Genomic DNA, 144,179 nt, shown 5'->3' on the forward strand with positions numbered 1-144,179 from the left:
TATTGTACTTTTGACTCCACTACATTTGTAGGAAGGTTGTTGTTACTTTTTGACTAAGCTTTGAAGTCAGCTGTCGGTGTTTTTTTCTTTTCTAAAATGCAGTTGGTCACATGCTGTGTTCCTCACAAAAGGAAACCAATCACAGTAGCTCCTCTCAAATGGGATTGATGTAAAAGTGGAAATACATCGTCCAGGTGCTCTCTGTAACAAGAACAAGCAAACTCTCCCTCTGTCATTGAAACAAAAAGTGGTAATGGTGACGGCAAGAGAAAGACACATTTAAATCTCAAGATGTTATTATAATTATTCATTATTCCAGGTAGCTTTTAAAGTTGGATTGTTTTATTGGGGTGAAAAATACAGCATAATTCATGTATATATACTGCCTCTGAGGACAGAAAGAAATCTCAGTTATTTAACAGACTTGGAGAACTCCTCACAGTTATCTTCAATCTAATTTTATGATGTGATTTTAATACAGTTACATCAGAAAATGACAATAACTGTCCCTTTTGGTTTTGATTGTATTTCTAAGCTAAATTTTTTATAGGTGTTTCTATAAGCTTTGTGTAGCAGAGTGGTTCTACAAGCAGGTCAGTGCATCATCAGATGGTTTCAGGGAGTTACAAGGTTCTGGAAATGCATCATGAAAACAATACAGCATGTACTGATGTTAGAAATTGTACTTTTTAATTTGTACTTCTGAATACTTAAGTATTTTTAAAAACATGTACTTTTGAATACTTAAGTATTTTTAAAAGGAAGAACTCTAATACTTTAACTGAAGTAAAATTTTGACTGAGCAACTTTCACTTGTAGTTGAGTAATATTTGACCAGGAGTATCTATACTTTGACGAAAGTACTGGGGTTGAGTACTTTGTCCACCACTGGTCAAAGGTCAAGGTGCTTGCAAACTATTATTTTAATACCTTTTATTAAATTACCCTGGGTATGGTGAACCTTCTTTGTAGGCTCTAGGTTCTCTCACTATATGCCCCATACGTGCATAAAAAGCTTAAGTCCGGTGGGTTGAAGGCTATCAGTGTGTCTTGTCAAAGTGCTTCTGGGCCTCAGTCCTGACAGACAGGGAGGAGGAGGAGCAGAGCTTCACTCTTCGCTGGGCTGGAAAATGACCTCTGGACTAAGATCAGACAAAAAAGAACAGGATGGATGAAGCTGTAATGAGTGAGGTGGGGTGCATAGATGGCTGCCGTGCGTGTGTGTGTGTGTGTGTGTGTGTGTGTGTGTGTGTGTGGGTGTGTGTGTGTGTGTGTGTGTGTGTGTGTGTGTGTGTGTATTTAACTACAGAGATGGTAAGAGGTTTTAAACAGCTCCTACATCCACAAAAACTGTATAAGCATAGTACATATCAGTGTCCTCAGTGAACCCTCACGCTTACACAAGTACAGATACTTGTGTAAAATGACTATAAAAGTAGGAGAACTGATTCAGCTCCTTTACAGCAGTAAAAGTGAGATAGTACAGGCTCTGAAATGTACTATAAAAGTTAAAAGTCATCTCAAATCATTAGTCCCAGGGATGCGGCACGGCCATGTCCAGTAGAATCAAGCAGTTGGTCTGTCTCTCAATATGTGCTGACCTCATGTCTCCTCTCAGCTCTGAACACAGTCAGTTTCAATTGATTATTGAATTGATTGAATTAATAGCTTGCAGCTGACTGCTCTGAAACAGTTGTGAAAAGTGTGGAGTAATACTTGTATCTAGCAAGTAGACTACTTGCAGCAGGACAGTGTATGTGGGATTGAGTCAAATAAAGTGTGTGTGTGTGTGTGTGTGTGTGTGTGTGTGTGTGTGTGTGTGTGTGTGTGTGTGTGTGTGTGTGTGTGTGTGTGTGTGTGTGTTCATGGTAATGAAGGAACATGTCAGCCAATGCAGCATTGTGGCTCATTCATGTATTTTTTTAATAGTTTTTGACAACAGTGGAGCTCTATGACACAGAGGAAGAAGATATCAGACTTTGATACAAACACAATATTTGTTAGTAGATACATTCAGGGCTGGTTTTAGTATGCAGTTGAAATTTGTTGAAGAGTAGAAAAATATACAATACATCAAACTACAAGGAGACGTCTTCACATTGCTTGTGTTGTTCATGCAGCAGCCCAAAACCAAAAGCTTAAGAATTTACAAAAATAATTAAAAGAAAAAAAGCAGAAAACAGTTCCTCACACTGAACTGAAGAAGCTTGAACTAAAAATGTTTCTAATTTTCATCCATACTAGCAGCATGGTGATGTCAGTCTGCTGGTTGGTCTGTGAACATCCCAGCACTTTAACCCAGACTGAAATATCTCAACTTTGGAAAGGATTGGCATGAAATCCTGTCCAGACATTCATGAATCCTACTGAGTTTGGTGATCCTCAATCTTTGTTCCAGCACCACCATCAGGTTCACATTGATGTTTTTAGTGAAATGTAAACCATCCAAACACCTTTTGGATGAATTACCATGAAATCAGATGTGCACATTTATTATCCCTGCAGGGTGGAATCTCCAGTGATTATAAAAGGTCAATCTTAAAGGGACAGTTCACCCGGAAGCAAAAATTCAGTCATTATCCGTTCACCCTCATGTCCACTGAGGGTCAGGCTTATTTTGTTAGTCCACTAAACACTGGAAACAGGAAAACAGTGTTGCAGAATCTCCCAAACAATGGAAGGGAATGGTGACCAGTTTTGAAATGTAAAAAAAAACAAGCGGGAAAAAACAAAATGCCTCCACACTGCTCATCTGGCATAATTAGGAGACTTAGATTACACCAGATGAGCAGTATGGAGGGTTTTTTTGTTTTGTTTTGTTTTTTTTAACATTTGAAAACTGGTCACCATTCACTTCCATTGTTGAGGTGATTCTGCAACGTTGTTTTTCTGTGAAACTCCAGCAGTGTTTTGTGGACTAAAAAAAACTAAACCTGACTTCAGTTGGCATGAGGGTCAGTAGATAATGACAGAATTTTCATTTTGGGGTGAACTATCCCTTTAATAACTTCAGTGATCCTCTGACTTTTCCTCTTGCACAGGGGTCTGCATGCAGCTCTTTGACCCCTCTCCAGTGGTTCCCTGTGGCATTGACAAAAAGTTAAATGGAAATTAATAACAGTTCTTTTTTAACTAAAATTTTGATTTTCACTTTTGTTGTATGCTTAAAGTAATTCTTATGTTCTCCAGTTGTAAAAAATGTGCAGCCAATACACTGAAAAAACTGGACAAATGTCTGTCATAGCCTGCGTCTCCAGTTCAGTGCCTTTTACTCAAAATTTTTCCTAGTCTTAAGTCTCCCTCACCTATTCTAGTCATTATCTACTCACCTTCATGCTGATTGAAGGTCAGGCTTAGCTTTTTAGTCCACAAAACACTGCTGGAGTTTCACAGGAAAACAGTGCTGCAGGATCCCAAACATTTTTTAAAAAGTATAAAATTCCCAGACTGCTCATCTGGACTGACCATCAATTGCCATGAGGATGAGTAGCTAATGACAGAATTTTAATTTTATGGCAAATTGTCCCTTTAAACAATTGATTATTAAGCTATACTGATTAATATTCTAATGAATGACTTGATTAAACTGTTAATTACTTTGTCAATATCTGTATGATAATAATCATAATCATAATCATAATATGGTTTCTAATAAGCAAAGTATTATCCTTATCAATTCAATTATTTCAGAACTAAATGAAACAAACTGATTATCATATGGACAGCAGAGGCACACAAAGTATTTTTAGTGCAAAATTTAAGGCAAAGATGAACTATTTATTCTTTAAGTCCCAGCACACACATCTGGATCAGTTACCAGAGCTCTGAGGAGGCGTTGTTTGACTAATTTTAAGCCCAGCTGACCGTCACAGACGACCAATCCAATGAGGAGACAACACAGCACGCAGAAGACACTCAGCAGGCCGTACACCACATTCACTATGAAACAGGAGGACAGCGACATATATCAGAGTCCCACACTTAAGTTCCTCGGAATGCAAACTTCTCATAATATTACATAAATCATTAATATCAGAAATCCCTTTACATGAGGAAAAATGCTAATTCAATTAGCCTTCAAATATCACTGCTGATTAGCAAAGTCAGTTTAGGGTCTGTGAAAATGACACTGACATCCAGCAGGTGTTGCGGTCAAGTGTGAGTGATTCCACCTCTGAGAGGAACTGTTATATCAAGTTTCTGTTTCTGCCTTTAAGCCAGGAGTGACACCATGGGAAATTCAAACACAGTTCCAGTGAAAGTATAGATAGATAAGACAGATAAAGTCACTCCTCATGAATGTTCAGTTTTTGTGGTATTAGACCACATTAGTTTTAGATGATAGAACCTGGTTCACTGCAGAACCTTTTCTACAGCAGCATATTGCTATCATCATGAAAGACAAATATTTGTCCCTTTAATGACCTCAGTCCAACTCTTTGATCATTTATAAATATGAAAACTAAAGTATAAATGAATCATCTCTTCAAATTTGAGAGAGGTTGAGTGGTCCATTCATTGTTGATGTCTGTCACCAGGCACAAAGACACTTTATTTTATTAAAAAGCTTTAGCTCAAATGAAACAAGGTGTTAAACGTAACGTTGTGTTAGAAGAATAGTTCACCCAAAAATAAATATTCAGTCATTATCTACTCGCCCATTATCTACTCATTTTAATTTTTTGGTGAACTGTCCCTTTAAGGTTGACCTTTTATAATCACTGGAGATTTCATTCTGAGGGGATAAAAAATGTGCACATCTGATTTCATGGTAATCCATCCAAAAGGTTTAGTTTGAGAGATTCTGCAACACTGTTTTCCTGTAAAACTCCAGCAGTGTTTTGTGGACTGACCTTCAATCAGTGTGAGGGTGAATAGATAATGACTGAATTTTCATTTTTGGGTGAACTATCTCTTTAATTAAAACAACTTCTTATCTATGATTACAAAAAATCTTTGTCTTTTTTCTGTGCTTTTGTTCATAGGGTGACCAGATGAGACTCTGATGAGACGAGTGAAATTCAGGACAGTGGATGATGATGGGTGAGCGTGTCATGTCAGGAGGATCAAAATCTATAACAGCATTAAAAGCAACACTAACTCTAATAATTTTTTATCAATATCATGAAAATCAGTTACAGATTGTGAGGATGATCTAAAGCATGGTGTCCTGGTTGTGTTCACAAGATGCATGAACCTTTAAGAACAGGTGACAGGTGTCTTAGACTCATTTTAAATGTCTTCTCAGCAGCCACCTGGTTTAAAACAGGTCAAATGACTTCAGCAATCCGTTATTTATGATCAGTGCAACAGACAGGTGAAAACACAGCAATAATACTATTTTTTAAATAACTAAAAGCAGGAATTAGAACCAGTTTGATCAGAATATTTCCACTGATTCAGAATAAAAAATACTATTGATACAAACTCATGTGGACTAATTGATAGAGTTAAGATGGCTCTACAGAGAGAGGACGACAAGCCAGGAGCTCCGTACCCTTTTGGTTAGTTTTAGGTTTTATGAAGGCCATTTTTGTGTTTTTGTCTCTGTACTGTATGTTTATCACAGATCTCAATTTATCATGAAACATAGACACATTTTCTGTTTCATACATAAACATTTGGTGTGTAACAATAAAAAATTCAATTACAATGTGAAAATATCTTGTTAAAACGCAAAACTGTTGTGAGCTAATTTCTCTTCTCATGGTGGCAGTGACAGGCTGCTGTACTTGTTCACACATGGACTAAAAATGTAAAACTTTTTCATATTTTTTTTCAGCACATTTTCATAATAAAGAGTATGTAATGTGTTCAGCTTAGGAAAGGTGCTGGACAGATGGTGAACAATGAAAGGCTTTGCTTTTGCTTCATACCAACAATAAACAGATTGAAGCTGGTGGCACAGAAGACGAAGTGTTACCAGCGTCTGTCTGTTGTGTTTGTAAAACAGCTGTGACATACGTGAGCTTGTGGGCAGAGGAGGGCTGGTGAAGGCACAGTAAGGTTTACTGGCGTCAGCGTTGGAGTTGAAGACAGTGTTCAGAGAGACGGTCACACAGTACTCCACACCTGGCTGCAGGTACGTGATCACGATCTCGTCTTTGTAATGTAGAGTCAGTCTGAACTGCAACACAATAGACAAACCAGGTGAGAAACATAGAAAACTCATCACTTTGACTGTCATTTCAGTTCATTCTCATTCCCAGGCTATCACATATTCATGGTTGTCACCGCCTATCTGTGTCTGCTTAAGTTTCTGTATGAGAAGGTCCACATGTGGAGGTGGTGGAGTGGATGGATCAGACAAACACAGGACAGGTTGAGGAACATGTCCAGTATGAAACAAAGAGTCAACTTTATCCAAAGTTTTAAGTTACATAACATTACGTACATCATGTGATGTGTGTAAATAATGTAACAGTTATGAAAAGTTGTACATAACATTACTTCACGTAATGTACATAACCATTGTAGTTATTGTTTCTCCAATGGTCTTATCCTAAGTCTACCTAAGTAGCTTCTGTGTCCTAAACCTACCCCCAAACTGTGAGCATTTCACAGCATTACTCAGCTAAACTAATCTAAACGAAACTAAACTAAACTAAACTAAACTAAGTTAAACTAAAATAAAATACATTAAACTAAAGTAAACTAAACTAAACTAAACTAACTTAAATTAAATTAAACAAAATTAAATTAAACTAAGTTAAATAAAATATAATACATTAAACTAATGCTATAAATACATTAAACTAAACTAAAACTAACAACAACTAAAAACTAGACTAAAACTAAAGTAAACTTTGTCTCATGCTTCAATTTACATAAAGTAAGAAACAGTACAGAAATATTCCTATGACACTGAACTAAAGACTAAACTAAATTAAACTAAACTGAAGACTAAACTAAACTAACTTAAATTAAACTAAATTAAACTAAACTAAAATAAAATAAAATAAACTAAACTAAACTAAAGTAAACTAAAAACTAGACGAAAACTAAACTAAACTAAAGTAAACTTGGTCTCATGTTTCAGTTTACATAAACTAACAAACATAGTACAGAAATATTCCTATGAAACTGAACTAAAGACTATATTAAATTAAACTAAAGACTAAACTAAACTAAACTAAATAGCTTTGTGTCATGTTTCAGTTTATATAAAGACACAAACATAATAGTACATAAATATTCCTATACAGATAATATTACATGCATACAGATAATACATAATATTCCTAAACAGAACTAACTTAAATTAAACTAAACTAGACTAAACTAAATTAAATTAAAATAAAATAAAATAAAATAAAATAAAATAAAATAAAATAAAATAAAATAAAATAAAAACTAGACGAAAACTAAATTAACTAAACTAAAGTAAACTTGGTCTCATGTTTCAGTTTACATAAAGAAACAAACATAATAGTACAGAAATAATCCTATGAAAATTAACTAAAGACTAAACTAAATTAAACTAGACTAAACTAAATAGGTTGGTGTCATCTTTCAGTGTATATAAAGAACCAAACATAAAAGTACATAAATATTCCTATGAAACTAAACTAAAGTAAAGACTAAACTAAATTAAACTGAATTAAAACTAAACTAAATTAAACTAAATAGGCTGGTCTCATGTTTCAGTTTATATAAAGAAACAAACATAATAGTTAGTAAATATTCATTTATTATTCTGTTTATTGGCATTGTCTTATTTTATATCTATCAAACACTTTTGTATCCAGATTTGTTTGTTTCTGTATGTGTTGGAAAAGTTCCTGAAAAAACTCTTTATTTTCTTTGTTCAGCTGTCACTGCTCACAGTTATGCCACTTTCTTTTAATTCCAAAGAAACTGTTGCAGTTACTGAAGTAAAGCTGATGTCTTCCACTTCCTGTGTCAAACTACATTATTTTTTTTCCTAAGAAAAAGCTGCCGCACACTAAACACCAAGACACAGACACATTCTGTCTCCACTGAATTTAGTTTTTCTAAGTAATACACATGCTTGCCAAAGCAAATAAAAAGATTACCCATGTTTCCTGAACGTCACACTTCAAACCACTTTATAGTTGTGTTCTTTGTTCATGTTTTAAAAGCAGGGAGAACAGGAAGAACACTCAGACAGTTTGTGTCTTATCTTCTCTGGTGATGGTTTATCATCCGCTCTGATCGCCTCTCATCACATTCGTAAACGGTAACCGAATGTCGGAATGAGGGGTGAGAGGAGGGAAATTACAGAAGTGAAGATGAATTCCTTTTTGTTCGTCAGGCCGAGCGTTTCATCAAACACCTGCAAACATGAGGCTGTGAGAGGAAGTCGGGGTTAAACCACACACACTCTGAAAAACACCAGAGTCCTCATGAGACAAACATGAGCTTACACATGTTCAGCTCCACATTCTGATCGACCACTCGTGAGATAAAGAAGAGCTTTGTGTTTGCTGATCTGATTTCCTAATATCTAAACACACAATCTAAAATAAAACACCCTGAAAGAAACATCAGAACCTGCAGAAATTCATTGTTATCTTCTGAGTGTTGAGATGATACATGATCATATTTCATATTTCATGTTAAACTTTAAATTAACAGCACATATGGTACCTTGTGTATTTGACTTCACACAACACACTAGAATTTTGCCACCAAACACAATATCAGTCCTGCTTAGAACAATGTGGACTCTACATTAATCCAGACTAGACAAACTCAAATTTGTGATCTAATTAAAGATTTCTAATTGCTGGCTAGTGCTAATTTTTTGCCCTGCTTGTAACACGTGCAGAAGTGGGCAAAACAACTCTAAACTACAACACAACTCCAAGAAAGATGGGATATTGTGTAAAACAAATAAAAACAGAATGCAATGATTTGCAAATACTTTTTTGACTTGTATTCAATTGAACACAGTTGGGACAGAGCCAACAAAACACTGTGAAAGTTGTGCAGTGCTCAAAAAACACCACATTCCCACAGGTTAACAGGTGACAGCATCATCTGGGTATTAAATGGCTTCCTGGAAAGGCTCAGTCATTCACAAGCATGGATGGGATGAGTTTCATTACTCTGTGAAAACTATAAGGGGAAATAGTTTAAGAACAATGTTTCTCAACAGGGAACTGTGGGAATTTATGTATTTCACCATCTACTATCCATAATATCATTAAAAGATTCAGAGAATCCAGACAAATCTCTGCATGTAAGGGACAAGACTGAAAACCAACACTGAATATCTGTGACCTTTGACCCCTCAGGCAGCACTGCATTAAAAACCCACATCATTGTATAAAGGATACTACATGGGCTCAGGAACACTTTGGAAAACCAAAGGAAACAGTTTGTCTCTGTATCTACAAATGAAAGTTAAGACTCTACCATGCAAAGAGAAAGACATATCATATGTCTACAGCTCAGTGGATTGTCCTCTAAATTTTGCCAGTGGCTTGTCTTGAGTTAATGTAAAGTTAACAGAAAAATGTCAAAGGAAAATAGAGAATTTAATAGTTGCAGCTCCAGACAGATATGTCTTTCTTTTTGGGGGTAAAAATGGCTCTTTTGACAGTAAAGGTTGCTGACCCTTGGAACAGGGCTTAAGTTGTGTCTTTCCAGGCTTCATTTCTGGATCATAAAACTATCTACATCTCTGTGTTTTTAACCTGAAACCTTTTTGTTTACTTTTTAGGGACAAAAAAAATCTTTGAGGAGACACGTGATAGATGCATGACTCTCTCTCTGAGTGGATACCACTTCAAAATAAACTTCCTGTGACAACAACATGTCAGAAGAATGACTACAAACCTGTCTCCCCGAGTAGAACCAAAACAAAACAACCACATACGAAACCTCACAGGAGGGAAGGGAGGCAGTAACCTCTGTGACAGGAAACAACAGTGTCTATGGGGTAAAAAAAAAAAAAAGACCAAATCTTTTGCAGGACCACTATGAACTCCTAGTTTTGAATATGTGAGACTTCGGTGTGCTCTGTTACACAAACAGCATGACCATGACCCACATGCAGCAGTTTAAACCAGGCACAAACATGGTGTTCTGTCTGTGAGTCTCCTGTAACTCTGTGAAACTCCAATCATAAACGAGATAAACACAGTCTCAGTTGTTACCTGTAATTATAGTTTGATTATTCATTTACAAAAACATATCATAATAATCATCAGGATTGGGGGGGGGGGTTGCTTTAAATATGTATTCTGATACAGTTACTTATTACCAGTTAAAATATAGTCAGTAACCTAATCCAAGTATCACAATATCAAAGCAATATAACTTAATTACTTTCTGTTACTTTTAGATTACCTCCAGTGAAATTGATTAGTGAAATGTAATGTTGAAGTAGGGTTGTGTATTGGAAGGAATCTGAAGATACAATACGTATCACAATATAGAAGTTATGATTCAATATATTGTGAGATATTGTGATACAGTAAGCAAGATGGCTTCTTTTTTTTATATCTAATTTTAGGAAAATTGTAATAATACCATATTGTTACATGCATAAAATATCAATAAAACTTTAGTTAAAAAGCTGACTTTTTTTATGCAATCAGAACAGTGAAGATAGATAACAACACCGATTAGTGCAGCTTTAAGCCTGGCACATACCTGCGCACCGTCCCAGGTCCTTTGCACATGGAGGAGAAGATCTCTGTGGAGGCTCGGCAGCTGCTGCTGTCCCCTTACAGTAGGAGGTCTCAGCTTCAGGAGTAGACAGTTCCCACAGCCGGACACGGACACATCAGGAGGTCCCAACACAGCTGCAGGGGGAAATGAAACCACTTCACGAGAGATTCGTCGCAGGACAAATCATAATCATCATCATTTTTAAAAACTGAAGCAAAAATGGGATTTGCTTGAGGAGATGTTGGACAGCACTTCCATGTTCACTTCATTTTCAACATCCAGTGCTGATGTCTATGAAGTACACTGCATACTCCATATATATCTATGGACTAATTATATATATATCATCATCTACCTTGTACTCAGAACAAGAGTTGGTTTTTGTTTCTGCCCACTGAGGTTTAGTTTAACCAATGAGATCATTTCTGCCTCCAGAGCTGAGCCTCATCCTTCATATGTGAATAAGCAAGTTATTCAGATCATAATGCTGATTATTTGACATGAGTCTGGCTTTTGGAAATTGATCTAGAACGAGTCGTTAAGCAAAAGTGCAGCTTGCTGACAGTTAGCTGGATCATGAGCAACATGTTTTAGGGAGCACCGCAAACATGAACTGAGTTTCAGATATGAATGGCTCGTTTTCTTGGTTTTAAAATGAAAGAGTGTTGATGTAAATATGAGTTTTGAGGAGACCGGGACCTGTTCCAGAAAGCAGGTTTAGTGAAAACTCTGAGTTTCTTAAGTCTGAGATGAGGGTGAAAAAAGGAGATAACTTACTATATACTCTGTCAGCTATTATGGTAACTGACTCTGTGAACCTAACCTGCTCACTGGCAGATTTTCTCTGTGACTCCTCCCCTCCTGCAGAGCCTGAAGCAGCTGTCTGACACACGGTTTCATTTCCTCATTCATACAGTTGTTGGTGTATCAAAACACACATCGAAACACACTCATTTGCAGAAGTTTAAGTTTTCAGAGACATGCGCTCTTGTTGGATATCACCGTTATTCAAGAGTTTAATGTGAGCGCCTCTGATCGACCTGTCAGAACAGAGAACAAAGACATCATGGATTCATCCTCAGCTCAGAATAAAATCTGTACGTGTTTCTTCTTTATAACACCATGACTGTGTGGACATGAAGGCAGCTGTTCCCCTGCACTGAAACATTTACTGTACATTACCACAGTTACCTCTGCTTAAATCAAACTAATCTGTATCTGACATTTGTCAACTTGTGATTGGTTGCACTGATGTAACTTTCTGATCATAGTGATCATATCATGCTGGAGATGATGTGAATATTTCTGAGTGAGGATGAGTGTGGTGCAGCTGAAATTACTGAATACAGGCTGAATAATATCTTAATGTGCACTTCACAACATTTCCTGTTGAAATATTTACATACGGTGAAATATAGAATGCTGTTAAGCAGGATTTTTAAATTAAATACATGTCTAAAGACTTACAGTCAGTTTGTAAGAGTCTTTATTACTGGGTCAGACTGTGACAATCAGAGCTCATAAGTAAACTGTCTTATACGTTTGATCCAAATGTTCATCTTCAGTTGCTGCCACTAAATTTTCTCCACATCAGGTTACAGCTGATAAATACTGAATACTCCACCACTTTATGATCCACTACAGAAATTCATGTCAGGAACATGATGAATGAGTGGACTCCACTGAATAAAACTCCTGTTTTCTAAGATTAATGTTGTAGTCTGTGTTGGCACACATTCATATTTCTTCCTGCACTGGTTTAAAATGGAGGCCCTCCTTTTATTTACCTGTTGCCATGGTGAACCATAGAGTCTGAGCTCTATTGATTTCATGCACAAGCGTACCTCTGAGTGAACATAGTCAGAGTCAGTTGAACTCATTCTGATCAGCTGTTCTGGAACTGAAGACTCAGAGTTTCCCTTCTCAGGCTGATCAGAGTTGACTCAGAGTTTGTTAAACCCACATTCTGAAACAGACCCCAGGCAGTTTATTGAGAAACCACTGTGATGTGAGTTTCTAAGTTTCATACTGAAAGGTTACCTGTATTCATATATCAGTCCGTCCAGGAAGATGTGATGTGGTGATCACAAAAATGTACACAAATTCAACCAATGAATTCTGTGCGACCTTGCAAACTGATACAAACTCTGCTACTTTTCCACAAATTAGACCAATCATCATAACTTCCTACGATTCCCACCAATCACAGCAGTCCCCCGCACAAACGTCATACATGTACGTCTCAATGAACCAATTTGATTTTTTCTTTTATTATTCACTATTTTTTCAATCTATATATTTTTTTAATTTTGTCCTGGGTTCTGAAAAGAACACATTTGTTGTCGTAATTGACATTTATCAACCCTCTGTGCACTTTTATTTTATAATTTTGAGCTGGTTTTGTTTTTCCAAGAAGACTTTACTTACTTTGTGTAGTTCTTCATTTACACAAAAATCTGATTTTTGAATTCTTGTAATTCTGAGCATCTTTGGTTTGTTAGTTACGTTATATGTTATAGTTACATTATACTCCAATTACTGTAATTAAGTCATTTTTGGGGTAGTTGTACTTTTAGATGTAGATTTTCCAAGTCTGTACTTTTACTTGTACTTAAATATTGATTACACTATGAAATCTAATTAGTTATATAATTAAGTTCTGACTGCAATTTCAATAAACATCCAAATCTTTCATCTGCATTTTTGTAGCCAATTAGATCACAAACATGCTAATGAAAACAAAGACATTTGCACAGGTTTTGAGAAAGGATGTTAATGATTAATCATTAATCGATTAATCACCATGCAGAATTTCACCGATTAAAAATGTATTAGTTAATATTTAACCAGTAGTCTAGAAATAGCTGTAACTGCACCTCATTTGACATTGTTTTGTCCAATAGAGCCATTTGTAAAATAAGGAAACTTTAACTTTAACTTTATCTGTTTTCTACGTTTAAAATGATGAATTATTAATGATTAATCAATCGTGTTTGTTCAGTTAAAGAAAATACTCAAAGTTAGCAGTCCTGTAGTTTGGAGAGGTGACTTGGACCACTGAGCAAAACAGAGCATTAAACAACGCATTCAACATTCTGAGGAGAATACTTTGTACTTTTTCTTAAGTAGTTTTCTAACACCAGTACTTGTTATTGAGTAATATTTTAGTAATGTAACTTACTTGCACTTATAAAAATACTTGTAGGGCTGAGTTCTGCCTGTCTGAGAAATGTGTGTCACACTTAAATCTTCCATATGTACTGTGAGTGTGTTGCTGGTGTCTCACTGTCAGACAGAGGCTGGAACCAGCCAGACATGATCCAGCTGGACGTCTGGTTGTGTCTGACGGCCTGGATGCGGGCTTGGTAGTGATCATACGGGTCCTTGAAGGCTCGGGTTAGATTACAAGTCTGTCCGGCCGTCAGCTTCATACAGCCAGCCACCGCTCTCCACAAGTTCTTGAAAGAACTGCAGAGCGAAAGAAAAAAAAACAGAGGCAGCGAGGAAGAGAGAGACTGGTGATAACCAAAGATACCTGCTAACAATAATGTGTCATCCTTAAAAAAAAGAGTTCACCCAAAAGATGAAAATTATTATCATTGTTCTTCTGTTTTTCATGTGAAACTGAGCTGTCTCTTTAAAATAAGAACTGTCACCACAGAAGGTGAGGGTCAGAGCAGACAGGGATGAGAGAAAACAAAACTATCAGCATGCTGATGTACATGTTACCACAAAGATAAATTTTGGCGCTGTGTGCGTCATCATGACACAAGGAATTGAGACACGTTATGAATCAAGTACTCAGTTACACAAAAAAGAAAGTGCTTACTCAGGTGGTTTAGACATGTTTCAGAAACAAAAATGAAACATGACAGAAATGCATTCAGGGCAAGTAGAAACTGCATACATTTACCAGTGTTTCATTTCTGACTCAGCTCACAGAAACTGTATGATTATGATGAAATGATGGTATAGACTTTTTTGTTGTTGTTGTTGCCCCAAACACCTGGCTGACAGAGCCTCACTTGTACAGATAAACGAAGGATAAAATACTGCTGTTTCACAGGAAAACAGTGTTAAAGAATTTCCCAAACAATGGAAGTGAATGTACATAAACTGCCTCCATGCTGCTTGTATGGTGTAATCCAGTTCTCCTAAAGCCCCAACATGCCAAGTTGACTAAACAAAATGTTATTTTGCACCATGTTTTTATCCTGACTCTTCACTGTAGATCCTCAGCTTGGAGCCACGTTCACATGCACATGTACACTGTCTGAACTGTGTGTGTGGTGTGACTGTGTGCAAACTGCATGTCAGGGCTTAAGTAGACTTGGATTACACCAGACGTGCAGTATGGAGGCATTTTATGTTTTTTTTTCCAGTAGTTTTTTACATTTTACCATTCATTTCCATTGGTTGGGAGATTCTGCTACAGTTTTCCTGTGAAACTCCAGCAGCATTTTGTGGACTAACAAAATAAATCTGACTCTCAATTGTCATGAGGGTGAGTAAATAATAACTGAATTTTCATTTTTGGGTGAACTATTCCTTTAAGAAAAAGGAGAAGCATCTCATAAAGGAATATTCCCACGTTCAGTTTTAGCAAAAAATTCAAAATCACCAAATTTGGAGTTTTTCACGGGACGGCTACAGTTGAAACAGCTACTGTAAGAAGTAAGTTTCAGTTTGGTTTAAACTTTCTCACTCTCACATCAGCCCCAAAACACCCCATTTTATTTTACTTATACTTCTGCTATATGCTATTTTGAAGACAATTTAGGACAAAATAAAGAAAAAAAAACATTTTTTAAATATTTTGAGAATCATGTTTTTTCTTTAGAGTTTTTATTACTTGGTAAAATGCCAGAAATCAAAACTGCAAAATTTTGCTACTAGTCCAAATAAATAGTTTTTGTGTGAGTTGCAGATATTGGTTGTAAAGATGTCTGCCCTCTGTCCAATATAAAGTGACTTAATGCCACTCAGCTTGTAATGCTCAGAACCCCCAACCCCCGCCCCCCCCCCACCCCCACCCCCCCCCCAAAAAAAACAAAACAAAAAAAAAAACTTTAAGACACAAAACAAAACAAAACAAACACAAGCAATGTCTTTTTCCAGAAATCATGACCAAGTTACTGGAAATAATTCACAAAATCCAAAATCCCAGTTTCATAAAGGAACTATTTTCTTTCTACAGTAGAAAGAAAGTAGTTCCTACATGAAACTGCTCACAACAAGATCTGTGGATGATCTTCAGTAACTGGGTCATGATTTCTGAAAAGAGGAATTGCTGTTGACTTTTTCAAATGTGGCTCTTTGAGCAGCACAAGCCAAGTGCCATTTATTTCCATTATATTGGAGAAAACTATCTTGAAGGATAAGCAGAATAACAGGTAAGAGGAAAAATACGTATTTTAAATTTTTCCAAAGTTCCAGAGTATGTGTGTATTGTATGTTTGTCTGTGTTATGTAATATTTGTGTTTTATCCAGATACCAATAAATTGGTACATGATTTAAACAAAGGTCTAATATTGATAACATCACAAGTACCTTGTCAGTGCTCAAGTCATGAATCAGCCTGGCCGACATATAATAACAGCAGATACATTAGTGTCAGGTGATGAGTAACAGGACATATCAATCCACGTATGTCAAAATCATTTTTAAGGTCATTTATAAACAGTGTCAGCATTACAGTGTGTGTCAACTGCAGAGCAGAGACACGTTCATTAACTTAACTGTAGAAAGAAAAAAAAGCTTTATGTATGTGTTTTGTATATGTAAAATATACCTGTCAGCCACATCTGACATCTACACAACATGAACTGTCCAAAAAAAAAAAAAAAGAAAAAAGAAAAACTTTCAAAAAGTCTGTGCTTTCTGAAAATTTGATGTGAATTTGCTGAGATAAATGTTCACATGTCAGAATATGAGGACCACCACTGTTTGTAATTTAAATGTCTGTAGTTTGACACAGAGGTTTGAGTTTGGAAAACACCTCAGCAAGAGGTGCGTCTGTCAGATCAGGTGTAGGATGGTTCATGTTGGAACTGAGCACGTCAGTCATCTGTCATACAACTGTACATGAGATGAAAGCCATTCCGAGTAAATGTCTTTAAAGTGATGTCAAACCACAGAGAGGCAAACTCTGAGAGGCTGTGAGTTCCTGTTTGCAAACAGCATTGTGTTAATTCTATGTCAAATCATTTTGTGGTTTTCTGGCAATTGTCTTAACAGCAAAAATCAGTTCATGTGTTTGAAAAGTTTGCTCTCTGGTAGATCGGTGGGTATAAACAGCAAACAGAGATGGTCCTGGGACTTCCTTGATGTGTCCTATCACTTCTCCTTTTCTGTCGCCACTACACAAGCTTTACAATACCTGAGGCAGAGGACTTCCACGGTGAAGTGAGTGCCGGAGGGGGTGTCGGGGCCGGGCAGGAAGCTGAGCGTGTGCTCCATGTTGAGGGAAGAGATGGAGACGTTAGAAGGTGCAGGGATGGAAGCAGACACCTCTGCAGAGGAAAAGAGAAGAAGAATATTAGCTTTTAAATTCAAGGGACAATTTTCAATAATATTGCTTGGTTTTTCCTTTTATTCTATAACTCTGCATCACAACACTCTGCTCCATCTACAGTCTGCACGAAACTCTCAAATATTTCCTCTACAGGCACCACAACCAAAGTGAGCTGTGACCTAAAGTCATCCTGAACAGAATCACTTTGCATTTATCCTGCCAGCATCCATAAACACACAATTTACCACATTATAAATCTTAGTCCAAATAGATTAAAAACGCTAATAAAGCTCACAGCACATAACCTGCCCAGTGCCAACACATATTCACATCACATATTCACCATTTAAACCTCTGACTTCCTCCACACCTTCAGTCCAGGGAGCATTACCAAGGTGTAAGTGCAGAAGAAGAAGCAACAACAACCCCATCTTCCCTCCATGGACTGTGACTGTGTGGCTGGCAGTTAAACTTCTTCCTCAAGATGATGTTGTTTTTGGGTTTGAGCTCTCAACATATAGAGAGGGATGGGAGGGAGCTGGGGGTGTGTGTGTGTGTGGGCTGGGAAACGAACACTGTTTGTCATGTTGAGGGCTGAGTTTCTATTTCCCCAGAAGTCCCTCCCTGTGCATTTTGTCTTCCAAATCCTGCAAATAACAGTTTGAGCTGTCGCAGTGGCACGGGTACAGTACAGGTTCACTCTGGACTCACTTCACTTTTACCTTGTTTCTCATCTGTGTGAGTTTTATTTGCTTTTGTGTTGATATATTTGACTGTTTTTTTGGTAACTTTCTTTCCAATGTAAGCTTAAACAATTTGCACACATGGAAGACTTTACTGCTATGATTCAAATGAGAAAACATGACTTTCTATGTAAAATGTAAGTGTATTAATTGTAAAATGTGCATGTTTATGGATGAACCCTAAGTAATAAGAGTCTTTAGAAAAGCTTGATACTGAGTATAAGATTTTTACTTTAAGTATATATAGAAAAATGAGAATAAAATAGAATTTGTTTTGTGATTATATATATACATTGTCTGCATACTACAACTATCAATAATGCATCCATTACTGTACTATCCTGATATATAACTTCAAATAAATGTAATGTTAATGTGATTATACGTTGAACATGACAAGTTAATAAAATATTAGAAAACAAATACATGGCATGAGTCTGTGTAACATTCAAAGAATATTTCTCATACAGTCACAACTTATTTATACAGAACCTTTCAAAAAAAAGTTACAAAGAGGTTTACATGGTTGAAACTGTGAAAACTTGTGAAATATGGTTGAAATAACCAAACAATAAAAAGTTAAAGACAACAGTGTCAGTTTTATGATGAAAACAGGTGAGACATGTTGGTGGTCTAAAGGTTAGAGAAGCAAGCTCGTATAATCAGAAGGTAGCTGGTTCAATCCCCCGACTGGCAGGATAAATCTGGGTGGGGAAAGTGAAAGGCAGCACTTGCCCCTCCCTCATGACCATCACTGAGGTGCCCTTGAGCAACACCCTTAACCCCAACCAATCAGTGGCCAGATTGTGGTTGTACTGGGCAGCTTCCAGGTTGTGTTCCTGCAAAAGAGAGCATTGCTCTCAGTGAACCTACCCTGAATAAATAAAGTTAAAAAAAAAAAAAAAAAAAAAAAAAAAAAAAAAACAGAGTGGTAGCATTAATAAAAGCTTTTTAAAAAGGCAACGTTCTGAGAAGTGATTTAAGAGATGATGGACTCATATCCTCTCCCTGAACATCTGCTGCCATTTTCACAAAGTTTCCCAGTGTAAAGAGCTGCTCCTACTTATGCAACTCTGAGAAAACCCTTGAATTGTGACATTTTCTAGAAATTTCCCCTTAAAGTTAAAAGTATATCCTAATAAAGATAAAACATATTCATTGAGCATTTTAACCTTTAAAGCTCCTAAGAGGAAGTTTGTTGAGCAGAGGAGAACGTGGTTGAAAGACGCAGACGAAGGAGAAATGTTCTCGAGTTGATGGTTAGATCATGCAGGGATGATGTTTGTGGTTGATCTTATTAGAGATGCACTCACATAAAAGAACAAAATGAAATAGTACTAATAATGAGAAACTTTATTTATATAGCATTTTTCTTAATGTTACAAAGTGTTTTACTAAAGGAAATAAAACAACAAGTTTTCCCTGTTAATATAAAATGCTGTATATTAAGTAGTAAAACTACCAGCATTGTAAACAAACAAATTTCATTTCATTTTCAAGCCCAAACTCACTGAAACAGTGACCTCCTGGCATTTTATGGGAGGCTTCTTCATTTTATGCAAAAGTTAAAAGAAATGAGGCTCTCTCCCAGCAACTTTCAAACCTTGAAAATTCAAGCATTTTCAAGGATCTCCAGCACCTGTTAAGAACCATGCAATATATTTTTGCAAAACAGGGGTGAACTTGGGAGAATCAAAATGAATTATTTCTTTTTCTTTTCTTTTTTTTCATTTAGCTGGAGAACATTTTTGGAATATACAGCACTTTGGTTCTCACAGGAAAGATAGCAACTGATGAAAACTGCCTTCTTCGTTGGTCTTTAATGGGAGATAAATTTGCTTGTCATTCACATAATACAGTTGTGCTTTTTTTTATATTTACACATATGTCTCAGTGGCAGCATGTATATACAGAATAACAGAGGGCCAGTGTGGAGCTTTGGGGAGCACCACAGGTCAGAGGGATCACAATGGAGGAAAACAGCTTAAATAAAATGAAGCAGCAGTATAAGTGAGTCATGCTGTGAATGTGTATCGCCTCTTTTAGGGGAGTAGAATATTTTTTCACAGTGTGAGCATGATGTTTTTTATATGACCTGGTTAATAAGCAAAGTGTATCCATTAACAGGTATTAGGCTAAAACATTAAACATATTATTATTAACAGCTTAATTGTTTGAGAGATGGAATACAAATGGTATCAGATGTGTGTCGGCAGATATTCAAGGTTGCAGTATTTCTATTGGTATCAGATGTGACGAGTGCTATGGAGCTGTACAACAGCCAATCACAGCACAGGGCAGTTTTACAACAGCCAATCACAGCACAGGAGGGTTTTACAACAACCAGTCACAGCACAGTCTACGATTGGCCCACGATTTACATGAGAGATAATAGAGTTTGGGAGTCAAAGGTCAAAACGGCTGCTTATGGTCATTCTAGTATTTATGGTTTTCTGGCACTTCTAGTGTTAAATTCTCTTGGATAAAGATATTATGATTCCTCAGTCAGAGTGTTTTTTTCCTGTGTGGAGAGGGTCAGAGAACACTTCCCATCATGCAACAATAAAATAAGTAGCATAAAGTAGAAATGAATTTTCTGCCTGGAGACTTTGTTGTTATCATGGTCCCAGGGACTATGAGGTGTTTCTGAAAAGATGATTGTATGTTTGTTTATACTCAACTTAGTGTCTCTATTTTTTAGACGTTGTAATTGCAAAAAGGATCTGGGATGTTGGAACCATTTTTGTCTTAGTTGCAAAGTTTTTCCTGACTTTTGGGATTAATGATTTTTAATAATATTAATGAATTAATAATCACTCTATTTGTGGAGGTATTATGGTTAATTAAATGATGGTGATCACCTGCAGAACTCTGGAAATGAGCAGAAATGAAGGTGACAGTGTTTGAGACTGTGGTGTTGTGATAAACTGCACCCACAAAGGTGGCAGAGTTTAAGAGTTGTTAAAAAGAAAAGATTTGTACAGACCACCTATTCAAAGACTTTTTTGCGCTTGAGAAAAAATACTAAACACAAGAAAACTGATTCATGTGTCACGTTCTCTCAATCAGTTCATACGAGTGATTCTTTCATTGTACTAAACTAAAACTCATTTTTTATCAAGACAGAATGAGAAATGATTATAGTTTGAAGTTTGGATGTAAACTGTCATCTTATTTAGAAAAATCACCTCAAACTGTATGTGTGTCCATCAGAACATGAGCTTTCAGTGTCTAGCCAATCACAGCGCAGGTGGTTTTAACAACAACCAATCACAAAACAAGGGAGTTTTAAAACAGCCAATTACAACAAAGGGGGATTTTATACTAGCCAATTACACAACAGGTGGGTGTTACATCAGGGAGATTTTATAACAGCCAATCACAGCATAGGATTTTTTTTATAACAGCCAATGAAAGCACAGGTGGTTTTTACAACAGCCAATTACAGCATAGGAGGGTTTTACAACTGCCATTCACAATTAAGAGGCATATTACAACAGCCAGTCACAGCACAGATGGTTTTTATAACAGCCAATCACAAAACAGGGAAGTTTTACAACAGCCAATCACAAAACAGGGACGTTTTACAACAGCCAATTACAACAGAGAGGGCAATCACAGCACATGCCTTTTTTTTTTTTTTTTTTTTTTTTTACAACACAGGGTGATTTTTAACAACAACCAGTCACAGCACATGAGAGTTTCACAATAGCCAATCACAACACAGGTGGTTTTTATAACAACCAACCACAGCACATGAGGGTCTTACAACAGCCAATCAAAGAAAGTTAGGCAAAGGGAAGAAGGGCACCTACCGGCAAATTTTAATTTTATTTTTCCTTTGACCAGCGCAGTGGAACATGTCTGTGTTGAAGTCAGGGCTACAGGCTGAGGACTGATGTAGTCTTAGTCTTGGTTTGAGGAGAACCTGGTCCTGAGTTCAGGCTCAGGAGACAAAGGAGCTGACAAAGATGAAGCAGATGAAGAGGAGGAATAGAGGAGATTAGTGCACCTTCACAGTTTATAACCTCTTCCGCTCCCACCGGTGCACAACATCACACTCTCCCCATCACTCTCACCTGGTAATGTCTGATTGGTCCTCTTTTCACCTGAAGAGGGCAGTGTTGGTTTAAGATTCAAGAGAGAAGACAAGGACATGCTGTAAGGTGCAAGAACCAGAACCTCCTCTAGGTGATGGATGGATGTCTGAGAGAGAGTGAGAGAAAGAGAGACATGCAGGGAAAGCAAAAAAAGGATGTTAAAACCAGTGGTTCAGATAAACCAAGCAGGACGATTTTAAATAGCAAATATTCAGTAGTTCCTGTTATTTCAAGACAACTGAAACTGCCAATGAATCCATCAGTCAAAAGAAATGACTTATTAGTGACCAAGTCTTTTGAATAAATGAATGAAACTGAACGTTTCCTTTTCACAGGACCCCAAATGGGAGCAGTTCCCTTTTATCTGTATTTTATTTTTTACAGTAACTCTAAATTGCAAACCTTTTGGTTTAGTTGTTATTATGGACACTTTGTTCTGGGCAGCTATGATGCACAAAGTGTATTTGTAAGGGACTTATGTAAATGGTTGATTATAATGTATCTACCACTGTACCAAGAAGACCTAATGAACATGTTTTAACCCTTTCATGTACAGAGCTCACTGCAGTGGACAGCTAATAACGAGTCATTTTCTGGTATATGTGTGCGTTTACACCGCCTCCCACTGGCCAGTCATTGTAAGTGCAACATAGTTTTTTCAAGCACTGAGCAGTTTGGGAATATTTTGCCAGCCCTTCTATTAGACTGATGAATCACTTGACAACTAAATTAGACATCAAGCATCACTGGCTATATTTCAACCACAATAATTACGATTACTGACACCTTATTATTCTTGAAAATACTTCATCTGCTGTGCCTTTTTTTGGCTGTGAATCAACTGATTTATGGTATGAGAATTTAAGCAGTTTCTATAACAAAAACAATATTTTGTGCATCATTAGTTACAGTGGCTTTATAGTTTGTAGAGGTCAAGTTCAGTAAATGATAGAAAGTCAAGAGCAAGGTGTTAAAAAGCATTTGAATATGTTACATTGTATTTATTGTTTTGTTAAATACCTATTTAATATTTTTTGGAAACATGCTGAGAACCTGAGTAGACAAAATTTATGTTTTTAATTTTTTTTTAGGCCTAAAGAGGAAACAAAACCTAACTGAAGCAGTCATAATTAATGTATGAATAAATGGTTTATGGTTCATGTATGGTTTGTTTTCATGGCAGACATTGGACAAAAAATATTTCAAATAATTCAAATATTGGGATATTTCTCTTCATTTATTATTTTGACTTGCAATTTTGGACCATCTAACATGTACACCACCAGTGGCAGCCCTGTCTTACCTAAGAAGACAAATGAAGTACATCAACCCTCTGTGGCAGAGGAAACAGGGAGGTTGACCTCCAGCTGTCTACTGTTTTTTTTTTCTCACACAGCAAATCAACCACAATCATGCCAAACAACAGTTATGTGCAAAATGAAAGTGTGTGTGTGTGTGTGTGTGTGTGTGTGTGTGTGTGTGTGTGTGTGTGTGTGTGTGTGTGTGTGTGTGTGTGTGTGTTTTGCTCAAGTATGTTTCCGCCTGCAGTTCTTTGCTGTCTTTACTCAGAAGATGTTACCTGTGACCTGCTTGCTGTCTGACTACAAATATGACAGTACTGAAGTTTTATTGTACATATTAACCAATAATGACAACACGTTGTTGAATTTATTTAAAATAAACAAATAGATAAATAAATAAAGCCTGTCTTGACTGAGCTCTTGACTTTTTCTACACTTGTATTTAATTTAGTCATTTGACTCTATATCACAATGCGAGTGATTTTACTCCAAAGATGTGTGACAGAGATCTAAACCCACAGAAATTCTTAACTTAACAAATTAAGAAGGAAGGAGTACACCGACAATTTTTCCCTAAATTTTTTTTACATATTTTTGTGAATATTAACAAATATGTTGCTATGTTTTCCAGACAATTGAGACCTTTTTATCTCTGATTCTGATTCTGAGTTCTATCACTTTGTAATTTTTGTCCACCTTACACTGGCCATAGAGCTGTCGTGTCGCTCATTAAACATTACAAGAGTGAATATAATAAAATCTTTAGTGCTGATGCTACAAAATTCTTTAAGCTCAGCTCCAGACATGTAATAAGGCACTCTATTCTGGCTGAATGACAGTTTTTATGCAAAGAAAAGTTCAGTTGCTTCTTAAAATACATCCAGAATATATGAATGTGCAAATATTTTTTATTCAAAGTTTAGCTGCTGGACAAAGCTCTGTCTCACTGCTAGAGGCTGCGGTATGAGCAGCCTCACTGTGTCCCGGCTGATGTTCTCTGACCCGCGGAGCTGCAGCTGAGCACTGATGTTTTCATGCCAGATAACATCATCTTCTTCTGTGGCGGCTCAATTCCAGCAGTTCCCTTCTTCATTGAGTGAATTTTTTTTGTCAGATGATGCATCACAGCATCCCCTACCGCCTCCCCATGAAAAGAGCAACTGGTGAGATATCTCGTCATTGGCAGGGAAACAGTTATGAATGTCATTTTCTTTTCCAACTTCATGCATTGTCTTTAACAGGCCTTGATTCAAACACCTGGATTCTCCTAATACAGCTGGAATTGTCATGATTCTGGAATTTTTCATTTTGATACAATACTTTGAAAAATATTGATATTTGATCCCATTTTCAATACCACAGGGAGAGTAATTCAAAGACTAATATTACAAGGCAATAAGATGACAACGGATATTCAACCAGAGGAAATAAGATGAGTGACAAGACAAAGACAGCACCGCAAGTAAATGAAAGGAAGTAGGACTCTGTGGTCACTGCAGTAGTGTGTGTGTCAAAGAGAACAAAGAGTGAGAAAATGCATCTTGTGCCAGAGTATTGATACTGAGAAAAATTTGTATTACAAGCGTCTCAAATATTCAGTATCAATATTTATCGATATATTGATATCTTCAACAACACTAATAGCCGGAACATCTTGACTGATTTCAAACTTAACGGTCCTTATATTCACATTAGTTCCCTCTTGCCCAGTGGCTTTATCTTTTGGCCAAAGAATGTAACAATCTTACTTTTACAAGCCCTGAGCCTGCCTCCAGCAAATGGTTTAACTAATCTTGCATTGCAATCTGCGCCTGCATCCAGTTTAAAACCCACAAGCTTTCAGTCCATCTTCTGCCTCAGCCTCTGTCTCTGCAGACTCCGTCACACTCATACTGATATCATTTTCACTCTCACTTTGCTCGACTGCTTGCACTCTCTTGCCATGTTGGTGCTGCTGACTCTGTGATCAACGCATCTTGGTGAGATGATTTTTCAACTGCAGGACATTTTTTTTGTCCCAACAATTCCCCAGTCCCCATGAATTCTGTGCAACCTTGCAATTTTGTCCAAACTCTGCAACTTTTCACCAATCATAATTATTATTATTATTATTTATTATTATTATTTTTTTTTTTACACATACTGAAAAGAACACAACATTTGTCAATGTTTTTGACACTGATCACTGCTCTGTGCACTTTTATTTCAGAATTTTGTGCTGTTTTGACTGAGTTTGAGATTCTCAAAGATTCTGCCTCTTTGTGGGATACCCTGCTGGTGCACATTTACATTTACAAATAAAGCAGATTTTTAAAAATCATTTTTGCAATCCTGAGCCTTTTTTGGTGAGGTTAGTTAGAACACTCAGAACATAGTGCAGTTTTGTATATATTGTATATTATACACAAAAAATTATACAAAAAAATCTCAACTTTTTTTGCAATTTTATTTTGGTCCTGCAATTTCATTGCAAAAATGCCTCAAAGCGTTGCAACATGCACTGCAGTTTTTAGAAAGTTGCCGTTAAATCCGGCATTTTAGGGAGCAGCTGCAACTTAACTCATTTTGTACAGTTATTCCTGTACTGATTTAAAACTTTGTTGTCAATTGGTCTAACAGTAGCCTGTTCACTTCTGCTTCTTTATTCTGTGCTTCTCAATCCTTGGTTTTGAACACATGCCATATGTAAAATCATTAATCCAATCGTCCTGACACTTCCTCTTTAGCACAGCTATTTTCTCTCCTTTGTCACATCCTCAAAGTTTAAAGTATTACATACTTTTATCAGGAGGAAACACTGCACACTGCACCTTCTCTGACTTCTCTGTGATACTGCTGGCAGTTCAGAAGAGCTTTAGACACTGAATCCAGTTTCTCCAATTTTCCTCAAGATTGCCTTGCAGACGCAAATTCAGTGTTGGTTGAAACTGAGCCGTACCATTCTTACACCTTAACTTCTGACCCCATGTTATATTATTGAGGCCTGACCACCAAGTTGACTTGTGAACTTAACTTCACTACTTACTCATGCTTACTCACAGCAGGTTCACACAGCTTCCTTTTCCACCTGTATGCAGGAATCAGATGGATCCTGACATGGACAAAGTTCAGCACTGGAGACGGTGTGTTTGAACTGTGATCCAAAATATTCTCCTCTCGGGCTGGATCTTTATTAAACTGTATTTGGGGAGTTCACAGCTAAGATTTCCTTTGTTAACGTTGCTGAGCACAGAAACTAAGTCCGGGTTTGTCCGCTCTGCACACACATACAGTATCTGGTTGGCAAGCACACACTGTGTGTCCTGCACATTGACCTGCAGCGGAAAGTAAACAGTGACAGAAACAAAGTCCCAGATGGAACAGAGAGGTTTACAGTTATTGAAAAATTATCACAGTATAGTGGTGCAGGATCTCTGTCACATAATTTCCCCAGCTACTGTTAATATAAAAACAGATTCCAGATTCTTCCTTTTGTGTTACTGGAAGGTTCTGTGCTGTGATCCACTGTGAAGGGCTGGAAGCCTGTCAGCTGCAGCACAGAGTCCAGTATCGATCCACACAGTCACAGCTCCACCAAACACAACATCGAAGATGAAGAAAAGTCCCTGTTTTTCCCCTCCAGTAACTTAAGTTCACCCAGTTTGTTGCATAATAAATATACATTGGAGATGAATTATTCCTGTAAACAGTGTGTGAAATCCATGCTGGTGGAAACACTCAGGTACACATTTCCTTCTCTTCTGGAGTGAAAACAGGTGAGGGCACCTTTGACCAGAAAGTCCAATACTTCTACTGATGAACAGAGAAAGCGGGAAATAATGATCTTCTCTGGTGAAAGAACAGCAGTGTGTCACAACTAAAAAAGACAAAACAATTCACCCCAATACATCAGACCGGCAACATGTCATCTAGCCTGAGTCAGCAAGGACACGCCCACTTCTGAGGGAAAACTCACATTTAGTAGGAGGGACAGGAAAATATCAAAAAGCTGCTGTGAAGCAGGTTGTAAATCAACCTACTGATCCATCATGATCTCTGGTTCCTCATCCTTCCCAGAAAGGAAAGGATCCCAAAAGGAGAGCAAAGAGAACGTCTGAGCGTCCAGAGAACGGTCACTGTTCCTATTGATGAAGAGAAGATATTAGCTTGAGTATGAGGCTGCTTCAGAGAGTTCAGTCATCACGTTACAGTGCAGCAGCATCAGACTGTTGTCTCTGAATAAATCACAGTCTAGCTCAGATCATCAGTTTTCTATTGACAGGTTTTGTTATTAACAAACAACACTTAGACTAACAATACCTGATAATTCAGCACTGCCACTGTGTCAGCTGACTGATCCACTTGGACAGAGAAAGACTGAGACTCATTAATATATCACAAACACTCAGGCAGGTCACAGAACAGTTTTTAGACATGTCTGTAAATTCATTCAAACTTGTCAGAATTGTAATTCAAAAACAGTCAAATTTGACTTGGTCTTGGAAGATTAATACATTTTGGAGAAGTACCCATCTGTAACAGTCTGATGTATACACACAGCCAGCTGTCCATGGTGACATCTTGGGTGATGATCAGAATGTTGTAAAGGGAAAAGTTTGTTCTCTCGATATTTGCCTTTAGCTACTTAAGTGTTTCCTTACGTGTCACTAGAGGTTCTTCAGTAACTTTATCCCTCAGAAAATTTTAAGGGACCTATACAGGTCCCTAATTGTCAGTTTACAATGATGCAAGCTTCCTGCGGCCAGAGGAGCTTGTGCAGACTGCCTGAGCTTCCCCGAGTCTGGGGAGGAGGGGGCAGGGGCAAACAACACACTTCAACCATAGATGGTATATTAAATAGGATCTCAACCTTTTTAATATACAGTGTATGGCTCCAACTTGCTATTTGGACTGCTGTACTCATGTTCCATATGCAAATACTACATATTACCCCTTTAAAAGGGCAAAATTCCAATTCTTGTTGACTTCTACAGATGTGCAATCCTGACTGGAATCACAAAGTGGATGGGATGTGCATAGACCAGTACAGCAAAACTCTGTGTTGTTTGTGTGTGTAGCATAAAGGGTCTACAAACGTAAATTTTGTCTTACAACCTCACGTTGTAAAATGACAGCTGAATGAACCCTTGCTACAAGCAGTCATGTGATTCCTGGTTGCTCTATAAATTCTGACTGGAGATTAGAAACACTGGGGTCACGTGATGACAGCTCCACTAAAATGCCAGCTCCATTTGCTGAACGAGACTTTGAAATGTGGTTAAAGCTTCTAACCAATGAGTGAGCCAGCTCTAACCTTTCTCTGCCTAGAGACAACAAAAAAATCTGATTGGATAACTCTATTTACTATTTTCAGGACAGTAACCCTTTCATTTCAGAAGCAAAGCTGATAGAAAATGAGGCTTGAATTAGAATTAGAAGAGAATTACCAAATATTTAAATGAATAATAAATCAAACATAATGTATTTAAATATAATGTTTGAAATACTGATATGTTAGGCCTAGAAGGCCCTCAGGGTTCCCCTCTGAGAATTTGTAATTTGCTGCAAATAATGTATTAATTAAGAGCCTCCAAAAATTCAGTATTCAATCAGCAAGACAAAACAGCTTAATTCTTTAGCAAAATGGCTGTGTTTTTGCCTTCAAAGTCTTAAAGAATGAAGACACAAGAAAGTCAATTGTCTGAGCAGTCAGGTGTTGCACAAGTCTAAAGGCCATTTTTTAATGACTTAAGTTTGACTCAGACAGATACTCAGAAGTCTTACATCTCTATTTCTGTCCAGCAAACATGCAATTTATTTTTAACATGATGATCTGCGTCCTTCTTTGTGTCACAACCCTGTTTGCTGTTCTCTTTTACACACCCTGGTTGCTTCAAACTTCCTGTCATGAGGGTGGGGTCTCTCCACTGTGGTGGCATTAAATGCAGACTGTTCTACAACAGAGAGGGCTGCATCTTCCTGCTACTGGTACGTTTGCTTTTCTTATTTTGTATTTTATTTTATCAGTTGTTGTTTAGTGAAGAAACAGTTTATTAACTCTTACAACTCTTTTCACTTTTTATTTTTTGATATTGTTACACGAACAGGTGGTGATGTGCTTCAAACGATTTCTGATGAAGAACACAAATTGCATTTTAAGATTTTGTGAAGAAACATATTTTGTGAAGAAACATTTTGTTTCATAGTGTCATATAAAGCCAAACTACCATAATGTGAAAAAAGTCTGAAGAAATTCATTTCAAGATAAACGGGGAACAAAACTTCTTCTTTCTGGGAGGAAGTTGACTGTAATTCTACTGACTGAAACAATCTTATGAAAAAGGGACCAGGAATAGTATTTCAGCTTCGTTTCTGAACCCAGAACTGTTTAATCACATTAGATGAATTACATTTTTAAACACATCTTCTGTTAAAGATGTTGCAGTTTTATCAACAAGAACATCTCAGGTCCTCTACATCAGTGTTTCAAACACGTTTGTTCCTGAGGACTTGCTTTTTAAAAATGACAAACCATCACGACCCAGTTCACAACAGCCCTTATCAATAAAACCTGAGTTGAGTCGATTTGTGCATAACTGAATCTTCCTGATCATTTTTTGCTGCCATTTCCACATCACCGTCTTTTGACACATGCATATACACGTTGAATACTTTATAAATGAGAAGTGAATGCATTCAGGCTGAGTTAACAGGTTATCTTACTGTTTTTTCTCCTCTCATCAAGAAAACAAACATTTAAAAAAAATTAAGGCAACTTACTGTAATAGATTTTTGAGTTTTGAATCAAACTCAAAAATCTGAATCAAAGATCAAAAGTTTTGCCAACCTATCTTTATTTTTCTTCTATCAATAAACTTGAATCTTTGAAGCTAAGAAACTCAAAAAAAAAAAGTATTTCAAAAGTTATTCGCACTGAATTGCACCTGATTTGTCATTATTCACTTTCACTTCAACAGCTTTACTTAACAATTTTTTAAATATATTAAATGCAAGTTTAAAGAAGAAAAGCAAATTATCTCAACAAAACATTATCAGGTGGTGAAAGTTTTTCAAAACACTTTGAGTTGTGCTCAAAGTTGCCTTGTTGTAAGTAAGTGACCTTGAATTTTGTCTTTTTATGAAATGAAGTAAGTAAAATACGATGCAGTTTATTAATGCTTTGGATTTAAGTTAATCAGAAAAAGCATTCACAGGGACAACAGACCCAACATTTCACTACTTCCAAATTCAAATAGAGAATAAACACCTCTTTACTCTGTGCTGCTCTGTAGTTGAATGAATATTAGTGAATATATATATGTTATTGATTTACATATCAATACATATATTTAATGCATTTCTGTGAAGCAGTGCTGCACAGTTTAGAGCTATGATAGCTACTCTGTGTGCTATACTGTGGTCCACACATGACAGTGATCAGGCCCAGGACTCACTCTGTAAAAAGCTGAGACAACTCAACACTTCAAGGCAAGGGACTGCAATCGATTTTTGATCTTTAAGCCCGACTCAAATTCTTAAGTTTTGACAGATTTTGACCAACTGCTGATCTTTTGTTGAGATAATTTTCTCTTCTTTTTGAGATAAACTTCAAGCTTTGAATTTTAGAAACTCACAACATTGTATTACAAAAAAATATTGAGTAAATTCATTGAAGTGAAAGTAAATGTTAAAAATGTAATATGTTCAATTAAACTATTCTATTTTCAGGCACCAAAAAAAGATGATCAGGTTCACAGCTCACAATGACCAATTTTTGATTTCAACAACTGAAAGATTCAAGCTTATCTAAAGAAAAAAGTATTAAAGGTATTATCTCAACTGAAGATCATAAGTCAGCAAAACTTAAGAGTTTGAGTTGGGCTCAAAACTCAAAAATGCTTGAATTTAAGTCACTCACCTATTTATTTATTTATCATCATTATTATTATTTTTATTTATTTATTTTTAATTACACTGCATGCCAAGTTCATTCAGGTGCATTTTGTACATTTACAATTTAAATAGTTTTATTTTAATGTGGCTTTTAATTTAATTCCGCATTGGCTACATTTTATGTCCAAATGGTGTATTTTTATATATTTTTGTAGCATACAGTTTTATTGAAAAATGTACATAATATTCATGGCTGGACACAGTGACTGGACAAAGTCTTGACTGTAACCGAGGGATTCTTTCCTTTCTCATAGATTTAATTATTTTGTTAAGTTTAGTTCCATTCTGGTCAATGACGGTCTTGTTCTTTTGGTTCTTTGACATTTCTGGCCTCATTTTTTGCTTTTCTGTAAGTGTTCATAGGTTAGTCTAACACTTTAGAACAGTAGACTGTAGTGACCAAAATTGAAGTTAAGGTGGGTGTGGTACATTAGTTTTAATTCTTAGAAATGTATTCTAATTATTTTATTTTTATGAGAAAGAAGGAATGTTTTGTATATTTAAAGATAACATTACTTCAAAGTTACATTCAGTACATTTTACATAAAATGTCTCACAAACAAAACTGTGCTGAGACTGTTTCACAGATGGTTGCTGATTCAAACCAATGCTCATTTAAGGAAAGATAAGATATTTCTTTATTAGTCCCACAGTGAGGAAATTTGCCAGGCCATTTTTGGGGCCATGGTTAGCAGTGTTGCACTGGGCTACGTTCTGTGCTGTACAGTATCCACAATAATCCACCATCTGTAAACTCAACATCTGTCTGAACATCTGAAAATCTCATTTGAAAATCTGTCACTGGGGCTAGCGTTGTCATTTTAACCAAAAGTAGCAGCAGCAGTATAATTCACTAAATACAAGTTACATACATTGTGTTTCTTTTATTCTGAGCAGTTTTTCAACTTGAGTCACAAAGAGGAAATGTGCTCAGATTAAGTAACACTTCACACTTCACTCTTTAGCCTTTTATGGTGTCGACAGCATTTACAAAGAGTGCAACACAACCTCTGCTTACAGGAAGCCTTGTATTTATATTCAGTGTTTCACTCAGCTGTGGGTGGATGTTTCACACACCGAAAGTGTAACCCTCATTTTCACTCTCTGTCTTCCGCATTGTTATAGCACTGTTACTGCTATTTTATGACCAACGCTGTTAAATTTTTTTTGCCCACCGCCCATGTTGTATAGGTAGCACATGAACCTGCGCTCATGAGTGTGTTGGTCTTAAAAGCCTTAAAAGGTCAGGCACATGTCTGTAATGAAGCAGCAGAATGTGATCACACCAATAGTAAATCAAGATGACACTGAATCGAGACATAACCAAGAATAAAAAAGGTGAGAAGCCGAAACATAAATTTAACACAACAAAACTCCATGCTGAGAGGCAGCAACACTATCAGTCCCCATGTCAGAAGCTTCTGTTTCCTGTGCTGCTGGGTTTTTTTTTGCACTCCTGCCCTCTCTAGCTCCGTCAGTCCCTGACTGCCCGTGAGGTGCATCTGCTCCGACTGACTTGTTCACAGCTTTTCTCATTCGCTTTGGCTCAATTTTCAAGTGAGAATTATGTTTTTTCAAAACAGTAAGTTCAGTTCTCAGAACAATTAGTTTGTTGTTCACAACAGAATGTTATTTCTCATTCATTCAAGCAGATTGCACACATCTTGGCACACGTGTGCAAAAGACTAAGTGCCATTGTCTACAGTTTGCATGATAAACCATTTGCGCATGTCTGCTGATCCAGATTAGTGAGTTGATTCCCAGTGAAGCTGTCACACTTTTCTCAACTTCCAAATGTTCTATTATCGGTTGAGCCATTACATGCAAAATGATCCATTCAATCATCAAAATCTGCCATATAGACATGTACATATATTCCAAAAATATCTATAGCATGTAATGATTGTGATGACAAATGAGCTGCCAGATGACAGCAATGAACTAGGAATCACATGGATGTCATTTTGTGGCAAATTTTCTACATATGACTTTACATGAAAGACAAAAAGTGAATTTTCTGTTTACAGTGCATGTAACACCTTTATACGTAAATACATTTACATTTCTGCCTGTGTGCTACAGTACTGGGCCCCGTTTCGCAGAGCCTTCGTAGCGCTACATGTGTCGTAAGTTGTATTTTAATGTCCCCCTTACAGTTGTCCCAACTCTGGGAAACAGCCCGTAACCTTAAGGGAAACCTTAAAATACAACTTACGACACACGAAGCGCTACGAAGGCTCTGGGAAACGGGGCCCAGTACGGTACAGATTTTTCTCAGGAAACTTTTACTTGATGTTGAAATCTGAATCTAAAAGGGTCAGAATAATACCAAATAAAATAGCATTCAGTGAGACAAAATGGACAATATTGTATAGCACAATGTCAAGTGTCAATAGTTGACTGTCATGGTGAAAAAGCCACCAAAAAGATGAAAAAACATCTGAACATTTTGAGCAGTATGGCTCACACAATGACAAGGCAAATTCATTTTGGTGGCATTGGCCAATTTACTGTCACAATAAGTTGGTTTTGAAATATGAATGACATGTTCTGGGTGAGTTATGACCTTTTGCAAACATGCAATAGAGTTTTGGTTTCCCAACAACTGCACTTACAGTTTAGAGAAAGTTAAGGCTGTTTTGAAAAATGAGTCAAAATGATTGGGGGGAAAAAAGCAGGCAGGAGAAGTTTTTACTTAGTGCATTTTTGTTTGCAGTCTTGATTTAATTTGTCTTGTCATCTTAATTTAGCATCTGTGTCATTTGCACTTTAGTAAATCCAGTGGATTTGCTGGCATGTAAAGGTAAAGGTGTCATTTGGGTGTATTGTGGAGTGTTATTTGCCCTCATGGGACCATCTTAGGATGGGGCATAACAAGTGGCACAGGTGCTCTTAAGCACCTCCCTCAGGCCAGGTGCACTCCATGAGCAAAGCAAGTGGGCGGAGCAAAAGAGAACAGCACAGGGAACACACCGCCACCCTTAAAACAATGAATAGTTTGTCACAATCCAGTTCAAAAACTACTTTAACACTGTGACAAATTACAGCCTTACTATTTATTTAATGAGACAAAGTGTACCAAGTGGGGAAATGAGAGTTACTTACTAAGGCTGTATGTTGCAGGTAAAATGGTTAGATGCACAAACACTAAAGCATGTTGGCTAAACCAGATTGCACTCACATAACGTCGTTACAAAAAAAAATGGGAGCACTGCTGACAAAAGGGCGTCAACTTGGGTCAAATGTGGAACTACCAAAATCTTAACACAAAAGGTCCAGCTGATGTTGCTACTGAGCTTAAGAATGAGCAGCAGTCACAAGTAGCCAAGTTCGTGAGCACCACCACCACAAAACCAAATAAGGTTCCTTCATTTACCAACCTAAGTACCCAATGTAGGTGACCAACGGCACTGCAGTGCCGCAACCACAAACCAAAAGAGTAACAAGTAACCCAATTACAAATTTGTTGTTGCACAACAACACAGAAAGACCCAACAAATATCAAACACGATCAAAACCAGAGGACACACCCAACAATCTGATGCAACAAGGCTTCAGTAATTAGCTGAGCTCAAGAAGACTTTAAATGCTGAACTAGGCCTTATTATCACAGAGGACCAGAGATGTAGCCAACTGCAATACACTGACGTTTGTCCCCATCCAGGATTGCCACTAAAAATAAGACAATAAAGTGGCGACCTCTTCCAACCTGCCCGGTGACCATTCAGGGTGCTCAAAATTGAACTACAGGCTACTGAAGCAGTTAAAGAGTCAACAAATGATTTAACAAAAAAGATGACTACTACACTCAAATAAAGGCCACAAGATACACACAAACTAACACATTTACCTCACCTCATGGACGTTCTATCCTGGACAAGGCCCCATTTGTTACTTCCTGCTCTCAGGCAGGCCTATTGGTGCAAACAACACTCCACCATTAAACTTAAATATACCAGATAAAGACATTTAAAAGACTGAATCCACAGCATTATTAACATTAAGTACAAATGACAAAGATATTAAGTCAAGATTATACTGAATCAAGACAAACAAAACCAAGACTAATAAAAAAAGGCAGAAATTCAAAAGATAAGTTTAACACAAAAAAACTTGAGCAATCAAGTGGGCGGAGCTGGAGAGGGCAGAAGGGCAAAAGACATGAGCTGGCCTGGTCTGACTCAGTTTAACTTGGCCCATCACCTCAGAGGTTTGCATTTCCATTACAACAGGGCTGTCTGCTTGAAGATGTGTCTTTTAACTGAATGCAAGCTTGACGAAGCTCAAGTCGAGCTGCTGTAAAGCTGTGGATAAACCGCTCCTCAAATCCTTCACAATAAAAGTCCCCTGTTGTTTTGTTATTAATTTCAGCAAATATGAAACGGTAAAATAATGCAGATAGCTGAGAGTACAAACAGAAATACAGGAGAGAAACAAAATTTCAAAGCACAGAGATTCAGTTAGAAGCTAAAAAAAGTACTGAAATTAAGTGCAATAATGGGTGTAACATTATTCAGTGTCCTGCTGACAGGCATTACTTAAGAGACTTCCTCTTTCACCCAGGAGGACGGGGTTTGTGTCCTGCAGTGTATCAAAGGTGTGTAGGTGTGTGGTTGGTTAGGCAGTCACGCACACAGAAAAAGCAGAAGAAGCATGAAGAAGCTTCAGCCCTTATGTCATTGTACAACCCTGTGCTGTGTAATGATGATAAATGGCCCATACCTTGGTACCATTCAACATACCAGATAACCAAAGAACTGGACTGAACAATCTTGCAGCAGTGACTCAAGGCAAGCACTCACTCAGGTGTGTGGCATAAACTTCACACACAGACACAACAGATGTACGTCAGTGTTTCCCAAACTTTTACATTTTTGCTCACTTCATAAATGAGAAAAAATAAGTACATCTGTACATCTAGATTGAATTAGCATGCTCGTTTTTTTTCTCTAAACAGTAAAAAATAGATAGATAGGTAGATAGATAGATAGATAGATAGATAGATAGATAGATAGATAGATGAGACATCAAGGCGCGTGACAAAGCAGCATCGGTTTGTTGACCTGGGAATGTGCTGCCAATGATGTAACAAATAGACTTCCTGTGCTGAGTTTTTTTTTTTTTTTTTTAAAGATATTTTTTGGGCTTTTTGCCTTTATTGATAGCGAAAGCTGAAGGTATGACAGGAAAGGGGGGTGAAGATAGAGGGGATGACACGCAGCAAATGAGCCGCAGGCGGGATTCGAACCAGCGGCCACTGCAGAGGACTAACAGCCTCAATACATGGTGCGCACGCCCTACCGACTGAGCTATAGGGGCGCCCTTCCTGTGCTGAGTTAAGATAAGATCAGATCTTTATTGATCTCTTAGGAAATTCAGGCTTTACAGCAACACAAACACAGAAAAAGTACAGTTAAATACAAATGATTTGGTGTTAGATGGGATTTGATTTGAAGGGGCAATAAAGTATTTGTATTTTAATGGATCCTTTCTTCATAGTGACTGTCACAACAATGTTGTACTGTATATAATTCTGATGTATTGGATGCTGTTCTAAAAGAAAAAATTGTCTGTTTTTGTTTATTGTCACCAGGACATGGAGCTCTGTTTACCGTTCCTTCTGCTCTTGCTGATGGGTAGAAATGGTAAGTTTCAAAAAGTTCAATTATTTACTTGCAATTCTTTAGTGGAACCTATCACTGACCTAGCAGATTGCAAACTTGTGAAAAACGTGGAAGGCCCTATCAAGAGCCAGTGTCTGTCTGTCTCACTCCAATGAATTATGGGTAAATAAAGACCATTTTCCAAATTAAAAAAATGAACAATCGAGTGACTGCATCCAACGACTCAGCTCAGTTTACCCCAGCAGAAAACATGTGTCTTTTGGAGGAACTCAACCGTTACAAGGACATTTTACTTGCAGTTTAGTGAATATTGTAATAATACAATAAATTTATTAATTCACATAAAAAAAATATCTATATAAAATAAGGTACAAGTTGCAAAGAAGTCATTGCAAATCATGAGTCATGTTTTCCTCTTTTTTTGTTATGTGCTACTGATCAGTTGGTGGCATGTACGGTTACCATGGTAACATGGGTCTTCAGCCTGAGTCAGCCTGTGGGTAAAGTGTCTGATTGTTCTGTTTTGTTTTGCATCATCAAAAGGCACACAGGGAAATCAAATTCTGACTGACAGAAGTTTCTGCAACACTTTAATGATTCTGATGTGAACATTAATGTCGTTCAGTTTCACAAAGAGCTCATGAGGAAATAACTGATTATAAGCATTATTAGTATTATTAGACTGGAAATCGCCATATGTTCTGAAAAATGACACAAACAGGTAGAAACAGGATTAAATGGTGTCTGGTACAGTGATGATTCAGGGATTATTACTGTGGGATCACTGTCACACACTTTTCAATGGACTAATCAAGGAAAATATCTGAGGTGACATGCTGACTTTGCAGTGTCATGTACATGGATAGGGACAAATAATAAAATAACAGTTACATGATGAGATGATAGCAGATCCTTTTTTTAAATTTCACAATAAAATCAACACACATTCTTACACAGCGGTGTGGTGTATATTATCATGCAGATAACAATGATGCAAGTAAATAAATAGCCTAATTAAACAAATAGCATTGATCTGTAGCCTATATAAATTCTAAACAGTTTACAGATCTAAATGAATGTAAAATTGTTTCTGTGGACATTCATACCAGTCACTTTAACAGCTGATACAGCTAGCTCATCATCAGTGACTGGCATCACCTCAGACTGACACTAAAAGGAACTGAGGATTTTTCATTTCGCAACTTAATCTCTGCCATCATCGTGTCTCTTCCTCGCATCGCTGTCTCGCTGGGTGGAGCTAAGACAAGAGGAGTGGAAGGAAGTGGAGGAGATGAGGAAACGAATTCTGTTTGTTTCTGATTTCCAAGGCCAGTTATCAATGGGTTGCTCTGGCAACTGAATAGACCTATAACCAATCAGAGCAATGAAATAGTGACTTGGCGCTGAGTGACAGTTGGGGAAGAGTTTGGTCAGTTTTCAAGCAGGAAAAAAATGACTTGATTTCTTTCACCCTATAAAGACTATAATGCATGTCTGTTCTTCAACATAGTGTCATAATATATATTTTTAATATATATGTTTGGTACTAATGGTGTGTTTATGTTCACGCACTCTGACATATTTTGCTTTGTTCAATGTAGAAACAATAGATGTTTTTATATCTTTGCTCTGATGAAGATCCTAAGAGGCTGAAACCAGGGGCTGCTTTCACAAAGATATTTTAGACTAGTCTTGATTCTGCTGACAAGGTGAATGCATCTTTAAGGCTGCACTCACCTCTGAACACAGGTCCATCACCACTGAGAAATTTGAATTTGAAATATTATGCAGGTCTATTTTTATCTGTTATTTACTATATTAAACACAGATTATAATGGTTAATGACACATTTAATTGTGTGAATTTTCTGAAGTAATGAGGTGTACGAGGCAGGCAGTGTTTTGTATGAGAGGTATCAGCACTCATGTAAGGTCTTACACATACATAACATACATACATACAACATACATAACAAAGGTACTGGTGTGCCCTCCCCTGTCAAATACATTTCATTTCTATATGAGGTAAACATAAAATGTGAATTCTTTGTGTCCAAAGCACATTATTTAAAATTTTTGAACTTGTGTTGATTTTACAGTTTCTTTGTGCAACTCTTTTTCATACAGTTTCTGTTTTTCTTTGCAGGATTGTGTCAACAAGAGCAAGTTTGCTCGAAGACTGCGATCGACTCCTGTGAGGACTGTATCAGATCAGGGCCGTACTGTGTGTGGTGCCAACAGCTGGTGAGAAATATTTTTATGTTTCATGTCATGCTCATGTGTTAACACATCAACATTTAAAGGGGTGTGCATAAGATGATCATTACACTGTCATAACCATGTCATGACACTTTAACATGTCTTTATCAATGTGGATGACAGTTTGCCAGACATAGAAATATTGAGCTTTTTATCCTTTATCATGATTAGAGGCACACTGAATGTATTAAATGTATATAACACCATTATGTCATTGAGTAGCAAGGGGCTAAAATAGAATTAGAGAGAGAGAGAGAGAGAGAGAGAGAGAGAGAGAGAGAGTGTGTGTGTGTGTGTGTGTGTGTGTGTCTGTGTGTGAAAATGGACAGGAAAATGTCAGAGTGAAATAAATCTGTGAAATAAATGTGTAAATGTGTCTGAATCACAGATCACAGGTAGATCATCTCCATACGTCTGTGTCTTTGGAAGCACACTTCTGTCAGTATGATGGAAAACAGATCCTGGAAGCCATTATAATAAGTAACTAATGTCTTGAAATCTAAATATTAGGACTTAGTATTTCAAAATATTGACTATATCTCAAAATAATGAGAAACTCTCTCAGAATGACTTACATACCATTTCTTTATCATGTGAAGCTGTATCACTACCTTAAAGGCATTCAGTAAATTAATGATTTATGATGCATCACTGCTGGCTCAGGAAAGAATAAGGTGAATATTGTAGTTTGCTCACAGCTTGTGCAAGGAAATAATAGTAGCAACATTAAATGCAGAGACAGATAAATGAACTTATCAATGCTTATCTTTTTTTGTGTGTTTTTGCCTCCCTTTCTACAGAATTTCACCAAAGTGGGCGAGCAGGAAACAGCACGTTGTGACACTGAAGCTCAGTTGATACAGAGAGGCTGCATGCCGAACCAGATCATCTCTCCTAAGAACGACATGAGCATTGACCAGAAAGACAAACTGTCTGACTCATTCATTGAGCAGGAGCCGGTCCAGCTGAGTCCACAGAAGATTCGTCTGACACTGCGACCCGGTTAGTGGTTCATTAAGTCAGTCAAGTCATCGACTCACCCTCATGCTGACTGAAGGTCAAGTTTAGTTCTTAAGTCCACAAAACACTGCTGGAGTTTCACAGGAAAACAGTGTTGTAGAATCTCCCAAACAATGGAAGTGAATGGTGACCAGTTTTCAAATGTAAAAAAACTACCATAAAAAAAATCCCAGACAGTGCCTCCATACTTCTCATCTGGTGTAATCAGGGATGGAAGTAACTAAGTACTAATACTCAATTTACTGTAATTAAGTAGTTAGGTAGTTAGGTTCAGCTTCTCAAATGTGAATATTTTCTGGTTTCTTGAGAACATCAACTTGGGCTTTGGAGAACAGTCAACAGCATTTTTCAGCATTTTCTGATATTTTATGGGCCAAGCCACCAACCGGTTTATAATAGTCAATTAATCAATAAGACAATCACCAGATTACTTTATGTGAGCACTGAGCAGAACAGAGAAGGTGCTGGGAGACATTTAGACTGAAGATTTGGACAAACAGTTAAAAGGTATCTAATACTACAATAATAAATAATAAAGTAGTTTTTGACAAGGATACTTTGTACTTTTTTCTAACTCCAGTACTTTTACTTGTAACTGAGTAATATTGTAGTGATGTAACATTACTTGTACTTGAGCACAGATTTTCAGCATTCTTTCCACCACTGACAAAACCCTGTAAAATGCCTCCATACTGCTCGTCTGGTGTAATTCTAAAGTCTCCTAAAGCCCCAACATGCCAGGTTGACTTAAAAGACATAATTTGCATCATGTTTTGAGCCTGAATCGTCACTGTAGCTCCTTAGCTTGAAGCCATGTTCACATGCACACTGTCTGACCTGTGTGTGTGTGTGTGTGTGTGTGTGTGTGTGTGTGTGTGTGTGTGTGTGTGGTGTGACCTGAATTACACCAGATGAGCAGTATGGGGGCATTTTATGTGCTTTCCTGTGACACTCCTGTGGTGTTCTGTGGACTGAAAAAACTAAACACGACCTTCAATGAAGGCGAGGGTGAGCAGATAACGACTGACTGGCAATCCCTTTAATACTGATGAAAAGAAGAAACGCAGCGTTTGGTGTCTTGGTCAGTTTAAAACCAAAGCAGTGTGCATCTCTGGTTCTAAACTTACTGTCACTGAACTTCAAATATTTTTATATTGTTGTTTGTATTATTGTTTTATGTTGTTACTGTTTTATGCTGGGGGTCTGCAACCTGAGGCTCCGGAGACACATGCAGGGTTTTAGCTCTTCTCCAGTGACTCCCAGTCACTTTGGCAAAAAATGATATGGAAATGATTATGGTTATGTTTTTTAATTTTCATTTATCTTTGTTGCCAGTCTATGAAACAGTTGAGGCAACTCGGGGTTTCGAACCCAACTCAAACTTCACTGTTCTTTTACTTAAATCTCTGAGTTTTGGAAACCCCAAAGAATTGTGTTTAAAAAATTAAACAGTAAATTCATTCTAGTGAAAGTGAATGTGGTTAAAATCTGACTATTTTCAAATAAACCCATTTAATTTTCAGGCACCAAACCAATGACAAAAAAGGTTCACAGCTCACTGTGACCAATTTTTTCAAATACATTTTTTTGAGTTTCTCCAACTCAAAGATTGAAGTTCATCTAAAGAAGAAAAGTAAATTATCTCAATTAAAGACTACAGGTCAGCAAACCTTTTTAAAGTTTATTTTGAAACATAAATGTTTGAGTTGGGCTCAAAAGTCAAAATCTATTACAGTACATTGCCTTGAAATTTTGACTCATCAAAACTACTATAAATTTTGACAGTGGCTCATCTTCTTGAGTCTCCATAAGCTAGTTCTGGATGCCAAATAAAAAAAACCTCTTCAGCAAAAAGAGAAAATTCAATAGCTGCAGCTCCATAAAAATGTTTTTTTCTCCCTTTAGCTAAAAATGGCTCTTTTGAGGTTGCAGCCCCCTGTTTAATGCATAATACATAAACAACATATTTCATCATATTTCATGTTATCTTTTGTTTTTCATGAGTGTGTTTCTTTTTTGTGTTGGCAGGGCTTCCTCAAACATTCAGTGTCTCTTTTAAAAGAGTTCAGGGTTATCCAGTTGATCTCTACTACCTGATGGACCTGTCTAACTCCATGAAAGATGACTTGGAAAATGTCAAAGGCTTGGGACAAAAACTTTTTACAGCTCTGAGCAACATCACTAGACATGCTAAGATAGGTAAATGCAATCTTAATCTTCAAAATACTTAATAAACCACTTTAGAATAAAGTGCTACACTTTAGAATACAGCCAAAGTTTACAGTGTAATCATACCATATATCTGTAAATATCTACCTGCTGACCAATACCAGCACACATATTCCAAGTACACGTACAGAGGAGGTTTGTTTGGGGAAATAAATTGATTACACTGAAAATATCTCTTATACCTGTTTTTTACTTGCTAACTTGCTTGCTCGTGGCCAAGGCTCACTGAAGGGCAAGCCTGAATCCCACCTATACTCATATCTGTACGAAACAGCCTGATTCTGACTCATATCACTCTGTATTTTCTAACATTTATTTATTAACGCTATACGTGCCAGAATTACATAACTACTAAGAACGTCCATGAGTGGTCATGTCTCTATTATCTTTCATGATAAATACCAGACTAAGAGACTAATGCACTTATTTTGTTATTTTGAAATAAAACACCAAAATGTAAATTGTATAAACATTTCTTTCTATATTTATCAATATGCTGGCATCCTATGTAGTAAAGTGCAACCATTGCATATATTCACAGCAGCATTTTCTGTAGGATAATAAACATGAGTGATCTGATTCAAATTTTAGATTCATCTAGAATTATTCAGAGCGAGAAACAGTTAAATGTATTTGATAAGACTGTAAACATGTTATTTTAACATTAATAATAACAATTTTCAACCTAGAACCATCACAAAAAAAAAAAGAAATTCATAGGTGCTGAGACAAAAAAGTGTTACAACTGTCCCTGGTCTCCCCTACTTTACTTTTAATCTAATTAATTAATTAATTGTGTTTTAACATCGGAAAACTGTAAATTGACAACTCTTGTAAAATTTTATTTACAGAGATAATGACAGTTGCTAAGCAACCAAGATGTATCTCCAACTGTGCAAAAACAGCTGCAATTTCCGTGTGGTCAGTATGACAGTATGAAATATTTATTAACAAAATAATTCAAGAATTCATTTGAAACTGTGAGACAGCTGTTTAAACCATACAGCTCACAAAATTATTTATTTTGCTCTGATTGGCTAACCTTAACCAGTGGAGGCAACAAGTACTTGCTCCTGTTAGTCCCTGTACTTCCTTCATTGTACTTCAAAGTTTACATTATGTTGGCATTTGTACAAACCATTTACAGGCTGTATTCTAAAGTGCTGCCATTCATTTCAGTGTGTTATTTCTGTATAAATCTTAATGGTCTGAAGTGTTTAATAAACCTTTCATGATCTAATAGCCGTTTCTGTAATTCTACAGGCTTTGGTGCCTTTGTTGATAAGACAGTCCTTCCTTATACCAACACCAATCCGGAGAAGCTGAAGAGGCCATGTGAGGACGACGGTGGTAAGGACGAGGACGAGTGTCAGGCTGCTTTTGGCTACAGACATGTGCTTAGCATGACATCAAGCACAGAAGAGTTCAGTGATAAAGTGACAGCGCAGCATATTTCTGGAAACTTGGACACTCCTGAAGGGAGTCTGGACGCCATGATGCAGGCTGCAGTATGTACGGTAAGGACTCAACAAAACAGAGCAGAACACAGAACAATGCACCATGAGTAACACAAGGAAATCAAGCACGGGTTTACTTTTACACCTAATCTGTTCGGTTCTGTTTAAATGATCTCTGATGCACTTTGTGCTTTATAATCATACAGAACAGAGCAGGGCCTGGATGAGTCCAGAAACTAGACTAGGAAATCAGTCACGCAAGCTTGACAATGAATGAAGAGGAAGAGGCAGTGAATCGCACAAATAAATAAAACTTTATTTGTGCAAATGATGGTGACAGAGACAGACACTTTACTTTTAGGAATATATTTTCTGCTCTGTACTTTGCATTACAATATGTAATCTACGTTTCCAGTTACTTTGAAGTTCATAATTGAGTACTGAGAAAAATTTGAGTTAATATCCAAACCTTTTATTTGATTTTTGTAGCCAATAAGGCTACCTAATCACAAACAAGCCAATGAAAACCCTGATATGTGGACAAATTAAAAAATGTAAAAAAAATGCTGCAACAGGCACAGATTTGGCAACAGACTGTGATCACTGAGCAGAACAGAGATTTAGATTTAGACTGAAACATTTGGAGAAACAAGTACTTGTAACAGCAATATTTATACTTATACTATATTTTCATAATGTAAAAGTACTTTTCCATCACTGATTGTGTGCATGTTTGTGTGTGACTTATTGTAAAATAAGTACATTTAAGTAATTATGCAATAAATGTTTAAAGGGATAATTCACCCTCATGCAGGTTGACGGTCAGATTTATTTTGTTAGTCCACGAATCACTACTGGAGTTCTTTTTTTCTGTTTGAACACTGGTCACCATTAACTTCCATTATTTGGGAGATTCTGCAACACTGTTTTCCTGTGAAACTCCAGAAGTGTTTTGTGAACTAAAAAGCTAAACCCAACTTTCAACCTGCATGAGGGTGAGTAGATAATGAGTAAATTTTCATTTTTGGGTGAACTATCCCTTTGACTTCATGTTTTCTTACCTAAATGTTCCACATATTGTTGTTCAGGACACAATAGGCTGGAGGAACAGCAGCACTCGGCTGATTGTGCTGACCACTGATGCTGGATTCCACATGGCCGGAGATGGAAAACTGGCAGGAATACTGGAACCTAATGATGAAAAATGCCACATGGAAAACAACCTTTATACCAAGAGCACTGACATGGTATGCAAGGAATCACATTATAGTCAAAGAAAAAAAGTTGTGCTAGCTTATTGAAAATGGAGGAATAACAATGAAAATAAGCTCCAGGTTGTAATTTTAAAAAATGTGTCTGATGGTTGTCTTGTAGGACTATCCCTCTGTTGGACAACTATCTATGCAGTTGGAAAAAAACAATATTCAGCCTATATTTGCAGTGACAGAAAGTGTGGTGAATGTGTACAAGGTAAGTCTCATTTTTTCTGTATATATTTTTATTTATGGAAAGGACACACACCCTTACGGAATAAGCGGTTACAGAAAATGAATACATGAATGAATGAATGAATGAATGAATGAATGAATGAAAGGACACGCATATTCTTACTTTGACTGATTTTTCATGTCATCTTCTCTTTTATTGCAGCAACTCTCGAAAATGATTCCAAAATCTGCAGTGGGAGTTCTGTCAAAAGATTCTAACAATGTTGTTGAACTGATTAAAAAAGCCTATGATGTAAGTTGTCAATTCACTACTTTCTCTTTTTTATTTGTTTTTAATTTGCTGTTTCTCCTCTTGTGTGTGTGCACACCCTGTGACCAACAGTGGTGGAAAGAGAACTGAAAATCTGTACTCAAGTACAAGTAATGTTACAACACTAAAATATTACTCAGTTACAAGTAAAAGTACTGGTGATAGAAAAATATTTCAGTAAAAGTATTCATCTCAAAAACTACTCAGAGGATTAGCTTTTAACTTTTAATGCATTATCAATGGCAGCTATTCAATCAAAGAGGTTTGTGTTTGTTCAAATCTTCAGTCTAAATGTCTCCCAGCACCTTCTCTGTAAATAAATTAATCTTTTGATATTTTCTCAAACTGAACTAACTAACTTAATAATCAGTTCGTGGTTTGGGCCATAAAAGGTCAGAAAATGTTGAAAAATGCTGCTGACTGTTCTCCAAAGCCTGAGTCGCTGTTCTGAAGAAAGCAGATCATATTCACATTTGAGAAGCTGAAATCTGAGAATTCTGAGGACATTTTTTAGTAGAAAATGACTCAAAACTATTAATTGATTAATCATTGATTAATCATTGCAGCTACAGGCATCTCTCCAAACTAGGGTTGCAGTTTTTTGCATTTTCCTTGACCAATGGTTGAAAAAGACAACAATCTATTAATCATTAATATTTTATGAGATACAAAACACTTTTTTTTTTTTTTTTACAATTTTTTCCTTCTTTTCTCTCTCTCTCTCTCTCTCTCTCTCTCTCTCTCTCTCTTTTGTCATTTTTTCTCAGTTTTAGTTTCCTTATTCAGCAAATGGCTCCACCAGACAAAACAATGTCAAATGACACTGACTGTTTATTAAATAACCATGAATACATATCTATTTGGTTAAAGTCTTACTGACATTTAATCAATTAATGATTAATCATGAACATCCTTACATCCTCACCTCACTGGCTACAAAAATGCAGATGAAAAATTTGGATATTAATTCAAACTGTACTCAGTACTCAATTATGATTTTAAAAGTAACTAAGTAGATTACATAGTGTAATGCATACTTAAGTACAAGGAAAAGTACAGACTTGAACATCTACTCATATAAGTAAAAGTACCAAAAGAAACCTACTTAGTTACAGTAATTTGAGTATCTGCAATTACTTACTTCCATCCCTGGTGACCACTACATTTTTTCCTCATTATTTTGTGCTATTTTTGTTTGTATCTCACACCCAACTGTGTAATCCATGACAGAGTTTGTCCTCCAAAGTAACTTTGACCCACGAGAGTCTCCCTCAAAATGTCAAAATCAGCTACACCCCTCGATGTGAACTTCCAGGACCACCAGGGACCAGTGAGGGGGTTTGTAACAACGTACCTGAAGGACACGAGGTCAGTTCTTTTTCTATTTTTTAAAAAAATTTTCATTGTAATGTTTATATATTAAAGGGGCAGTTCAACCAAAAATGAAAATTCAGTCATCATCTACTCACCCTCATGTCGACTGAAGGTTGGCTTTAGCTTTTAGTCCACAAAACACTGATGGAATAATTGAACAATGAAAGTGAATGGTGAGCAGTTTTTACTTGTAAAATAAAAAAAACAGAATAAAAACATAAAATGCCTCCATACTGCTCATCTGGTCTCCTAAAGCCCGACATGACAAGTTGCCTAAAAAAATGTTATTTACACCACTGTAGATCCTTACAACATTGCAGATTCTTAGTTTGGGGCCATGTTCATGTACACATGCACACTGTCTGAACTGGGTGTGTGTGCACACAGCATGTTGGGGCTTTAAGAAACTTGGATTATGCCCAACGAGCAGTATGGAGGCATTTTATGTTTTTGTTTTTTTTTTTACCACAGTCACTTTGAAAACTGGCCATAAAATTCCATGTAAAGTCCATGTAAAACTAAAACAACCTCCCAGAGTGCACCTGTGGACCGCAGCTAGCTGCTGTCCAATGATCCCCAGTGTCCGTAAACTAGTTGAATGTCTTGACTAATTAATCCAAAGACGAAGCAAAAACAGTGCTGCCACGTCCTGACAGCACAGTACACACAATTTCACTCTTTAGGTTCACAGCAGGTAAACAAAACTGTTGCACACATGCATCCGTGATGCACACAGTTGTTATATCAGTTTCAGGTTTTAACACTGTACTGGAGCCTCACCATGTTACTACTGTTATTCATATAAGTCCATCTGCCTATATTGGTCCAAGTCCTGCTGGTACCTGTAAGCTTTTTCACCCTCCTAGTTGCAGTTGCTCCAAGAACCTCGACAGGTCGGTGGCCTAGAACCATGAAACACTCTCAGAAATAAATGTGCTAACTAGAAAAAGGGTTCTTTGGCTTGTCTCCGTAGGAGAACCCTGTTTGGCTCCTGGTAAAATCTTTTCTACCTAGAGCCAAACGGGTTATATGTAGAACTATCTGTGCGGGGTTTCCCCCAGTGAGAAGCTCCATAGAGAAATGCTGAAGAAAAGATTGTTTCAGGTCCAAAACCTTTGGCTGGTTCTAGATGTGCTTCATTCTCTGCTCAGTGGAGATAGAACCACAGCATAATACTGTCTGCTGGAGTCAGGGTGTCAGGGTGTATACAGTTTTACAGGAAATCACAGTAAGATTAGAATGCAAATTCCACCAGAGGGTTCAGGAAGCTTGTTTCCTGAACCCAAATGTGAAATAGGTGCTAAACCAGTGTGAGTACATCTGAGAGACCCAATGTGAAAGTCTGTAATTATAACTGCAATGAGTTCTTGTGATCAAGAGAGACACAACTTAAACAGAAAGAAATAAAATATCTTCTTCCACCGAACCCTCCTGTGGTGTAATGGTTCCACACAGAACACTCCCAGAGGGGTCCAGTCTGAACCTTTTCACCATTTAAGGGTACTAAAAAGAACCCACCCAGTGGGATTCACCAAGAACCTTTTTATATTCCAAGGGTTTATCTAGAACACACTCAGGGGGTTCCACACAGAACCTTTTTATATTCCAAGGATTTTATCTAGAACCCACCCAGTGGTCCAACTGAGAACCCTTCTATATTTAAAAAAAAAAAAAAAAATTGACAAACCCAAGTATTTCAATAATCCTCCAAGAACTCTTACTTCCAAAGAGAGTTCTCTGGATGAAAAGGGTTCTTAATGGTTCTACAGAAGCAAATGGTTCTAGGATGAAACTCAGCTCTTTGTGTGTGTGAGTGTGTGTGTAGTTTTTATGTTTAAAATGTTGTAAATGTATTAAACCTCAGTTTAAACCTAACCAACCCTAACTTGCCTCTCCAGATTCACTTTGATGTCACAGTGACGGCGTCCACGTGTATGACGGACAAGACTTTCACTATCAGTCCTCTGGGAATTAAAGACACGCTGACGGTGACCTTATCCACCAACTGTAACTGTGACTGTATAGACCCTAAAGACAAAAACCACTGCAGCGGCAATGGAACAGTCGTTTGTGGTATTTGCAGGTAAGCTTCTCACCTCCAACAGAATGACTGTGTCAGTGAGTTGGCATGCAGTGGAACCACTGTTGATTTCTTCAAGGGACAGTTAACCCAAAAATGAAAATTCAGTCATTATCTACTCACCCTCATGCCAATTGGAGTGTCAGTTTATGTCAGTTTAATCACTTAAAAAAATATTCAGCAAAATGATAATGTTTCTAACAAACATAGGGGATGGAGAGTTTTGATATTTCATCAAAGATGGGGAAAAATTGGGGTACTGGAAATGCAGGAGAACAACACAGGGACAGAGAAATCAAAAAGACTGGCAAGCATGGGATGTATATTTCATCATTTATCAGAATCTGATTAGAATCTGGTTTCTTATCAAATCATTTGGAGGACCTGAGAGAAAAGTTATTTAAAAAAAAAAAAAATCCAGTGATTCATTTGCTAAGTTTGATCTAAACTGTTTTCTCTCTTGTGTTAAAAAAAGAAGAAGAAAAAGAAAAAGAAAAGAAAGAAAGAAAAAGAAGAAGTTGTTATACTATTTTCTGCCACAAGAGCCTGAAGTGCACCATTACCCTGCAACTTGCTAACATACACAGCATGGAGCCTGTGTTCAGAGTGCTGGAAGAAAACATGAATACTTTGAATGCTAGTAGAGCACACAGTTCAGCCTCTTGTGGACAAAAGTAGGTATTACAATACCAAAACTTCACTGCAAAACTTCCTCATGCTTTCACACATGAAAAAGTAACTAAGAAGGATGAAGACAGAGGGAAAGAGAGGATCAACAGGCCTCACTCAGCTCCAGAATTAAATTCCAATCTTTCTTGACCATTTTCAGAGTCAGTTTATTTGCCATTTGCAGTGAGTACTACATTGGAAATAGGGGTGCAAGAGCACTTAAAACATGAAAAAGAAACGGCATATAAGACCAAAAAAAAAACAGTAGATATAAAAACACAGAATAAAAGGAAAAAGAGAAACCAATGAATTCCTGAGGTGCGGTTCTTCAGCATACAGGTATGAATGTGCACCAAAAAAAGAGTCTGATGGGTCCAGCAGTGTTTGAGATTACAGCTCCTGTGTGCTTCAGAATTGATTTTAAGATCCTTTCATTGATTTATAAAGCTCTTAATGTCTGTTAATGTTTTATCCTCCTCTAGAACCCTCAGGTCTTCAGGTAGTGACTTTTTAATTACCTCCAAAGTTAGAAGAAAAACCCACAGTGAGGCGTCCTTTTATTACTGTGGTCCATGTCTGTGGAACAGCCTGAGGGCCACAGAGAGAGTTAATTTTTTTTTTTTTTTTTTTAGCCTTTTTAGCACAGCTTTTAATTGAACTGTATCTATTTATTTATTGTGTATTTATTATTATTGTGTATTTATCTATTTATTTATTTTTATTAATCAGTTTTCTGGCTTGCATGTTCTTCTATCTATTAAATTATATATTTTCTTATTGATTGATTTTAAATAATTTTATTTTTATTTATTTATTTATTTATTTATTTCATTATTTCATTATTTCATTATTTATATTTTATTCTATTTTGAGTTTTTATTTTGCCTCTGGTGTTTCCCTAGTTCCAATTTTTAATGAGTGCCATTCTTATTAACATTTAATTAATCATTAATAATTTGTAAGATACAAAAACTTTTAATCTTTTTTTGGTCATTTTTTTTCTCATTTCATCTCTAAATTAAATTTTCCTTATTAGACAAATGTCTCCAAATGCTAGATCCTTGACTATTGATTAAATATCCATGAATACATTTTTAATTGGTTGAATTCTTAACATCAATTAAATGATTAATGATTATTATAATACATAATCATTATAATGATTATCATGATGATTATCATGATACTCCAAAAGTGTGCTGCAGCAGCATTTTGTTTTCTGTCTTTGTTTTCATTGGCCCATTTGCAATCAGATCACCTTATTGGCTACTAAAATGTAGATGAGGGGTTTGGATACTAATTCAAATTGTACTGAGTACTCAATTATGATTTTAAAAGTAACTAAACAGATTACATTTTGTAATGTATACTTTACTACAAGTAAAAGTACAGACTTGAAAATGTACTCATAAAAATACAGGTACCCAAAAAACGACGTAATTATAGTAGTTTGAGTATTTGTAATTAGTTACTTCCACCCCTGGGATTTGTTTTATCATAGTTTAGTATAAGGACTGAAGGTGAATGAGTCAGTTTAGATTTGTGGAAAAAAAAGGAAAATCTTTGAAGGGGATAAATGAGAAAATGCGTATTGTCTCACAAAACTGCTCAAAGAAAATTTCTACAGTAAAAAGCAGCATGGAGGGATGCCAGCGAAAAAGAGGCTCACTCTTTACTGTGTTTTTTCGTTACTGGTTATAGTTTTCTTTGCTAATTGTAGGTTTGGTTGCTCTTTCTAACTTGTCTTTGCAGATGCAATGATGGCTCCCTTGGTCAGTTCTGTGAGTGCACCGTTGGTGATAGAGATGAGCGCCTCCTGCGAGCTTCCTGTCAGAGGGACAATGGCACCGAGTGCGAGGGTCAAGGAGACTGCGTGTGCGGCAGGTGCCAGTGCCACACCTCAGTGAGCGGAAGCAGTTACTATGGTGACTTCTGCCAATGTGATGATGAACACTGTGAGAGGTTCCAGAATCAACTATGTGGAGGTAGAGTTTCAGGCATTTTTGAATTATCTGCATTTTAAAATGTTACAGCCAAAGAAATGTCTTTTCCCATTGTGGTTTAACAGATATATGAATTTCTCACCAAAACATGCTGTCTGTATCTTTAAGGCTAAGATATACTTGCTTTTAAATGCACTTTTGCACACATATCCCTACGCATCATGGCTGCCTTAGGTATTCCTGCATCCATTTGGAGCGATGGTTGTGTGTCCTCAGAAATTTACACTATGCATTATAGCTGCGATTAACAAATATTAATATTAACAAATCCTGTTACAGTCTTGTCAATTGAAAAATAGGTCCAAATATGAAAATAGGCAGAGTGCACTGACAATATGTTCTGGTTTCTTTACTCCTCTCTGACAGTAAACTGAATATCTTTGTGTTGTGGACAAAACAAGACATTTGAGGACGTCATCTTAGACTTTGGGAAACACTGACCAATGTTTTCTGACATTTTATGGAACAAAACAACAAATAGATCAGCTGAAAGATTATTGCCAGATTGATCACTAGTAAAAATTGATCACCTAAACATAGGTCCAAAATTGCGAAAATCCATGCACTCCACCTGTTTACACATGTTTGGACCTATTTTTCAACTGATGAGATTATGACAGGATCGATTTTTCACCATTTTCTGACTTTTTTTTGACCAAACAACTAATAATCACTTAATCAAGAACACAGTCAACAGATTTTGATTTGGGTCTCTGATACACCACAGAATTACAGATAAACATCAGACTCTATGGTCAAAGAAAGTTTAAACTTCTGTCCATATTCACATGTTCTTTCTCAGGCCACAGTCAATGGCTGACCTATGCCATATAGTAAAACCACTTATGGGTGTTGCACACATGAACGTGTGGGTGAAGGTCAGTTTATCAGCACCCTAACTCTCCTCTCTGTTGCTCACGACTTGTAGGAAAAGGTAAGTGCAACTGTGGCCATTGTGAATGCATACAAGGCTACGAGGGCTCAGCGTGTCAGTGCCGGGTGTCTAAGGAGGCTTGTCTTACGTCCAACACGACTGAGTGCCATGGTCGAGGGAAGTGCAGGTGTAACCGCTGTGAGTGTGATGAGGGATACCTGCTTCCACGCTGCAACAGGTGCCCCAGCTGCCCTGACTCTTGCTTGACCAAACGGTAAGGAGTAAAAACTTCTACTCAGCTTTTACTTTTAAATGATCTTTATTAACGGGTTGCTTCACCAAATATTTGGTCATAAATGTATAAAGTACACCTAAGTTTTAATTGTTGCTATTAATCCTGTTTTCAGGAACTGCATTGAGTGCCTTGGCTTTGGGTCTGGACCCTTTGAAAAGAACTGCAGTGAGTCTTGCCGCAGCATCAGTTCTCATGACATGGTGGATCAGTTCACCATATCAGGCAGTAAGGAGTGCATGCAGAAGGACACGGAGGGCTGCTGGATCAAATACAAGCTGGACCAGCAGGACGGAAGGGATAAATACATTGCTGAGATTCTGAAGCAGAGAGGTGAGCTGCTGGTGAAATACACAAAACTCTCCATGAGCCACAAACAAATCTGAGAAGAATCTCATTGTTTGGCTGCAGTTTTTAGTGGTTCAGCCTGTGAGGCTGTACGTGGATCAAGTGGTGTTTGCAAATGCTAACAGCCATGTTAGTCAGTTTTAAATAAATAATACAGAGATAAATAATACTATGAAATCAACAAATAAATGAATAAATAAGGCTATAAAATTAATGAATAAATAAATACACAAATAAATACTAATAAACACTTATTTATTTCAAAGGCTTTTATTTCAAAAGTCCAACATTATTCATTTATTTATTTATTCATTTATTTTTATTATATTCCAAAGCCATATTTATTTGTTTATGTAGTTATTTATGTAGTTATTTAATGTTGACTAAAATGTCTTTCCATAAATACCACCATGTTAAGATACTCACTTTGAGCCTCATTGAAAAACCACATGTATGAACATTTGATGCACAAATCTGGCCTTTATCAATACATATATATATATATATATATATATATATATATATATATATATATATATATATATATATATACATATATATATATATATATATATATACCTGAATTTGTTCATTCTCTGCAGATAAATACAGAACGGCCTCAGAACATGCGTACACACAAATTATTTTATTTTTCTTGTTTTCAGAGTTTGGTCATAAATGTCATTATTATTTGTTTTAATGTTAAGCAATAATAATAATAATAATAATAATAATAATAATAATTTGACTTCATGATATGCAATGTTTACAGGTTTAATATCAATTTATTACTTAAAGGGATGGTTCACTCAAAAATGAAAATTCACTCAGTATGTACTCATCATCATGCTGACTGAAGGTCAGGTTTAATTTTTTAGTCCACAAAACTCTGCTGGAGTTTCACAGAAAAACAGTGTTGTAGAATCTCCCAAACAGTGGAAGTGAATGGTGACCAGTTTTCAAATGGAAAAAACAACTGGGAAAAAAGCCATAAAATGCCTCCATACTGCTCATCTTCTAAAGTCCCAACATGCCAGATTTACTGAAAAAATGTTATTTACACCATGTTTTTATCCTGAATCTTCACTGTAGATGTTTAGCTTGGAAACGGCACGTTTGGTCTTTAGGAGACTTGGATTACACCAGACAAGCAGTATGGAGATGTTTCTCTTTTTTAAAAAACTGGTCAGCACTATATACCAACTCTCAATCATCATGAGGGTGAGGAGATACTGGCTGGATGGAAATGTTTTAAGTTTTGCAGATATTTGCTCATAATCCAAAGTATTACACAAATACAAATTGTTGCATTGATGATTGTTTTAGGTAAAGACAAAATTGCTTGGCAACTCATTGTCAGAACATTTCAGTCAAAACAACAAATTTAATTTTCATAAGATTCATCCTCTGGGGACGAAGAATGTCCGCATAAAAACTCCATGACAATTTATCCAAGAGATATTTCACTCTGGACCAAAGTGGTCAACTGATCAAACAATTGGGAAAAAAAACATGTGCACTTTCTTTTCTAGTTTTCTAGTTTAGCATTTTGTATATGTGTAAAACCTTCCATCTGTATCTTACCGTCTATAATTTGTCCCTCTTCCTCCAGACTGTCCTGAACCACCCAGCATCTTTGCTATCATCGGAGGCTCCATCGCAGCTGTGGCTCTCATCGGCATCCTGCTGCTGATGCTCATCAAGTTTCTCATCTACATGAAGGACATGAAGGAGTTCAAGAAATTTGAAAATGAAAGGAAGAAGTCCAAGTGGGCACAGGTGAGATGAGATATTTGAATGTCATTTTTTATTATCAATGCCTCAAAAAAAAAAAAAAAAAAAAATAGAAATAATCCAAATCAACATTTTAAGAAGAACTTTTATGGTGCTAAGCCATGACAATATTATGTCCTGGATGTAGGATCGGCATGGAGGTGTTTCTAGACTTTTTTGACGGGGGTGTCCCAAGTGAGACACTGACCCTTCATGCAGGGGTGGCATGAAGGTGGTGAGCATGTACACATGCACATGTGCACATTAATGTATTATTTGTAGCCTTCCCAATCACAACACCATACAAATATAATATAAAGCTTCCAAACTTTATTCAAGTCATCAAAAAGAAATTATAGATCCACACCTCTAATCTCTCAACCATTAAAATACTTTCATGTTTATGATTTTTTATTTATGTAAGATGATTTTGTGAAAATTAAAAGTAGGCTACATACAAAAGAAAACAATGCACATTTAAGAACACTCATCAACCAGTTGATTCAAATTAAAGATTAATTCAAATTAATTCCCTATTACTGGACAGACAGCCAGTCATACTTGAGAATAATTGAATAATGAATAATGGCATTTAGGCTGGCCAATCAGACTTCAGGGATGGTCAGTGCCTCCCGCAGGACCTCATGTAGAGAAACCCCTGATAGTGTCACAACCATGCAGGATGCATGATGCTCAAAACTTCACAGGCGTTTAGTTGAGATCAGAATAGACTCAGGAGTACAGAGTACTTGAGTAATAATGTAGTAATGACTACTGAGTTGTCGCCATTACTTGAATATCAGCTTTTATTTGAGAATTTACGGTCCTTCTACATCGTGGTGATGAACATGTGCAGAGTCTGTGCATCTGTCAAAGAATCGTAGATGAAGACAAACTAATCATCTGACATTCTCTGTTGGCAGGCCGACAACCCACTGTTTCAGACTGCAACCACCAAGGTGGAGAACCCCATGTTCACTGGAGAGTGAGAGCTTCCACTGCAGCCCAATGTGTGCACTCCATCATGTTATGTTGGAGTTAAGCCTGTATGTTTGTAATACTCATATGATATTAACAAATGTGGACATTCACAGATGTATTTACTGGCTTTAATGTTGAGTTGCTTTCTTTCCTAATGATAAAAAATTACTCTCATTTACTGTCCATACATGATTAGTTGCATTGTATGTTTACTTATTATTCCAAAAAATGTGCAATTTTTTTTCTCATTGCTTGCTACACTTACACAAGCTTTTAGTAATGTAGTATAGCTTATAAGTGTATACAGTGTTTATACGAGTTAATGGTGGTGCAGTATGTGTAAACTGGGCAGAATATGCAAGGGACCACAATACCAATTTCCATAATGATGCAGATGACAGCCGGCTGTATATCTCCAGAAACTCCAATAACTATGGTTCTATCAGCGACTTGACTGCATGTACAGTTAAATGAAGATAAAACTGAGATTCTTGTTATTGGAGCAAAAGCTGAAAGAGAAAAACTGTCTGACCACCTAAAATTATTTGCATTAAATGCTAAGGAACAGGTCAAAAACTTTGGTGTTATCAGTGATCTGGATTTAAACTTTGACCATCACATTAGGAACGTGATGAGGGTGTCATTCTATCTTCAGAGGAATACTGCAAAGGTCAGACCATTTCTCTCAGGCAGACCCAGAAACGCTAATACATGCTTTTATCTCCAGCTGACTGGACTACTGTAACACTCTTCTGTCCTCTTGTTTCTAAGACAGCCGTTGGTCAGTTACAGCTTGTACAGAACACAGCGGCACGTGTCCTGACAAAAAACAGACAGAGCCCACATTACTCCAGTCTTGAGATCTTTACATTTGTTACCTGGCTGCCACAAAATTAATTTTACAATTCTTTAAATAGTTTTTGAATCACCAAATGGTTTAACCTGACTGGTCAGAGCTCTAAATCTGTCAAAACTTTCAAATGAAATCTTAAGACATCTTTTTATCACTGCTTCCTCCTGAAGTGTTTTAGCTGGTTGTTTTATCTTGTCTGACTTTGCAGTGTCAACTTCAATTTTATTTATCCTTGCTTTTATTGTTTTAAATGTTTTTATTTTCTGCCTCTACATTCAGCACTTTGTGTTGTATTTAATGCATGAATTTTGATATACAAGTAAAGTTATTGTTACCATAAGTCTGTTATACAGCAGTAACAGACCTTAGAATGCTGTCATCAAGTTTTTAACAAAGCTGTGTAATAAAATGTGTAACATACATAAGATATTCCTTCACTAGTCCCACACTAGAAAAATATGCAATATATATACATAACTCCAGTATATTTGATATAATACATACAGTGGATATATTACACATGAACACTGATATTTATTTGATAGTTTAAATAGCTGATTTTATGTCAATATGGGACAAACCTTTAGAGATTGCTGTATGTGTGTGTGAACTATAATGTGAGATCGTCATTATGTATAGTTCTAAGTACCTCATCCATTCATACAAATAAAAGCTCCCATTGCTGTCCTCACCATGACGACACTGGCTCTTTTTCTGACAGGAAAGAACTAGAAGAAAAAGATCCACAGCAAGTCACTCCTGTAAAGTGTAATCATGATAGTGAAAGAAAAGTCTCCCGATGCTTTGTTCACAGGTTGCATCCAACCACTCAGTTTTATTTCCTCTACACCTTTTAAAAGTTAAAGTAAGTGAAGTAAAGGCTGTTTGTTGATCCCAGGAACAAATTAACTTACTATAATATTAATTATCTTTCTATGCTGATTGAAATAAGAATGGATTAGTTAGTTCTCCAAAGGACCTTTAATGTTGATGTAGAACTTTTTTTAAGAGCAGCACGTCATGTGGTCCAAAGCTCCACCACCGCAGACTAATGACTTTTTAGGATGAACCCAAACATGAAGTCATTTAACACAAGTGCCGATAGAAAAATAAGCTGCAGTATAAAACAGAAGGGATAAGAGAAGGGCCACATGATGCCCTTGACTAAATCAGCAAATCTAAAAAGAGGCCAATCCGACGTGTGTTTGGGATATTATGAACAAAAGAAATACACATATTTAGCTCAAATAACCACAAAACATGCCATCAAGTTACATTTTTGATCATCCTGAGTAAATGAAATATACTTGATTGGTCAGAGTTTCCTACACAATAGATTTATTCTATAATAATTTTATAGCAACAACGATGAATCCAGTTTCTCCCCAATTTAAAACAAAAAAGAAAACACCTTTTTTGGCTTCTAAAGGGGGGCCTGGCAGGAAAAGTTTAGGAACCACTGGATTAATCATTATTACATTAATTGCCAGCTACTTTGATAATTGATCAATCCAAGTATTGAGGATTTTTTTTTTTTTTTTGGATTTTTTAATGTGAATATTTTCTGGTTTCTTTATTCCTCTCTGTCAGTAAACCGAATATCTTTGTGTTGTGGACAAAACAAGACATTCGAGGACGTCATCTTGGACTTTGGGAAACACTGATTGATATTTTTTGCCAATTTCTGACAAGTTATCGATCAAACAACTAATCATTTAATTGAGAAAATAATAAACAGAGTTGCATTATAATTATTTAGGTAAGAGGGATCTGCTTAAAGGGATAGGTCATGCTAAGGCCATGACATGCCGTTTGCACACCGTCACACCACACACACCCAGTTCGCACAGTGTGCACGTGAACAAGACTCCAAGCTAAAGATCTACAGTGAAGATTCAGTCTAAAAACGTGACGCAAATAACATTTTTAGTCAACTTGGCAAGTCAGGGCTTTAGGAACTGGTCATCATTCATTTCCATCGTTTTCCTGTGAAACTCCAGCAGTGTTGAAGGTGAGTAGATACTGACCGAATTTTCATTTTTGGGTGAACTATCCCTTTAAGGAATGATTTTTACAGGGTTGGCACGAATAAATGATGAGGTGACATACTCTAATCAAGGTGCCTGTATTTAAAACAATTAACAATTATTCAGGGTAACAAATCAAAACTAACGGTGGTCAAAAAGCCAACTTGTTTGAATCATGATGGTCTGAGTGACTCAGTCGTTGTTAACAAACAACCAAGACACAATTCAAAGATTTCTTGAAAAACAGGCTGCTTTAATTTTCATTGCTGGATGAGGAGCACTACAGTAGTCACCCACTGTCAACTAGTAGAAACACATACTGCCAAGATGTGTGTGTGGGCCACCACCTCAGCAGAAGTCCAACAGCTACAGACGTGAAGTCTAAAGCTGTTTCATTAAATATTTTATACATCTAAAACAAAAAAAATATGTCATTTCACTGTTAGGTAACAATCAGGACGAGTCACTGGTAATCAGCCAATCACTTTTCAAAGTTAAACATTTCCAAAAAGCAGTGACTCCACAACATAATGTAAAGCTGGGCTCAGATTACAACATCGTCAGGTCAGCTGTTTCCCGTCTATCTGATGTTTTCAAACGCTGTCAGGGTCATTTAAAAATGATCAGCTGATGCTGGTGTAGCCTGTGACAGTCCGATAAGGATCCTCAACCTGCTGTAATCTGATTACCTTGAGAGGCAGCTGGATTTGGGAGATTACACAAGAATTCATCCTGCCAGACTCTCAAGATATCCGTTTGCATCTGCACCAAAAGTGGTGCAGCCAGTCAGCATCCTAGGAAGGACTATTGTAGCTACAGGCGTGGTTTTAGGTGCGACGACAGCAAGAAGCGTCCCATAGAAGCAACGCGTCTTGAACAAACGATGGCGGCTCCTGAAGAGGTTAGCATAGATACCGTGATAGCATCAGTTATATAAGAACTGGAGAGTATTTCATCATTGAAAGAAGAGCAAACAATGACAGTGTAGGCTTTTCTCCATGGAAAAATTGTTTTCGCTCTTCTCCCAACTGGCTTTGGCAAGAGTTGAAATTAAGTTGTTTCATCCAATCACCTGCTAAGTGTTTTTTTTTTTTTTTTTTTAAAGCGCCTGCTCTTTTCAAAACAGTTTATAAGGACGACTTCCTTGATGATTCTGTGCAACAAACCATCTGGCACGTCAAGTTAGTAATCTGAGCCCAGGTTAGGAGACTAAATCATGTCAGAATCAACACAAAAACATCATCTGAAGCCCAAAGGAGGTTCTGTTGATTATTATTGATCTACCCATGCAGGCGAGGTGCAGGGGCGTAGGCCTGGAACACAGTAAAGAGAAAGAGAGAACAAAAAGATCAGCCCTAAGTGTAGCGGAAACCTTGAACTGGTCAGACTGAACTAATCACACCAGGAGAGCAGGAGGAAAGAAGAGCTGCTGTCACTGTGCTACATCTGCTGGGTGGAGTTCCCGTTCCAGGTGTTGTTGTCGTCCTCGCTGTCCTCCTGAGTCCGGAGCCTGCAGATTTTGCCATCTTTCTTGAAGTCCTTGGGCCGCTTCTCCAGATTGTGCTTAGAAAGACTTTCTCTGAGTGGGCACAGAGGGAAATGTCAGGATATACAGTGAGTGAATTATAACATATACAGTACATGCATAATCTAGGTACCAGTAACATCTATTTTGAATATTTTGAATATCTATTGAATTAACTTCCACTTCCACTCAAAGCTTAAGCTGTTCCACGAAGACAACTTAGCCTGGTGTAATCAATGCTAACACAAGCCAGGCTTGAACAAACTGCACTGTGAGTGAGCATAGAGAAGAGAAGCAGCCCAGAACAGATGATTGTCTGACAGAGGATAACATGTCGCACAAAGAAGTGAACAAGTGGTTTCATTATATCTATTATTTTAACTCTTCTAAGATTTTTTTTGAATTTATTTGAAATGTCTTACATTTACAAATAAAATAAATACCAAAAGATGACTATTGTGTGTCATTTAGTATAATGTCATTATGTAGACTCCAGTGTCCCTGGTAGGGACTACTTCCAAAAAAAATAAAATAAAACTTAAAAAAGGAAGCAATGAACATGAACAAGTTCATTTTTGGGAGTGTGAACTTAGCTCAAAATTAAAAAAAAAAGCAAACTATGAACATGAGCTAGTTCATTTAATCTCTAAACTAATTACAGGTAATCAAATCACACTGGTAATACAACAAACTTATTTTATAAGCTCAGCTGCTTCCACTCTTTGGAGTACACAGCATGACATCAGTCATGACCTACGTACATGATCAATAATTATCAATCTCTACTGATATGAATCTTCACTTTAACATGGCCACTTTCATGATCAAGTTCCATCAGTGTAAGTGAAGATGGGACAGATGTGTATCTTGGCCTGATACTGATGTAAGGCGCTCACTAGGTATTGGACAAACGTCACAGATTTGTGGTTCCACAACGCTACGTGATTTCTAACTGGTGCAAGTAGCCGCACTTGTGTCTGATGAGGACTTGGGGAGGGACTAAAAGGTAAGGAGGTTAGTGCAGGTGGGTTGTTCTGGGGAGCTGTGCTTAGTACAGAGATCCAGGCCTAATCACTCATTGCTGGGGGCTGGGTACCGTTTGCATGCCGGCGGTGAAGACAGGAAGCAGGGCTGAGTCCGGTTTTGGTGAATCTTAACAGCCCTACTTGCAGTATTCCTCAGGGGCCGGGGAGATTAACCCTACTGGGATGAATGAGGAATTTGTATACGGCCGCACTTCTATCTGACATGCAGCAGTGATTTCCCTCACCTCTTTGCTTTGTCGGAGGCTGATGTTGAGTTGGTGTAAGAGTTGGACTGGTGGGCGGGGCCTCTGGATGCTGCTTCAGGAGGGGGTGGAGTTGAGAACAGGAAGGAGCTGAGGAATCTCCATACAGCCAGCAGAGGGTAGAGGAGTGTGCCCAGGACTGCCCAGATACCACCCCCAGAGGACTGGACCACTGCATTAGCTGGCCTGCCCGACTGCTGAGAGGGGGAACATTCAAACAATGTTGATAAAAGAGACACATTTAAGGGATGGTTCAACAATTTGGAACATACACTTATTTGTCTCCCCCATCTGAACATCAGATCATTTCCCCAAATGTTAAATTATTTCTTTAAAGCCCTTGAGAATTAAAAGTGCCGGTGTTTAAGAATGTCACAGTGACCTCAATGAAGATCAGGAGGCCCTTCTGAGACGGACAATATATTGGTATATTTGTATTATTCAGGGACAACTCAGCTTAGATGGGATGTGGACACATGGAAGGTCGACTCTGGTCTACTCACTGGCAGAAGAACGATGGAAGCACTTGGAGCCAGTTCCAGCTCCACCAGAGTCTTGTTCAGGTCTTCACTGGTGAACTCCCGCCGAGGGAACATGGTAGCCAAGGAGAAGTTCCCGTAGCGGTTTCCCACTTCCTGAGACAGGACCAGGACAAAGCATTAAACAGTTATCCTGCAAGATATCCTGCCATTTACACTGTTAGTATGTGGTTGACTTCAGTCTACTATGTGAGCGTCTGATGTGGAATCAGTGGGAGGTCACAGTTGAGTTGATGTGTGGAATCATAGCATAAAGATATCATTGCATCATATTATTATCTGCTTGTGATTTATTCCCAGTTCTGTGTTTAAACCCTCCTCCCCACATTTTATTAATAGTGATGGTAAATTCAGGCTTTCTAGGGGGGAAAAGTGATGTGATGAAGGTTATCACTTTCAAATCCCGAGAGAAAAATTTAACATAACAACAACTACAGCAGAATTGAAATCCATCGATCAGCAGACAGACCTGAGCAGCAAACTGCCGAGCCTCCTGCAGTCTGCTCTGTGAGGGGAACTGGTTGGTGAAGGATGAGCCATCTGGGAGGCGGAACTGTATCCTCACTATGGTACTGTGAACACACACACACACACACACACACACACACACACACACACACACACACACACAACACAACACAGGTTAATATTCAACATTTTTCAAAAGCAGAGGGGTTGTTTGGAAACCTCTGTGGAGTACAACTATCCTTCTTTGTTACACTTGAGCCCTTTCTCTCTCTCTCTCTTTGTCTCATGTTGCCTCATGTTACTGAGGATTACAAACAATCCTATACTTGTTGCTGGAGTAAACGTTTCTTAGTTACTACAATGGTGGAAAGGCTTCCTGGACAGCATTCAGAACATCTGACCCAAAAACTGTGTACAATATGTTTTCAAAGCAGACATGTTGTGTTAATCAAGCAGGAAAAGTTCTCTTGTACCTGATCAGATAAACAATGACTCTGTCTGATTCTAGTGTCCCACTAAGCTGTTCTAGTAAGCCAGCATGCATGTACTAGAGCAGTGCCCTGGAACTTGCTCACCTGAATGGAAGGCAGCCATTATCAGTGTTATTAGTACTGTAATCTTCCCGATTAAAGCCTGAAGCAATGGATGTATGAGTGAATCATCACACCTCTCTGTGACCTCTTAGCTGCCATGCAGGTGAGATGCTGTCAGCTCTTTTTATGGTATTCCAGCGACCTTTCTCAGAATCTTTACGTACTTCTTAACCTTGCTTTCAAATTTGCAGCAAACCGGACAGTACATAGTTAGAGTTTCACCCACAACCTCTAATGCCACCCAACTAAAAACCCATTTCCAGGAAAACTGAAATACTCATATAAAGCTGTCTTTGCCAGACACCAATTTTTCCCAACAGTCTCAGCGGTACTGCATATGTGCAATTCTCAACAGAGATGAGGAAGGCTCCATAAAAAACAAAAACAAAACAAAAAACCCAATGTGTTTAAATTTTTTCTCTACTTGCCAGATCACACAACTGAGTTGCTAGATTTACTTGCCCAGGGCAAGTGGGCAATCCTTATAGTTGAGTTCTGTGTACCAAATGATTGTACATTTTCTCCTGCAGTGCTGGCAGCTGAAACAGAAACAGTTTGTGTCACTCCTTGATTTCCATGAACTCTTTACCTCCTTTCCCTGACTACCATCTCCTTCCTGGCCTCCTCCTCTGCCTGTCTGGTGAGTAGCAGCGCCTGCTTGGCAGCCTTCTCCTCCTCCTGGGTTTTGGCATAGCGCACTGCTCTGTCAGCTCGGTCCTGCAGGAAAGAGGGAACAAAAGGTCCAACAAGGTTCATCTATATGATATATGTGTCTGCATTGGTGTTAACAGGTTTAACAGTTGAAGTCAAAGCTGATGATCATCTCATGTGAAGCTATACAGGCATTTTTTCTTTGAAGAGCTAGAAATTACCATCATATTTTGTGTTGTGGTAGGTACTATTCCAATTTGAGTTTTATCCATTATCATTATCAATCCATTATAAATTTTAGAACAGACAGCAAAACCATATTTTTTTGAAAAAACATTGTGGATTTACCTGCACTGTAATTGCTTGTATGGTAAGTATAACACAATATACTAGTGTATCCACAGCTCTATTTCCATCAGTACAACAGACTTGAGTCAGACCTACATGTACCACTTTACTGAGAACACTTTAAAAACAAGAGTAGCAATGAGAAGTCATGAATCTGTAGGCTTAGACTTCTCCTGAAATTAAGGTGTTGTCACTACCCACACCATTAACAAGATTCTGTTTATTTTATTTTATTTTTTACAAAACACTTGTCCACCATTAATGATATTCCAACAATCTGTGTTTCCACTGTCATGTTATGTTATGTCAGTATGGGGTGCTATTATGGATGTTGTGAAATAGTAAAGTAATTCCAGACCAAAGACAAGTGAAGAAGAAGATCTACCAGAATCCAGAAGGAGAAGACAACAGTAACATGATCAGTAACATTAGCTCCAAAGATTCTGCAGTGTGTAATCCACACACCTGCCACATGTTACCTAGACACATGCTGGCACCCATGAAGAGGTATTAGGCTGTGCAAACCTTGTAGTTGCTGATGGACTCAGACTCTGATAATTCATGTTTTGATCAACATTCTGCATTTGATCAGAAAGAAGAAGCAAACAATTCTGGGTGGTCGAATCAGGATTGTTGCTGGTGACAGTGGCAGACATAACAATCACAGAAGTGAGGGAGGCAACTGTTGACACTGAAATCAGTCATCCATATGGCTGATGTGCCAGGGGCAGACAGATAAGTCGTGGATTTAGCCAAAGAAGACATGGGCAGTGATGAAGGGCACCTAGTTGTCGACCTGTGGACTGTGTTCATCGTTCATAGTTCAGACTATAATACTTCAGGAGTACAGAATGCAAGGTCCAGCTCTCGTTCTCCCTTCCCACCCACCAGACGTGGAGGTAAGATGATCATCTCAGTTGTGTTTTATTTCATTTGATTGTATGTTACTGAGGATGTACAAGTAGATGCTATAAAATAACAGTATCTGGTAATGTCTAAATTCTAAGAGAGGATGAAATCAGCTGGTAGAGCATGCGCACCATGTATTGAGTCAGTTCTCTGCAGCGGCTGCCAGTTCTATTCCCACCTGTAGCCTATTTGCTGCATGTCACCCCTCTCTCTCTATCCCCTTTCCTGTCATGTCATCTCTTCAGCTGTCCTATCACAATAAAGGCAAAAAAAGCCTAAAAAATAATCTTAAAAAAAATTAAAGGAAAACACGAAAACATTCACGTTTCAAAGTGTGATATCTGTCTTAAAGTAGACTTAGCATCATATTAAGGCTGCAAAAATTAATCAATTAATTGCTGATTAGTCAATAATTAATTTAATCTTCAATCATTTTGATAATCAATTAATTGGTTTGAGTCATTTTTTAAGAAATTCTCAAAAAAAGAAAAAAGTCCAAATTCTCTGATTTCAGCTTCTTCAGTGTGAACATTTTCTGGTTTTACTCCTCTCTGAGTAAACTGAATATTTTTGGTTTGTGGACAAAACATTTAAAGACATCATCTTGATCCTCAGGAAACACTGGCAAACACTTTTCACCATTTTCTGACATTTTATGGACCAAACAACTATCTGATTAATCGAGTAAATAACTGACAGATTAACTGAAAATGAAAATAATCATAAGTTGCAGCCCTACATCCTGTACAACCTGCTGAGCCAAAATAAAACAATCACACAATTACCAGACAAATATCCTCAATTTCAATAAAATCCTTTTCTTTTTTTCGTTTTTCCATTTTCATGCCAACAGTTGAAACAGTGACCTCCCGCCATGCTGTGAGTGTTGAGTGGCAGCGAGGCTCGATCATCTTCATTTTGTACAACACGCAAAAGAAATTAGGCTCTCACCAAATTATTTTATTTCTTTATCTAAAAAGTCAACAGTCAGAGAGTGTTTATTGTGAAAGTAAAGCAATTACCATTTCAAGCACTTTCACACAAGTGCTTTATCAAAAACAGTGAAGTAACGCTATCTACTCCACCTGTCTCTTTCCCTCTGCTCAACAGAGAAGAGAGAAACACGATTGTCTGTTCTGCCCCCCCAAAGACAAGTGTATGGGAAATAAAGCACCGATTTCCAAATTAATTAAATTTGGTGTTATTTTTGGTGTAAAAAAATACTGGCTTGGCAACAGTGCTCATTGGTCTGGCAGCCCACCAGGCCTGTAGAATTAGAATTACAGGAGAACACGGCTCTGCTGGTTGCATCTGGTAGTTGCGAGGGCATTGCAGAAGGTGCTTCACCATCTGTTGTCTGGTGGAGATCTGAACTCTAGTGAGATACTGTTATCTCTTCTAGTTTTCATTATAATTTTATTTTATTTGTACAATTGAAGTGACCACATGGATAAGAAGAAAAAAACTTATCAGGTTTCTGTTCAAATGGCTTTTTTAGTTGAAAATGACCAATATTCAAGAAAAAAAATATATATATATATTTGATACCTAAATCTATGATTCCTGAGGAGAAAGACAAGCTTACCAAAGCAATCTGCTGTTTGACACGCTCCCTGGCAGCCCTCTCCTCTGCCTTCTCTCTGTTCCTTTCCTCCAGGAGTCTTTTGGTCTTTTCCTCTTCCTGTTTCCTCTTGAAGTCCTGCATGTCTTTCCCCACCTTCCGCCGTTCGATTTCCTTCTTGATCTCTTTCTGAATAACCAACAACACACAGGTAGGTCAGGGATGGAGTGGAACACACACTGGATTTCTTTTTAGCCTCAGTATTAAAGCCTCTGCTGGCACAAGTGGCAATAACATACTGCAACTGTGGTGATACGTGAACGTTGAGGGGTGCTACAATATTATAATGGGAGATTTAAACAGACTTTGTTTTACTAGTGTGAACTTGGAAGTGATTAGTTGGTGTGTATCAGAGATCTGTGCACAGCGTACGGAGGATAGACTGATACAAAACGGACAAATAACTCCCTGTCCTGCACTCCTGAGCTGCTCATAGTTGCTGTGTTCACTGTTGCTAGTTGACCCTGACATGAAGTAGAAAGAGTTAATTGAACATATGGAGTAATATGTAATGCCCTAAACAGGCTCCTCTCCTTACCTCCTCTTCTCCCACCCTCCTTTGCTCTCGTCTCTCCTCCAGTTTCTTGGTCAACCTGACAGGACAATATAATGATAAGAAATATCACATTTAGCTTGAGAATGACAAATACAACATTCACGTTTCATTAATTTCTTCCTGTTGTTGGCTCTTTCTGATTTATTTGTCCCTACTGGTTACAGTTAAAAGATTCTGGACTTGTGGACTGGACTGTACTGACTGGCTAGTTGAACTTCAGGTTAGATGTCAGTTATATTCACAGTCATTGAACACATTATGATTAAAGTAGGGTCACTGTAAGAGTTACAATGTTAGTAAATTCAATAAAATGTGATTATTTGTCCAGACGTAGTAGTTGTGAAGGAGTAATGGAAGACTAAACAGGTATATCTCACCTTTTATGTTACATTTTTGTGGCGATTGTGTCAAAAAAAGAAAACAGTTTAGAAAGAGACTTTCACTTTGTTGCAGCTACAATGAGGTAGCAACAGCTCTGTAGTAAAACTGATGTTTGTGAAGCTGATAAATGTTAAGTCAGACTGTTGACACTGCATCAGACTGAAGGTGAGTAAACTCTGGTCTTTGGATGTTTTAGAGGTGGATTTAGATTGAACTCTATTATTGTTTCTAATGTTTGGGACTCAGTCAAAAACATCTCATTGTCTCATTGTTAACTGGTGTTTTTCCTTTAACTGTCATTTAACAGAGATGACGTCTTTAGCAGACACACATCAATACAAAGCACATTTTCTGTCTCGAATGTACAGAACTTCATGTGTATGTGCTCCTACCGTTCCACCTTAGCATCCAGGTTCTCTTCCCTCTGAGAAGACTGAGCGGTGTGATCTGAAGATGCATCCTCTGCAGGAGTCACTGTGGCTGAAAGGCTGCCATCTTCTCCTGTGCTGGAGACAGATGCTGTGTTGAAGAGGAACACGAAGCACTGGGTTAACTCACTTATTGACACCTTGTCAGCACAAAGCAAATACAGTCCAGCCATCCTCAACACATTTATACATCCATATTTGATTTCTGTATGTATCCTGTTTCATGTAGTGAGTTGTCACCCTATGAGGGGAAATACTAGGATTTATGCTGTGGCCATAAACCATTTCCAGTAAGGCGACTCTGAAATCACTTGTATATGAAGTCTCACTGCTCTCTATGATAACCAGTTTTTCACTCCGTCACTCAGACAACACGTCGTGACAACTAGCTCTTTTTAAGCATAACAGAGTCCTAAGGATACATAATTACGGCACATATGGCATTTTACTCCCCTAGCTGATAATAAAAACTCATAAAAATGTATTAAAGGAGTATCCTAAAAGATTTGGATGTACAAACTCTCCTTCTTTTTAATCTTGCTGGCACTCCAGCTCCATTTCTGTCTTTACAATTATTAAAATTAAAGGAGACATATTATGCAAAACTCACTTTTCCATTGCTTTAGCACTTATATTTGGGAATCTTGGGTGTTTACCACCCCACAAAATGTGAAATCAAAAAACCCAGTCGTTTTTTTTTGTTGTCTGCTTGGATCTGAATACAAGGGATTCAACAGGCTGTTCAGGATTTGCTCGGCTTGTTACGTAACTTGCAGCTCTGAACGCTCCTAATTTGAATATCTCCATCCACGCTTGACAACCACCTTCGTGAACGTCAACCATTCATTTTCGTCGCAAGCATTGGGTAACCAGACCAGAGGGCACAAGTTATGTCTAGGTGAAACAAGCAGGGAAACTGCTGGGTTGTTGGCTGCACCAAGCAGCACAACTCGCTTCATTTGCTTCCAGCCTGAGCAGACAGAAGAGCTGAGTGGATACATTTGGCTCATTAACGCCTCGGAGAACACACTTCATTTAAAGTCAACAGAAAAATATGTAAAACTCACCAAAACCGTCTCTGATAGTCTGTCCACTCTTCCAACAATCACCAGCTCTGGTTTGGTCAAAATAAATCCTCACTTTACCGCATGGAAAGAGTTTAAAGAGTCTGACTCTGCAGGCTGTTTTCCTCTCACTCGTCACCCAGCTCAGCGCACTCATGGTCAGCTGAGTGGGGGTGAACTTTGCCGCTGGATGAGAGCGCAGTGCAGAGCAGAGGCTGTCACTCTGCACACTATTACATTAGCAAAATAAAATGACAAATATCGTCCTAAAAATCGGGCAAAACAAGCAATTGGATACAGCCCATCATCGACAGACGAAATAGTCGTCCAATCGCCCAACCCTAATCTTATTAACACTAAAATAATGTGAGAGTATGGATGTCCATAGTTAGGCTTTGGAGAGATTTACATGAAAAATATGATTTGCCACTGAGGTACTTTGACCAAAGCATGGCGCAGACGTTGCCTTGAGACATCAGGGACCTGTGTTAACTTGTGGAAAAGGGTCATAATATGTCTCCTTTAAATCATGCAATTAGCCTCAAATAATGCAAAAATAAAAAGGACCACTGTAGATTTTCCCCACACTAAATTAGCATAATTTCATCCGAACCAGTTACTTCCACCAGATGACCATGAGAATCTATAGACCCCTTTTCCAAAGAAACAACAACAAAACAAAAAAAAACAAAAAAAACAGGTTGGGACGCTGTGTAACACAGAATAAATAAAAACAGAATGCAATGATTTGTGAAAACTTTTTGACAGGTAACTCACTGACTGGACAGTTTTGGTGATTGTCATCCTGCATAATAAGGACCAAAGGGGGAAGTCAAATTTCAATAACTGACAGAGTTTCTGCAGTGCTGCTTCTTGCAGCCTACAGTACACTGGGCACCTGTGTGTGACGGCCACCTTGCTGAACTGCAGTGGCTCGTGTGTGTGTGTTGTGTCCACATAGTGCGATGCAGTACTGCATCTGCCAGCCCTACTGTAGATCTTTCTACATTGAGTTTACTGAAACTTTGTCAAGGGAAGAAAAAAATAACCTGACAGCACCAGGATTTTTGTTTACCCTTCTTCAGAGACAGAGGACAGGAGGGAGAGGACACATCCTCATCAGACCATTTTGACCTATTGGTCAGGGAAAATACCCAGGCTGAGGTGTGGACTTTTTTTTTTTTTTTTTTTTACCGAGTTTCATAAATATAGCCTATGCATGCCTTAAACAGATCAATATACAATCACCTCCTGAACATCTTTCACACCCAACTGATGCATTTATTAGTAGATTAGATAGATATTACGCTAAAATCATATCTTCTGACAAAACTCTGTGGTTGGTTTGTTTGCTTTCACACCAAAGGCTTTCAAGTGTTTGTTTGGTCCACACCAGGATTTGATTGACAGTTTTCACACCAGCCTAAACAAACCGGACAAAACAGGCAAATGGGCCATGGTCTGTTTTAACCGGACCAAATGAGGAAGGTGTGTGCATCTACAAATTGCATTTGTAGATGCAACAATGAACTGTGGTTACGGACAACGGTTTCAAGTGTTCCTGGGCCCATATATCCTTTACACAACATTATTGGTTTTTATGTAGTGCCACCTGAGGGATCACAGGCATTTAATGTTGGTATTCAGCCTTGCCCCTTATGCAAAGAGATTCTTTAAATCTTGTCATGATATTAAGGATTATAGATGGTAAAATCCCTAAATTCCTGCCGATTTGCGTCAAGAAAAAAAGTTGTTCTTAAACTGTCGGACTATTTGCACATGCTGTTTTTTGTTTGGAACCTGAGACCATCCATGTGTGTGAACAACTGAGCCTTACGAGGATGCTCCTTTAATACTTAATCATGATCCAGACAGGAGGTTTTGGTACATTCCACAACTTTCACAGTCTTCTTTCTCAGCTTAGTTGGAACATGTTGCAGGTATCAAATTCAGAATGAGTGTATAGTTACACAAACAATAAAGCTGATCATAAATATCTTGTCTTTGTAGTGTATTCAATTAAATATGGGTTGAAAAGGATTTGAAAATCATTGCATTCAGTTCTTTTTTATGTCTTACACAGCTTCCAAGCTATTTGTGGAATCAGGGCTTGTAAGTTGCATCTGTCTGTGTGATTCAGGCTCACTCACCGTCTGCTGCTGCTGCTGCTGCCCTAACCGGCAATGCTGGAGCTGAGGCTGGAGCTGGTTCTGTGGCTGTGTTGTCACGTGGACTGGTATCCAAAGGAGCACTTGCTTCTGGTAACAATGTCCCACCTCCAATCTGCTGATCATGCATCTGACAGAAAACAGGCCGACAGATCATTACCAGAAAGAACCATGTAGAGTCAGTGGCAGTAGGTCAGCTCTTCACATCTCATAATGTTTGCTTTTATTACACATTGTCATGCACATTGTGGCTTCCCCACATTTATGCATTTCTTTATATAGTAGGCTGAGCAAGTCCTCAAAAATTACCAGAATGATCTTACAACAGGCAATTAAGCACATGGGGCAGTGTATCATAATGTGAACAAAGGTCAGCAGTGGACTCTAAAAAACTACAGTAATTATGAGGGAAAGTAAAGAAAAGAGAAAGCTTGTTGCCATTACTGTTTTGTGTTATTCAAGGTGGTTTAGTCAAATCTGTGCCAGAGAAGTTTCACATGGTACTTGAGCTGCACTTGTCACAACTTTTTTGAAACGTGGTGCAGACATCAGATTCAAAATGAGTACATACTTGCAAAAAATGATGTTTAGCAGTTTAAAGAATACATATCTTGTCTTCTATCAAATATAGGTCTAAAAGGATTTGCAAATCACTGCATTCTGTTTTTATTTACTTTTTACACAACACATGTTTTTTTTGCAATCAAGGTTTCTATAAATGTGGCTGCTGAAGAACTGGGTTCTGAAGTGTTTTCAGTGCACACTGAAACTGCAACCAGATGACATGAAGATTTGATGCTGTTAAAATGTTTTTTAAAATCCTGGTGTCAGCTGGGGATAGTTCAGCCCTGATCTATCCCCTGAGGAGATATACTGTTTAATCTTTCACACAAAGAATGCAGGCATGTATGTGAAAACTGTCTAAAGTCTACAGCCATGCTAGCAGGTCTGTGAAGAAGGGTTGAGTGATGATGAGCACATGCTAACAATTTGATATTTACCGGTAGGATCACATTAAACAAAGTACAGCAGAGGCTGGTGGGAATGTTATTAGTTTTGCATGTATTCTGTCATAAAGCAAAGTATTAGAGAAGTACTCATTTTGACCTGACTGAATGAAAAGTCAGAGGATCACCTAAGTTAACTATTAATCCTGTAGAAGACAAGAATGTGTATAGCAGATATCATGACATTCCATCCAGTAGCTGTTGAGATATTTCAGGATAAGTCAGGACCGTGGCTTGAAACATGCACGTGATTCTTCATTATGGGGCACGAATGTTTGAAAAATGCAATGCAAATTAAGCTTCATATAGTCAAATCCTTGCACCCATACCTGCTTAACTCTGCTGATTCTTTTCATCAGTTCTTCAGCAGACACACTGCCAGCGATGACCTCCAGAGGAATTCCATTCTCTCCGATAAAGAAGCTGGAGGGTATGCACACCACCGGATCTTCACACAAGGTGGGTTAAGGAACAAGCTCCCAGCTACTGACATTTAGTTGTACTGAGTGTTTAAATGTGCAGCTTAAGTATCACACTTCGACAGACCATTCCCATCAATGAAAGGTAAAGAGTGATAATAGTTATGGTAACTCAACATTATTAGATGTCCTGTCAAAGGTTTGAAGTTCAAATTATGACTCAGTGAACTATATGAGTTTGGATGCAGGCATATTTTAATGGATCGGTATTGGCTCAAACAAAGCCATACTTGTATTATTCTAGTCTACTCAACTGCATTTCTTTACTTTAAATCATCAGGTTTTATTACTGTACTCCACAGCATAACTTTATTGGACTACACCTAATTCTTCTTTACTGTACTGCAAACTCTACTGCAATTGTTTACTGTATTTGACCTCATTTTACCTTACTGTACTCTACTGCATTTCTTGACTGTATTTAGCCCACCTCAGGTGCTAGTGTTGCAGCACTGCTTATCTTCATCACAGCCAGTGAAGCATTTCACTGCACTCTAAGGCAAAGAATCTGTCTGCACATATCTCACCTATCTCCAGAACCATTCATCTAATCTACTTCAAACTCGGGATGTGCATGATTAGTTAACTACACGATTAAACAACCACACCCTTGCTAGTCAGAACAAGAAATACTAGTCGGTTAAACTATTTATTAATAGCCCCTCTTCCCTTCCTAATGCCCTTATGACCCAGATGTTGTTTACAGCAAACTGAGATAGATAACATCCCTGAAAGCCAAGAGTTTGTCAGTATATTGATCTAAAATCTGAAAATAAGGTTGTATGTAGGCTGTGTTACAATAAACTGGCAAATAAGCAGTAAACTGGAACATTGTGTAACCACATTCACCGCAGGCACAGGTAAGTGTGCTCTTTGTAGCCTGTGTCTGAACTGAGTTTGTGAGTTTGAGTCCCAACATCAAACAAAGTGACACATCATCTCTCCAGCTGATCACATTTCAATCTGACCCATATGAAATTAACAATTTAAGATGATTAGCTTTACAGTTTTTAATGTGGACTTTTAGTATTTGGATCAAATAGCTCATAAAAAACTAAGTGAGTCAGACTTAGTTAGCTACACCTCTTATTTCAATGTGTCAGACACATATTTCATCAACCTTTGAGTAGATAAAAGTATGGAATCAGCACATACCCAATGTTAAAGGACTCAGATTGAGGACTGAGCCAAAACAACTTGATCAGGACACCCCAGTGTGATATAGCTACAGTCAAGTGTCACAGAAACACTCAGTGCACTCACAGTTGTACAGTGGTGTTAAGGGGTGATGCCACAGCAGCTGAATGTTTTCAATACTGAGCTTGCAGATTTATTACCATCAGAATATCGCAATTTTTGCCAGCTCAGTGTCAGAGTCAATGACTGCAACTAAATCATTTTCACATTAACACATTCTACTTTTCACTGACGTATGCAGCCAAATGCTTGCACTGTAGGCTGTTGTTCAGGAGTGCAGCACTTTAGCTCTGACTGGCTGAGGTGACAAAACTCAGTAATACAGTTCAGTAAAGACAGGATCAGATTTTGATTATCTTTACTTTAGCCAATACGATCCATAAGAATATCTCTGCTCAGCTTGGGACATCTCTAGTATCATCATGCCTCCATTACGTAAACTTCTGCCAGATAAGATATTTTAATAGTTGAGGCATGTAATTTATTGGATAAATCTTGTCTTTCTTTTATAAAAAATACCTTTGTAATTCAACCCGACAGAGGAGGTTAATGGTGTAAAAAATGCAAAAGAACTGCTCTAATCCTGATTAGAAAATAGTCAGTAATAGCTTAGGTCAACATTTACTATACAGTACATATATATAACAATAACAATAAATGTGGCAATGTGATGAGTAGTGAAAATAATAGCTTTCCTCAGAGATTAGTCAATAATCCATGACTTCCTAACAATCTTTCTGTATTAGTGCCACACTAAATCAACCCCAAAGAAAATGTTTAACATTTAGAAACACACAAAAGATACAGATCTGGGAGAACTGCACACATGTCTCACTGTGGAAAGAAGCAACACATGGTTAAACACATGGTTAAACCCCATACACAATCTATTACATCAAACACCTGTCAAAGTGATGGCAGTAAATGAGTTACTGCTTAGATCGAGGCAAGGAAGTGAGTTGCTTTTTTGCTGGGAATGAGAGAGGACTGTTGTGAGCTCAAAATGTAGGTGTACTGCACAAAGAGAGGGTGTAAAGCTATTTGAAAGAAGGTTCCATGCATACACATTCTGCTACAGAGGAAAAAATGCCCTGCCTTATTTGCATTTCTTTAAACCAATCACAGACGTCTTGGACGACGCTAAGCCCAGGATGAAATAGTGTCGAGGGGGAACTTGTTCTGGTGGAACATTTACATGTTGGGAGGCGAGCTCTGGTATTAAAACACAACATCACTGAAAGGAAACGGTACCAGCTGTTAGCTTGTTTGTGTTAGCATCCCAGGTGCTAAGTTACCATTTTCAGTATGTAGGTTGCAGGCTGTTCTTGTTTTGAAAACATAGATAGTAGATGCTGTGATGCAGCTTGAAACAAGCAACCAATGGCAAACGTATACCGTTTATTTAGATGAGTTTTAGTACAAATAAATCCTGCACTGTCATCTTGTATTGTCCTGTTTTTATTGTCTTATTGTGTAGCCAAAAACAATTTCCACAATCCACAATCTACAACAAGTTCTTAACATGAACTAAATTTCTAGACAAATTAGCTAAAATGTTTCAAATTCAAATTAATTTAACAACAACACAAAACCACCAGGATTTCCACAGGAAATTGGTTAGTTTAAGTAATATGCACTTAAATCTGAGGAACATCACATTTTGAGGGACCGCCCTTGATAGTCAACCAAATTGTTAGTCACTGAGAAGAGTCTTACAGCTGGTTCATACTACACACTTAAGCAGTACATGTGGCGTTACCTGCTGGTTTTCATTTCAGCACCCATATTAAGAGGTTAGAGCGTCCACACAGCCCACTTGAGCAGCGTAACTCACGTGAGATTCAGAGGCTCACCTGTGTTTTCCATGAGACGTGCACAAAATAAAAAAATGGCAAAAATAACCATTAAAAATGATCTGCTGACAGTCATATAGACTTTGTGTCACCAACAGGACACCTCTTACTACACTTTCATTGTCTACATCTGTGCAGTACGTCACAGACCTAAAAAAAAATCAAGTTCAGGGCAGTGCTATTTTTTCCTGTCTTCTCTCTTTTTTCTCGTCTCCTGCTATTAATCTCTCCCTTCATCCATCCCTCTCTGAACGGTGTGGAAATCACTGTCTGCCTTCAGAAAACAGCTATTTCCTTCTCTTCAAACTCCTCTGCAAATTCTATGTAGATAGATTTTTCAGCAGCCGCCTCACAGCAGAGACGCAGCCTGTATGGACACAACATGTGTGAGCCACAGCAGTTTGGTGACGGTGCTGTCATGCACTGCTCCAGTGTGTAGCATGAACAAGCAGTTTGTCCACCAGGTTTTCAGCAATCAGTTGGCCTAAGAAAAAAATGCCTCAAATTCCATTTGAGTGTGGTGTAAATTTTCCATTTATAATATTCTTTCTCAGCCCTGGAACTCAAACCATTTTCTGATGCTCCAAAAATTTAAATAATTAAATTAATATCATAAACATGCCCTGACCAGTCAATGGCCTGATCACTGGTAGACAATTTGGGGGATCCCTTATATTTTGCTTATGGGTATTTAACGTGAATACCTCTTGGCGTCGACTTTGATGGCCACACAACAGTTCTGTGCTGCCTCTGAGACTTTGTCGTTCTCCCAGCTGGACATCAGCTGTGCTGACTGTTCATCTTCTCCTGAGAAAAGACAAAGTGACAGTGATGAGTCATTTTGTAGCAGTTCAAGGGCTGTTCCCGACTCCTTCTTTATGGTTTTCTGTTCAGTGGGCCACACTAAATTCCTTCATCAGCCTATATGAGTATATTTTACCATTAAGACTTATGTTTTAATGCCCTTCTTTGTCACCTGGGATTCTCAGATTTTCACACAGTCAGCGAAAATAAAGTGTGTATCCTACAGTTAGAGTATAAAATCCCAACAGTGAGTTCTGTTACGTCTCTGTTGAGCTTGACTGAAGCTGACGATCTTAAAATGAGGTTCTGAAAGCAGAGTCTAGTTAGTCAAGACAACGAGAGCAGCTAAACTAAATGCATCTCAACCTGATCCTGCTGGTGACAAAAACAAGCAAAGCAGCAAGCGTCACCTTCCCTGCATACTCTGTGGTGCACTGGGGTGCAGTGGCTGACGGTGCTCACCTGCACTCAGTCTCTATCAACTTTCTCTGCTTCCATTAGAATTAGTTTTGTTGTTTGGGTGATTTGACTACGTTCACACACACAAGGCTTTAGTGCACAACTCTGATGTATTGCTCAGATCAGTTTTTTTTTTTTTTAATGTGGCCAATATCAGATTCCAGTGTGAATGAAACAATAACAAAGAAATCACACCCAGCACACTGTCCTACAGAAATAAAAATGAAAACCTTTAAAGTCAGCAGTTATACACTGATGTGCAGTGCTAGGCCGCAAATTCATGAGCAGATGGTAATGAGGCTGAGGAGAAAGACAGCCAAATGTTTAAAGGGTACTGCACACTTCAGTGTTTTCTGATCTGTAGACTAAATTATATTATTGTACTGTGATGACACATTGGTGGTGTAAATATTGACATTTATTGATAAATATATAAAAATGGTTGAAATTTCACCTGCTGTTTTATCATTCATAGGAGTTTAAACTATTTTTGTGAACACTCTACTTAATATCTTAACATTCTGGTGCTTTTGATGGCTGTAAAAACTCCACTAGACTTTAACAGCAGGGCTAGAGTGTAATGACATTTCCTCACAGACATACATTGGACAGAGTCTGTCTGACAACAGCTGCTGATCAGATTACATGTGATTTCTACTGTTCACACCATCATGAAGAAAACAGATTTGAGTCTCATATGAACGAAAACTTTTTGTTAATTTTGTCTGTAGTGAGGGCTGAACAATTAATTGAAATTTTATCAAAATCACAATATGACCTATTGCAATTTTCAAATCACAGGATGTACAGTATTTGTTCAACTCATAATGTGTGTAAATATACTGCTGTAAAGTAAATATTTCTGTACTGCAGAGATTTTCTACCAAAGATCCTTGCAAAAATGACACCACTGTTGTTTTAATGTTTTTCGATAAAAATGAAAATAATTAAAATTATCATTCACTCAAATATTGTAAAACAGGTCAAAATAATTGATTGCAATTAAATATTTTTTCAAAATCATTTAGCCCTAGCATGAACACAGCCTTAGAGACTGTAATGTTTACAGCCTGCAATGCTGTTGCATTGCTCTGTGTGCAATGACACAGCTAAAAAACAAGTGAAACTTGTTTACCAACCACTCGTTTCACCTTCTTTCACATAACCACCAGCAAATGTTGTCACGAGGATTTTTTTTTTAAATAAGTGTGAAAGGTAATATAATAATATAGGCCTATTTATGACTCCTTATATTTATAATTTGTCACTGAATTGTTCTCTCTGTGCATTTCTGTTTTATTGAGAGTCACGATATGGTAAGAAAAATCAAATTGCAATTATTATTATTATTATTATTATTATTATTATTATTATTATCATCATCATTATTGTATTGTGCAATATTGCAACTGCAATCTGATTCATGATTAGTGGAAATGTTAATTTTTGGTATCACAGTTTTCATTTTCACAAAAAAACAATTAAAATCATGGTGATGTGACATTTGTTGGGATCTGTACCAAACACACACGTTTTCCTCCATCTGGAGAGTAGGGATGCACAATTAATTAAAATTTTATCAAAATGACATTATGGCTTTCTGCAATTTTCAAACCACAGGAGGTGCAATATTTGTTCAAAGCAAAATGTACCAAAATGTGTCATGTCCCACACATCAGATTCTACAGATGAAAAAACATCTTCATTTGGTACAGATTCCTGCAAAAATAAATAATAATAATAATAATAATAATAATAATAATAATAATAATAATAATAATAAAACACCTTAGTAATTTTAATGTTACATATGTTTTTTCAATCAAAATAAAAATAATGATTTAAAACTTATGATTACCTGTATTTCTGCAAATCATATTGCAATTGCAATATCAGTCAAAATAGTAACAATATAATACAAGTAGATATTTTTTTCAAAATTGTTCAGCCCTACTGTAGAACAGGATCTATATGCCAGCACAGCTGTGTTTCATTATAATGCTGTTTATCACACAAACCTTTATCAAAAAATGCAGCTTCTGAATTTGGATACTGCATTTGGTCAAATTGCAGTTTCAAAAAATATTTGAATTAATTGTGCAGTTTATCCTGTTATTGTGATGCACATCGACTGACAAAAGATAAAAAGGACTGCTGAGCTGTTACAATGTCAGTGGATTGAGGAGTCTCCCACTGATGATGTTCAGGGTGCAGCCTGTCACCACATTAACCTGCCAGTCAGAGGAGAAGCTGGAGACTTTGTAGAAAGCTGCAGTGGCGAAACAGCTGTAGTTAACCAACACTGGTGTTTATGATGCAATAATGAACCAACACAAACTGGTGACGTTTTGCATTTACCTCGCTAGAATGCTTTTGATTGGCTGTCACTACAAGTGTGAACCGACTGTACCCATCCTGCCAGCTGGGAATACACCGATCCGTCCAATCGTCATCTGACTAATATCACATCACTAAACCGATCTGTAATCAGTTGTTTGGGCTGACATGATGAACTAGCCTGTGCTCTTCCTGGTGTTAGCGTCAAGTTAATCTGGTTAACGTCATATTAGGGGCACCAGGCGCTGCTGTAAAGACATTACAAGTCATTTCTTCTTACAATAACGTTACACAGGCCAGTAACCAACACTACAACCTAGCACATAATTGTAGGTACACTATGTCACAGTTAGAGTGTCTGTGTTCTTCCTGTCTGTCGGTCATTTTCCTCAAATACGCAGAACGACACTCAGCATTCTTTGACAGTTGGTTATGCTAACAGCTAACTGGCTAATGGCTCAGCAAGTACTAGCTAGCATGCTAACGCTATTGCTTCACTTACCTATGCAACCTAGCGCTAGCTAGCAGGCTAATCGACAACACACACACACGTACCTGTAATGACAACGACAAAGACGAAGCTCCGCTGTTTAGCGGAGTGAATGGCGTCCGGGATCGAGCCGTCAAACCAAAACATGTTCACGAGCTGTTTGTGTGTCTGGTTAATGACGCTGCTCGCTAACAGTTTAGCTAAGCTACATCAATTCATCAAGCGAAGTCAGTCTGAACAACATCGAGCACTGCGCTCATCAGCTGGCAAGAGTGCGAGGTCTTCTTCTTCTTCGTCGGTTACATCTTAGACAGGCTGCACGCTGCAAAGCGTAATGCTGCCCTCTATCGTAAGTTCAGTTCATATTCTACTTTTCAGTTTTTTATTGATTTTCAACATACACTAAATAGGGAAAATAAGCTGTGTGATGTGATAACCGAACATGGACTAAAGATACAAATGACAATATATATATATATATATATATATATATATATATATATATATATATATATATATATATATATATATATATATACATATGTATATGTATATATGTATATGTAGAGTTTGAACACTGCTGATTGGCATTCTCAATTCCTTGGATTTCTTTTTATATCCCTTTCCTGTTTTATACAGTTCAATTACCTTTTCCCACAGATCCTTTGACAATTCTTTTGCTTTCCCCATGACTCAGAAACTCACTGACCTTTCATAGACACGCACTGATTACAAGCAAACGGATCACAGGGGAGGATGGTTACCTTTAGTAGCCATTCAAACCCGTTTGTGTCAACTTGTGTGCATGTTATCAGGCCAAAATCTCCAGGGTATGTAAACTTTTGATCAGGGTCATTTGGGTAGTTTCTGTTGTCATTATGATTTAAAAAGAGTAAATACAGTTGCTTGACAATAAATGGCTTCACCCAACCACTTACCATGAGTGAAAAAAAAGTTTTCCCTTATCATTCGTATTCTCTGAAAAATGGCCAAAAAAATCACAAATTCTGCCAGGGTATGTAAACTTATGATCACAGCTGTATCCCAGAGCGATGGCAGGAATGGAGGACTAACCTCTGACTTTCAAAATTGTGAAATAAGGCATTTACCAACAAGGTAAAGACAGAAATAGCTTTCTCTAAATACTTGTCATTACATGAGTTTATCATTCTCCAAATGTTTGTAATTATTATTCAAGTCTTTCCTTTTCATAATTGATTAATCCGTCAGTGATTTTCTCCATTAGTCAGTTAAGGTGCTTGGTCCATAACAAAATGTTGATCAGTGTTCCCAAGTCCAACATGACTTCCTCAAATGTCATTTGGTCCACAACTAAAAAAATGTTCAGGTAACTTCCTAAAATGGATCCTAATATAAATTGTTTGTGTGACTGTTGTGAAAGAAAATGAGAAAGACAGGCAGAGGGCAGGATCTCTGCAGATACAGACTCCAACGCTCACTTCTAGTGGGTCATAAGGGATTTCATTGTTTTTTAGGAAAATGTTGCATATTATGTTCCTCGCAGCGTATTTCAGCACATCCCCATGACTCTTGTGCCAAGACACTTCAGGAGAGCGAGTGACAGAAGAGTCATAAAACTGTTCACACTGAAAAAAATCAGACCTGTGTCTAATTTTAGGAGCACATATGAAATCCAGAAATGAAAAGATCAGAGTCCATGTGATTTGTGCTGTTCACATTAGTCACAGGTGAGAAAAAAAAATCTGACATGGGCCACTTTTGTGTGCAGTGATCTCCCTCCTGCTGTCACTGGGTTTATAATCTGCTCATCATGCAGATAGACTCTGCTGAACTGGAGACAAACACAGCCTCCTGCTCACACTACAGTGATCAAACATGTCAGACAACACCTTAGGGAAAAAAGTCAGATTCCCTTTATGAGGATCCACTGAGAAATTTTGTAAGAATTTACAACCCCTCATTTATTAGGTGAAAGAAAAAAAACAAAACAATACAGCAATCATTACTGAGTCTTTTTGGGTGGCAATATTGTATCAATACATTATGCCTATGCCTATCAATCTTTTATCAAATAAATTATTGATCATGGAAATGCAAATGCAAATTTTTGGCACTTGGAATAAATTGTTTTTTCAGTCCCACTACATGGTACTGAGTTGCTTCATAGTCATATAAGTTTTTCATGCAGTGTTGGTCAGTCTCCCTGTTTGACAATCCCATTTTGCTGCAATAAAAATGAACAGACTGAAAACCAAATTATTTGATTTGTTAACAAATTGAAGTTTCCCTTTGGGGACATCATTTGCAGTTAAGGTAATAAATCATAACATATTATTTGAATGCGCAATACATGACAACATGTTCATAGTTAAAGTAATGATGAGTCAGCCTCCCAAGTCCTAAAACTGGTCTAGAAACCATCATCAGTTCTTTTCAGGGGAGTAACTTTTTTTTATTCTGCCAATTGTTTTCTGGATTAATCAATTATTTCATACATGAAATTTCAGAAAATAATGAAAAATACTCTTCACAAGTTCCCAGGGCCAAAGTTAACATACACAGACTGATCACACTTAGACACGCCACTTAGCCCTTATTGGTTTGGGAATAAATGAATAAAATAGTTGATACTGGAGGTCAAATTTTCCTGGAAACTATTACTTATTGTTTCATCTCCTGTTCTGATAAATACAATGTTGCTTGTATCAATGTAACTGATGTTCTTTTGTAGATCAGATGGTCAAATGGATATGCTTTAATTTCCATTCATCTATAATATAATAATATAATAACGTGGTTGTATGAAGAAATAAAAAACAGTGACACAGAAATGGTTTTTTATACACAAAATTTTATTTGGTTAAATAAAGCAACAATCTAAGAACAGAGGTGTGAAATGAGGAGCAGGTGTGTAAAGGGAGCAGCCGATACAGAGGCCTATCAATACACACAAACAACATAACCCAGATGTTTAAAACGTAGTAATGACTGCTCTGCATTCTTCAATCAACGCTTGTCTGACCTCAGACATTCCTTACATGGAACACTCAAAAGTAAAAATAAAAAAAATACATACAGACTCTACAATGTTCCTTCTTTTTTTTTCTCCTAATACCATGCACAGTTTGAATTTAGGGTGAATGAATGGGTGGCATCAAAATGTGACTGAATGTGCCAGTGTTGGGATGGTTTTACCCCAGAGAGACCAACAACTGCCAAATAAAAACCCACTCAGTCCAAAACAGACGACAACAGAAGAGTGATAATTATGGGAGGAGAAAAGTGAAGGGAGACATTATTTTATATTTACAAGACGTACTCTAGCTCATAGCGGACGTAAATGTTTTTCTCGTCATTGTAGACCTGTGGGTAGTGGGCGATGAGGGCGTCTTGTGAGCCGATGTAGATGGAGTTGTAAATCTTCCAGTAGACGTCTCTCACCTTCCTGGCTGGATGGAACAGACCCTGGAGAGACAAGCAAAACAAAAACAAGCTTATCAGTGACTTTTCTTTTACATCATTTTTGCAACCATAACTAATGCAACGCTTAAGATTTAAGTTTGCTTTTTGCCCTTGTTCAGACCTCCAGCCCAAATCCATTTTTGGCATACTCAAACTGTATCCAGGCTGATTTTTAGAAAGTCTGGAAAGCCAAAAAAACAACTTTAATTACTGTTACAAATCAGATCCAAGCCACATTTGGCAGTGGTTTACTTCTACTGATGCGTTTCAGTGTGGACACTCAATTTGAATTCAAAGTGTCTTTTGTGTCCACCTGCAAAACATAATAAGGGATAAAGATTCTCAGGTGCATAGATGGGCTCCCCTCAAAGCATTTGGGAGACAGACCTGGCAGTTACCTTAGATACACAGCTGAGCAGAATCCATGCTGATGCTAGCAGAGTGGTATGGAGGTCATACAGATGTCTGTCTGGTATGACAGAGTTGTACACCACCACAACAGTTTACAGGGGGTTGCGCAGGGGATTTCAGTGGCAAGTGGATATGAAAAACTGAATCTGGCTCTATGTGTATGCTTATCCTGATTTTAGCACTATAACCACAACAATAATGCTAATATAGTAGTGGATAATTCAGCAGTGTTGAATGTTTATTTCTGAGGGATGCTCCTGGTTATTTTACCTGTAAGCAGTACTGCAGCATGCGGCAGGGCCCAATGGCGACCCTCAGCCCCTCCAGGGCGCCCATAACAGCCTGGATTACATGAGGCGACGTCTCAAATACGTTGGGCCACACGTAGTTAAGCAAGTGGTTGAGGGAGTCTTCACAGCCAAAACCGTAGACGCCCAGAGACATGTGCTGCACCACTGCGCTGGCTGTTTGTCTGTGGACCAAGTCTCTGCAAGAGAACAGAAATAGAGGGTCAAGGCTCAACAGATTTTGGTATAATGAGGCAGGAAATTATAAACCAGTAGCTACATGTTTACTTAGTGATAAACTATAACCAAACAGTAAAACATTCAGGAATTTTAACCCTTGCTGTCCTACTCACCTGTCCATGAGTGCATCCTCCAGCAGCGGCGTGACAGCGTAGATGTAATCTTTGCCCATCTCTCCGATGTACTCAAACAGGAAGGAGAGGGACTTGAGTACACCATTTTGCACGTTGAGCTCAGGGACACGGTATTCGTTCATGAGTGCAGGCAGCACTGTGAATGGTGAACAGGTCTCAGCAACAATGGCAATGGCCACAGTTGTGCAGACTCTGTTCTGACGCTCCTGGACCTTCAGGTTATTGAGTAGAGTGGCCAAGACATCGTGGGGACTAAGAGGAAGGAGGTGGACAAAGTGTTGTTTAGGTTTGACATTTGCTGTATTTTATGGTGATATTTATTAACAATAGACATGATCAACAGCAATAAGAAACAAGTTTGGCAAAATGTTCAATAGTTCAACGCATTAAATGCAACCACCATGAAAGCACATAACAAACAAACTCAAACTCATAGCTCATAAACAGCCTGTCATATCCCTGGATAATGGAGTATGGCTGCAATATGAATCGCAATAAAATCACAATATGGTCAAGTGCAATATCCAAAACGTTTATGATTAAATAATTTAAGACTGCAAAAATTGCCACTTGTCCATTATGAGATGACTTTCGTAGTATCTGTAGATTGCTGAAGTCACAGTGTTTACTACATGTCTGATGATGCTGACTGGAAGGCTGTTTATACTTGGTATTAAACCGCATTCTGAATGATCCAATAACAAGTCAGCAGTCCTAAATACAGATGTGAATGCCCCGAAGACGCACTGAGGTCTGATTGCTCTGACCACACATGAAGATCATTCAGGTGGCATGTGACCACAATCTTAAGGCAGTTTTTACAAATGTTTTCTGGAAGGGCTGATTACTCAACTGATGTAACAAGTTCATCATTTGGTTCGCTGTAATGTAAATTAGGTATTTAGGCTCTCTGATCTGCCAAGATAAGTGAGCACACCGTCTGTTTCAACTGATTTCAACATTAAGCTTGCAGCTGCAATAACCTGAGGATCTCTTTAAAAATCTTGCAATTTTGAGAGCTGCTGAATGAAGAGAAATTTTACCAGTTGTGAATTAAATGTAATACATTAAGTGGTTTCTTTTCTTGTAAAAAAAACACAGTGTTGCTGTGAAGAGCAGACAGGAGAGAGGTTCTGTGGTGGTCTGGGATTTTATAACTACAATATGAGCAGGATGCACACTTCAACGTTCTCTTGACAGTTATGGAGATTCAACTGACAAACAGCCTTAGTGTTTATTGGCATATAAAGTGAGGACGTGAGATACCATCATGGTCACTCAAGACATGTATGGAGATGCGTTATAAACGCAGGTATGAAGTGACAAACTTAGTGCTGTCCACACATGATCTGATCATCCAAGACCCATTTTACACCAGGTATCAACAGCCTCTGTGACTCCTGACAGTCCACAATTGCTTACAATAACATTTCATAACCAAGATAACTGTCTACTGCTGGCAAGACAGAAAAAAGTCTGAAAACTGAAGCTTTTTGAATACATTCTATGGCTTCTATAAGGAAACAAAGTTCCATGCAAGCCAGCTACAGATACTCCAAACAGAGTACTCACCCAATAGCTTTGGCGATATAACCAAACGTGTTGACGGTCGCTCTGCGGATGGCTTTTTTGTGAGCCTTGAGCAGCTCCAGCAGTTCAAAACAAATCCTCATCCACTCCCTGGCCGACACATATTCAGCACCCCTGAAACACACACAAGGAATTTTAATAACTGCACTGCTCATTACTGTGCTCACTATAATCAGATCTATCAAACCACACTCTGGGGTTTTATTCTACTGACCTGTCAGCAATCCTGCCCACCAGGTCGATACAATTCTCCTGCACTTTCTCATGTCTGTTCTTGAGGATGGGAGTCAGGCGAGGAAGCAGGTCTTTGATTGGTGGGGTCATCTTGTGCATACCTGCAATAAAAGGACTATGGTTCAATAGCTATTCCAGATGTTTTCCTTTTCTAAATCCTAAAATATGAATGCCAAACAGATAAATAATTCAAATGTAATGACTGCTGATGAAGTTGATGACGGAGACATACCAATGACATTAACAATGGCCTTGAGTGCTCCCAGGATGCTACCCAGCACTTCAGGATACTCTTCTCCCAGGTACTCATACAACACCACACCCAAGTGACCCATCAGCTTCTCCTGCAGTGACGGACAATGAGAACATGCATTAGTTTCTAAAAGATGTTATACAATCGTTTCTTTAAAATCTGTGATCATATGTCTTCACAGTGTACCTCCTGGCAGGTCTTCATGACCACAGCTGTGCGGGAGATCAGATCGGCAGCCTGCTGACGGACTTTGGCTGACTTGTTGTTCAGACGCCACAGCACTGTACCACAGATCTGAGGCAGGTAGGGTTTCACACGCTTCCCGAGGGCGTTCACCACTGTGCCAAAACCATTAAGCATCACAGAGTCCTGGAGAACAGGGAGAAAGGATTACTTCAATAAAACACAAACATTCTGTGAAGACGATTTTTTCATACTGGAAAAACTTGACATTGCCAACTGGGAGGATAAGTCATTCATTTCTGAAAGGGATAATTCAGATTTTTTGAAGTGGGGTTGCATGAGGTATTTATCCATTGTGTATTATCTGCAGTAGATGGCAGTTGCCATGCTGCCTGCTTGGAGATGCAGAGAGGAGTACCAGCACAGAAGCTAACCAATGTACAGCTATGGACAGGGACAGCAGCAAAACGTACAAAAAAAACCCAAAAAACTTATCACTGAGCTTACACTATTTATTTGTTATTATTAAGAATATTTTCACTACTTCACCTTGTCATTGGCAAAAAAATAATTTTACCTCACAGAACACAGGAGTTGCTGCCTTGATCTGTTAGTTTGTTTGTGTTATTGTGTGACTTGAGTGAATCTGAACTAGCCTCTTAAAAGACCAGGTCACAGATTAATGCAATCAAACTAACAGATCCAGGCAGCAGTAGACCAGCAACTCCTGTGTTCTGTGAGGCAGAATGACTGACTTCACCAATGGAGTCTGGGTGAATGCAAGAGACTGATATCTGGCGTAAATAACGGTGGTTTCCTGTTAGAAAAAGCTGTCCAACAGCAGGGTAAAGTGATGAAAATATTCTAAATACAATGTACATTTCCAGTGATATTGCTTTTTAGGTGGCTAAAATACGTTTTGCTGCTGACACTGTCCACAGCAGTGCATTGCTTAGCTTCTGGTACCCCTTTCTGCTTCCCCCAACTGGGGGCACTGTAGCTAACAGTGTGACTGTGGAGAAATACCTCATACAACCACACTTCAAGCAATAAAAATTATTCCTTGAATAGACCGTCTTCCCAGCAACCATACTGATATGAAACAGCTGGGTAAACACAGGTGTTTCTAATGATACTAATTAAGTTGCTTTTAGTATAGCAGGTGCTTTCCGGTAAGCCAACCTGCACCACAGCAGCACACTGACCCTGTGTGACCCGAATCCAACGGCCTTAATTAATATCATAGCCATTACCTCTGTTTAACCTACTATTTCCTGTCAAAATGGCTGCTGTGAAAAAGGTGTGTTGCTCTTGATCAAGCTGATCAGTGTCTTTTGTCTCACCTCTGTCGTCTGTTCCTGGAAGGCATACAGGATACCGTCGATCAGCTGCTCCTCCAGCTTGTGGTCAATGTCGGCTGCACCCAGGTTGCCCATGATTTTCTCAATGGTCTCCATCACCATCTTTCTGTACTGCTCTGCCTCGTCTTTCAGGTCATCAACGATGCGAGAAATTATTTCTGCTGCTCCCACTTTGTTGGCCAGCTCCACTGTGGTGTCCACCAGCTATTAGGGGAGACAGACGGTTTAGAAACATGTGCAGGACGTGTCCAAACACTTCAGAATTTTACAAGTCTCAATGACTATATCTACATACACAAAATATTCTGGTTTTGGCCTCATTTTGAAAAAGACAATATTCCTACTAAGCTGTTTACATGGCTAATGTAGCCATGCAGTCTCGGATTATGGGAAGTAGAATGACTGGAGCCGCTTGAGCTATTTCACGTGTTTATGCTGAAATAGTATTTTGTCAGTGTTTAAGAACTTAAGCAAAATTCAAGACTTAAAACCTTAAACACAGATGTTTTCATTCAATCTTTTTGTATACTTTTAAAGACCTCATGGGTACTCTGTAGATCCTCTCTGGACCTCTACAATACCCTTAGAGCACTGGTGCAAAATCTTACACAGGTATCAAGTTTTGATATCTACTTGCAGTGACAGGCATAGTATATGTTCACAATTTCTTACTAAATCAATTTCTTTACTAAATTTGTGACCCATCTGCATCTCTAAGGTTCAGTAACTCCTTAAAACAGCTGGGGACTCAGTGACAGAATCCACATTTGATTCTCCGGCCCCCAGAATTTTCTGAGTTGAACTTGAACTTCTTTGTGCTAACCTGTCTGTAGTTGCGTCTGTCCAGAGCCATCCTGTGTTGCCAGAAGTGCTTAAAGAAGGGGGGCAGGATCTCGGTCTTAATGTAGTTGGCTTCCACACCATCGGTGCCACAACACTGTTTCACTACCTATGAGACAAAAACACAAGTGCAGGTCAGAGATGAAAATGTGTGACTCAGGACATGAACAAGGTTTCAGGTCCTCTCACATCTCAGCTCAGACAGAGAGCAGCGTTTGTAAATGTAACCAACGGGTGCAGGGTGAGAACAGGGACGACACAGATGTCAGCCCTGATAATTCTCATGTTGGTGTTCATGTAGCGAACTACTAGCCCTGAAAAAACCATGTGAGGGTTGAACAGGCGAGAATGAGTCGCAGGAAGTTTGATAACATTTACAGAAACCTGGTTTAGACAACACAAGATAAACAGCCAATGTTCATTCAGCATAACACTGAATACTATGACATGAGGTAATCTTCCCATCTCTTACCTTGAGAACAATCTTTTTCATCTCCTCATCAGGGGACTGGAATTCTCTGATGAGGATCAGCATCACCTCTCTGGTGTAGTAGTTTGCATACTCAGCATCCATGAGTGGGATCAGGTAACCAATAGCTTTGAGGAAGGCAGCCAGACCCTGAAGACAAAGGCCAGCAAATACATTGTGAATACAAACTGAACTCACAGATTGTTACTTGAAGACTTGAATAATAAATGTATTTGTCTGATGCTACCAGTAAAGTATTAACGGTCTTTCATCTGACCTTTACTGACAGCAGCAGCCCCTTTATGGAGACTCTATAGCAAGCAAATATTCACACTACAGCCACATGCAGGCTTAGTGCTGGGTGTTGATCTTGCAATAAATAGTTTGTTTCCTCAAAAACCTGAGAATGCACTTCTTACCTTTCCTCTGTGCTGTCTGATACCCTTCCAGAGCGGCTTGAGGACTGAGTCGAATGATTCAATACCATAGGGCGTAGCAGCTTCAGCAAGGGCAGCTATAGCCAGGGCACTGATGGTCCTCACTTTCTGCTGCTCATCCACCAGACCTGCGGTATCACACACAAGACCCAACAATCAGAACCTCAACTCAAGAAATGGTGATAGTGATTACTGATCAATTATGGCCTGCAGATTTCTGCAAATCTGCATTTCATTACCACTTTTAGGCACAATTTAAGCCATTACTGTATTATGGTTCAGCTTACACCTGAAACACCTTGAAAATTCAAAATACATAAACTAAATGTAAAAATTTTAGCTGGCAAGAATAAAAACAATACTTTTTTAAACCAAACATGTACTACCATGTACTAAATGCACCTTACTGCCACTTTTTTTTTTATTGTATTGCTTTTTAAGGAAATTTTAAGATCTATTTATATACATACAGGAGGAGGAACAGCAATTTGTTTATGTATGAAGGCACACAAGAAAATGACACTCAATCTTGAATTAATAGCGTCACTATATAAAAACATAGGTGTATAGAGAATCTACAAAGATCAGCACAGCACCACACAAGTGTAAAAGTACACACGTCGGTGTAAAACCAACTGAAAATATGTCTCTACATGTGAAAATAAAACCTAAACAGGATGCAATGAACAGTACTGTAGTACTTTAAAAGGCTGCTGTGTGAGATTAATCTACACTGCAAGTCTCCAAGGACCTTCAAAAACCTTTACATGTAACCAAGACTGACCGTGTTCGATAATCTCCACCAAGCTGCGAAGGTGGGGCAGAATGGCACAGCCCATAAGGATGGCAATCTGCTGCACAATCTTGATGCCTGTGTGTCGAGCCTGCCAGGACTTCTTGCTTTTGCACACAGCTTTGAGAAAGGGCAGGAGAGAGGGAATACCCAGAGCAGACGCCACCACAGCAAAGGCTCGGGCTGTGGTGTTTCTGACGTACTCATCCATGTTGTCGATATCGGGTCGCATTGTGGAAATCATTGTAGCCAAACCAGCAGCCTGGGACGGATGAGAAGACGACAAAGGTCAAATATCTGAGTTGATATTAATTGTCTTCTAATGCAATGTTTGAAGAACACACTTGGAAAAAAAACACTTTAAATTGTTTCCTTGGTGAATTACTAGGGTTGGGTATCAGTACTCAATATCTTTGAAGTATTGACTGGAATAATCCAGTACCAAGTATAATTGAAACTTCTCTGGTCAAACAAATCTGCATTCAATTCTTTTAGCACCCAAATTTAGAAAAAAAAAAAAAAGACTACTTATACGTTTTTGTTCACAGCCAATCTCTGCAAGCATTCTTCATAAAGAAAAACCTGCGTAACAAGGTATCAAACAAGCACTCCAGCCACATCACTTTAAGGGTACTGGTATTCATGCTGGTAATGTAATATTAAACCATATGTAGTCCTAGTAATTGCATAATGTTTGGTTTGTGTTAGTTAAATTGTGCAACAGAGCTTAACTCAACTTCGATTAATTCATGATTTAAACATTTTAAACCTAGTTTTGCTGAACTCTGATTAGAACTTATCTTTGATTTGTTTAATTTTTGTTAGTACAATCCAGTACTTATTAAATCAAGTCTTTTCAAAATTAAAACAGATCTTTTAATGAGTGTAACTTGTCAGTCTCATCAACATAACGTAGTTTATTGTGCTGTCAGATTGCTGCTTGACCACCCTGTTAATACAGGTGCTGCCTCCCTTTGTGTGCTGCAAGCAGGACAGCAAACAGTTTTCTGACATTAAATGAAATGTGTTTGAAAGGCTTAACATTAACAAATATGGACTGAAGCAGAATACTGTGTAACAAATAAACGTGAGTTTTAGAAATAAATACATTTTGCCTTTTGGACTTTGTTTCCAACTTGTGTGATCAAAACATGTCAACTCCAGAGTAATAACTCCAATCATACATAGCCACTACTGGAATCTAATTCTGCAAATAGTACAATAATAATAACATTATTAGTGTAGCCTCATCATTATCTGTAATTGTGCAGAAATGCATGATGAACAGACATGCAGGAAAAAGCTGTACAGCCTCCGAACGTTCTTCAGAATTTGAATGTTAGTGTTCTGAATGAAACTTCAAACTATTCAGGAGAGCCCTAATAACTATTTGTGTCAACAAGTCTGCATAAATTAAGACTGAAATAACAGCAGCAATGATGACTATCTATCAAAGCAGAAAATAACAAAATCCTGTCAGTGGAATATCTGATTGTAACCAACGGGTGCAGGTTGAGAACACACGAGGCATAAATGTCACGTCTGCTAGCTCTCATGTTGGTATTAATCTAGCGAACGACTAGCCCTGATCTGACCACGGACTGGTCGAACAGGCGAGAATAGTTCGCAGGAAGCAGAGTGTGTGCAATTTTTTTTTAGTGCTCAGTATTACCTTTGCCAAGTTAGAGATGATTTCTCTGCCTTCTACTCGAGCATAGTAGTCCTCATCAATCAGGAGGGGCTCAATCACCACCAGGATCTGGACAGAAAAAGAACACCAAGTTAAAAACCAATCCAACCAATCATAACCCACTAAAATAAGCACGCATCTCTCACAATCAGCCTACCTTATGTACATATGGTCGAACCAGGTCATCCAGCTTGTAAAGAATGCGGTCAATCACTTTCACCAGCAGGTGGCGCTCTTGGTCCTCCAGAGTGGGCGACATAAGTAATGGCAGGATCTGGTTGAACAGGGGTCCTGCTCCAAATTCCCGAGCCTTATCTGTTATCTGACGCAGAGCGGCCTAAGACAAGAGAGGGAAGAGGATCAGTCAGTGAGTTGAAATCATGTGGACTGAGACAGTCTCAACAGATCTGATGATTTGTCTGCTGCTCCCAGCGGATCATGATCGTCCGCAGGCCGACCTCCACTGAAAGGAGCAGCTCCTCAAAGAGGAGATTTCTTTAGCAAGCAAATATTCACACTGTAGCCACATACAGGCTTAGTGCTGGGTGTTGATCTTGCATTAAGTTTGTACTTTATGTATTTAGAAGTCTCTTTAAAAGATTTAGGAGAAGAAATGGATAGATAGTGTAAAGTTAAACCAATATGGATTTTTATTAGGTGTCTATCAATCTTCCTCTTCCTTGTTTTGCTGATGATCCTGTCCACAGAAGTACAGCTCATCACCTGTACTGATACCATCATGTTGTCCAATAGTTATGAATGTTTATTTTCACTCAGACTTTTGTGAATTGTTTTTACCACTTCAAGCTAAAGTTCTAGAGGCTTTAAAAGGGGTTACTGGAAATCATTCAAGGGCTCAACAAAGAAATGGCAGCGACCAACCTTCCTCATGGGTGGTGTTCCATTTTTAATCTTTAGTAGGAGCTTCATGATCTTCCTTTCTTTCTGCTCCTCAGGGCTCAGCGTGGACTCATCCACCTCCACCTAACACAGACATACAGAGCGAGTCATCAACACACATGTTGAACTTCAGACAGGACAAACATTCAACTGTTGATTTTACAGTATTTTACGTATGTTGGGTGCACAAATATGATGCTCACCAGCAGTTTGTCAAAATACTGGATGTCATCGGGTTTGAGGAAGGGGAGGTTTCCTGAGGGTTGGTCATTCATCTGTTTTGTGGTGCGGTCCTCTGCCTGCATGTGGAAGCCTGTCATGCCTCCAATAGGTGTGGGAGTGGCTGACAGCTTACGGGCCGGAGTGCGGATCGGTACATAGCCTGCTGGTGGAGGTAAGACCTGCGGAGAAGAATAATAAACTGTGAGGACTGTGGATACTTTCAAATAATATTTACTTAGGCTTTTGTCACTAGAGACTTTAATGCAATAAAGGGGCAAGGACCTTGTATCCCTCTGGGAACATGGCGTCAAGCTCCTCGTCTGTGAGAGGCCGGTTCCTCTCATCAATTTCCCTCTCCCACCTCCACGCCTGCAGCTGCTCTGGAGTCATGCTCATCAAGTGACCTGAAGAAAACAGAAGTGAAAACCAACTGAAAAACACAGGAAAGCTTAAAGATCCATGTGCCTAATACATGGTTGTTTAGATATTCATTAGCTTATGCAAATGTAGTTCCTTCTTTCAGAAGTTCCTGAATACAACTAGTGGTTGACCAATATGGATTTTTCAATGGCTGATGTCAATATTTGGAGAGCAGTCATGTACAATTCCATGTACATTACAATCCGCTACACATAGCAGAGTTCAACATTTATGTTTTTTTTATTTACCCAGACAGGCAAGTGTGTGAGAAATGTAGTTCCCTTTAGTCTTTCATGTGCTCCTGTATAAAGTAGTATTTTATTATTAGCAGTTATCAAATTACAGACTAAATCATTTGTTTTGTTGGTCCATAACCAAATATGATCAGTTTAATATGATGATAAATAGAGAAAAGCAGGAAATCATATCTGTCAGGGTGAAAAAGCATTTATTGCCATTTTAGCATCAATGCACCACATAACATTTTCCCTGCCCAGGTATATCCCTGCATAGTAATCTTAGCCGGTAGTGCTATTTGATATGGATTTATTAATGAAAGAATAGAAAGAGACATTGGGTGATGCTGCAGATTGCAGAACGTGGCTGGTATTTAAGGCAGAATGGGATATAGTATGCCAGAGGCAACATAATTCAATCAAATTATTTTATGTATTATCACATAATACATATTTAACACTAACCAGTGTTAACACAATCCTCTCCTAAATGTTCTGGAACTGTCCTGCCCTTTGAGAGTGAGTACAGGAACAACATCTAAAACATTCATCATGTCTTTCTGTGTTTTTTTTTTTTTTGGTGGCTGTATTGTCAATACTATCCTCTTGTCTTGGTACTGTGACTTCCTCTGCAAATCTTGGCCTCATTTTTTAAGGAATAATTTCTTTCATCTAATTTTTTACTCAGTCATACATGTGATATTTGTATATTGTATTGCTGTTTAGAAGCTAATGTAACAAAAGTAAAAAAAAAGAAAAAAGGTTAATTTACCTGGTGTTGGGGTAGCCATGTTCATAGCTGGTGTTCCTATGGGAGTTTTTCCTGGGGTGAGTAGCGGCGTTGAGGATCCCATCTGACTGGCAGGGGTTTCATCCCACCGAGATTTTCTCTTACTGGCACCTGGGGTTGGAGTCTCGCCCACTGATTCATCTCCTCTGTCTGTGCGAGGTGTTTCAGCCCAGCCACTTCCGTGTCCCGGGGTTTCCCTTTCTGTCTTTGGGGTTTCATCCCAGCGATTCTTGCGTACACTTCCTGTGGCTCCACCATGCCCAGGCGTGGCATGGCCAGGTGTGTCCCTGCCAGGGGTGGCAGCGCCAGCAGGTGTGTGACTGGGAGTGGGATCCCACATGCGGGTACTGGGAGTGGCCCCAGGGGTCTCACTGCCTTTAGGGCGGCCGGGGGTTTCATCCCATCGGCTATTTGAAGGTGTGTGTGCTGGTGTGTGTCCTGGAGTCTACAAAGGACCAGAAACAAAGAGATTAAACCGAGTCAGAAAATGTACAACATCAGAGTAGTTACCCAGCATAACTGAATTCATTCAAATCACAAATTTTCATTACACTGAGTGCTGACAAAAAACTGACCAAAATATTTGTACTCCCTGTACAGCACTTGAAGGGACAGATCAGATTATTTCAAGTGGGGCTGTATGAGATACTTGCCCATATTCAGTGTATTACCCACAGTAGACGGCAGTCAACACACTGCCAGCAGGAGCATCAGTGTAGGAAGCTAAGCAATGTATTGCTCTGGACAGGGTCAATAGTAAAATGCATTTTAGGCACCAGGAAAAAACGTATACACTACATTTAGAATATCTTTGCTTTGCTGTCTGACAGAAAGCTGTCAGACAGCAAAGCCAAATACTACCCTCTTTCCAAAGAAACCTCAACAGCAATTTTACCCCTCAAAAACTAAAGTCACACAGTAATACAAACAAATAATTGTGTAACAGATCATAATTGGTCACGGAAACTAAACCACAGCCTAAATTCAACCATCATGGTGTGAAATACATTTTTCCTGTCAATTTTCAAAGTCACAATTTTCAAAACGCTGAGAAAAAGACGACACAGATGTACTGTGTTTTGCTCTGAAGCACTCTGTGTAGCTCTGGAGGCTTTTTTTTTTAATCAAGAGCACTTAAAAATTTAATTTAAAATCTATCACTTTCTCCATGATTGACTGAAAATTGCATTTTCAGTGACATTGGGTATGTTTGTCATCGCAAACACACTGGTACTCCTGCTTCTCAAAACTAGGGGCATTTCGACCGCCATGTACTTTAGGTAATACACTAACTATATGTAAGTACTTCATACAACCAAACAAACAATCCAAACTTAATCCAAACTGTAAGCAGTAAGAGGCTGAAACTTGGGTGGCTTACCTCAGCAGAGGAGTCAGCCTGGTCCCAGCTGGACATCTTTTTGGGTGTAGCATTAGAGGGGGTTTGGTCAGCTGTCTGGTCCCAGCGACGCTTACGTTTTGTGGCAGCTTGGGAGGCAGCGGACCCATTGACAGCTTTCAGGTCCCCTGACTTGGCCTTCTCTGCCAGCTGCTGACGAATCTCTCTCTACAAGCAAAAGCACAAACGTCAGGATATATAACCGTGCCACAACAAAGCACAGGACTCTCTCAAGGATTAACATCTGACAACTTCATCTGAAATAGTCTGGAGTACAGGGCAAAATGGCTAGCTGCTTACCTCCTCTTTGGACAGGTTCTGCTCTAACATGACGTCCACGTACGACCTCACTTGCAGCTTGGGGTCCGGCGTTTTGCCCCCTGCGCGAAAGAGCACGAACAAGAACATAGGACACTCATCAGTATACACTCTAGGGACCAAGGTTATTACAAACACAGCAAGCAGAAACACAGCCAGCTAACCCTGACTCTCTTTACCAACAGATTAACTTACGTTCCTGTTCTTATAATCAGCTGATTCACAAAACATAGTCCTAAGAAATTACATACAAATATACATTGGTCTCTCTTACATACAGTCATAGCATTCTAATGAAAAACAAGCAGATACATAGAGAGAAGAGCTGAGGTTGAGGTGTTTTCTTTAAGTGGATTAAGAAGTTATAGCCATCACTGATGCAGGGGTCCTGGGCTGTGCTCTTCAGAATACGTACACTTTCAGTGCCAAGGGTCCTTCTGCAGTCAGACTTCAACCGGCAGAAAAGAAGCCTAGAAAATTTCTCTTTACCATTAGTAACACTTTGGAAAAGGGTTTGAACTCACACACAACAGTATACCACCTGTGTTGCATTGATATACGGCACTCAAAAAACAAAGTATCTTCTTGGGGCATAACCATAAAACTAGAAAAAATTCATATATGACCCTGTGCCCCAGATTCCCAAATATGTATACTAGCATAAAGAATGAAGTCAAGGGTTTGAGGCTACATCTAGGAATGACATTACTACAGTACAAAATATGAGCATCTACTTTGGCATTCAAATATAAAAATGAGGCAAAAAAAAGAGAAATCAAGCCCAACTTTAAGAAATAATAATATGACATGCCAGAGCCACACTGACTCATTAAAACCCTTGCTCTTATTCAATCATCATACATTTAGATCTTGACTTCCTTTTCAGGACAAAGGTACCTGATAAAATAGGGCAAAGATAAGTAGTCAAATATTTGGGCAGTAATTTTCCATCTTGAATGCATGGAGAATTTTATCTAAATTTGTTGGAAACTGATAAGCCAAATGAAAAAAACTTAAGAGGCTCTTGGGGATGAAGTTTGTTGTAGCTGGGCTGCATCTGATTCCCCTCACAGGCCCCAAACAAGCAGCCAGTGGACCCTGACCAAACTGACAAGTGCACAGTTCTGTGTTCCCCATAACCTACACAGGATGAGTTGCTGCACCCTTAACAGAGTGCAGTACAGGACTGGCAAAGCAGTACTGCTGTAGGAGAGAAATTAAGGACAGTTAGTATGGGCCTGTGGTATTGTGGTACACAATTTTCTTGATAACATATTTCTATTTTACAGAGAGAGTTGTAAAATAAAAATATATTTACACAACAAATTTGTACAAAGAGCTCTCTCTACATGCAGGCTTCAAATAAGCCCTACCTAGACCAAACCTGAGGTCCTCAGGCCATTCAAGCTCATGTTGTCAGGGGAAGTGAAGATGCAATTAAAATGGAAATAAAGATAAACTACCTGCCTCACAATTACCGTTTGTGGATTTAGACAAAATTTTGCATGTTTCTACACTTACAATGCCATTTCAAGGCACAATTTTGAAGTCTTGCAAAACTACACAAATGGCTGATTCATGATAAGCTACATAAATTCAAACTCAATAGGCCTAGAAACTGTGACCCTCAGATCTGTAAGAACAGCTGCTTTCACTGGACTGCACATTATAACTATCTTGCCATGCAGTGTACCTATAGTGAAGCCCGAGGATCTTGCCTGTCTATCAAGTATAACAAGCTAACAGAGGTGGTTGACTTAACAAAAGACACTTAAAGGGATAGTTCAGATTTTTTGAAGTGGGGCTATATGAGTTACTTGTTCATAGTCAGTGTATTTCCTACAGTAGATGGCAGCCAGCACACCTTAAGAGTACGAGTGTAAGAAGCTAACCAATATACTGCTATGGATAAGGTCAGTAGCAAAATGTATGCTAGCCTTTTCTGAACAGTAACAACTGTTATATATAAGCCACATATCACTCTTTCTAAAGCAACCAGAATCCTTCACCAAAAAACATTAATCTTACATCGCAGAACGTAGAATTGCTAGTCTACCACTGCCTCCATCTGTTAGTTTGTTTCTGTTATTGTGTGACTTTGGTGTTTTAAAGGTTTAGTTTGGATTCACCAAACTCAGACAATAACACAATCAAACCAACTGAGGAAGCGGTGGGCCACCAACTCCTGTGTTCTGCGAGATAAAATTAATGTTTTTGCCAAAGGAGTCTTGTTGCTTTGGAGAGAGCAACATTTAGTTTGGTTAACAGAGGATTCCCATCAGAAAAGCCTATCCAATGTCAAGGTGAAGGGTGAAAATATTCTAACCATAGTAGGATTGGGCGATTGGATCGTCTATCGTCTATCGACGATGAGCTGATTCCATCGCCAATTGCTGTTTTTGCCCGATTTTTAAGGTGATGTTTGTCATTTTATTAACTAAAGCAATAGTCTGCAGAGTGACAGCCTCTGCTCTGCACAGCGCTCTCATCCAGCGGCGCAGTACACATCCATTCAGCTGACCACGAGTGCACTGAGCTGGGTGAGGAGTGAGAGGAAAACAGCTTGTAGATTCAGACTCTTTAACTCTTTCCACACAGTAAAATTAGGATTTATTTTGACCAAACCAGAGTTGGTGATTGTTGGAAGAGTGGACAGACTAACAAAGACGGTTTTGGTGAGTTTTACATGTTATTCTGTCGAGTTTAAATGAAGTGTGTTTTCGAGCCTTAATGAGCCAATTAAGCTTGTATTAGTTCAGTAAAAGAGAGAAACTTGAATTCATAAGGTGAACGGTTGTATTTGTCCGTTTAAAATGGAAAATACACTTGGAAATTTTTACCATATCGCCCAACTCTAGACTATAGCACACACTTAAACGGATATCCATTTTTTCATACAACCCCACTTCAAAAGCCCATACTATCCTTTTAAATTACAGCCCAGACAAAGAGAAATTGGGAAGACAAATGAGACCTGACTGACAAATTCTGTTAATGACTTTAATGCTCCCATATGAGCTTACATAAATAATGATTCTGGGCTGACTACACCAAAGTGACCCAGCATATTTCTCTCAACTGCCTGCCTTCAGGAGGTAAAGCTCTGTCTATGAACGAGCACACTGTCTTCAGTTGCTGAGCACATATCACTGGCCAGTAACCTACACCATGAACAACCCTCAAACTTATATTTACAACAAGAAGACCCTGCACTTTCCCATCATAATCTTGGCTGACTGTCACATGGGATTGTTAACCCTTCGACTCACACACAACCCATCTGCGACCCATGTCTGTTAGGTGAATTACCCCTTTGAACACTGAACACCTAACCACCTCTCCCACTGAAAAGAATGGTAACCCTACAATTGTTTTATTTTATTGCACACACCAGAATAAAGCTTTAATTTTGCACATTAAAATCATAACAATAAAGTTCCCAAACCAAAGTACTTAAATAAACTATGAACCCACACCAACATGTTGAAAAGTTGGATACAAATGCAGATCATATATTAGAAAGGAAATGTACAATGACATAAAATGTTCTCAGACCGCAAAGGATTGACCACAGGGAAGGCATCAAGTCTGGGAAGCAAGCTATTGCATTGTGGTCGAAGGGTTTAACAGCAAAACTATGGATGTGAAACCATTGGTAGTCATGGGGGTCACAAAAAAGTGAACCGTGAAAAGGGGGGAGGAAATGGGGAAGACAAAAAATAGCAAAATTTACCATCTGCAAAAGGGTCGAGACGCTCAGGTGAGATGATCATCTGTCTGCGCCGGGCTTTGTATTCATCTTCGCGCTCTGCGATCTTCTGTGGACGATGCTCAGCAAATGGGTCATACTGCAAAAAAAAGAGGGTAAAGAAAATAAGTCTATTTCTAAACTGAAAAAATAAAATAGTCCTTTGTAATGAACAATTAAACAAAGAGACAAGAAAATCTTTACAAGTCTGATTCATTCTACAATAACAGAAAATTCACTTTGACAAAACCAGGAATGTATTTGATAGCAAGAGCACAGATTAAAACATAATGACAGATTTTTGTGACACCATAAATTAACACATACTTGCTCGTCTGACTGAGGAATGGCATTGAGTATTGCCACTGGTGCATGGTACCCTGGCTTCTTTTGTCCCAGCAAGCTTGTTGATGAATCATCTTCATCGTCCTGAGGAAAGAAAGACAAACAAGAGTCTAGTCAAATCTCGCCAGGATGGCAAGACTCTCCTAGCTCATATCCAAGAGGCAAAGGGGAGCAGTCAAGCTCCAAAAACACCAGAACTGTGACAGAAGAAAGTAAGGAGGATCTGTAGGTTGTAAACACTCACACACTCTGCACCTTTACCGCTGGAGCATCGGTGCAATACAGCTTTGCAATGAGTGTGTGAAACAGAGCCGATTGGTTGTTTGTTTGTGTGTGAGGTAAAGGTGTGTGTGTGTGTGTGTGCATCTAAATATGATATTGCGTGTGTAACAATACACATTTACTGAGATTTGTTACTGCTTGTTAAAAGCACGAGATGTGGATATTTTTTATAGCGGAGAGAAGCCTTTGATACTACTTGTGGTGTTTTTAAGAGATGCCAACAGATGTTTTACATTGGTGCTACAAAACTTTCAACTTCTGTAAAACTGTGCTATGTGCAAAAAAGTTGACATACAGCCCTGTGACATCATCACCAATGTATCTATGCCCTTCATTCAAAAATACTTACGTCCTCCTGTTCATTGGCAGCAATGGAAGTGACATATCCGGCAAAGCGACTGTCGCTGCCTCCATAGATCTCCTGGTCATAAAAGCCAGTGGAGTCGAGGCCCACTCCCTGCTCTCCTTCCTCCAGTAGGGTGGCCTTCATCCCCTGGATCTCCAGGATCTGGGCCTCGATATCTTCAGGGATAGAAAGAAATAAACCAGACAGTGAGAAATTGTTAAATTACTAGGTCTGTATGATAATAATAAAATAAGACCTATAAAATATCCTACTGTGACTACTTTGACAGATATTGAGATAAGATATGTTCGTGGTAATTTTGCATGCCATTTTAAATTAAATTTTCTTAAATTGATGATTGTGTGATATTTGCTGTACCAAACAAGGATGTTCCCTTACGTCTGGAAATATGATTTGTGGGCCGGGGCATTTTAAGCCACCGCAATGCTTCATCTCCAATGATCTGTTGTGACACATTTCGCTTACACGATTTGATAATATTTCAATCGATTGTCCAGACCTACTAATTACCAAAGCTCCCGAGTCGGCTTTAAGAGAATACAAATGACGCTAATAAGCGGATCCTAATTACTTACAAGATACAGTGGCCATGCTGCTAAACGCAGTGCATGGAGCAGTTAAACATAACAACGTATGTGTAACGTGTGGTTGCGCGGTGTTGTTAAATGAAGCTAATGCTAATTGGGTTAGCCAAGTGAGAACCATTTTGACGTTAGCGTTTAGACAACAGTAAATAATTATTGAACAGAGACTGTGCGGCATGGCGGGCGTTTTTCTTATTGAGAGCATGCAGTTGAGTCTGGTTGTGAAGTTGCATACAAATCCACAAAAACCTCATTAAAAAATGCACGGCGACGGTAGCTAACTTGCACGCTACAAAGCTAGCAGCCAAGCAGCGCCATTATGTGAGCTGTCCGCGTTGCGTCGCACTGTGGCCTGCTGCTCACCACACTTTACAATAACATATTAATACCTTAGTCTGTCCTCCATATTTCCATATCTGCTACAAACCCCTTTACATATAATGTTGTTAAAAGTAATCTGAAGCAGAAGCTAGTAAGTATTTTTTATAAGTAATTTACCTTCGTGCGTTTTGGCGATCTTCGCCATTTTGGTGGTGGTAGATGGAGTCTGAAACAGGAAGCGTGTGAATCTTCACTTCCGTCTCTTTCTAGGTCTACTCGCGACACTTTACAATCGCTTATTTGTTGATTGTTTTATAACGACTCAAGAAGAGCAGGCTGATCTGGAGTCGGCGTGGAGTATTTGTTTAGTGGTATTGATACCACAGTGTAGAAATACTCTTCTCTCTACATTTAAAATGAAAATAATATATATTATAGGTAAAAAACTGAAAATATCTAAAGTGCATTAGTGTTCAACACGCAGATGTAATATCATCGGTAGTGGGATATAAACCAAGTACATTAACTCAATTACTGTATTTAACATTTACGACTTCGAGATACTTTATACTTCCACCCAACAACATTTATTTGACAGCTTTAGTTACTTTACAAATTCAATTTCATTTTTGTACATAACATATATGGAAATGTACAAGTCTAGTTGAAGGTATTACACAGAAATGTATTTATTTTGTATAATCGTTTGTCATTTTTTAAAATGCAAGACCATTTAGTTGTTCTGGCTTCTCAAATGAGGATGATTTCAATTTCAATCATTTAATTACTGTTTTAATAATTTGGAGGTTCAGACTATTGGGTCGACTGTTCAATTGTTCCTGCAGTAGCAAGTTGTCATTGAGCTTTGCAGAAGAACATAAATGCACTAAATATTACATGTCAGCACTAGAAGAAAGACATGAATACCTCTTAATATTTTTTTCTATATTGTTGTATATAGTTGTATAATGCACATAAATATTTTTACTTATTTATGATTTCTATTTCTGTTCTTATATTTTCTATATGTATATATATATTTATATTCTTGGATGGGAGCAACTGTAATGTAAACAAAAGTATTTCTGATTCTGAATAACAGACATGGATTAAAACAGCTTAATGCAGAACATATGAAAAATCCTTAGCATAAATAAATGCTATAAGATCAAATATCCAAGTACACAATACAGAGAATACAAGAACACACTATAAAATATTTTTTATAAAAATAGGATAACATTCTTTGTACATTGTGCAAAGTAACTGATAGAGATAGGCAAGATGTGGAATTGACCCTGTCCAAAGTAACTGAAGCTCTATTATACTTACAATTAGTGAGTATTTTAGTAGCCAAGATTCTGCCATTGTATTTGTTATGTGGCAAATATAATACAATGATACAGAATTAACTTTTGTAATCAACTTTATTGGCCAAGTTTGTTCATACATACTTTCTCAGTAGCTCTCATGACATACACTTTATAGTATGTTAGAATAAAGCATGTACAGATAAATAGAGAAAACGTAATAAATGTAACCAGATTAAAATATAGCTCTTTTATAAAGGCACAACCTGATCAATACTGCTAGGCTATAACACTATATCAGGGGTCAGCAACCTTTACAATCAAAATAGCCTTTTTGGTCAGATAAGAAAAATAAACAAGTCTCTCTAGAGCTGCAACTATTAAATTCTCTGTTTTCCATAAAGACTTTTTTTTCCTTTTGGATAAAATTTAGGTATAAGACTAACCACTGCCAAAATTTAGAGGAAAAGGCGCCGAGCTGAAGACATAGAAATTTTAGTTGAGGAAATAGTCAAACATTTTTTTGAATTTGGGTGTGGGGAACACATTTCTACAGTTAGAGAATGTAACAATCACTTTGGGCCTACAACATTGACAAAGTATTAAATAATAATAAATAATGCTTAAGAACTGTTATTCATTTCCATTTAATCTTTTTTGGTAAAGTCACAGGGAGCCACTGGAGAGGTGGCTCTGGAGCCATGCAGACGTCTGTATGATACAATAGGTCAGACTGTTGTTGTGGTACAAGTATAGTGTAGGAATACATGGCACTGCAGAGAGGAATGGGAAAATAAATACTGTATGAACAGTATGTTAGGCAATATACAGATGTGGTTTATTTTTGTGTTTGCTTGCATTTACTTAAATTTAGTTCCTTTGGAAAGCATTTTTTAAGTGTGAAGGGCCTGACTGTTTTAGAAAAGTTTTGATTCAACTCTGTGCCATTGAACTGTATAACTATACAGACAAGTGTTTTTTATTATTTAGCCTATGCCTGTTGCAGACTGCATTAGTTTTAGCTAGGGCTACTTAACAAACCATATTACACAGTGATAGTCAAACAGTCATTCTAACCTGGTGGTTCTCAAATAGAGGTCCATGGTGCACAAAGGTTTTCAGGTTTCATTTAAATTATCATGATACAAAAACATTATAAGTGTCATGTAAAGAAGTACATTAACTCAAACACTGTATAAAAGTTTACTCTGTACTATAACACTGTAGTTAAGTTTGTAAGTTTAAGTATTTCAGTTGGAAATATTGTATTTTTAACACCACCACATTTATCTGACAGCTTTAGTTACTAGTTACTTCACAAATTAAAGTTCTACACAAAAAACATATGGAAATATACTAGTGTGTCTAGCTTAAAGTAGTCATTAATTATTTTTTCTTATCATAATTTAAAAATAAATGCAAAACTCTTCATCTTTCTAGCTTCTCAAATGGAGATGATTTCAAACATTTTAATCAATGTTTTGATCATTTTTAAGTTTAATACATATCTAATATAGTTTTGATACATACAACACACATGAATAAATAGAAGTGTAAAAGAAATAATGATCATAATAATAATAATAATAATAAAAAATGACTATATCAAATTATTCCACTGGATATACACGAGGGGGTCTCTGGTATAAATATTTTTTGAAGCGGTTCTTGGCTGAGAAAAAAATGAGAACCTTTAATCTAGTCAACCCAACTCTGGACACTAAATACAATTCAAAGCAGAATCAACATAACATGAATAAAGGAAATGGTCCGTGCTAAGTGTAGTACATAATATAATTAAACGATTCAAAATAATAGCTAAAGAGATGGCAGATAATATTTGTTGCAGTGTGTGTGTGTGTGTGTGTGTGTGAACTTCTAACACGGCCGACAGTGAAACCTGAGCCAACATCTCGTGACATTCCTGCGCGTGCGCTACTGTGCACGCGCGAGGCGGAGACGTCAGTAATTTCGTCTGAAGAACCGCAAGACTAGCCAATGAAAACTCTAAGTCGTTATGGGTCCCCCAATAGCAGGTCGATATTAAGCGAGTGCGTGACGTTAGGGGCGGGACCAACGAGTGGGCACTGATGCTTGTCAACTTGGCAGTACAGGGCGAGTAAAGTAATCCGTCAAACAGGGATGATGGCGAGAGGTAGTCGGAGCCTGAGAAAAGTAGCCGAGTGCCTGAAACATTTACCTGCTACAGCCAGCCGGGAAGTACAGGGCAGGAACAACGTGAGGTACGGTATTTGAGCATTTAATTCCCGACTAAACCTATGAAACTTGGCGTAAAGAGGGAAATGTAGGAGAAGACGCAGTAACAAACAGCGAAGGTAGTGAGTAAGAGGTTGTTGTGTTGAGTGTAAACATAATGTAAGCAACATGTACGGTCTGAATTGTGCAAGTTTGATTTATGTGCCCTATAAGAAAATCTATGGTATGGCCTGTGCATTGTTGTCAGTCAAATAGCTATAGGTTCCTTCAACAATATGCCAGTGGGGCCTGTTCACAGTTCAAGTTAAACATCTGACTAACTAATGCAGCGCAAATCATTATCTGACCACAGGCCAGCATTGGTGGAAGTAGTCCAGGTTTCACACAGAACCTTAGGTGAACTTATTAGTACCCAGGGTGTAATTACAAATACTCAAACTACTATAATTAAGTAGTTTCACAAAGCCCAAAATTATGTCCTCAAATGTCTTCTTTAACTCACAACCCAAAGCTATTTAGTTTATTATTATAAAGGAGTAAAGAAACCAAAAATATTTTCACATTTAGGAAGCTGAAATCAGAGAATTTAAACTTGTTTCTTTATAAAAAATTACATAAACGGATTAATTGATTATCAGAGTAGTTGGTGATTAATTTAATAAGAGACGGCAACAATTTTTTCTCCCGCATGTCAAAAACTTGGGCAACAACTCTCTGTGGCAACTCTGAGGGGACACACTACTTCAAATACAGAAGGCTTTTAAATCACAAATGTTACGATGATAGAAAGCTCAGTGGTCAATGACTGTCAGCCACTGTCAGCAAACTAACAGTTCTAACTAATCTAACTACCTGTCGGGTAAATGTAGTGAAGTTAAAAGTAAGCTACGGCACTTCCCTTTCAAATGTAAAAGTGAAAGTGGAAGTAGCAGAAAATGGAACTTTTAGGGTGCAGTAAAGTAAATGTGTCTCTTACTGTAAGTGTAAACTACTCATCTAATTTGTCCAGAAGTGAGGAGTTCTGGATATGCTGTAGCTGTAAGTCAGGAGAATAGGATATATTGGTGTTTTGCAATATCTCTGGACACCCATTTTTACCTGGGGTTTAAAATCTGACAGAGGAAAGAGTTTTATTTGTGCCAGCTGACAGGTGTTGGGTAAGATAAGACCACTGCCATCGCTCTCCCTACAGTGAGCACTACTGAAATCCAAGTTAACCTCTGACACAGTGTTTTGGAAGGTGGCAGATTCCTTGGAAGTGTTCCTCAGGAAAAAGGAAATAGTGCCACACTGAACAGTGCTAGCTCCAATTTTTTTTTAAATTTGGGAACATTTTGATCAACAATTTCTTCAGATTAATGCTCAAAACATTGCCTTATTAAACTTGTGAGGGTTTTTAATGTTTAGTATTGTTATAGTCAGGCCTAACCAAAAAGTAAACCAAAAACTACATTAGATAATATGCAAAACACGCTGTTAAAAAAAAATCTGTTGTATTTCAAATGTTTATTTGATAGTAGATCAATTTTTGAAGTGTCTTTTTTGACATAAGAATCTTACTTGATTGATAAAGTGTTGTGTTTGTATAGTAACCCAATACTAATACTATTGTAATAATTGTCATTTATTCTTAAGTCTGCCTCTAAAAATGTTTTATATATTATAAAAAAAATAAAATAATAAAAAACTGAAATTCATGAAACCTAAACAATTGTAAACTAAACTGTTTAAAATTTAAAACCTTTCCATCTTTAAAAACAAAACAAAAACTAATGAAAGATACAAATATATGTTAATAACTCTGCAAACTACCTCTTCATCCACCATATTCTGCTTTATCCTGCTTTTGCTCAGTTTTGGAGTTGGACATGCACTCTGTTCTTTGCTCTTAAGTCCAACCTCTCAGCCATAACTCTTCATTCTCATGCATGGACTTGGCAGTTTAAGGTCAGTGCCATGGGTCAGTTGTATCATGTTTCAGGTAGTAGTGATGGGGGTGGAGTTCTGTTTGAAGTGACCAGTAGGCCAGTAATGGACCAGGAATTTAAAGCAAGACGTCATGGGAAGCATAGAATAGGTTTCATGGGTTTAAGCTGATGATGACATTGATAGTGTCACATCACATTAAGTGGTGACATAATAGGTAGTTAAATATCTAAACATATACCCTGGGAGCTGGGTCGTGCTTCCAGACCATCCAGTGCCAGGGACATAGTGGAACGGGGTGCCACAGGTGCCGTGACTGACCGCCAGGCACAATGGACAAATCAAAGTGTCTGACATTTCTCTCAGTAGTGATCAGTCACAGTGATCCTACAGGCTGGTGGTTACAGTAACAGGGTTAGTTCTATATTCGTAACATCTATGGAGGCTACAGGCCACCTCCTACCTCTCCAGGAGTAACAGAGTCCTTGCATTCATGGTGTCAAAGAAGATTCACACTTTCAGATTCACATGTGATCGCGCTGGCTCCTGAAGAGTAAAGCAGCGCTGCAGAAAAAGGAGAATAGAACTGCAACCAAGTGTTATTTTGATGATTGATTTAATTGAATACTATTTGATTAATGGGTTACTTGATTAAAAAGTGAAGAAAATAATAATTGCAAATCACAGGTTAAGATCCCAGTTTCTGAGGTGACTTCTTCAGGTGGCCTGTTTTGTCGGGTCAACTGGACAAAATCCTGATTTATTCAGTTTACAACTAGAGGTCACTCAGAGTGCAGGTCTCTACCAGGCGGCACCAAACAAATATTCAGATAAATGTAACAAAGCTATAACACAGCAACAGAGCGAATGACACAAGTGATGAGAAGAAGACAGCACCTTTAGAAAGTGAGAGGAGGTGGGACTATGTTTGTACTGCAGCAGGGTGTGTTTCAACACACTGTCTGAGAAATGAGAAAGCAAGAAAGTACAGCTGATGGAGTATCAATACTGCAAAAAATTAGTATTAAAAGTATTTCAAATATTCAGTATCTATGCTTATCGATATTTTGATATTTTTAACATCCCTAGGGCTCAGTATATCAGAAGGTCAGTAAAGCTGTGAGTTTATCAGTCAGACATCAGGTAACAAGTAGATTTATGAGAAAAACTGTTGAAATGTATTTTTCCAGGATTTATGGAATTCTTCCTATTTTATCTGGTTGTGTGCAGCTGAAGCTTAATCATTAAATGTATATAATGCAGGGGTTTCTAAAAAAAAAAACAATGTATCACTCATAAAGAAATAAACCCTCCCAATCATCACTTGTGTGTGATGGTGTCTGTATCTGCAGTGACCCTGCCCTCTGCCTATATTTACTTTTTTCCCCTCATATTGTGCTGTGCTCGGTGGTCTGGTAGCTCAGCTGGTAGAACATTCACTCTATGTACCAACACTGTCAGTCCTCTGCAGCGGCCGTGTGTTCAACTCATGCCTGTGGGCCTTTGCTGCCAAGCCAAACCAAGCCAACCAGCTACAAAAGGAATCTTGACCATTAAAACATTTGATTCGAAGTTCGACATAACGAAATTATAGCTAACTAGTTAGCTAACTAGCGGCCTGTTAGAGTACATTTCCATGGTACCAGTGAGCTGTCACAGCTGAGAGATGTCACTGTTGCACTTTAGAATAGTACTTGTCCTTGACATTGTAAATTAAACTTTTCTTAAATCAAGGTTGATCAGGAGGATATACCATCATTTCACAATTTCACAGCTTGTGTTGAGTCTACCTTGGATGGTTACGAAATTATGACCAGTAATCTAAATCCTCTGTTCAGAATATTGATTGGATTTTCCCTTTGGAATCTCACTGTTGAGCTCTGTTGACAGATCCTGCACCTTTAACCTGATTCTGCAACTTCTCCCCCAGGCCAAACAAAAAGCACATGTATAGAAATGTAGGCAGGCTGTCACAAAACTAAGTTGAGCGAGCTCAGGTGCTTAGGCTGTGCAGTGTTTTAGTACCAGAGTTGGTGCCCTTGACTTTGTTCCATTATGATTTACTGGCATCTGTACTTCTGTGACCCATTTTATTTGAATGACAAAAGCTCAGCAGGTGTTCCAATAAGGTTTCCGAGTAGAGTATCCTGTTCCCCAGGAATAAAGGCTTATGTTGCGGCTTGTTACCTTGTTCTCGATTTACAGGTATTATTGGCTAATTAGCAGCTGGTTTTATGTTGATGTAGATGATGAGAAATCAATCCACGTTCTCAAGACAATTCCTGCGTCACATTTATCAAGCAGGTTCACAGAAAAACAAGAGGACCCAAATGCACACAACAGTGATTTCATTCACACAAAATAGATAAAGCTTACAGGATGGTCAGACAGGCACAGATCAGAAACAGAATCAATCCAGTGAAGGCAAACAGAATCCAAAGGAACAGGCAAAATCCAAAATTCATAAAATCAGGAAGAAAATCCAAAAAAGACAGGGAGGACTGGAGTAGACACACAGGTAGAGGGAGACACAGACTAAATATAGGTGAAACTAATCAATAATCAGAGAAATGCATGAAGATACTTTCAAAATAAAACAGGAAAGAGCTAAAATCAAACCTAAAACAGAATTGAGTGTATCAGTCCTGTTTTGTGGTTAACGAGAGCTCCCTGCACTGATTCTCATCCACACCTTGGTTTTCTCACCCAGTTGTTGTCTGTATGTTTTGTTTTGTGATCAGATACCTGTCGTCATGTGGGATCCTGATGACTCGTGTACCTCCCCTGCTGGGCGCAGCCATGCCAGGACGTGGGGTCATGTTGCCTACCCGCAGCTTCTTCAACCTCGCTGATTCCTTCTCCAAGAGGAAGGAGTACTCAGAGAGACGCATCATTGGGTGAGTCTCTCAAGGCTGGTTTGTTGCAATGCTCTTTTTTTCAGGAACACCCTGATGACATTCACACAGTTATTCATGCTTGGAAGCTGCCCAGGACAATCACAATCTTATCTGCCAGCCACTGAGCTGCTCTACTCCACTTGGGGTTAAGAGCTTTGCTCAAGGGCACATCAGTGGTGGTAATGAGGAAGGGCCAAGCCTGCCTTTCACTTTCCCCACCCAGAAAGTAGGGCTGCACAATTAATTGCAAAATTATCGAAATTGCAACATGCCCAAGTGCAATATCCAAATTGCAGAACCACAACCTAATCACAGTTTTTTGAAAATGGAAAAATGAGTGAGAAACAGCATTATAATGAAGTACTATAGTCCTGCAGCGATGCTCTGGCCAACAAATCTTGTTCTTCAGATGTAAGAATACATGTTTGTTTTACACAGACAAATGTCACATTATTATGATTTTAATAGTTTTGTTTTACAGTAAATATGAATAAAAATCTATACAACCCTAGCTTAATGGTGCCTTCAGTCCATTGCTGGCTCATGTCAGACCCATGTAAAAAAAGAAAGACATTTGACCCCAGGCCCAACAAATTTGCTGGGGGAATCCCTGTACATGTCAGCAAAAAAACTGCTGAAAACATGTTAAAACACTGAGAACTGTGTTATACTGAATTGTATTGTAACTGCTCTGTTATCATGATTCTGAGGCCTAATTTTATATACTTAGAAATTTCTAATCATCTAAATTTGGCTGGGTGGTGTGACAAACTCTGAACACACACTTATTGTTGCAAACACACCCTTAAACATTTTGGTAACCCTATACAGTCAGTGTGAAGTGTTTGGATGGAAAAAGATGCAGGCAGCAATTTGATAGGCCAACCAGTCAGCCAGCTCTGAACAGGTACATTTTGACTAGGTAGAGCAATAGTAGTATATAATCCTAAAGTTTTGAAAAAAAAAATCTTCCTCACAAATCAACATAAAGTCCATCTTTGAATAATTGATTTGAACAGTGCTGCCCTATCTGAGGCTCAACATGAGTGTATATGTATGACGCACTAGATGTCCTCCTGTGTTCCACAGAGAGGCCATAATCACTAAATCTGCTTGTATAAATAGACGCAGGCGGCAGCAGCTACAGTCAGGCAGTTATGTAACAGTGGTGTGGGATACATCTGTCTCTCATTCACTACATCTGTCCTTTATTTTGTTTAGGTCATTATTCTTTTTTTTTCTCTAATCTTGCCTCTCTCTGTCTCAATCCCCTTTTTCTCCTGTCTGTTGCTCACTGACCTAGTTCAGACTTTACTGGGTCATGGCTCTTGTACTGTGCCAGTCTTGTTTAGTGTTTGGTGTTATGTCACAGTTGCTGACCTTCATGCATGGACGTATTTGCACACATGGAGCTTATGGCTCTCTCTTCTCCATCTGTGACTCCTCAGGTATTCCATGCAGGAGATATATGACGTGGTAGCCGGAGTGGAAAACTACCGCCTCTTTGTTCCCTGGTGCAAGAAGTCTGATGTGGTGTTCAAGCGAGCTGGATTCTGCAAGGCCAAACTAACTGTGGGCTTTCCACCTGTTGTGGAGAACTACACCTCTCTTGTCACTACAGTACGCCCCCACCTGGTCAAGGTAAGGTACTGCCGCCCAGCCCTTGTTTGCGAAATACAACAGACCTCATGCAAGAGCATTTTCATATTAGCCTGAACAACAATACTAATAAATAACAGACAAATCAAGAGTGATATACCATCACAAAGCCAAACAGTAAAGCCAAACAAAAGCAAGCAAGAATTTCCTCTGTTGATTAGAACGAGATCAGGGAGGGGTGTGACAGTCATAGACAGGATAATATTGTAGCCTACAGTAGATGATGTGGACAGAGCCTAAGTGCGGAAATATGCCAATAAAAATGATATAATCTAAAAAAATTCTCAGTAAATTGGCAAGCCATATATACTGTATTTAATTTTAGTTTCATATTTATGATAATCAGCTCTGTTCACAATTCTTATAGCTCTGGTCTGTTGTATTAAAAAAATTAATGTGTGATTTGAGCAAGTAGCGTAAAGTTGTTAAAATCATCTCATTTCACACTGTTTCACTGAGGCTGTGTGATGTTTACTCTTACATCACTTCCTAACCTGGAAGTGATGAAACGGTTACAATAAGTAAACTGTCCTCCGAGGCAAAGCTGACTTAAGAAAATAAAAAAAAAAAATCATCTGCAGAAGGAGAAATCAGAAAGCTGCGTTGCTGTGGCATCGTTTTATATCTGGACTTTATGCTCCATCAGCTTGGTTTCACTCACTTACTTCTGGTTAATCTCAGATATGTGGTATCTTTGGAAACTCTGAGATCTCCACCAGGGTTTTAAGAGCTTATAAGTGCTAATAAAATAATATTATTCAGAGGTGTGGACTTGAGTCACCTGTATTCTACTATGGAGTCAGACTTGAGCCACAGATTTGATTACTTTGGACTACACTCCACAAAATCACAAAAGACTTGCAATTTGGACTTGGACTTGAGCCTTTTGACTTTTAAATATGTGACAACTTCCACCAAGCCCAAAGATTAAAATATCTGTTATTTAAAAAGTGTGAATCCACACATTAATTAATTTTCCTTTATTTCATGAATCAAGTAAGTATTCAGTTCAACAGATCCACTTTGTTTGAACCAGTCTGACAGCAGTGAACCATGAAGAACTAACATTATGTTACTGAGCTCCAGTTGGAAAAAAGATTCCAATGATAATTTATGTCTAAAAACTATGAGAGACGCAACAACGTCCAACTTTGTTGGACATTTGAATTTGCACAAAGAACGTTAAGAACATTGTTGTTAAAATTACATTTGGTGAAGATCGCATTATGACTTGTTTAGAATGTGAAACTCAAAGTTTAGGACTTGGGATTTGAGTGTAAAGACTTGACATTTATATGTGTCTTGCAAAATAATGACTTTGTCCCAACTCTGGTAATAGTTACTCGATTAGAAATTTAAAAAGTTAGTCTCTAATTTTCTTGTTCTTTACGACAAACCAATTGTAATGAACGTGTGTATGTTTGTGGTCAGGCATCCTGTTCAGAGGCTAAACTGTTCAATCACTTGGAGACGGTTTGGCGTTTCAGCCCTGGCCTCCCTGGCTATCCTCGTACCTGCACTGTGGATTTTGCTGTAAGTAGATGCATTGAGCTAACTGTGGTTAAACTTTTGTTCTGTCTGCGATCATGTGCTGTCTCTTCTCCATGCTGAGCTTGGTGTGTCTGCACTTCCATGTGTCGTATTTCTCATTGGATCAGTTTTAAACTTTGAGAGACACATACTCTGATGCATGAAATTCAGCTGCTAACTTTCTTCACTCCTCCTCAGATCTCCTTCGAGTTTCGGTCACTCCTCCACTCCCAGCTCGCTCATGTCTTCTTTGACGAGGTGGTGAAGCAAATGGTGTCTGCGTTTGAGCGTCGGGCCTCCAAGATATATGGCGCCGAGACGGTCATCCCTCGTGAGCTCATGTTCCATGAGATTCACCACACGTAGCGTCACCCATGCTGGACAAACACAGATACACAGACAGACACAATGCCCAATGCCAATGCTTGAGAGATGAGACATGAGAGACAAGTGTAGACAGAAAGAAGAAACTACCTGTGTTCTAACTACAAAAACTGCAGTGCCTTTTTCACACAAATGACCAAATTTATTCCCAACAGTGTCATTTTCTATAACTGATGAGGATCACCTTGGTGCTAAGGACATGTAGACACGTTTCAATTTCACATCCACCGTCACAACTTGACCATCTGTGTCTGGTTGTGAAACTGAGTTCACAGGTTGTGGGTGTTTTCATGGCCTAGCGGTGCTGTCGGTCATGACTGGTCAGGTGACTACGTCATCACATCTGTAAACATTAGCTTACACTCAATAGTTAACTACGCTGCTCTGACCTCCACTGAAACAAACAAGCTGCAGCTGAGGACACTGTACCAGCATATGTCTTCAAAAATTATATTAAATATTTTCTGCTGATTGATCTAATTGATTAATCGACTGAGAGTTGCAGCTCTAGAAGAGTTGGGCAGTGGATCCATGGCTCCACAGAGCTGTGAACACAGTTGTGTTAAAAGTGCCTGTGGATATTCCTAACCTCGGTTGTTTAAATACGGGGAATAGCAGTGCAGCATGCTAATGAGAGTAGCTTGACACGTTTCCTCATCTTTGAGGTTCTGAATGTACAATGGAAATGGAAACAAGAAAGAAGTAACACTTTTTCTGAAAGAAAAATACAGGAAGTAGGAGGTTACAATTGAGAAGGGTCATGAGAGAGTAGTGGTCAGAGTCAGGGCTTTTGTTACGTGTATATGATGTGATGATATAAACACCAGGGGCCTCATTTATAACTTAGGATCATTTTGGATCTTACATATCTCTTGCGCAGAAAGCCATGTTCAGGTTATTATTTATAAAACCTTACTCTAGTGTAGAAATTATCTCTAAGCAAAGAGCAGACCTGACATATTTGCTTTTCCTGCTGGTTATGTTGGGGTATTGCAGTTTGGGACGTATACGTGCCCCAGCCTGTGGTGAACATTACAACAGATGTATGAACAACTGTTAGGAATGTGTCTGACTTTGCTTGTCAACCCACTATTTAGTCCAGCAAACAATAACATGTTGACTGGCTTCAATCTTTCATTGATCTCTCCCAAAAAGTTTGCTTTTGTCTTTTGGTCCATGGCTTCACTAAGCAAGCAAGTTTTTATATTATCAGTATCTTTTATGAATCAACCTTGAGACAAAGTTCAAGTCTAAATGTAAGAGCATTTTTAGAAATGAGGCTCCTTGATCCAGGTTGTATTAACACCTTGATGATGACTTAAACACCAAGGGGACAAAGCAAATTTAAAAAGAAAGTCTAAATTCATGCTAGGAAACTCCACAATCAGTGTGGCTGATGTGAGGTAACTCTGTGCTATAATATGAAAATTTCAACATCTCACCACACACCACCACATACTGTATATTTTAAGAATATATTATAAGCATAAAGGGCAGAGGCAGGTTAGACACTGTGTCACTGGAATCATGCTTTTGTCAGTTACAGGATGTGTAAAAAATGACTGCAGATAGATGTACTGAATGTACTGTAAACTATCAGGAATACACACACCTTTCAAAGGGTGCTGAACTTTTACTTCGCTTTATTTCTCAATAGGGGACTGTTTTTTTTCTACTTAATGTTACATACGAGTATTAGGGCAGGGCATAAGGAAGATAAATGAGAGGAGGAAGATTTGTGTACATTTTGCATTTTGAGGAGTGAGTTGCTGCCCCAAGTGAAAGAGTTGAACCATATTAGAGTCTTGTTTATGAGTAATGTTAAAATGGGGTGTGGGATGGACAGACAGATTGGTGTGGCATCAGCGTTGTACTGGACCATCAGAAGAGGGAGCTCAGCTGGAAGGCAAGGCTTTCTATTTACCTGTCGATCTACGTTCCAACCATCACCTGTGCTCATGAGCCGTGGGTAGTGACCAAAAGAAAGAGATACAAGTGGCAGAAAAGAGTTTCCTCCATAAGACGGCTGGACTGAGCCTTAAAACAGTGTTATACTTTACATCCACGAGTGTGTGGGTTTCTACCAGGGACAGTGTGACATAAATTTCGTTATCACAGTGTGTACATGTCAGCCCACTACAGACACCGATCTGCTACGCATGTGTGAAACACTTCCTCCAAGCAGACTCCAGATCGTAGTATGAACAGAACTAATAGGTGTCTGCATACACATACGCACAGAACTAGAACAGAGCCTTTAGAGACTGGGTGCAGAGCTCGAACATCTGGAGGGACCCCAGATTGAAAGGAGCCAGCTGAGGTGGGCTGCTTAGGATGCTTCTCTTTGGAGGTGTTCTGGACACGTCCAACCCCGAATGAGTGGAAAGAAATGGATGTGTAGTTTTGAGAAGAAAGTCTAAATATCAAGAATAAAGTTGAATTTGCAGTATTAGTGCCAGGCTAGGCTCACGATACCAGATAATTAGAGATCTCATCACCTACCAGTCATCTGGGGATCTCTAAATGCAATATTGCTGGAACGGTGGTGAAAAGACTTTTAAACTAACCCACTCCTTTATGTTTTTGGGCTTTCAGTCCTCAACATGACGTTGCAATCTGAAGTGCAACTGAGTTTAACTTAACTCCCTCAAGGCTTTTGGTTTGGTGTAGCAATAGATGTTTTCTCTAACCAAATTTTAGCAGCGAAAGCTTGAAGATTATTCTCAGGCTGTACTGAGTGCAGAGTTTAGAGGCTAGTGTCAGACATAAGAAGATATGTATCACATCTTTTTTATGTTTTGCATTTTTAGAATTAAGTCGAAATACCATTTCAGCTTTCTTCAACATTTCAATTTTACTCTCAAAAAACAAGCTAATACCAAAAGTTTGACTCAGCATTTCAACTTTATTTCCAAAATGCAAAAATAACAAAACAAATCTTTCTCCTCTCAGTTGTTTCTCTGGCCCTAATACTCTTCCATACTATGCTTTCGTCATTATTAAGAGAGCGATGCTGGACATAAGAGTTGCTAAACTATACAAGTGTGCAATATCTGTATTATAAAGTGTTCTTTTTAAATGCAGACGAGCAAGCGTCTATACCCACTGTCAATTAAAGGGCCCAAAGTGGCTGGCGAGGCAGAGGCCAGGTCACACACCTCGACCTGTGCTGTCAGTCACATGCTGTGTCAGTGAGGTATCTGCCACCATGAAACCTTCACTATTCCAACTGTCCACCTCACACCACTCACAGAGTGCCTCCTGGCCTACTGGCAGCATATTTATCTTTATTTTTAAACATTATACTCATTTTATCATATTTATTTAAACTTAGTTTAAGTGTAAATATTGGTTTGAAGATCATGTGAGAAAGACCTATACACTGCTTTTAAAGAAAAATGTGTGTGTGTTTCACAGGATGGGGGAAAAACTTGATGTGTAAATGGTGTTTGTGTTGACTGACTTCAGAAAGATGTACCAACTGCATGATTTATAAACTATTTTTTCTAAAAAAAAAAAAAAAACCCTGACTGATGTTTTTTTTTTTTTGTTTGTATGGTTTTGGGTGTATTTCTCAACACTGGTACAGAGTGGTTCATGGCCTCAGTGGACTGGACAGAAATAGGGTCATCATGTGAGTGGCAAGAATAGACCTGCCAGCGGTATGAAGCTCGGCTGCATTTTAACAGTTGGGAAATGTCACTGCAGGCAAAGGGTAACGTTTCAACTGAACTCTTTCCAGTGTTCCCCCCTGTGCCCTCTGACCTGCAGTGTGGAAGCAAAGTCGAACGTTAGAGTTAGGGTGAGATCCAGAGTAACACAGATCATCGCAACACTTAGTTCATCTACAAATGATCTGTTTTCTCTAAATATTTTCTCTCTTGTGTTTTTGACTTAAGAACAGATAAATTATGATTTTTTTTGTCTGGATCATTTCCACCTATTTGTTATTGTAATACTCATTTCCACCACAAGAGGCTGAAATGCTCTGATACCCCATTAGGATTAAAACCGTTCATGTTTTCTTCCAGGTGAGTCTTACCAACTAACACCTGATCCTGACATTTTTCGCCTGTTTTCAGAGAAAAACTAGAATAACTGCATCACAGTTTTATGTCTCCACCAACCAGAGAAGTTGCAGTTTACATCGATGTCTGTGAAGACATTATTATTACATTACATTATTTAATAAAAGACAGTCATTGTATTTATGGGCAAAAATAAAGTTATTAAATTGTCACTAAATTGACATGTTTGATTCCAGTGAATAAGAAACATGCTGTCTTTACCTAGAGACTATTTTTACAGAGGAGGACAGACCAATGGTGGAAAGAGGCCTGGAAATCTGTATTTAAGTACAAGTACTGTAACATTTCTAAAATATTACTCAATTACAAGTAAAAGTTCTGGTGCTAGAAATACATTTAAGTAAAAGTACAAAGTATTTGTTGCAAAACCTACTCAGAGTATTAATAAGTTACTATTGATCCTTGGTGTCACAGTCACCTCTCCAAACTAAGGTTACAAATTTTGTGCATTTTCCTGAACCAGTAGTTGAAAATGTTAATAATCAATTAATCATTAATCATTTATAAGATAGAAAAAACATATTTTTTCCCCTCATTTCTTTTCTTTTCTTGAAATGTCAAATGAGATGCAGTTACTGTCATGTCTACTGATTTAATATCCATGAATTCTTGTTTTAATTGATTAAATTCTTAATGACAATTAATTGATTAATGATTGATCATGAACAGACTTTCTCCAAACTTGTGTTTATCCAGCATTTTGTTTTGTTCTTCATTGTATGTCCTGGTTTTCATTGGCCTATTTGTGATCAGATCACCTGATTGGCTATTAAAATGTAGATGAAAGGTTTGTATATTAATTCAACTTGTACTCAGTACTCAACAACAGACTTGGAAATCTACTCATAAAAGTACCCCAAAAAACTACTTAATTACAGTAATTTGAATATTTGTAATTAGTTACTTCCACCCTCCTTTTGACCTTTTAGATATAAAATATCATCACCTCATTATTTTATCCTGTTAGATATGTTTTTGTAATTTTGGCATAATTATTGTATGAATTCTTAAGTTATGATCAAAACTGAGTTTTGTGTCTAAGTGACCTTTGGCCACCAAAATCAAATTATCTGAACCAAATTTGAAGAAATTCTCTCAAGGTGCTCTGTGATATCGCGGCCACTAGAACAGGATGCACACATGTACGTATGAAAAACCTGAAAACATATTCTGTCCAGCTACAGCTGGCACAGGTGCAAGCAACACAGAATAAAGATCATGGAAAAACTTCTTTCCCTTGTTCCCATTTAATCCCAATGGTCGCAGTAGTGACTGCAAAAACATTATAACTTATCAGTTATAAGCTCTAAAAATATTAGTCAATGATGTATCAATACATTTCCAACAAATATTTAAATAATAAAGGATCTCCATGAAATATGTGCAGTATCACATGATCAGTGTAAACTGTCACATGACCAGAGTTGTGTATTTCATAGATGCACCATAAAAAGAAGACAGCTACATCAAAGCCTGCAAACAAAGTTTTATCAAAGCATGCGTGTATATTTTCATGTTTGGGTAAAAATTCATGATTAAAATGATTATTTGTCAGTTGCTGTGTGTGAACACACCACAAACACATTTTTGATTACTGAGTCTCATTCACAGGATGTCAAATACCAACATTTTGGGTGGGAAGAGCACCCTGAGAAATGACTGTCAATAAAGATGGAGTACAACTATATCATTATTTTAAGTCTCTCTATTTTGTATGGAAAATATTATATTCACAAGGGTATATCAACTCTAACCAAAAATACAACAATTCAAAACGGAAATAGGACATTATATCAAAACACTACATGGACTGCGAAATGGTAGAAAAAACACTAGACATCTGTTAAACTTTGAATATTTTTGTTTTTTTTAACATGACACATAGATATAATATGATACATCTGTATATAGTTTGTCTTGTCTTGTTTGTTTTGTTGCGTTTCTTTTCGTTGCCTTGTTTTAATGTGGTTGAAAACAAACAATCAAAGGTGACCTGTGTTGGAACCGTGGTATTGAGTTCCCGCCCACACAGCCGGCTGACTCAATCATGAGAAAAGCTCAGCTGTCAATCATGGCATGAAACCCTGTTTTTATATCCTCAAATATCTGATTGACAAAATGATCAGAAAAATTAGCCTCTGAACAAACACCAGCATGACAAGAACTACCTAAAATGACTGAAAACATCTTTCATCTTTCAGTTTGGCCCGTGTCCCACCGATTAACACCAAGAGGCAGGATTTCTGACCTGTACTGCAGCCAGCCACCAGGGGGCGACTGAAATGCTTTGGCTTCACTTTTGGGGAGCTGTGATCCTGTCCACTTCCTTTGCTGTTGATCCTGAGCAGTGACAAATAAGGAAAATATAGGCAGAGGACACCACGAAACACTGACAGTGGGTCTCAAAGGGGATAATGTTTGAGTCTTTAAGGAAAATGTTGCATATTATACCTTTAAGTAAAAACACAGGACATAAAACAATTTAGATCACACTTAGAAAATGAATATTCAGATTTTTTTTTTTTTTATTCTTACGTTCCTCTGTCAAGGCTTCTGTAAGAAATCAGTAAAGTACATTTTAAACACAAGGTGGGTGGTTTTAAGTAGATTTACAGATTTTCTTACAGATTTACAGAAACATGAATGAACCAGGACAGGTGGAGCCTCCCAGGCTTTATTACATTTAATGATTGAAACAAAAGAAAGTATATTTTTGGTCACAAGACTTTTCTAACTGCTGTTTGACAAGATGAACTGTGAATGTTTTAAGATGTTTTAAGCCCGGCTGTTAAGAAAAATTGCAATTTGAACATCTACAACTCAAGGAAAGCTGTTCAACTCTTCAAATTATCAGTCATATTTGGTAGAAAGCTGTGGATCAGCTACTAAACAGACCAAGTGATTCTTTCCAAAATGAAGAATGAACTCAGAACCCCAGCTAATGAACAGTAACAACACATGTGAACAATTGAATTTATTAAATTTAAAAAAAACAACAAAAAAATCACCATTAATCATGACTACATTATACAGCAACAAGTTGAACGATCACTGCTGTTTGCCATTTTGCAAAGCAATAATGTTCTGAAAAAGAAACACCACCTGTGAACTTCATGTAAGTTAAACTGGTTGTAGTTTTCTTGTCACAGCCACTTGTGACTTGTAGTTAAAGCCGAGTGCATGGGGGCAGACGTGTGAGCCGTGTCACACAGATGAAGGTCAATGTTTACCAGCACAAGGACGCCACGGGATTTCACATTTAGACTTTGGAGACCAAAGTGGTTTGTAACTTGAGCTCTGCCTCAGGAGCCAATCAGACTCCTCCCCCTGTCACGTACAATCAGCTGCAGCCTATAAAGATCACTAATGACCTGCAGGCTGACGGTCAGAGACAAAATTCAATTCTGCATGCATGAAAGTGACTCCCAAAGACCTGAAAGCGCCAGTAAACATTTCAGTTTCACATTGTTTTAAACAGGCCCCTAGAGACACTCGCACTCCGGTCATTTAGGCACTCTTCATCCAGCTGTGCTCATGTTCAAGGGAACATCTGAAAATACAAGGTAGCATCACCTCAGAGACAGTCACAGAAAATACTCAAGCTCTGTAAGAAAATTGGTTTAATTAAATCAAATGACAGACTTTAACCCACATAATATTATTTGAGAAAAAACATGACAGATATATAAAAACAAAAACAATTAACAAAACACTATGACAAAAATAAAGGACAGCGACACAATCCTGGCTAGGCATCTTTTCTCTGTGTGGTAATAGATCATGTGAATATTATGTTAGTTTCTTCTCAGATGGCTTTAATCATGTCACTAGCTCTCTTAGAGATCAATGTGGTCTCACTGTCTGTTGGGTGGTTTTCATGATCAACTATGAGTTCAAGCAGATGTTGATGGGTGTCTGAGCTGGAGGCTGATGGGTGTGATGGGCTCTCCTCAGTTTGTTGAACACACTGGCTCCTCCTCCAGAGATCCGGACAAAGAGGCAGGAGGCAGAATGGTGTAGTGAGGGGGGGGGTCATCATCAACTATTTGCAGCTCCAACACACTCATGGCCAGTCAGTCAGTCAGTGTGGGTAGAGTTTGGTGGAGGTGGGTGCAGGTTCTTGGAGGATTTATGTTCCTCAGCCACCCTCAGCACCACTCTGCCCTGTTATAGTCTGTACAGAAGGTCAGGAGGACTGGCTTAGAAACCCATGCCACCTCCCATACCGCCCATGCCTCCCATGCCTCCCATGCCTCCCATGCCTCCTGGCATGTCCTTCTCCTCCTTGGGTATCTCTGTAACTACGGCCTCGGCAGTGGAGAGGAGGGACGCTACTCCTGCAGCATCCAGCAGGGCTGTCCTCACCACCTGAGGAGGAAGGAGACAAGAGGTTACAGCATTTCTATGGTCTGCATGAGACACATCACAACACATATGGTATGTGACTCCTTGAAATCAGATTTTTGATTTTTATTATGCTGGAAAATATATTTTAAAAGATTCAATTTTGCAACGGGCCAACCTCCTAGTGATTATAGACGTCTTAGAGATGATAAAATGTAATTTCCTCATTTCACAGCATAGTCATAGTGAGCAGCCATTATATTTTCTAAAGTTCTAAAGTCTCTGGGGCTGCAACTAATTATTTTCAGGCAGTTAATCTGTCAATTATTTTCAATTAATAGTCGTTTGTTTTAAAATGACAGAAAATGCTGAAAAATGCTGATTAGTGTTTCCCAAAGTCCAAGATGACGTCCTCAAATGTCTTGTTTTACTCACAACTCACAAATATTCAGTTTACTGTCAGAGAGGAGTAAAGAAACCAGAAAATAATCACATTTAAGAAGAAAAATTACTCAAACAGATTCACTGATTATCAAAACAGCTGCTGATTAATTTAATAATTGATAATCACTGCTGCTCTATGATTCTTATTTAGCTTTGATTTAGAAGGGCTATGAGTTGCCATGTCATAGTTGAGACACATCTGATGAAAATATTATTTAATGAATTTGTCTATTCCTGCCTTGTTTAAAAACAGGAAGTGGGACAGTGGTCCTTGTAGGGTATAGCCAACTCTTTATGTCTGATTAAATCATGGTTTTGTAAAAATCTGATGGAGTTGATGGAAATTTGGGACAAACGTTTGAGATTTTTTTTTTTATAATAGCATATTTTTATACCTATGTTATCAGTAGATGTTGATATTTTTAAAATTGTTTGTTGTTTGTCTTGTTTCCTAGGACAGAGCAAGTTAACTTCATAAATTACATATATTTTACATGAAATCCTTAAAGAATACATTTTCACAAAAAAATTGGAATTAGAGTGTTAGTACTAATAATTTTTTTTAGGGCTCAGGACAGAATGAACATGTATTGTTTTCTGATAGTTACGAACATTTTTTTACTCTGATTTTTGTGGGTGCTTAATGGGACTTAACTTAAATACCATATATTCATTTTACTATTTCACTCCACATTTCCAGAAGCTTTAATGAGAATATTATCATTTTCATGTACAAAACACTCTTACATCAAATCAATTTAAATTGATTGCCCAAACATCAAATCATAGTTTTCCACAGACGTCTGTCCAATCTGTACAGTCTCAGACTATTAACCACTAGGTGGCAGTATTGACCTGGTTTAGATCTCTGATTAAGCTACATATGAGACCTCAGCAGTCAGTAGAACACAATCTACCTTTCGTCATGTGTCTGGTCAACACGTTTAACCACACCAGGTGTTTTTTCCACATTGAATGAGCGGTGGCTGTACCTTGGTGGGGTCGATGATGCCCTTCTCCACCATGTTGACGTACTCTCCCTGCATGGCGTCGTAGCCGAGCTCAGCTGATCCCTGCAGGATCTTCTCCACTACCAGAGAACCCTCCACACCGGCATTCTTAGCGATGATCATGGCGGGGATACGGAGCGCCCGTCTGATGATGTCCACACCTGTTTGGAACGAGGAACAGAGGAAGTCAGATTCATGAAAATGGATGAGTGGAAAAATCGATTAGTGTGTTTCAAGGTTGTGAAACTGGCGTGTTAATGCTGAACGTGAGATGAGGAGATCCTTCATTCTCACACTGTTCACTCTACCTGAACACAGTCAATCATGGTACTTTGTGTTTCATTACAGGAGATGAATATCATCTTTTGTCACATCACAACAACAGGAGAACTACACTCTTTAACATAATGTATTTCCAAAGGTCCACAGCAAAATCTGCCTCAGTATCTCTTCTCAAATTTATGATCACAGCTCACCAGAGTCTAAACTCCAGTTCTCAATTTCTTCCTTTACTTTTCACCTTGGAAATTGAATCCACTACAGAGGATTTTATGACTGGAATGATTAACCCCACTGGCCAATTTCAAACTTTTGACTTCTCCAGACCTGTAAAACTTTTTTTCTCCTTTCATACAATAAAAGGTAAAAGATAAAATGGGGTGTTCACTTGCTCTTTAAATATTCCACCTTTAATTGAATTCCCAGATGTTGAAAAGAAATATTATTTCTACGTAATACAGTTTTATTAGACTTGAGCCTGTGCGTGTGTCTTACTAACCGATCTTCTGGTCAGCGTTGGCAGGTGTGAGGGCATCAAGGGATGGGATGCAGCGCAGCAGGGCACAGCCTCCACCTGGTACGATGCCCTCCTCCACAGCGGCCCGGGTGGCATTCAGAGCGTCTGTCACGCGGTCCTTCTTCTCATTCACCTCCACATCACTCGTTCCGCCGATCTGAAATGGAGAACATGCATCACTATTTTGTTTTTTCACGAGAAAAGTGAATAATCAGTAGCGTCTGCTTTTCAGTTTGAGGCGTACCTTGAGTACGGCCACACCATCTGACAGCTTGGCCAGCCTCTCGTTGAGTTTCTCCTTCTCGTAGTCACTGGTGGTGCTCTCCAGCTGCTCAGCGATCTCTGCTGCCCGTTTCTCGACTTCAGCTGGGCTGCCTCCTCCCCTCAGCAGCAGGGTGTCGTCCTTGGTAATCTGTACCTCACCGACCTTACCGAAGTCGTGTGCCTGGATGTCTTCAAGAGCCAGGCCCAGAGACTCATCTCCAAACACCTGCAGAGAGGGAAGGATAAATACATTTAGAGGATGTCTGCATGTCCTCTGTTACACATGAAAAGTCACAGTCAATCCATATTAGAGCTGTCATGATTACTTCATAAAATGAAAATTAGTTCCCAGCTATTTTAAAAATCAACTAATCGTTTCAGTCATTTTTCATTTGCTGGTTGCAGCTTCATAAATGTGAAGATTTGCTGCCTCTCTTTGTCATTTGGGTTTTGGACAGTTTGTTGGACAAACGAAGCGATTAAAAGATGTCACTTTGGGCTCTGAGAAATTGTGACGATCATTTTTTGCAGTTTGACAATTAATGCAGATTTATGAATAATTAAAATAATTGTAAGTTGCAGCCAGACGTACAGAATTCGCACAGATATTCTCAAGTGACTTCATATTGAAAAGTGAACTTACAGTGCCTCCGGTGGCGATGGCCATATCCCTCAGCTGGTTCTTCCTGTTGTCTCCGAAGCCCGGGGCTTTAACTGCCACCACCTGCAGCCCGACCTTGAGCCTGCAAATGAAGTTGTTGAATATTCGCCACATTAAGTTTTTATTCAAACCCTCTCTTCAGTGTGATATGGTCTGTCATCTGGATAATCTATTAAAACTAGTGGTAGCTGCTCATGATTGATCTTGAAGGCGCCCAAAAGCTACTTTTCAGGTAAACTGCACAGATGGCTGGATTTTAATGTCCTCCAGCTTCTGCTGACAAACTTCACACAAGCTCTTTGACTAGCCGACCTGTGCTACAAACAAACACAGTGATGTAGTTCACTTAAGAGCTAACTGGATACATTACTTTAATCTCAGGTTTTGATCATTTTAGAAACCTGGGCAGAATCTGTAACACAATATTGTGTTTTAATGATGCAAAAGGAGAAATTCAGAGGCTGAAGGAAACAAACATGACGTACCTGTTGAGAACCAAGGTGCTGAGGGCCTCTCCGTCCACATCCTCTGCAACAATAACCAGCGGTTTGCGGTGCTGGTTGGCGATCTCCAGGGCTGGAACGATGCTCTGCACACTGGAGATCTTCTTCTCACTCAGCAGCAGGTAGGCATCCTGGAACTCACACTTCTGGCCTGGAAACAGAAAATAGATTTATCATGGTTATTTCATTATAGCCTAGTGTTCAATACAGTGGTTTGGATTAAAGGGATAGTTTGGATTATTTGAAGTGTGGTTGTAGTGGTTAGTCAGTAGGGGTTAGAATGACTAATCTAACATCAATAAATCGCTTGTTAAGAATTTGATCAAGTAAAATTTAAGCGATCTACTAAAAAATAAAGATCTGCACTATAACATATTATTATGAGCATGTTCTGCATGTTATCTGATACTCAAGTATGTGTTTAATATGTAGATCTTTATGTCTTGTCATGTTTCATAAATTACGTAATAATGTCAGAGATAAAAAAACAAAAAAACAAAAAACAATTGATTAATTAATTGTTGTATTTACCAATGACTGAATGAAGAAAAGTGCTTAGAGTTTGCAGCTGTAATAGTCAGAGTATTACCTTCAGTAGATGGAGGCCATCAAGCCCTACTTGATTGAGTACTGGTGTGGGAAGCTAACAGTACTGCTGTGGACAGACACCTAAAAAAAACATCAGTTTAAGTGTACATTATATTTAAGATATTTTCACTACTGAACCTTGCTTTCAGGCCTGGGAAACCACTATTACACAAGCTAAATATCACTCTCTCTCGCTCAACCACACTTCTCTGGTGAAAACAGTCATTTTACCTCAAGAATATGGATGTTGCTGGTCTACTGCTGCCTTGATCTGCTGGTTTGTTTTATTGTGCGACTTTGGTGAATCTAAACTAAACCTTTTAAAACACCAAAGTCACATAATAACACAAACTAACAGAAGGCAGTGGAACTCACATGTTCTGGGAGATAAAATTACTGGTTTTACCAAAGGAGTTTGGTTGCTTTGGAGAGTGATTTTTGACTTGTATAACAAAGGTTTCCCATCTGAATAGTCTGTCTGACAGCAAGTAGTGAAAATATTCTAAATATAGTGTACACTTAAACTGATCATTTTTTAAGGTGTCTAAAAAAGATGTTGCTGCTGATCCTGTCCACAGCAGGACATTGCTTAGCTTCCTACTCCTCCTATTCCTGCTGCTTCTCCAAACTGGCAGCATGTCTACTGTAGGTAATACACAGACTAAGGATAAATTCTTCAGATAAATGCACTTCAGAGAATCGGAACTACCCCTTTAATGTCTGCTTTAGTAACCTGTGATGTACAGGTGAAGTTATATGAGGCAGCAGTATGAGCACACTTACCTTTGGCAGTGTTGATGAAGTAAGGGGAGATGTAGCCGCGGTCAAACTTCATACCCTCAATGATCTCCAGCTCGTCGTGCAGAGTCTTCCCATCCTGGGACATAAAGCATGCATTGATGAGGTCACTTCTCACCAACTTTAACACTCTAGAATTAAACAAGCATTAGAGCATTAAATTAATTTTTAATCTTTTTGTACCCATATCTGAAAACTAACCTTGACAGTGATGACTCCTTTGCGGCCAACTTTCTTCATGGCGTTGGATATGATGGTGCCAATCTCCACGTCGCTATTAGCTGAGATTGTAGCAACCTTAAAAGACAGAGGACATTATTAGAGCGTTTCAAAACAAATTCGAGATTCACAGCTGATCATCATCTCTATGAATTTATTACTAATTATGTTACCTGTGCGATCTCCTCTGGAGTGGTGACGGGTTTGGACAGATTTTTCAGCTCGTTAATGACGGTCTCTACAGCCAGCATGACCCCGCGGCGGATCTCCACGGGGTTAGCGCCTTTGCTGATGGTGTCAAAGCCCTCCTTGGCGATGGCACGAGCCAAAACCGTGGCGGTGGTGGTGCCGTCGCCGGCCTCCTCGTTGGTGTTGTTGGCCACATCCTGCACCAGCTTGGCACCGATGTTCTTGTACTTGTCCTTCAGGTCGATGCTCTTGGCCACCGTCACGCCGTCCTTGGTGACCTTAGGGCTGCCCCACGACTGCTCAATGATGACGGTGCGACCCTGGAACAGACAGAGACGTCAGTCACTTCTGATTTCCATCTTGATTAATACCACATGAGTGAGTGAGGAATAAGCCTGCTGGTGGATTTAATACTAAATATTATGGATGCATGATACATATCAGGCAGATAATTGATAACAAAAATTTATATCATTTATTATTCTGTTACTGAAATTATAGTACATAATGCCTAATTGCTTTCACTGACTTAAAGGTCCAGTGTGTAGATTTTAGCGACATCTAGCGGTGAGGAGAGATGTAATGATACTAAAAACTCAAGGTACGATAATACCACTTTAAAAAGTGCATGATGGGATATTTATCGCGGTATTCAAAAACAAAGAAATATATTATTTTATTAAATAATATCTGATTACAGTAAGTTGACATGAATTGTCTTTCAATGAATGTTCAAATTCTGTACAATTGCTGAACAAAGATGATGAAGCAGTCCTCTTATAAAAAGAAATAATTAACCATGTAATATCACAGTATATATCGTCAGTCTGCATCTACACACTCTGCAACAGTTGGTGGCAATATGCACCTTTACAGCTAATTTGCAAGCACTGTATTTGAGTTCTTAGGAAAAATATGTTGAAAATGCACACAAAATGTTGTGCATAAACTACAGGTTATATGGACAAATTTTGAAAAATACAAAAACGTCAAATTACCATTACCATCGGATGCAAGTAATTATCTATTTATCTATTTATTTAAATCCCTATTGTACATTACTACAAAATGTCAAACCTCATGATTACCTTTGGGCCCATGGTGACAGCCACAGCATCAGCCAGCAGGTCCACACCCTGCAGCATGAGGGCACGAGCGTCAGCTCCAAACTTCACATCCTTAGCGTAGGCTCGTGTGAGGTGGGGAGCGAGCGCCCTGCACACAGGCCTCACCTGCTTCATGACTGTTGGTAAACGAAACATCTCTATGGACAGAAAAGACACAAGAGGGGAATTTATGCAACATGTCTGAGACCATATCTTTACATGAATGATCACTGTGATAAACCAGAGGTGTCTAATCAAACCTGCAAAATCAATGTGTGGCTTTTTTTGGAAGGGCTGAAACAAGAATGTGTTCATCACGTGATGAGTGGAGCCAAAGTACACCTAAATAATCATTCTCCAAACCCATCCATCCCTCCCCCAACCATCGCAGACAGACAGATGTTACAAAGGTTAACTGTGCCCCTAGTGGTCACTGGTGGCCTGACATGCCACCAGTGAATGAATGAACCTCCACTTGTGGGGTTATCCAACATTTTCAGAGTCATTTTCAACAAAATGATGTCATTATTATCAAATGAACATGTCATAGCAGAACTTAATTTTTTTTTTTAGGTGTGTCACACGATGATAAGTTTTCATACCACCACACTAGATTCATGTCAGATCTATAAGTTTGATGGTTTTCAACACTACTAATGTATTTTTTAAGTAACAAAACCACAAATCTAGATGAGCTACCATTAGACAATGAAGAGAGAGTTGCACCCCAAAAAGCTCATATTTAAAGGACATTTATTTGTGTGACTTTTCAAGCTCCAGGCTCTCTCTGATACAGAGTCATCTTAAATACCCAGAATTCATCATTCAACCAGGTGCAGCAAACCTTGCAGAATTATTTTTACATCTTGTACATATACAGACATTTTTAAATACAGCTTTATAATATATACAGTCTCATGTTGCATATATTTACATATACACCAATCTTTGCAAAAATATACTCTCACTCAATTCTGTTGGGTGCTTTTGGTGATCAAGCACCCATCCCACTGGATACATGATGAGTGCACCTTATTGTTTTTTTTTTTGAGGATGACTTTTGAGGATGTCACATTGGACTCTGAGAAGCAGTTAAAGATTTTTCGTGTACATTTTATGTACAAAACAACTTGCTGATTAATCCAGAAAATTACTGACAGATTAAGTGATAATAAAAATAGTCTTAAGTCGCAGCACACAGCAACTAACATCTATTTTTTACTAGTGGTTAGTGTGTCAGATATTTTGCCAATTATCCAGTGAATTTTGAATAAATTGGAATGTCAGAAAATAGGCGAAATGGCCATCACAATTTCACAGACTCCAAAATGCCATCTTAATATCAACTGTCTCCAACCAACAGTCCAAATACCTAAGTTATTCACCTGACATCAACATAAAACAACTGGAGCAAATTCTTACATGTGAGAACCAGAGAATGTTTGCTTAATAAATGTCTGAGACTGTGGGCCTCAGATGAAGTTTAGAAAAATGACTTCCCCTTTTAGTTTACTTGGTTAGTTTCTCTCAATTCCTGAATGTCTACAAGATCATGATTCTGTTATTTGATCTCATATACACTTAAGAGTTGAGCCTAAATAGATTAATACTGATGTTTGACAGAACTTCAGATTACATCAAATACATAAAAAGGCCTGTCCGAAGACATTCATTAGTTCATTAGTTTCTGACTCTAGGAAAGTGGGTGAATCATTCAAATTCCACCCAACTACTGTCGCCACCCATCCCGCCATCTGCCGCTTTGAAAACCTCTGGCTTAATAAATGGTTATAAAAACTGTTCTAGCGAATCCCATATATGAACATTAAAGAAAGATCTACATGCGGACATGTCCCAAGCCCCTCAAAAAAAAACTGGTAATACTGTTTTCATTGCTATACAAATATCTTTTTTTATCTTGTTGACAAACATTTATTTTAATTTCCACATTAATCATGGAGAATTTGGCCTTGATCGTGACCGCATATGAAAGGTTTCCCCAAACCAGTTCCTGGTCCCCCCCCACGTGTGCTCTTCAGGTCGTGCGTCACAAGGTCAAACTGTGAAGCACGTGCGGAACTGTGTCCACACCATCCTGCTGCTCAGCAGCCTGATGAATGACCAGCACCCTGTCAGCTGATATCTCATCAATTATTGTACGAATAACGACCAATTCCGATCAGTAAGACTCGTACTGCAGCTGTCCTCACTGCTGTAGTCTGTATGACTTCAATAATGAAAGGTTTCATCAACCAGACACGAGACCAGACATTCCTGATCGAATCATATTAAATAATGGTCTAATATTTAGTGAGTTGCAAACAGAGAGCTAACTAAAGTCTGTGGTGACATGTTAGCATGTGTGTCCTTGCAGTTAATAGGGAAAATCTGTTAGCTCGGACTAATTCAGGCTAGCATTGCTATAAAGTGTTACATCTTGGCTAGTCCAAAATCTACCGTGAAAAGGCGGCGTCGATCAAATTAAACACCCTCTAATATCAGTGACGTAGTTTTAAAGACTTGATATAAAACGTCAGCACTTACTTGTGAGGTAAAAGGCTTGTAGCGGCTACAATATGCTCGTCTGTTAGACGGAATGATACGAGGACTGGCCGTAAGGACAGCGGTGTGCTGCACATAAGCTGCTGAGATGGGAGTGCACATGGCCCATCACATCCGGGTAATTTGCCGGCCCGCCCCGGACCATGAATAACGGTCGTGTTTAGAAGGGAAACCCAGACCCGCGAAAGATATCGCGAGAGTCATCATTTTGCCCCTAACCATGCTTTTCCCCAAAGCATAACCAGGTGTTTTTGCTCCTAGACACACTCAGACGGTAACCACAGCTTTGCCACCCTTTAAAGCATAATTTATCTGTGCAACTTGCCCAATGAATAAATATCGAAAACAATCATCGCGAGAGTTTCACAAATCTTGGGTTCCCTTCTAGGAACGACCATGAATTACATCAAACTAGTTCACGCAACTGTCATACATAACTGCCTTTTTAAAGAAACAAGCTCACGGAATACAGGTGATTATAAGGGTAACTATGTCGCAAGTGCTCTGTAGACTTGATTATTTATGACTGTAAAACCAGAGTACATGTCAATGCTCGTTCCCGGGCAGCGACTTCTAGAAATTTCGCGTGTGCCATTGGAGGAAAAAAAAAAGGTCAAAGTTGACATTGTGCAATATTGCTCCTACTAGAAAAAGTGTGAATGATAGAAAAACAAGCAAATTATAGTTTAAAAATCACCGAACATGTGTTTGTCTTACTGAATAATCTTGTTAGATAGAAAGACGCGTTTTTCTCTTTACATTGCAGGTGTTTCATAATTTTCTGTTAGGCAACGAACCGGACTTCAAGTTCAGGTCAGGAGAGCGCATGCGTAGAAAAATTCTGGATGTTTCCTCACGTGGAGATATTCCCGTTCAGTGTGTCAGATCCACGCTCACTGAGAAACCGGGGTGCAGCTCCACACAGACCCTCAGACCTCTCACACACATCCAGACATGGTAAGACAAGCGCTCCAAAACTGTCCTTATTCAGAATGAAGACTACAAACTCCTGCAGACAGGCAGCAGAGCGTCCAAATCGGTTCTCAGGCTTAATTTGGCTGCTAAATGATCGTTAGCGGCTAATGTTGTGTTAGCTGCTGTAACATCGATTCACAAGGTCAAAGAATGAAGATGAACAGTGAGGAGGGAACGCTGGTTTAACGCAGTCGTGTTTGTGTCGTGATACACTGTAGAGGAGAGAAGGGGAGACGACAGACGATTTTTAACTGTCTGTCTTTAAACCTGCAGGTGCTGCTGTAAACTCACTGTTAGCAACAAACATTAATGTTCACTCGGCGACTAACGTCATGAGATGTTTTCTATAATCGGGGACACATCTATAGCATCCAACAGCTGTGCTGAGAAATGAATGTGAGAGTCATAACTGCAGCAGCTCAGTCACATGTGGATGAATGAATAAAATGTCCGTGAGTTCATTCACACACCAGTATTCAGACTGGTTTGGTGCAATTATCCTTTAATCAAACTGTTAATGATACTGTTATAACCGTTGGTCAGGTTCACCTGTCATATTTAACCGTGCATGTCCTTGGGTCAGTGAGAAATATGATTTACATGCCGCGTTTAAATCATTTCCTGCTTCCGCTACGTAGACGCTGACCTCATGACCAATCCACGCACAGCATGTGTCCGATCAGAGAAAAAACATTTTGAAACAGTCTGTAACACTAACTTGTTATTTTACTGAAATATTTCTCAGTTATAAGTATAACTATTTGTGTTTAAAATGGAGTCTGAGATAAAATATCAACGTATAGGCTGATATTCTTTATAAAGAGTATATTATATAGAATATATACAGAAATACGTTTTTAGCAGTGATCCCTCTTGATGCCACACTTGTGTTATGGAGGCAGGATATTTCACATTTTAAAGAGAAATATTATTGTCCAAAATGATATCAGGGCACTGAAACAGTAACTTTCACTGGAGTTTTTTAATAATTATAATTAACTATGAATAAAGTAAATTATTATGTTTTATTAATTTTGTGTGTTGTTTTATTATGTTTTATTAACCTGATAGATCAGATTTAGTAGAGCTGTCATGATTAATTATTAAATTAATCTCCAGCTATTTTGATAACTGATGAATCATATTGAGTCATTTTTAAGTCACAAAAAATGTCCAAATTCTCTCATTTCAGCTTCTTAAATGTGCATATTTTCTGGTTTCTTTACTCCTCTCTGACAGTAAACTGAATATCTTTGAGTTGTGGACAAAACATTACATTTGAGTACGACTTTGGGAAACATTGACCAAACAGTTAATTGAAAAGAAGAAAATGATGGACAGATTATTCAGTAATGAAAATAGTTCTTAGCTGCAGCTCTAAATATCCACCGAATGCTGCCCATAAAGCTAACGAATAAAAATCTCCATTATGTTCTGTAAAAAAACAGTTTGTTGTAGGTGCATATCAGACAGTTCATGAGAGCTTTATTTCCACAGCAACGTAATGTATATTCTGTGAGAAGCTTATAAAACACATGGAGACGTTGAACTGCAGTGTTATGCTGAGATATGATATAGATGGGTTGGATAAAATATTAGGCCACAGTATAATAAGAGTTCATGTAGCTTACGGATAGAAAACGTGAGGTTATTCATAACCATCTTGTGCAACTTGGACCCCTACCAGCTAATAAAGTGCTGCAGAGAGAACCTTCTGGAAGCTGGACAAACTGGCCTTGAGTGTTATCTTGTACTGCTACAAACCTGGAGGACATTTCATCACCAGTCAGTGTTGTTATCGCAGCTCAGTGTGTGTTTGTGTGACTGTCACTGATTCCCTAAAATTCAAAGATGCTTCTATTTAATTATTAAAGTGTTTTATCAGGAGGCCTCGTCCTTCCCTGCCTTGGGTTAAACAGTGAATCAGTGAGCAAACCTGTCCTCCACCCCACCCCCACCCTCCTTACCTCACCCCAAACAGCCTTGGAGCCAAGGTCACCCACACATCTGCTGCTATCAGCCTGCTCTCCTCACTCACTCACCCGTCTGCTGCTTGTAACTTCACACACAGCTGGAAATATTTGGCATAATGAAGAAATGTTGACTTTCATCACACTGAGTTTTGCAACAATTGATTTCACAAAGGCTGCCTCTGTGAGAGAGCTGCTCATTTATCGTTTAGATGCTGTCTTTATTTAACCTCCACCCCCTCTTGTTACTTCTCCCTCTTAACACAGCAGCCGCTGTTTCTGATTAATCATTCCTGTATTTTAACCAGAACATTTTTCCACATGAAACATTTTAACTTAAACCTGAGTTTGTGCAGTTGTACTATAGCCCAGTAAGAGTTATTATACCATAGACCTGCTATTCTGCTGCATCAAATCATAAAGAGACTCTGTCTTATCACCATGTGCTTACACATGTTGCAAAACCCACTATAAAGTCAATGGGTCAGGGGTCAACTGACTTTTGATTTTGTGTAACAGAACACTGTCTCTGACTCAAGACAGCCCTCTTGTGGTATTATTGGGTTCTTACAGCAAAAATCAAAGCTTTATTTGATGGTGTAACAAAGGTGAGGATGCAACAAACAATTTTCATGATCGATTTATCTCTACATAATTTTCTTGATTATCAATTATGGTAAAAAAAAAAAGTTGATTACTGTTTCTCCAAAGTCCAAGATGACGTTCTCAAATACCTTGTTTTGTCCACAACCAAAAGTTATCCAGTTTATTGTCAGAGAGGAGCAAAGAAACCAGAAAATATTCCCATTTGATAAGATGAAACCAGAAAAATTTTACATTTTGTCTTAAAAAATCACTAAAAATGATTAATTATAAAGTATTATAAAAGTATGTTTTTTATTTTTAAGTTAGAGTGCTTCTGATTCCCTTTTCAGTGAAAAAATAGAGGTAACAGTCTTTTTCTCAAATAAAAAAACAGTAAAACGGTGCAAATTTATAGTAGATATCCTAAGAATCTTTTTATTGCAATATTCAATATAGTGTTACATCCGTGTTGACAGTCATTCAATGAAACAACTAATCAATGCTGTTGCAGCTCTAAATAAAAGTAAAATGTTATTTGACAGTGACTGATATTATTTGCTGATTTTTCTCTCTTCATGGTCACTTCCAGGCCTTCAGAAAATTCCTCCCCTTGTTCGACCGTGTGCTGGTGGAGCGCTTTATGGCAGAGACGGTAACGAAGGGCGGCATCATGCTGCCAGAGAAGTCTCAAGGCAAAGTGCTGCAGGCCACAGTAGTGGCAGTAGGACCAGGCTCTGTCAACCAGGTGATTTTAAAATAACTCTTTGTTGAAAAATTCTGTATTGACATTGTGCTCTCAGGGAAGACAAGAGAAACACAATGAAAGGGATATGTCAATAAAAAAAAGCAAACCCTCAGTAAATCAAAAGACTAGATAAAAAAAGTAGTGGAGGTGTGTGTTTGTAAAGGAGGGACACCAAAGATGTCCGTGAACGTGTACATGAATGTGTACAGATCAGTGGTTTGATTCAGACATTCTGAGATTGTTTTTAAAGTAAGAACACAGTTCTTGAAGCTCTTAAAGGGATAGTTCACCCAAAAATGAAAAATTCAGTCATTATCTAGTCACCCTTAAACTGATTGAAAGTTTGGTTTATTTTGTTAGTCCACAAAACACTGCTGGAGTTTCACAGGAAACCAGTGTTACAGAATTTCTCAATGGAAGTGAATGGTGACCAGTTTTCAAATGTAAAAAACAACTAGAAAAAAAGACAAAACATAAAATGCCTCCATACTGCTTGTCTGGTGTAATCCAAGTCTCCTGACATGCTGTTTGCACACCGTCACACCACACACACAACAGTATAGAGAACACACCAAAATATGCTTAAATCTATCATGAATCATATGACTCTTTGCATGTATCACAATATCAATGTTCTTTGAGAGTCTATACAGTATCACACAACATAATCACACTCTTCAAAGGTATGGGTGTTTTCTGCCACCCTTAGTGATTTTCTAGTTGTTATTTGGCTCTGAGGACTTTTTGGCTGTTTTTTATTTATTTATTTATTTATTTATTCATTCTAGAAAGGGGACCTGCAGGCAGTCAGCGTGAAGGTTGGAGACAAAGTTCTTCTACCAGAGTACGGTGGAACGAAAGTCAGTCTGGACGACAAGGTGAAATACATTTGGCTTTTCAACTGAATCCGTGAAGATTTGTTTCCTGTTGTCTGCTCTTCAATTAATCTCTCACTTTCTTGTCCTCTTTCTTGTCCTCCAGGAATATTTCCTGTTCCGTGACGGAGATATCCTCGGTAAATACGTCGAATGAGTCTTCATTCTTGTTTGTTGCTGTAGAACATGTCAAGTCCCCGTCATCCCTGGAGAGAAGAAATTAAGTTGCCTCTTTCATGTCTTTTTCTTTTTATCTATGTTATTGCAAATGTAAATAATTCTAATCACATTTTGTTACAATAATAAAAGTGAACTGTTCATTGTTGTCTTTTTGTCAAATAATTCCATACTCATACAATAGATTCATCAAACAGATTTGGACATGACCTGCTGAAAACAAGTTAAATCTGAGGATTTGGTGTGAGACTGGTCTCACTTAGAACCCTCTCAAACCTTCCTTGTTTGGTCTGGACCATCAGACTTTACAGTTTGAGCTGAATCCAGATTACAGGTTTGAAACTTCCCTCGGACAACAGTCAGACCAAACAGCCAAACCTCTGTGTGACCCAAAGAGGTGACCTCAGTCTGGATCAAACTGAACTGTTGTTCATTTCTAGTATGGAAACATTTTTTGGATGGTTTAGACTTTGGGGACATTTACAGGAAGTTCTGGCAGGCTGTTGTCAGAACTAGAAAAAGCAAAAACAGCACAATAAAATGAGACAGTAACACGAGGAAAGGAAGAGATCAAACGTTTCACTGACTTTTGGTCCAATTACTTTATAAAGCAGGTATCGTGATGTCATAATTTTTTAGTGCACTTGCATAAATGTAATATGAAACTAAATGGATCAACTATATTCAGTGTAACAAGAACATGTAGCTTTGTTCAAAGTTGAAACGAAAAGAAACGAATATAACAGCTTTAAAAAGTACAAAATTCCTCTGACGTACATAGTGTGAGTCAAAATGTAACTCAGTACATAATACAATTAAATCATTAAACTGGCGTGAAAAATACTTTTCAAGTCAGTTTGCTGTGATAAGTTTTGAGTTTTAAGCCCAAGTCAAACCTAAATTAAAATATTAAATTACTAAGCATTATTCATTTTCACTTCAGTGTGTTTACTCAATTTTTGAAATACATTTTTTATGTTAAAGAATTTACTAAATGATTTAATTTATGATTAAAATGAATTTCTTGATATTAGATGCAATAAAACACCTGATTTATCTGTCAGTTCTTAATTTATCATGACTAATAAGTTAAAGCTACAAAGAACTTTAATATTTTGTTGATGTTGGAGGCCCTTGTGTACAAAAGCACAGTGTTTCCAACATAATAATAAAAAATATTGCATCAAAAATAATTATCTCAGTAAAAAAATCTCCTTCTGTTTCCTGTTAACTGGCATAACTAACATAAAATTCACTGTAACTTTGGTGGGTGAAGTGTGAACACAGGCTTGTTTCATCTGATTCCAAGGAGAATCTGAATCTAAATCTAAATTATTAATGATAAATCAGTTAACATTTTCAACTACTGGTTCAGGAAAATGAACAAAATTTGCAACCCTAGTCTGGAGAGGTGACTGACATTAGTAGTTAAACTAATACTCTGAGTAGTTTTTGTCACAATATACTTCTTTCATTATGTATATTCCTGACATTAGTACTTTTACTTTTAATTGAGTAATATTTTAGCATTGTAGCAGTACTTGTACTTAAGTACAGATTTTCAGTACTCTTTCCACCACTGGCAATGGTTCCTAAACTGGGGGCCCCAGAAGACCAGGGAAGAAACAGAGAGTGAAACTAAATTGAATTGAATTTTTTTTTCAGCTTTTGAATGAGGGCACGATAGAAAAAGTTTGTGAACCACTGATATAAGATGATGTAGAAATGGCAGTAAAACTGGTCAGGAACGTTCATTTACATACAAGGTAACTTCCCAAAAATGATTGATAAAGCTCATTGCAAACTGGGTCACAATAGTTTGTCATTTTTTGTTGGGCCCCCAGAGAGAAACAGTTTAAGAAACACTGATATAGAGGCATCAGTAATAAATTTGAACTGTTTCATAAAAACCCCTTGCAGTAGCTTTAATTTAATAAATCAGATCATATGAAAATAAAGGATTTCAAAGACAAACTAGTTGGGCCTTTTAATGATATTCATCTTATCTGATAAATATTATTAATGATTATCAACTGGCCCTTGGACTCCTGTCATGTTTGCAAAAGTGGCCCCCAGCTCGTGCAAGTTGAGTTTGATGAACTTCATGTCCAGGTCAGGCTGTCAGTTGCTTGGGAATAAAGAGAGGTAGTAGTAGTAGTAGCCTAAGTATTAAGTAAGTTAAATGGAAATAATCATATAGAGTAGAAGAACCAGTCATTTGTGGTTCAGTACAGTACATGAATGCGAGTATCTCTGTGTTTAGTTGATGTGAAACAGATCTGAGTGTGTCGCTCCGTGTTCACATCAGATCGAGTCCGCTGCTTCAGCTCAGCCGCTGACGAACATCCGGGGATTCTGTCGAGATGGTCATGGCGGAGGGTACTGCAGTTCTCAGGAGGAATCGGCCTGGAACCAAGGCTAAGGTGCGTTTCACCCGGCAGGGATATTTGAAAATCAGTGTAAATGAGCCCCCATAGGTCTGCGACCGTGTCTCACTTGAGTCGTGTTGTTTTACTGCACGTCTTCTGTCGAGAACTCGGTCACAAAGTAGTTGTAGGACGGGCCTGACATGGACATGGACAGCTAACTTAGCTAACGTTAGCTTTTAGCTCGGTCTAGTTCCTGGAGGAACGTTAAGTCTTATGGCTGAGGGGTTTTGCTATGTATTGCGGAGCTTCTCATTGTTGTTTAAAGAATTTTATGAGTAGTTTGGTGAATGAAGTTCAAACACACAATTATGTTTACCTAACTTATAACCAAACGTAAACGCTGCCTCTGTTAGCTGATAGCTATGCAGGAAGCAGTCGCACCCCAGCTGACGTTATCTGTTAGCTAGCTAGTGTCAGATTAGCTTCTTAGCTGAGAGCAATGTAGAAAAAAGACAGGCTGATAACTTTGACAGACTGGTATCTCTCGGCGAGCTTTATAATTAACAATATAGATTTAAGTCAGCTTCCTCTACGCCATGTCATGTGTGGTAACAATATGGTCCCTGAATGTTGTTGTTAACCCTCAGATGACAGCTAACAGCTGTAGCTATGGCAGCTTTGTTCACAGTGTTGACTAAAATTGTCTCTCTCCATGTATAGGATTTCTACAACTGGCCGGATGAATCATTTGAGGAGATGGACAGCACCCTGGCTGTCCAACAGGTGTGTTGTCATGTCATGCCATGTCATGGTGTGTGTGTGTGTGTGTGTGTGTGTGTGTGTGTGTGTGTGTGTGTGTGTGTGTGTGTGTGGTTGCTGTTGTGGGTGTGGGGGGCTTGCTGTCAAAATGCTGCCCCCAAAGTTTAAAGGGCTGTTTGAGAGTTAAGACTTGGTTTTAGAGTCAACCACTTAGATGTGATGGTTAGGCAAGAATTAGCATATGTCAATGACAAGTTCACACAAATATAATAAGACAAGGCTGTGTCTGTATGTGTTGTCTGTCAGTAGAGTATGGTGGTATCACATGTGTGGTGGTATGATCAAAAATCAAAACTGAGAAAGTCACACATTAAGGCAGTGGCTCCCAAACCTTTTCCTGATGCACCCCCCTTCAGAAGCCGGAAAAAATGTTCAGGCCCGCCACCCCACAATCATTATTATCAATCATGAACAATTACTGCGGAAGCAACAGATAAAAAAGCATAAAAAAGCATCAGCAAACACTTGTTTGTTTATCCCCCCTACATAACTTTCATTCAGCTTTGTTTCACCCTCTATATTTCCTCTGGCCACCTGCGACCCCCATGCAGTGGCTCTGCAACCCCAAGTTTGGGAACCAGTGCATAAATGAATGATGATGAGATGATCAGTGTGTCTTTGGTCATTGGATTTTCTGTTCAGAAAGTGGTAGTAAAAACAGAATGAGTGGTTATGTGATTTTTGTCTTAAAATACAGAAATAAAGATTGAAATACAAGGCACTTATTTTGTCATGGTGAAAAGGGGATGAGCTAAGTTTAAAATGTTAGCTTTTTCTTTTTTCAATTTTTTATAACCAGAATTCGGAAGAAAACAGAAAGGGGAAAAATCATTCAGTCATAACACAAGATACTGTTACCTCTCATTCTAAGCTACCAGTTAACCATCAGAGTAGGAGTTCATGTAATAGCTTTAATGGCTGAAAAAGGAGGTGCTTCACTGCACATCCGTGGCTAAATCACTGCTGAAGCCCCACAGTGGCTTTCATTTTTATTCAGTCCTCATGACTGTGCACTTTGTCCTCCACCTTTCACATTAAGATCTCTTCTACACAGACTGTGCCGAGTGGCAGAATGAGTACAGTGAATAACTTTTAGTTTACATGTGTTTTTTTGAGAATTGTGCAAACATGGACCATGAAACTGTTATTTTACTGTAATGGACCTTTGAAGACTGGGAAACCACATGTAGGTGATCAACACCATCTAGTTTCAAACATAGAAATTGTAGATTACCTTGTATTAAGATTATATCAAGGTGATGAAGATCACATTGCTGTGACTGAGTGGGTCTTTACTAAAGTGTGTTTGTTGGCTCTGTTTCAGTACATTCAGCAGAACATTAGATCAGATTGCTCCAATATTGATAAGATCCTGGAACCTCCAGAGGGTCAGGACGAGGGGGTATGGAAGTATGAGCACCTCAGGTATGTTACAGAAGTCTGACCCAAAATATTTTGGGAACATTTTTTCATATGTTCTTAGGATTTTTTTTTTTTTTACACTTTGTTTGTTCTCTTTTCCAGTTTAGCAAAACAGCACAAACAAGATCACTAAGTTTGACCAATATTGTCAGGGTTACTCACTCATTTGTCTGTCTTCTAACTGCTCTTGTTCTGTCTTATTTGTAGGCAGTTCTGCCTGGAGCTCAATGGATTAGCTGTAAAACTGCAGGTAAATGATCTAACTCACGAGATACACAAACTTAACTTAAATTTTCTGCTTTGAGGATGCTGGTAAACAGACGAATGTGCAAACTTATTTGTCATTTGCTCTGGCTGATGCGCCTGCTAGCTGTAATTTGATAAAGTTTGTGACCAGACCACCATTTGTTTCCTTGCTCGAAAACAAACCAAGCAGCGCCCCAACTCACACGTGTCACTCAGCGTTATTTCTCAAGTTTTTTTGCTGTCTGTCCAACTTGCAGAGGCATTTTGATTTGCACTTTGCTGATAACTGTCTGTCAGAAATACAGGGTGAATGAGAGGTTCCAGAATAATTTGCATTTGTGAATTAATCTGGTGATGCCAGGACAGTCTGTACCAAAAGCAAAAATTAGATCCTGTTTAAGGTTTTGAAGGACCTCTTTTTTGGGGGGAAAAGTTATTGGTTTACCTGTTTATAAAGGGAACATTGCACCAAAATCACCACTTTGTCTCCAACAAATTATTTGTTCTACATACATGAGGAGGCTGAGTATTAGGGCTGATCTGAAGCTTTGAAGATTCCACTGTTGCTATGGTAATCAACGTCCAAATCAGTATTTGAATACTGCATTTGTTTTATGTATTAGTTATTTATTTTGAAGAGAGGAAGATGGTGTTGGGTCTGGTGCTATAAATGAGGCAAAAGACTGTTAGAAACTGAGAAATGAAGCTCCTCTATTGTGTTTAATTAGTCATAAATCATGCAGACATAAATCATAGGGTTCATACGAGCACACAGAGCAGTATCCACAAACAGAAACTCTGTCTTGTGAGGGAGAAATTCTACATTGTGTTCACAAATGCATCCTACGAGCACTGTGAAGCGCACAAGCTTGACTCTCCCTCTGTGCTCTTAACAGCTCAGTGCTCCTCAAGCAGACTTTTGAGATTTGAAAGCGGTGATGGAGACTAATTAGACTAAGAATTATAAGAATAGCAAAGTGTATAGTAAATAATGATCACAAATTTGAGGAAAATGTGATGACTTGCCCTCCCCTGCCCCTGCTGAAGCTTTGAATAACTGGGGGTAATTCTCACTGGAGCAAAGCCCCAAAAATGGTATTTGTGGTAGCCCTAAAAAATACAGCAGCCAGTTCAGTACAAACATGATTATAGCTGCTGCTGTCCTCCTGAGGAGAGTTTTAAAGGTATGTTTGTTAGTACTTTGTATCAGCTGTAGTGACGCTTGTGTTTCCTCCCTCAGAGCGAGTGCCATCCAGACACCTGCACCCAGATGACAGCCACAGAGCAGTGGATCTTTTTATGTGCTGCCCACAAGACACCCAAAGAGGTGAGTCAAGACTGTGGTTTACTCAGAGCTCACTGTTGTCATTAACACCTTTACGCTGTACTACTGCACCTCTTTGAAGGTTACATTTGCATGTATTAATCCCTAAGCATGATTAATTTGTCTGAGCCTTTTCTCTGAATGACAGTTTGAGTTTTGTGCTCCACAGTGCCCTGCCATTGACTACACCAGGCACACGCTGGACGGAGCTGCCTGTCTTCTCAATAGCAACAAATACTTCCCCAGCAGGTCAGTCATCCTCCTTAAACCTGCAGTAATTGATGTTTGTAGATACTGTGGGGTAGTGGAAACAAGATGTGCACAAAAAGTTGACTTACCACCTTTTAATGGATACGACAAACTTGTAAGCAAATAGTTGTTAGCGCATAACACATGGAATCCAATAATTACTTTCTTTTTATATCTGACTCTTCATTTGCTGTCCCACTACTTTCACCAACTTACTCAGGCACTAACTTTGTCTGTTTGCTGCTGAGCTGGCAGTGGGATTTGCAGATAACAGCTGCCTGCTGCCGTGAGAATGAGCTAAAACAGTAATGCTGTGGGCATCACAGCTAAACCATGTTATTGTGGGATTATGGATTGGACTGCTTTAAGGCAGCAATATGCCTGAAATAAAATTAGTTTAAACAATGTGTTATCTGACCATGTCTGATGTAAAATGTATTTATACTTTGAAGGTGGAGTGTACTGTGTGCTGTCATAGAGAGGGACATATAAATAGAAATAATTTTGCTCTGTTTTGGAGGTGTTCATGGTGTTGCACTCAGTTGTATGCACAATAAAGTGATGAAAGAGGCTGTGTTAAAATAAAAGGGCTTGAGAGAAATTCAAATCCTAC

General features: G+C 38.3%; 8 protein-coding genes across 11 annotated transcripts in view; 4 read left to right on the forward strand and 4 right to left on the reverse strand.

Moving 5' to 3' along the window:
- Positions 1–2,918: 2,918 nt before the first annotated feature.
- LOC146322421 (interferon alpha/beta receptor 2-like) lies at positions 2,919–17,673 on the reverse strand. The gene is made up of 6 exons (XM_084724418.1): positions 17,500–17,673; positions 17,022–17,154; positions 13,928–14,109; positions 10,624–10,775; positions 5,965–6,127; positions 2,919–3,939 (listed from the first exon to the last, which is right to left on the reverse strand). Exons 1-6 carry the CDS (start codon positions 17,585–17,587, stop codon positions 3,785–3,787), a joined length of 873 nt encoding a protein of 290 aa, XP_084580544.1. The 5' UTR covers positions 17,588–17,673; the 3' UTR covers positions 2,919–3,784.
- An 11,496-nt stretch (positions 17,674–29,169) lies between these two features.
- On the forward strand, positions 29,170–56,335 carry itgb2 (integrin, beta 2). Its single transcript, XM_084724419.1, has 16 exons — positions 29,170–29,267; positions 36,826–36,877; positions 39,002–39,099; positions 39,915–40,116; positions 42,163–42,333; positions 43,627–43,880; positions 44,909–45,067; positions 45,195–45,290; positions 45,471–45,560; positions 46,809–46,946; positions 48,851–49,035; positions 51,454–51,686; positions 52,633–52,852; positions 52,986–53,203; positions 54,831–54,997; positions 55,915–56,335. The coding sequence occupies exons 1-16, from the start codon at positions 29,187–29,189 to the stop codon at positions 55,978–55,980; spliced, it is 2,430 nt and encodes an 809-aa protein (XP_084580545.1). The 5' UTR covers positions 29,170–29,186; the 3' UTR covers positions 55,981–56,335.
- Positions 56,336–59,084: 2,749 nt separating this feature from the next.
- On the reverse strand, positions 59,085–80,299 carry ubxn4 (UBX domain protein 4). 2 transcript variants are annotated; one of them, XM_084724421.1, is made up of 13 exons: positions 80,083–80,299; positions 76,632–76,734; positions 74,880–74,908; positions 72,728–72,846; positions 71,374–71,521; positions 68,124–68,250; positions 67,333–67,387; positions 66,759–66,923; positions 63,855–63,982; positions 62,674–62,776; positions 62,169–62,300; positions 61,648–61,859; positions 59,085–60,431 (listed from the first exon to the last, which is right to left on the reverse strand). In XM_084724421.1, the coding sequence occupies exons 1-13, from the start codon at positions 80,162–80,164 to the stop codon at positions 60,293–60,295; spliced, it is 1,542 nt and encodes a 513-aa protein (XP_084580547.1). In that variant the 5' UTR covers positions 80,165–80,299; the 3' UTR covers positions 59,085–60,292. The 2 variants fall into 2 exon arrangements, with proteins under 2 accessions (XP_084580547.1, XP_084580546.1); XM_084724420.1 differs by having other exon boundaries at positions 61,648–61,862; positions 80,083–80,298.
- Positions 80,300–82,830: 2,531 nt separating this feature from the next.
- On the reverse strand, positions 82,831–102,629 carry sf3b1 (splicing factor 3b, subunit 1). 2 transcript variants are annotated; one of them, XM_084724422.1, is made up of 24 exons: positions 102,493–102,629; positions 101,393–101,565; positions 100,744–100,845; positions 100,402–100,516; positions 96,651–96,730; positions 96,333–96,518; positions 94,934–95,396; positions 93,788–93,909; positions 93,487–93,684; positions 93,266–93,367; positions 92,541–92,720; positions 92,366–92,452; positions 90,685–90,955; positions 89,883–90,028; positions 89,467–89,613; positions 88,978–89,103; positions 88,137–88,358; positions 86,797–86,979; positions 86,590–86,701; positions 86,338–86,458; positions 86,106–86,237; positions 84,513–84,785; positions 84,143–84,359; positions 82,831–83,464 (listed from the first exon to the last, which is right to left on the reverse strand). In XM_084724422.1, the coding sequence occupies exons 1-24, from the start codon at positions 102,518–102,520 to the stop codon at positions 83,306–83,308; spliced, it is 3,945 nt and encodes a 1,314-aa protein (XP_084580548.1). In that variant the 5' UTR covers positions 102,521–102,629; the 3' UTR covers positions 82,831–83,305. The 2 variants fall into 2 exon arrangements, with proteins under 2 accessions (XP_084580548.1, XP_084580549.1); XM_084724423.1 differs by lacking the exons at positions 100,402–100,516; positions 100,744–100,845; positions 101,393–101,565; positions 102,493–102,629 and adding an exon at positions 97,084–98,704.
- Positions 102,630–105,707: 3,078 nt separating this feature from the next.
- Positions 105,708–114,652, forward strand: coq10b (coenzyme Q10B). 2 transcript variants are annotated; one of them, XM_084724424.1, is made up of 5 exons: positions 105,708–105,868; positions 110,510–110,665; positions 112,114–112,306; positions 113,756–113,857; positions 114,053–114,652. In XM_084724424.1, the coding sequence occupies exons 1-5, from the start codon at positions 105,768–105,770 to the stop codon at positions 114,218–114,220; spliced, it is 720 nt and encodes a 239-aa protein (XP_084580550.1). In that variant the 5' UTR covers positions 105,708–105,767; the 3' UTR covers positions 114,221–114,652. The 2 variants fall into 2 exon arrangements, with proteins under 2 accessions (XP_084580550.1, XP_084580551.1); XM_084724425.1 differs by lacking the exon at positions 105,708–105,868 and adding an exon at positions 107,586–107,789.
- Positions 114,653–121,285: 6,633 nt separating this feature from the next.
- hspd1 (heat shock 60 protein 1) lies at positions 121,286–131,921 on the reverse strand. Its single transcript, XM_084724426.1, has 11 exons — positions 131,793–131,921; positions 129,231–129,406; positions 128,127–128,462; positions 127,936–128,031; positions 127,720–127,813; positions 126,331–126,499; positions 125,828–125,927; positions 125,165–125,410; positions 124,903–125,077; positions 124,107–124,285; positions 121,286–122,694 (listed from the first exon to the last, which is right to left on the reverse strand). Exons 2-11 carry the CDS (start codon positions 129,402–129,404, stop codon positions 122,527–122,529), a joined length of 1,737 nt encoding a protein of 578 aa, XP_084580552.1. The 5' UTR covers positions 129,405–129,406; positions 131,793–131,921; the 3' UTR covers positions 121,286–122,526.
- A 688-nt stretch (positions 131,922–132,609) lies between these two features.
- hspe1 (heat shock 10 protein 1) lies at positions 132,610–137,278 on the forward strand. Its single transcript, XM_084723964.1, has 4 exons — positions 132,610–132,767; positions 135,930–136,085; positions 136,874–136,963; positions 137,067–137,278. Exons 1-4 carry the CDS (start codon positions 132,765–132,767, stop codon positions 137,115–137,117), a joined length of 300 nt encoding a protein of 99 aa, XP_084580090.1. The 5' UTR covers positions 132,610–132,764; the 3' UTR covers positions 137,118–137,278.
- Positions 137,279–139,420: 2,142 nt separating this feature from the next.
- The window catches only part of mob4 (MOB family member 4, phocein), an 8,020-nt gene continuing 3,261 nt past the window's right edge, over positions 139,421–144,179 (forward strand). The window contains exons 1-6 of the mRNA XM_084724428.1: positions 139,421–139,560; positions 140,227–140,289; positions 141,650–141,750; positions 141,955–141,997; positions 143,234–143,320; positions 143,487–143,566. Coding sequence (XP_084580554.1) covers positions 139,501–139,560; positions 140,227–140,289; positions 141,650–141,750; positions 141,955–141,997; positions 143,234–143,320; positions 143,487–143,566 — 434 coding nt within the window. The 5' untranslated portion in view covers positions 139,421–139,500. The remainder of the gene's footprint in view (positions 139,561–140,226; positions 140,290–141,649; positions 141,751–141,954; positions 141,998–143,233; positions 143,321–143,486; positions 143,567–144,179) is intronic.

The sequence above is a fragment of the Lutjanus erythropterus genome, chromosome 8 (assembly GCF_056507025.1).
Source record: "Lutjanus erythropterus isolate fLutEry1 chromosome 8, fLutEry1.hap2, whole genome shotgun sequence".
Lineage (NCBI taxonomy): Eukaryota > Metazoa > Chordata > Actinopteri > Lutjaniformes > Lutjanidae > Lutjanus > Lutjanus erythropterus.

What these genes read in the sequence shown, in the direction of transcription:
- LOC146322421 (XM_084724418.1), bottom strand. Translation starts at nt 17,587, where the DNA reads ATGGGGTTGTTGTTGCTTCTTCTTCTGCACTTACACCTTGGTAATGCT. An exon ending in GTTCCAGCCTCTGTCTGACA is followed by an intron (nt 10,776 to 13,927) that starts GTGAGACACCAG and finishes TTCCCCCTGCAG; the next exon opens with CTGTGTTGGGACCTCCTGAT. An exon ending in GGACCTGGGACGGTGCGCAG is followed by an intron (nt 6,128 to 10,623) that starts GTATGTGCCAGG and finishes ATTGTGTTGCAG; the next exon opens with TTCAGACTGACTCTACATTA.
- itgb2 (XM_084724419.1), top strand. Translation starts at nt 29,187, where the DNA reads ATGAGGGTGGGGTCTCTCCACTGTGGTGGCATTAAATGCAGACTGTTC. An exon ending in CTTGCTGATGGGTAGAAATG is followed by an intron (nt 36,878 to 39,001) that starts GTAAGTTTCAAA and finishes TTTTCTTTGCAG; the next exon opens with GATTGTGTCAACAAGAGCAA. An exon ending in AGAAGTCCAAGTGGGCACAG is followed by an intron (nt 54,998 to 55,914) that starts GTGAGATGAGAT and finishes CTCTGTTGGCAG; the next exon opens with GCCGACAACCCACTGTTTCA.
- ubxn4 (XM_084724420.1), bottom strand. Translation starts at nt 80,164, where the DNA reads ATGTTTTGGTTTGACGGCTCGATCCCGGACGCCATTCACTCCGCTAAA. An exon ending in CTTTGTCGTTGTCATTACAG is followed by an intron (nt 76,735 to 80,082) that starts GTACGTGTGTGT and finishes GTCTTTTCTCAG; the next exon opens with GAGAAGATGAACAGTCAGCA. An exon ending in GAATCAGCAGAGTTAAGCAG is followed by an intron (nt 71,522 to 72,727) that starts GTATGGGTGCAA and finishes GTTTTCTGTCAG; the next exon opens with ATGCATGATCAGCAGATTGG.
- sf3b1 (XM_084724422.1), bottom strand. Translation starts at nt 102,520, where the DNA reads ATGGCGAAGATCGCCAAAACGCACGAAG. An exon ending in GAACACCACCCATGAGGAAG is followed by an intron (nt 92,721 to 93,265) that starts GTTGGTCGCTGC and finishes CTCTTGTCTTAG; the next exon opens with GCCGCTCTGCGTCAGATAAC. An exon ending in TGAAAAAGATTGTTCTCAAG is followed by an intron (nt 89,104 to 89,466) that starts GTAAGAGATGGG and finishes TTTGTCTCATAG; the next exon opens with GTAGTGAAACAGTGTTGTGG.
- coq10b (XM_084724424.1), top strand. Translation starts at nt 105,768, where the DNA reads ATGATGGCGAGAGGTAGTCGGAGCCTGAGAAAAGTAGCCGAGTGCCTG. An exon ending in CAGGGCAGGAACAACGTGAG is followed by an intron (nt 105,869 to 110,509) that starts GTACGGTATTTG and finishes TTTTGTGATCAG; the next exon opens with ATACCTGTCGTCATGTGGGA. An exon ending in TCAGAGAGACGCATCATTGG is followed by an intron (nt 110,666 to 112,113) that starts GTGAGTCTCTCA and finishes GTGACTCCTCAG; the next exon opens with GTATTCCATGCAGGAGATAT.
- hspd1 (XM_084724426.1), bottom strand. Translation starts at nt 129,404, where the DNA reads ATGTTTCGTTTACCAACAGTCATGAAGCAGGTGAGGCCTGTGTGCAGG. An exon ending in AGCACCTTGGTTCTCAACAG is followed by an intron (nt 125,928 to 126,330) that starts GTACGTCATGTT and finishes CTTCATTTGCAG; the next exon opens with GCTCAAGGTCGGGCTGCAGG. An exon ending in ATGGTGTGGCCGTACTCAAG is followed by an intron (nt 125,078 to 125,164) that starts GTACGCCTCAAA and finishes TCTCCATTTCAG; the next exon opens with ATCGGCGGAACGAGTGATGT.
- hspe1 (XM_084723964.1), top strand. An exon ending in GACCAGGCTCTGTCAACCAG is followed by an intron (nt 136,086 to 136,873) that starts GTGATTTTAAAA and finishes TATTCATTCTAG; the next exon opens with AAAGGGGACCTGCAGGCAGT. An exon ending in AAGTCAGTCTGGACGACAAG is followed by an intron (nt 136,964 to 137,066) that starts GTGAAATACATT and finishes CTTGTCCTCCAG; the next exon opens with GAATATTTCCTGTTCCGTGA.